The sequence below is a fragment of the Scyliorhinus torazame genome, chromosome 15, assembly GCF_047496885.1.
Source record: "Scyliorhinus torazame isolate Kashiwa2021f chromosome 15, sScyTor2.1, whole genome shotgun sequence".
NCBI classification, from domain to species: Eukaryota; Metazoa; Chordata; class Chondrichthyes; order Carcharhiniformes; family Scyliorhinidae; genus Scyliorhinus; species Scyliorhinus torazame.
Window position 1 is genome coordinate 56,647,811 of NC_092721.1, and position 144,179 is coordinate 56,791,989.

The window sequence follows — 144,179 nt, forward strand, 5'->3', positions numbered from 1 at the left end:
AGAGCCTGTTGCGCAGCGGCAGCAGCATGAGTGGAGGTGTCCAAGGCGTGGCTCAGTCAGTGATGGCCATAAAAGCAAATTACTGCGGATGCTGGAATCTGAAACGAAAGAGAAAATGCTGGAAAATCTCAGCAGGTCTGGCAGCATCTGTAGGGAGAGAAAAGAGCTAATGTTTCAAGTCTGATGACTCTTGGTCAAAGCTCAGTGATGGCAATGGCAGAGTGCCTCGACAGCATGCCCCAGTTGCTGGGGGACGTGTCCCAGTCCCACATGGACCTTGATGAGGTGTTATGGAGCATGTCCCAGTCTCAGATGGGCATTGCTGAGGTTAGGTGGGGTTACTGGGTTGCAGGGATAGGGTGAAGGCGTGGGCTTATGTAGGGTGCTCTTTCCAAGGGCTGGTTCAGACCCAAAAGGCCAAATGGCGTCTTTCTGCACTGTAAATTCTATGATTCTATGAACTCCAGAGCATGTCGTGGTCACTGGGGGAGGTGTCCCAGACATGGGTGGGCATTGCCGGGGTGCTGCAGAGCATGTTCCAGTCACTGAGGAGCATCGCCAAAGGCGTCAACACCATGCTGCAGACATTGGGGAGCCGCCAGGGCTGGCAGAGCCAGATGACAGAGGGGCAGCCAGGGGTTGATCCAGCTGCCCCTCCGTCCTGAGGAGAAACCCAGGGCATTATGCCATATACCAGGAGGATGGAGCGCTGGGTTCCAACCCACAGCCACCCAACTACCAGGTCCCCCAAATTCCAGCCCTCTGAGAACGGCACGTCTCGGGGTCAGACCCCGGAACAGGTTGGCATGGCAGGCATATGCTGCCGGCAAGTTGCGCGGGGCCCTCTGGCCCTAGGAGATCCAGCCGCCAAGGGCACCAAAGGCCATGGGACGTGAGAGACAACAGATTGCCTCCACCACTGATGTGCATCCTGGGGACACACCTAGACGCAGTTGTAAAGCACGGAAGAGGTCGAGGATCACTGAGAGGTGAATGGGGGGAAGAGGGGTAAGGGTGGGGGAGGGTTGAGGGGGGAAGGACCACCTTCCCCCGAGCACAGGGGCTGGAACCCTAGAACCCCCGGCTCATTGCCTGGGATCGAAGATAGCTACTCACCTCCTCGCATTCCGCAGCAGCCATTCCGACACATTCACGATTTTAAAAGGTGTACTAATCGGCGCATGCGTGACAATGTGCTGGGGAGTTGGTTAGATCACGGGAGGCCGTTATATAAGGGATTGTTCCCATTGTATGGCCTTAAGTCGTGATTATTGGTTTCTGGCCACTCCAGGTTTGAGATTTTGCCAACGGGAGCGGGCCGGTTCGACCACAAGCCGATCAGCGCCCAGCGCAGTTCTCAATTATGGCCTCTCCCGCGTTCTAACGGCCTCATCACCCTCTCACTGAAGAGCAACATGGCCATTAAATCACACCCAAAGTGTGGGCTTGGCCGGGGAGAAACTCCCCAGGGCCCAAAATGTGACTAAGTGTGTTTAGATCGCGGTGGGGAACTTGCCATCGAAGCCGGACTGAAACTCTCAGCAAAGTCCGCCACAAATGACACTTAGAAACTGTTCCGTTAGATCGCGGCCGAAAGAGCAGAATCCATTGTAGCCAAAGAGCATGAACTTTGGTCACTTGATGATATGAAATGACACATGCACTTACAGCTTTTATATAACAGCTTAACTTCTGTTGTGTTGCCAAGGCAATCAAATGTTAAAAAAAGACTCCTTGTTGTATTTTTGTCTTTATTTTTCAAGGATGGCGTGAGGAGCTGTATTTGATAATGACATGCCACACGGTCAGATTATTGCTGATCATCCATCATCCAATATTTTACAGGTACCAATATCAAACATACAATGAGATTCCATTTCATTGTTAGAATATTATGAATTAATTCAGAAAAGAGTCAGAACAGATGCATTCAGTGTAACAAATTCATGTCAACTCGCAGTCGAGCAATCCGGTCAGTTTCATTCCCCTGTTTTATCCCCAGGGTCTGAGAAGTTTATTTCCCTCAAATGTCCATCCAATTTCCTTTCAAAATCATTGATTATTTCCATATCCACAACCCTCAAAGGCAACAAGTTCTTCCTCGCCTTTATCGCTTACCCAAACACTTAAATGTGTCTCTTTGTCCTTCTGTCATTAGCTTGTGGAAACAGTTTTTACTTGTTTACCTGACCCAAACCTCTTATAATCTGGAATTTCGAGTGATGAGGGGACATTAACCGAGATCAAAACAGAGGTAAAGTGACACAGCCTACTCACCACCCGATTTTCCCTTACTAATGATTATGCCCAAGCTCTGAACAATGTGATGGTTATTTAATTAGTTGTGATGAATGAAGTATATTATTACTCATAGAATCATAGGATTTACAGTGCAGAAGGAGGCTATTCGCCCATGGAGTCTGCACCGGCCCTTGGCAAGAGCACCCTATGTATTCCGATGCCTCCATCCTATCCTTGTAACTCTGTAACCCACCTAATATTTGGACACTAAGGGGCAATTTAGCATAGCCAATCCACCTAGCCTGCACATCTTTGGACTGTGGGAGGAAACCAGAGAACCGGGAGGAAACCCACGCAGAAAAGGAGAGAAAGTGCAAACTCCACACAGACAGTGACTCAAGGCCGGAATTGAACCCGGGACCCTGGAGCTGTGATGCAGCCGTGCTAACCACTGTGCCACCGTGCCGCCCTATTACTGTTGAAGTTTGTATGATTCATGTGGCAGTCCAGGCTATTTCCTGCATCCAGTTTAGGGCTGATAAACTCTTTGCTTTGAAATTGAAATTAAGCTTCAGCATATTGCGATAAGTCTATAGAATATGATTAATAACCAGGTTATTAGTCAAACAAAAGGTTGTGATCAAAAAGTCCGATCATATCTTGAGCAATGTGCCATGGTTTGCTGCTGAGAAACAAAGTGGTCAATCAAATGCTGGAATCCTGAGTGACAAACATTTGAGTTGTGAAGAAAAGCTGTACCACTGGGCTTTTTAGCCTGGAAAGTTGGCACTTAAGAACCAATCCTATAAATGCATTTGAAATAATGAAGGGAGTGGAAACAAAAGTGCAGAAAGCACTTTACAATAAATTTGAAGAGTAGAACAAGGGGACCCAGGTTCACACAAATAAAAGATAAAAGTGCGGCATAGTAGCACAGTGGTTAGTATTGATGCCTCACAGCGCCAGGGACCCGGATTCAATTCCGGTCTTGGGTAACTGTGTGGAGTTTGCACGTTCTCCCCTTGCCTGCGTGGGTTTCCTCTGGGTGGTCCTGTTCCTCACACTGTCCAAACATGTGTGGGTTAGATGGATTGACCATGCTAAATTGCCTCTTAGTGTCCAAAGATGTGCAGGTTAGGTTATGAGGATAGGCTGGGGTGGATGGTGGAGTGGACATGGGTAGCATATCCTTTTGGAGGGTCAGTGTAGATTTGATGGGCCAAATGGCCTCCTACTGCACTGTAGGGATTCTATGAAATTGAGGACTGATGTCTGAAAGATTTTCTTTAAGTCTGATCAACACTTGGACTGGGTTTTTCAATGGAGTTCTGGAGGCAAAATAATTTCAGAAACTGTTTTACAGTATCTCAGCGATGCACTTCAAAACAGACCTGCTGATTTTCTCCTCAAATATAAAAATAAATTTTGAATTATGAGCAATATCAGCTATCAAATATATAATAGTGGTTTAATTGTTGAAATATATCTTCACTTTCATTTGATACTAAAACCGATCTAAGCTATAAGGTTAGGCAAGCTAGAGGAAAGTCTCCCAGAGGGCAATTGCAGATTGACAGAGTAATCTGCAGATAAGTCCAACCTTACTGTCTGACTTTGGGAGACTCCATGAAGGAAAAAAACTAAACTAAATAAGCAGTCAAAAGAGTATTCTTCTGGTCCCTTCAGTGTTTCAAGTCACAGGCCACTTCTGGCTGACTAGGGCCATGTGAGAATTTGCTTCATTTTCCATACAAACTTGGGGCTGGCTTACAAACAATCAAACTAGCCTTTCAAGGCTGCAACAATGGAATGTACTTCATTGTTGGTGTTACTTAAACTACAGACGCCTGATTATTTGTATCAAGCTTGAGAGATTTAACATTCTGTTTGGAATCTTCAGGTGCATTGTTATCTTGTTTAGCAGCACAGAATACATCAACATCACCCAGAATCTCCTGGCTTGTATTTGTAGAGCCAGTATTTATTTGGGAATCCTTTGGTTTATTAACCCTGCTTGCATCATCTTGTGTTTTGATGCAGTGAAGGCCATCCTTGGCAGTCTGGTATCCACTGTTTTGAACAGAATATTGCTGAAAAATATAAATTATAAATTAATTTCAACACTTCTAATAGGTAATAAACCTAGGGCAGCTGAAATCATCAATTGCAAAAGTAATCAATACGTCATCCAGCCAGGAACATTTTTGGTAGGTTTTGTGTGTGTGTGTGTGTGTACCCCAACGCCCCATGGACAGTAAGTAATCTGCCTTGGTGGATTGCCCAGTCTTTATATAATTCACTTGGTTTTCATTCAGTCCATTTTAATCAGGCTGTTTCTATAAAGAAATCAAGCAATGCACAATTAAAACATCCAGGTCACACACATGCTCTGGCATTGTCCAGATCGCCACAAATATAACTTTTACATAGGCTTTTGTAAAACCACTCACTCAAAAGCCTTTTTAATATGCAATTTAGATCTAATGTTGTCATTGCCAAATGCAATTTTAACTCAGTCCTGATCACGAAAGCAGCTTTGGTTTTCCTACCAGAAGAAGACTGGGATGTGAAGAGGCCCTGAAATGTAAGTCTTTCAGTTTTCTTTGTGGGACCAGCAGGCATTCCTCTCGGTCTCATGGGGACATTTAGAGGCCTTTCCTCCTCCAGACTCCCCCATTTTCTCCTCATAAGATCCTCTCAGAGCCAATACGCCACTCCTGCACGTAGCTATTGATACTAAGAATAAAGAGTAATATGTTCTCACCTGGGGAATAACAACCAGTTGTTTTCTTCTATGCCTGAAATACAAGGTTACAAATGTAATACAATCAGTAATATTATTTCAAACTTGCCATAACTCAAGACTGACAAGGTGCAAAATTGGGATCATTAGCACCATTGTTTGGACATGGTTACTGTTGGGGGACTAAAGTAGGGACAAATGGACTGACACATTCTTATGCAATCTCACCAAGCACCATCCCGGTAAAAGAATAAGAAGTGATGCCTGTTATCCATGTCTAATGCAGCTGTTCATCCCCCTGCATTGGGAACTACAGGGCTTGCTTCTGACTGCTGCTGCACCTTGGTTTTCCCTGAGACCGCTGGTACCAATATTGATTGCCTCTTGAAGAAGCAAAGCTAAACATTACATAAGTTAAAACAAGGGTGAATATTTATCATAAGCACTGCTGCTCCCTCTCCCAATATGTCTGACTTCTCTCCTGATTCCAACAAAAACACATGAACCTCAACTTTAGGAGGCCTATAGCCTGCTCAATCATGGACTGGGTGGAAGCATGTGCATCATTGTAGCTCTCCTCAACAGCCCTCGTCAGATGGCAAACTAGCATCATCAACTGAAAGTATCTCTTGACCTGGAGGAGACAGCCTTGCAATCACTGACATCCTTCAAAAATCTGTGGCACTTGGGAATGGATCAGAACGTCGTCATTGAGTGCTCTCTGGGCACCGAGCACAATCATGCAGGATTTGCCTTCTATGATCACGTAACAGCTACATGTTCAACGAGTGGAATCCATTTCAATTGATTAATGTGACTGGCTGCTGCCAGGGTGGTCTCAAGGCCACATGTGTACAGTCAAGTCCACTCTACACTTGTGGGAAACCTGAGATTGCTGCAAATTCCAACACTCTTGCAACCTGGCTTTTAGGATCCAGGTGTAATTTGACATACTGTTGCACTCTCCCATGTGCACTTGTGTGTTGCTGACTGGGAGATGCCTCATGGATCTGTAGTGGTGGTGTGGAAGGATTCACTGGCAGTGACCTTCAATGCCACCAGCATAGGATTCCCTCCAAGACCTTGCAGCTGCAGTTCCTTATAGAGAAGCTGGCAGATGTGAGCAACCACATCTTGAAACACCCAAAGAAGCCTTCAGCATTACCTTTCACTCATTTGTAGCTACAGGTTGCAATACATCTGTGGTCGGGCCAATCGTCACCTTTGCAGTGGACTCTTGACCTTCTTGAAGCCTGCTGGCCCTTGCTCTTCCTGGCCCTGTGCCAACCTGAAATGGGCCCTCTTTCTCCACATCTGGTTGAAGATCAGTACAAAAACCACTGATCACTTGCCTACAGCCTGAATCATTAATATCTCAGTTGATCTGTGACTGCATTGAAGTAATACATTTAGAGAGAATATCCTTTACAGTTTTCCAACCATCTGAAATCCAGCAAGCCAGTTCCGGCCTTTGTCTAGGTGTGGCATTTCCACCCTATCCCTTCGCGGTGAAGGGCTTCCTGAAGAACTAGAGATCGGTATTCCTCCTCTTCATACATAACTGTGAATGGAGACATTGCTCTTTCATCAAGTTAATGAGAGTCATATATGAAGATCTTCCCTCTGATATTATTCCAGTTGTTTCCACTAGGCTTTAAACTGCATACTTTGTATATAATCTTTATTGTCACAAGTAGGCTTACATTAACACTGCAATGATGTTACTGTGAAAAGCACCTAGTTGCCACACTCCGACGCCTGAGGGAGGTACATTGAGGGAGAATTCAGAATATCCAATTCGCCTAACAGCACGTCTTTCGGGACTTGTGGGAGGAACCCACAGAGACGATTCCTTGGTGTCACAGAAAGACTAAATGCATGAACCCTTGTCAGGCATGGTCATCCGCCTGGGAGGGTGGAGGGTTGGGGTCACGGGTTGGCTGCTCCTTGGAGGCATCCAGCTCTCTCCTTCCCTTCATCTCTGCCTCTGACAGCAGCAGTTAGAAAATCACACAGAAATGCATGGCAGCTCCACATCTTACTAGGACCTCAATGTTATCAGGCTCATGATCAGGGAACAACTTGTTGTCATGTGGGCTTTACCAGAGAGAATCATCGAGTTATAGAATTCTTAGCACTGCTGCCTCACAGTGCCAGGAACGTGGGTTTGATTCCGACCTTGGGTGTGTCGTATTGGGTGTTCCGATGCACAAATGATCCAACACGGCTGTAGATGGTACAACTCTGTTTTATTGTCTTAAACAATAACAACTACTAACTGCTGGCTGAGGTTCGTGCTTCACCAGCTAACCTGTGGACCCAGCCCTATCACTTTCTTGGTGAGGCACTCAGCACATGGTCCATGTCTGAGTGGCACGCTGTGAGCTCTGTGCTATCTCCTGGTAGAATGAGCGGGAACTGTGGTGCTCCCTGTTTTATAGTGCGTGTGCTCTCACTGGTGATTGGCTGCGATGTTGTGTGTGTGTTGGTTGGTCCAACTACCTGTCCATCAGTGTGTGTGTGATTGCACCATGATATGCCGATGTGGATATCATGACAGGGTGGCTGTCTGTGTGGAGTTTGCACGTTCTCCCCGTGTCTGTGTGGGTTTCTTCTGGGAACTCCAGTTTCCTCGCACAGTCCAAAGATGTGCAGGTTAGGTGGATTGGTCATGATAACTTGCCCCTTGGTGTTCAAAGATTGGAAAGGATTGCGTTTTTGTGGCGGGGCTGGTGCAGACTTGATGGGCTGAATGGCCTCCTTCTGCACTGTAGGAATTCCATATTTCTATGATTCTAATTGCACAGATATGTCCTGTCCATAAAAAACAGGACAAATCCAAGTCCGTGGAATTATTGAACCATCAGTTTACTCTCAGCTATCAGCAAGGTGCTGTCAAATAGCAATTACCCGCCCAACATAGCTCAATTTGGTATCTGCCAACATTATTCAGCTCCTAACCTCATTACAGACTTAGTCCAAATGTGACTAAAGAGCTGGATTCCAGAGGTGACGTGAGAGTGGCTGCCTTGACATAAAATTCAACATTTCAATAAGTGTAGCATCAAGAAGCCCAACCAAAATTGAAGTCAGTGGAGATCAGAGGGAAAACTCTCCAATGGGTGAAATCACCTAGCATAAAGGAAGATGTTTGTGGCGGTTGTTGATCCATCATATTAGCTCCAGGATATTGCTGAAGGAGTTCCTCAGGGTCATGTCCTAGGCCCAACCATCTTCAGATGATACATCTTTGATCTTCCTTCCATCATAAGGTCAGAAGTGGGTATGTTTGCTGATGATTGCTCAATGTTCAGCACCATTTGTGACTCCTCAGATAATGAAGCCCATTAGATTCAGATTCAACATTCAGATTTGGGCTGATAAGTGACAAGTCACATTTGTGCCAAATGACCATCTCCAACAAGGGAGATTCTCACCATCTCCCCTTGGCATTCAACGGAACTGTTATCACTAAATTAACCTCCTCACTCCCCAAATCATGTCCATCATCTACAAGGAACAAATCAGGTTTATTTTATTCATTCATGGGATGTAGGTGTTTCTGGCTGGGCCATTCACTGCCTATCACTGATTGCTCTTTCTTGAACTGAGTAGCTTGCTAGGCCATTTCAGAGTCAACCACATTACTATGGGTCTGGAGTCACATGCAGGCCAGAATAGGTTAAGATGTGCAGCATGGTAGCACAGTGGTTAGCACAGTTGCTTCACAGCTCCAGGGTCCCAGGTTCAATTCCCAGCTTGGGTCACTGTCTGTGCGGTGTTCTCTCTGTGTCTGCGTGGGTTTCCTCCAGGTGCTCCGGTTTCCTCCCGCAGTCCAAAGATATGCGTGTTAGGTGGATTGGCCGTACTAAATTGCCCTCAGCTTCCAAAAAGGTTAAAGTGGGGTTACTGGTTATGGGGATAGGATGGAGGTGTGGGATTGGGTAGGGTGCTTTTCCCAAGAGCCGGAGCAGACTCGATGGGCCGTATGACCTCCTTCTGCACTGTAAATTCTATGAGGGCAGATTTCCTTCCCTAAAGAACATCAGTGAACCAGATAGGTTTTTGTGACAATTGACAATGGTTTCATGGTCATCGTTAAACTGTTAATTCCTGATTTTCATTGAATTTAAATTTCACCAGAACCAGAGTCCACAGGGTCCACAGAATCCCTGGATCTCTGGATTACTAGCCTAGTGACAATACCACTATGGCATCACCTCCCCATGATTATGAAGGAATTCTCTCCAATTACCTGAATGAGTGTAGCTCCAAAAACACTCACAAACTTGAAACATGCAAGATAAAGCAGCCTGCTCGACTGAAATCCATATACACCACATCAACTGCTCTACCCTCGTCTACCTGTTCAGTCACCTTCTCAAAAAACTCAATAAGGTATGTGAGGAATGTCCTACCCTTCACAAAGCCATGCTGACTATCCCTAATCATATTATTCCTATCTAGATGATTATAAATCTTGTCTCTTATAATCCCCTCCAAGACTTTACCCACAACAGACGTGAGGCTCACTGGTCTATAGTTGCCGGGGTTGTCTCTACTCCCCTTCTTGAACAACAGGACCACATTTGCTATCCTCCAGTCCTCTGGCACTATTCCTGTAGCCAATGATGACATAAAAATCAAAGCCATAGGCCCAGCAATCTCTTCCCTGGCTTCCCAGAGAATCCTAGGATAAATCCCATCAGGCCCCGGGGACTTATCTATTTTCAGCCTGTCCACGAATTGCCAACACCTCTTCCCTACGTACCTCAATGCCATCTATTCTAATAGCCTGGGTCTCAGCATTCTCCTCCACAACATTATCTTTTTCCTGAGTGAATACTGACGAAAAATATTCATTTAGTATCTCGCCTATCTCTTCAGACTCCACACACAACTTCCCATCCCTGTCGTTGACTGGTCCTACTCTTTCCCAAGTCATTCGCTTATTCCTGACATACCTATAGAAAGCTTTTGGATTTTCCTTGATCCTACCTGCCAAATACTTTTCATGTCCCCTCCTTGCTCGTCTTAGCTCTCTCTTTAGATCCTTCCTCGCTACCTTGTAACTATCAAGCGCCCCCAACTGAAACTTCACTCCTCATCTTTACATAGGCCTCCTTCTTCCTCTTAACAAGAGATTCCACTTCTTTGGTAAACCACGGTTCCCTCGCTCGACGCCTTCCTCCCTGCCTGACCGGTACGTACTTATCAAGAACACGCAGTAGCTGTTCCATAAACCAGCTCCACATATCCAGTGTGCCCAACACTTGCAGCCTACTTCTCCAACCTATCCCCCCCAAGTCATGTCTAATGGCATCATAATTGCCCTTCCCCCAGCTATAACTCTTGCCCTGCGGGGTATACTTATCCCTTTCCATCACTAACGTAAACATCACCGAATTGTGGTCACTGTCCCCAAAGTGCTCACCTACCTCCAAATCTAACACCTGGCCTGGTTCATTACCCAAAACCAAATCCAATGTGGCCTCTCCTCTTGTTGGCCTGTCAACATATTGAGTCAGGAAACCCTCCTGCACACAATGTACAAAAAACGACCCATCTAATGTACTCGAACTATATATTTTCCAGTCAATGTTTGGAAAGTTAAAGTCTCCCATAATAACTACCCTGTTACTTTCACTCTTATCCAGAATCATCTTCACCATCCTTTCCTCTACATCCCTAGAACTATTTGGAGGCCCATAGAAAACTCCCAACAGGGTGACCTCTCCTTTCCTGTTTCTAACCTCAGCCCATACTACCTCGGAAGAAGAGTCCCCATCTAGCATCCTCTCCGCCACCGTAATACTGTTTTTGACTAGCAGCGCCACACCTCCCCCTCTTTTGCCTCCTTCTCTGAGCTTACTAAAACACCTAAACCCCGGAACCTGCAACAACCATTCCTGTCCCTGCTCTATCCATGTCTCCGAAATGGCCACAACATCGAAGCCCCAGGTACCAACCCATGCTGCCAGTTCCCCTGCCTTATTTCGTATACTCCTGGCATTGAAGTAGTCACACTTCAAACCACCTACCTGAACACTGGCCCCCTCCTGCGAAGTCAATTCTGTGCTCCTGATCTCTATACTCTCAATCTCTCGTACTCTAAAACTACAATCCAGGTTCCCATGCCCCTGCTGTATTAGTTTAAACCCCCCCAAAGAGCACTAACAAATCTCCCCCCCAGGATATTTATGCCCCTCAGGTTCAGATGTAGACCATCCTGTCTGTAGAGGTCCCACCTTCCCCAGAAAGAGCCCCAGTTATCCAGAAATCTGAATCCCTCCCGCCTGCACCATCCCTGTAGCCACGTGTTTAATTTCTCTCTCTCCCTATTCCTCATCTCATTATCACGTGGCACGGGCAACAACCCAGAGATAACAACTCTGTTTGTTCTCGTTCTGAGCTTCCATCCTAGCTCCCTGAAAGCCTGCCTGACATCCTTGTCCCCTTTCCTACCTATGTCGTTAGTGCCAATGTGGACCACGACTTGGGGCTGCTCCCCCTCCCCCTTAAGGACCCGGAAAACACGATCCGAGACATCACGTACCCTTGCACCTGGGAGGCAACATACCAAACGTGAGTCTCTCTCGCTCCCACAAAATCTCCTATCTGTGCCCCTGACTATCGAGTCCCCAATTACTAATGCTCTGCTCCTCTCCCCCCTTCCCTTCTGAGCAACAGGGACAGACTCCATGCCAGTGGCCCGTCCCCCATGGCTTACCTCTGGTAAGTCGTTTCCCCCACAAGTATCAAAAGCGGTATACTTGTTACTCAGGGGAACGACCGCAGGGGATCCCTGCACTGACTGCTTCTTCCCAGTCCCTCTTACAGTTACCCATCTATCTCCAATCTTTGGTGTAACTAATTCCCTGAAGCTGCTATCTATGACCCCCTCTGCCTCCCGAATGATCCGAAGTTCATCCAACTCCAGCTCCAGTTCCCTAACTCGGTCTTGGAGGAGCTGGAGATGGCTGCACTTCCTGCAGGTAAAATCAGCAGGGACACTAACGGCATCCCTCACCTCAAACATCCTGCAGGAGGAACATTGCACTACCTTCCCTGCCATCCCTCTAACCTCCAACCAAGAACTGGTTAATAAATAAATAAAAATTTAAAAAATATAATAATAATATGGCACTTACCTCACACCAATGGGTCTTAATATTAGGTTAGAGGAGGAGGGTGGGTGGGAGACACTACACGTGTAGTGTCTCGGGTTTCCTCTCCACCAGAATTTATTGGTTGGGGGGGGGCGGCCTTCTCAGAAGTCCGCGGTCGAACTTCCGGTTCCCGCCTTATATTAAAAAAAAAACAGAAAAGAAGAACAGAAACGGGACCAGGTAAGTGTTTTTAAAGTAAAAACTTACCTCCCAGAAGTCCCTTGCGCTCCGCTCCCGCAGAAATCCAAAGTGCTGCTCCTGCAAAGGTAAGGGTTTTTAAAGTAAAAACTTACCTCCCAGAAGTCCCTTGCGCACCGCTCCCGCCGAAATCCAAAGTGCTGCCCCTGCAAAGGTAAGGGTTTTTAAAGTAAAAATTTACCTCCCAGAAGTCCCTTGCGCACCGCTCCCGCCGAAATCCAAAGTGCTGCTCCTGCAAAGGTAAGGGTTTTTAAAGTAAAAACTTACCTCCCAGACGTCCCTTGCGCACCGCTCCCGCCGAAATCCAAAGTCATTGGCACCCTGCACACTGGCAAAGCATGCAGTCTTTGCAAACCCTTGTGCTTGCTCACTTGCTTGTCTTTATAACAGGGAAGCTGTGTCTCTGTTACGTGAGCCTTTGTGATATCCCTCAGCAGACTGGAAGGAGCCAAAACCATAAATGTTAAGACTCTGGTTACTCAATAACCACAGGCAATGTAGTCCTTGCTTTATTTTGGTTGCAGCTGTGCATGGAATAGTTGCTAGGTTTTATTCACAACCTCTTTTGTAAAACAAAGATACATCAAGTATTGTCCTTGCCAGAGTTGAGGTAAATGAATTTTTCTCTAACCTTCAACGGATATGACCAACTACTGAAAGCCCTTCTTAATGTCCACCTCCCACTTTGAGCAGCTTTTCTGCTCTGCAAACCTCTCCTCATTCTCCGAATGATGATTGATTCCCAGAGGAAGCCATGTCTCTTGCGTGCTCATCTTGTTGGCTGGGATGGGGTGTGTGTGTGGAGTGGACTGTATATATGTAGCTGCAACTTGTCAACCTCCTGGGTGTCAAACGCAAATCTGGCGCATCTGGGGCTGTTTCTCATTGGAACCGATTGTGTTCCACGTGGCGTCGGTGCTAGGTCCTTATCAGTCGCTGAATCGGTCCAGGTGCGGCACCAGTTTTGCTGTCATGGATCCAAAAATCCTGCCCCGGCATCGACACTAAGGGCACAATTCTCCAGCCGCGCTGTGCTCTCGCATGAGACTCTCTTGGGATTATCCGAAGTCCTGCGAGAGATCGGAGTCGGAGCCCCGCTCCAAATGGGCGGTACCAAATGACGCTCACGGAAGTAGGTTGTAATCCTACTTATGATCTACCTGCCCAGGATACACTGGCCTCCTGCAGTTCTCCCCGGGGAGGCTGCAGCTGGGCGCCGATCAATGCTGGTCCACACAAATGTGGACCAGGTGGAACAGCACCTGGACCACCGGAGACCCCAGGGTGGTCAGAGTAAGTGTAGGGTGGCTCCCTGGCCCTCATCCTGGCAGTGCCAAGGTGCCCGATGGCATTGCCAAGCCAGCAGGTGTCTTGCCAGGGTGGCAGTGCAAGGATGCCCGAGTGTCAGGGTGGCACTGCCAAGGGGCATGGGGAGCCATGCATGAAACGAGGGTGGCGGGGGGTTTGAAGGGTGGGGGATTGCAGAGCAGGTAAATATGGGCCTCCGGGAGGTTAGGTGAGTGATGGGTGGGGAGGGGGTACTGTAAGGGAGCTTGGGGGGCCTGAAGAGGGGGGTCCCCAGGGACCCCATAGACGGGTGTTCTCACTTGGGGGGTGTGGGGTAGTGTACATGTATGTGGGGTGTGACATTGCCCATGGGTGGGGGTGTGTGGGGGACCCACAAGCACTTGCAGATCTGGGCACCCTTTCAAAATTCTCAGTGTGGGCTAAACCGGTGAGAAATTCCCCAGGGCCCAAAAAAGTGGCTAACTGTCATTGAATAGCGGTGGGAAACTCTCTGGCATAGCCGGCGGGAAACTCGCTGAAAGACCCGTCACAAATTAACTATGAAACTTTTTGGCAGAGTCCTGCCCTGAGTCTTAGGAACAGAGGATCCAGCCGCATGGCCCCCACTTTCTAATGCAACAACCTAAAAGAAAATCAAACCTGGTATTATACGGTTGGAAATTGAAATATGTAACGAGGTACACAGGCTCTTTCCTCAATCTGTACTCCTCTCTCTAATACTTATAAAATTTATCTCCATTTAAATAATGACTGCACCTAAAAATAGTCAATGTTGGTGTACAGCACCTTGGGACATTTCTCAGAGATGTTCAAATGTGCGAGAGTGGAAATTCCTTCCTTCCTGCTCCTATCCTTCTTTCATTTGTTTCTTCTCCTTTTCCTTTCTTTTTCACCTTTACTTTCCTCTCCACCTTGTCCCATCTGCAAGATAGGCCTCTTCTCTCAACAAATTGAAGTGCATCGATTATTTTTTATCACAACAGGAAATAATTCCCAAGCTGGCCAGTTTGATTTAACCGGAACCTTTCTGCTCTGTAGTGAAACAATGAAGGAAAGAGATGGTTGAAGACCAGCGATACACAGACAGCTTTTTTTTGAACTTGTGCTTCGCAAGCCATGAATGCATATCCGGAATTGAGGCAGCTGGACATCCGCCCTTGAGCTTCTACGATATGCTTCGGACTCACGAAGCTCAGTTTCCGGACTTGAATTCTTATATTTGAAAAATGTGCACTATTACCAAACTCAGCAGTAGCTTGTTCTGTAATTGGTCTGCCAGGAACAAAGGATGTGCAATATAGGCAATTGAAATAATGATGTGATTCCAATTAGTTTGCTAAACTATATACAAATAGAAGTTAACTCAAATGACTTAATTAGTGCACTTCAACAATGGTTAATCTGATACATGTGAGTAACTGGAGCGAGTGAGCATGAGTATCAGAAAGGTTACAAAAAAAGTGTTGCTTTATATGTTTTTATAAATCGCTATTAAGTTTTTAGTTTGTCTAATAAATAGAAGCATGACAGGGAGCCTGAGTCCTATACAATCCTTTGATATGTGGACATTCAGGGTGCTTCTCATGCCCTGGACAATTACGTGTGTAGAAAGTGTTGTCAGGAGGGAGTTCGAGTTGCAGGTCTTGGAGCTTGAGAGACAGCTGCAACTGCAAGGTTAGAAGTTGCATAGATTGCATGCTTTTGGATGAGGTCACCCTGCAGCAGAAAGGTGTGCAGGCAGAGAGGGAATGGGTGACCATCAGGCAGTCAAGGAGGAGCAGGCAGGTAGTGAAGGAGTCCTCTGGGCAAGTCTTTCTTTCCAATCAGTATTCAGCTCTGAATCCTGGTGACAGCAAATATTCCACACAAGGCAGCCCACATTCTGTCAATTCATTTTAGTGAATAATCTTGAGCTACTTTATTGTGTGGGTTCTTGATTTCCTAATGTTCTCTCTGCAGATGAGAAACTGACCAATCAGAAAATTGACTGAAATGTCAGCTCTTTGAACTTCTGGTCGAATCTGTGTGTATTGAATGTCAACAATTTGCTTTTCCACATGTGCAACAGACAGATGTTAAAACAGTTACCACTAACAGCCGCACTTCAATGCAGATGTGACATACTGAGCTCAATGCTTGTGTAACAGCCCGACACACCTACTGTTAATGAGTATACACAGTCTGAGGTCATCTGTTCCTGTTTTTATTATTCTCTTTGATCTTAGATGGCCTGTTTTGGAATTTGGAACAGGTTACTGGTTATAGATCAAAGCATACAAAAGCTGTCAGCATTTTCAGTAGCTTTAAGGGCTAATTGCAGACTCCTGCGCTGCCAACAAGGGATGATACTCATAGGAAGAGCCTGGCGGGATTCCACAGCTTCACAGCCTGTGATTTTCAGCTCATTAAATTCAAGGAATGTAAAGTCAGGGGCTGCATGCCTCAATTTCTAGCCTTATGACCTCCCGAGTGCTGCTTCCTGTTGGCAGCTCAAGAACTCGATTCAATCCTCCAGTTCATCATTTAGCCTTGATGCCCTCACTGTAGCCATAGGGCTGAGATATACTCACCCTCAGTGATTTAAGGACCGATTTTAAACACAGCTCTGTGAATTTTCCCATCTCCCAATGGGAGATGATCTCTAAAAACTCAGGGAATTTCCCAATATGTCATGTCACTGGACCAGGCTTACTTCAGGAGCGTATTCAGCAAATAACCCCCCAGCAGAGGGAGATGGTATTTTGTGGGCATTGCACAGGCTGTGGGTCAGCCCAATAGCCTCAATTCTAATGAACTTTTTGAAGGGATATTTGAAGTTAATAGAATAAATGTGTGACAATTTAGACTGCTGCCAGTTCCATAAATCTGAATTTAAACCTACTTACCATCTCAAAACATAGCAAAAACAGGTACTTGCTGCGAAGATCACACATACTGCTATTAGCGCAGCTCTTGTAGGAAACCCTGTAATAATAAATCACAATCACTAAATCCTTCATCCACAGCACTTCATTTATTTGCCTTAATTGATTTCAAGTTTTTTTTAGTAACACAGGCATTAAAATCCTCTTTTCTATCATTTACCACTGTAGCAGCCTCCCCGAACAGGCGCCGGAATGTGGTGGCTAGGGGTTTTTCACAGTAACTTCATTTGAAGCCTACTTGTGACATAAACAATTTAATTCTTTCATTCAAAGGGTCATTACTTTCGCCCATTCAATCAATAAAGGCTAAGAGCCACAGATTTCTGCAATGTGATTTTGTCCCCTCCTGATACACATGAGTAAACTTTACCCACACAAGTAAATTCTTTAAAGACATCTGGCACCTTCTTATCAATCACCTCTTGATCAGGCTGTACAATCTTTTGCACCTCCTTCGCTTCACTTGGGCTTTCCTTTACCACTTTAACAAACCCCACTGTCTGATCCTGTTTTACCACATCAGCCTTCCTAGTGCTTTTCTTCATCCACCAACACTGTGACTTTACATGGCCTAGTTTATTACAGTGAAAACATTTGAAACTTTTCATTTCCGTACCGCCTTCCTGGATTTCTTTTTTAATCTGAGGTGTACTCTCCTTATTGTCTCCTATCAGATCACCTTTGCCTCTACCACTTGAGTATTTCTCATGTCTCCAGTTTCTATCCCTCACAGGCTGAAACTGATGTCAGAAACCAAGCTTTGATTTATGAACTAATTCATAATCATCTGCCATTTCTGCCGCTAACCTCACAGTTTTAACCCTCTGCTCTTCCACATGAATTCTCACTACATCAGGAATTAAATTTTTAAACTCCTCCAAAAGTATAATTTCTTTGAGAGCTTCATGCGTTTGGTCTATTTTCAAAGCCCTTATCAACCTATCAAAATTACTCTGTTTGATCCTTTCAAACGCTATGTATATTTGACCAAATTCTTTCCTTAAATTTCTAAACCTTTGTCTGTAAGCTTCAGGCACTAGTTCATATGCACCTAAGATGGATTTTTTCACCTCCTCATACGTCCCAGATACCTCCTCCGGTAGTGATGCAAACACTTCACTAGCCCTACCTACCAGCTTTGTTTGAATCAGTGATACCCACATGTCCTGTGGCCATTTCATTTGTTTAGCCACCTTCTCAGATGAAATGAAAAAGGCTTCTACCTCCTTCTCGTCAAACCTTTGCAATGCTTGGACAGATTTAAATAGATCCCCACCAAGCCTTCGACTTTGACGCTCTTCTCACTATCCTCATCTCTCTCCTCAAACTGTACATTTCCCTTTAAATCCACCAATTTTAACTGACTGTCATGTTTCATGGCCATTTTCTGAAGTTCAAACTCTGTCTCTCTTTCTTTTTCCTCTCTCTCTCTTTCTTTTTCCTCTCTATCTCTTTCGTATTCAACTGCTTTAATTCTTTCTCATGTTCAAGTTGCATGATCTGTAACTGAAGTTTTGCCATTTCCAATGAGTCAGACTGTATCTCAGGCAATTTTAAATGCTTAGCCTCCGCTATAATTACCTCATCTTTTCGCACTTTGTCAGGTAATGTCAACTGCAATGTTTTTTGCCAAATCTAACAGTTTGCTTTTAGCCTCTGTCCGTAAGGTACTGCTTGTGACCTTCTCCACCCCCAAAAATGTCAGAGCCTCTGAAAGAGCCATTGTCCACAACACACTCCCTACTTAAACTGGAATACCACACCTGAAAAGCAACCACAATATGCTCACCCCTCACTGTCTTTAAGTTCACTAAGCCAATCCAATAGATAGACTTTTATCCCGGACGAGCCCCCAATTTGTTATGGGCCAGGGTTTAGAGAACCCCAAGGTTTATCATGGAGTTCACCTGACCCACAACTTTTAATAGATTCTGGTATGGGGAGCACACGGCCTACTCTACAGGTGTGATGCAGCAGACATCTAACAGTATTTTTTAAGCAAAACAATGTTTATTCTATGAACTCAAGTTAACCTTTTTAAAACATACAGTCAACATCTTAGCAACCATCAATTCAAATACAACCCCCAAAGAATATAACAGTAAGTAATCCTTACTTTCTTTTCAACATCCATAAGATTTTTTAAGAAAACCTTTTCACAGAAGCACATCAGGTTTAAATTCACTACTGAGAACAGTTGTCTTTACATGGTAGAGAGACCAACATTACACCTTCTGTGGCTGACTGCAGCTCCAACACTGAAACAAAACCAAAAAAACACAGACACACCCAAACTTTTCTCAATGTGAAACTAAAAACTGACAGACAGCACAGCTCCACCCACACTCTGACATCACTGCAGTAATAAACACCCATTTCTTAAAGGTACACCCACTACAGTTACTCTATAAAAAAACACCATTTCTTAAAGGTACTCTCACATGACAATGGCCTCCTTAGGCCAGATATCCTGGCCCAGATTGATGGTGATGTAGTCCGATGCCCAGGCGCATAGGGCATCCATCACAGTGTGGATGCACCTGTGCAAGATTCCACACAGGTGCCCGCTGAAGCCCTGGAATAAGCCAGAGGCATAAAAGTTCAGGGCCTTGATGGTCACCGGAAGGGAATGTCCTCCTCCATACCTCTGTGGTGCCAGGTACACCACAGGTGTATGGTGGGGATGGTCAATGCATGCTGCTAGTCGCCTCCATGCTAAGAAGCTTGTGTATGGTCTGGTCCTCCAGCTGCAGGTGACTGAGAGAGGTGTTCATTTGCTAAAAGCTCAGCTGCAGTGTGATGTGGGGCCTTGGTGTGACACACAAACGGTGACAGAGAACTGGTCAGCTTTCCTAGTGGGGGCAGAATTAATGGGAGCTAGGGTGCAGTGGACAGCAGGGTTTGCAGTCAGCTCATCATCCTGAGGGGTGGGCTAGCTGATCATGTCACTGGTGAGGCCTCTACCCGGAGAGGGGTATTGGGCTAGGGAGGATGCCAAAGGCCATGGTGCAGGTGTCCTTTGGTTAGGATGACCTCTGCTAATCTCCTGCTTCCTCTGCATTAGGGCTGCGCTTCTGAGGTTGCATTGAGGAGTGTCAACACCTGGTGGGCCAGCAACTGAGCATGACCATGCCCATCCCTTTGATGATACTGCTGGGCTATGAGGATTTCCGGAAGGGCGGGCTGGGTGGGTTCCCACATGACCAGAAACTCTCTGAGCATTTACAGCATACAGTGAGCATTCAGCGGTTGGAACAGCCAGGGGCCTGTAAGTTGCACCAAAGGGGTGCATTTAAATCACTGCAACATTGCTGATCTGTGACACCCAGATCTCGAGGGGAACACCCATGCATGAAAAAAGGCCTTGAACAGTGGAATTTTTAATCTGGGCAATGAGGTATGGATGCATGCTTGGCTGAGGGCCCAGACTTCCATTAGTTCATTGAAAAACACAAGGGGAAATTAGACTGACAGTTTATCTGAGATTTATTTTCTCAATGGCTCAGTATTTATTTATACCAGATAAAGAGATGTCAAGTGCTTATCGTTTCTGCTGTTGATACTTAAAATGTCTGGCTGATTGACAAATTTATAGGTTTGTAGTTACAGAAGTTTTTTAAAAATACAGTTTGAATGGCTGTTCTTCAATGCTTGCCATCAATACTATAGAGTTCATTTGTTTTGTAAAATGTATACTGGGTGAATGAGCATGGAAATGCTATGAGTTGGCATGGAGTGCATGAGGGGCCATTGGGGGCGGGTTGAGGGCATCGGTTTGCATGGAGGTTATGAGAGGCCATTGGGAGAGAGGAATGGAGATATTGATTGTCATGGACGGAAATGGGAAAACATTTTGACGTTATCTTTCAACACGCTCCCACATTATCGGCTACAGTTCATGACACTTCTGAGGGGCCATGAAACACATCCTTTAGTACCTGCCCTACAACGCAATGAAAATTATGGGGAGCTAGGAGATTCCACTCGCAATGGAGCTAGCCTGGTCAGAAATGAAGGGTGCGGGCTCGCTGCCTACACTCCTCCCAAATTATCCAAAATTGGGGCTGCCGGGAATGGTGTCACGTGAGAGTACCTTTAAGAAATGATGTTTCAGCAATGTACCTTTAAGAAATGGAGCTGATCATATTACTGAAGTGATGTCAGAGGGTGGGGGAGCTGAGCTCACTTCTGCTTTTTTGAGTTTCCGTTTGAGAAGGCAGCTGGGAGTGTCTGTATGTTTTGCTCAGAGCTGCAGGAAGAAAGAGAGCTGGTCTGTTGATGTCTGCAAATCCAAAGACTATAAATATATTGAATGTAACCTCATGTCTGTTTTTGAAAACTTGAGGTCTTTTGGATGTTTAAAGATCAGTTTGAAGGATTATTTAGTGTTGTAACTTTTGGGGTTATCTTTGAAGTAATGGGTGTTAAGATATTCAATGTTTGTTTTTTAAAGGTTAAATTGAGTTCATTGGATAAACATTGTTTTGTTTTAAAAACCATTTGTCCATAATTGCTGTATCACACCTGGAGAGTACGCCGTGTGCTTCCCACACCATAATCTATTAAAAGTTGTGGGTCGGTTGAACTCTGTAAACCTGGACCCATAACAATTGGGGGCTCGAGGGGAATAGAAGTCTATCTATTGGATTGGCTTAGTGAACTTAAAGACAGTGAGGGGTGAGCATATTGTGGTTGCTTTTCCGGTGTGGTATTTTAGTTTAAGTGGGGTGTGTGTTGTGGACAATGGCTCTTTCAGAGGCTCAGAAGTTTTTGGCGGTGGAGATGGTCACATGCAGTACCTTACAGACAGAGACTAAAAGCAGACTGGTAGATTTGGCAAAAACATTGCAGTTAACATTACCTGACAAAATGCGAAAAGATGAGGTAATTATGGCGGTGGCTAAGCATTTAAAGTTGCCTGAGATACAGTCTGACTCATTAGAAATGGCAAAGATCCAGTTGCAGATTAAGCAACTTGAACATGAGGAAGAATTAAAGCAGCTTGAATGCGAAAGAGAGAGCGGAAAAAGAAAGAGCGAGAGAGGAAAAAGAAAGAGAGAGAGAGGAAGAAGAAAAGGAAAGAGAAGAAATGAGAAAAGAAAGAATAACCCTAGCAGAACAAAAAGAAAAAGAAAGGGAGATACAGATCAGGGAATAAGACCAAGAGAGAGAGTTTGAACTTCAAAAAATGGCCATGAAACATGACAGTCAGTTAAAATTGGCAGATGTAAAGGGTAATGTACAGTTGGATGATAGTGATGAGAATAGTGAGAAAGAGCATCATAGTGGAAGGCTTGGTGGGAATCTATTTAAATATGTCCAAGCATTCTCAAGGTTTGACGAGAAGGAGGTAGAAGCCTTTTTCATTACATTTGAGAAGGTAGGTAAACAAATGAAATAGCCACAGGACATGTGGGTATTACTGATTCAAACAAAGCTGGTAGATAGAGCTAGTGAAGTGTTTGCATCACTACCGGAGGAGGTATCTGGGACGTATGAGGAGGTAAAAAAATCCACCTTAGGTGCATATGAACTAGTGTCTGAGGCTTATAGACAAAGGTTTAGATATTTAAGGAAAGAATTTGGTCAAACATACATAGCGTTTGAAAGGATCAAACAGAGTAATTTTGATAGGTGGATAAGGGCTTTGAAAAAAGATCAAACGTATGAAGCTCTCAGACAAATTATACTTTTGGAGGAGTTTAAACATTCAATTCCTGATGCAGTGAGAACTCATATGGAAGAGCAGACGGTTAAAACTCCGTGGTTAGCAGCAGAAATGGCAGACGATTCTGAATTAGTTCATAAATCAAAGCTTGGTTTCCGACATCAGTTTCAGCCGGTGAGGGATAGAAACTGGGGACATGAGAAATACTCAAGTGGTAAAGGTAAAGGTGATCTGATGAGAGATAATAAAGAACGTGTACCTCAGATTAAAACAGAAATCCAGGAGGGTGGAAGAGAAATGAAAAGTTTCAAATGTTTTCACTGTAATAAACCATGGTGGTTGAAGAAAAGCACTGGGAAGGCTGATGTGGTAAAACATGATAAGACAGTGGGGTTTGTTAAAATGGTAAAGGAAAGCGCAAGTGAAGCGAAGGAGGTGCAAAAGATTGTACAGCCTGATCAAGAGGTGATTGATAAGAAGGTGCCAGATGTCTTGAAAGAATTTATTTGTGTGGGTAAAGTTTACTCATGTGTATCAGGAGGAGTAGGTAAAGAAGTCACAATTTTAAGAGATACAGGAGCTAGTCTATCTTTAATGGTAAGAGATGAGGAATTATGTAGTTTGGGAAGAATGTTGCCAGAAAAGGTGGTGATATGTGGAATTCAGGGTGAGAGGAGTAGCACTCCATTATATAAGGTAAGGTTGGAAAGTCCAGTGAAGAGTGGTGAAGTGGTAGTAGGAGTAATAGAGAAACTATCTTGTCCAGGAATACAGTTTATCTTGGGTAATGATATAGCTGGATCGCAGGTGGGAGTGATGCCTACTGTGGTTGATAAGCCAGTGGAAGATCAGACAACTGAAGTGTTGAAGGACGAATATCCTGGGGTTTTTCCGGATTGTGTAGTAACAAGGTTGCAAAGTCACAGGTTAAGACAAGAGGAGAAATCAAAGAGTGAAGATGAAGGTGAAGTGCAATTATCAGAAACGATTTTTGATCAGATGGTTGAAAAAGAACAAGAACAGGTGGAGGATGAGGCGGATATTTTTAGTTCAGGAAAATTGGCGGAGTTACAACAGAAAGATGGAGAAATAAAACGGATATATCAGAAAGCATGTAAGGAAGAGGAATCCGAGAGTATACCAGAGTGTTATTACCATAAAAGTGATGTCTTGATGAGAAAATGGAGACCTGTACATATGCAGGCGGGTGAAAAGTGGGCAGAAGTTCATCAAGTAGTATTGCCAGTAGGGTATAGAAAGGAGGTGTTGCGAGTGGCACATGAGGTACCAGTGGGAGGTCATTTGGGGATAAGGAAAACTCAAGTGAACATCCAGAAACATTTTTATTGGTCTGGACTACATAAAGATGTAGTTAAATTTTGTCAATCATGTCACACATGTCAAGTGATGGGGAAACCTCAAGCAGTGATAAAACCAGCACCCTTAATACCCATTCCAGCATTTGAGGAACCTTTTACAAGGGTCCTAATTGATTGTGTAGGACCGCGTCCTAAAGCAAAAAGTGGGAATTGATATCTTTTGACTATAATGGAGTGTCTACTAGGTTTCCAGAGGCCATTCCAGTACGTAATATTACAGCTAAAAAGATTGTGGAGGAGTTACTTAAATTCTTTACTGGATATGGACTACCCACAGAAATTCAATCGGATCAAGGATAAAATTTTACCTCAAAGTTATTCAAAGAAGTTATGGATAGCTTAGGAATAAAACAATTTAAATCAACTGCGTACCATCCAGAATTGCAGTGAGCGTTAGAAAGCTGGCATCAGACATTAAAGACAATGTTGAGGGCTTATTGTCACGATTATCCAGAGGATTGGGATAAAGGAATTCCATTCGTATTGTTTGCAATTAGGGATGCACCTAATGAGTCAACCAAATTTAATCCTTTTGAACTAATTTTTGGTCATGAGTTAAGAGGACCACTTAAATTGATTAAGAAAAATTGGTGGGTGAGAAATCGTAAGTTACACAATTGGATTACGTGTCAAATTTTAGCGAACGATTAAATAGAGCAGGTGAATTGGCTAGACAACATTTGAAAGTTGCACAAAATGTGATGAAACGGGTCGCGAACAAGAAATCCAAAGTTCGTAGTTTTGCCAGTGGAGATAAAGTTTTAGTGTTGTTACCAGTGGTAGGTGAACCTTTAAAAGCTAGGTTTTGTGGACCGTAGCAGATTGAAAGGAAATTAAGTGAGGTGAATTATGTGGTAACAACACCAGATAGAAGGAAGACTCACCGAGTGTGTCATGTGAATATGCTTAAAAGGTACTTTGAACGGGAAGGAGAGAAAAAGGAGGAGGTTTTAATGATTCTAACTCAAAGTGACAAAGCAAATCCAGATGACGTGTGAATTTGATATACCTCAAATTAAATTGGAAAATGAGGATGTTCTTAAAAATTGGGATAAATTGTTGAGTTATCTTCCAGAGAAAAAACGAACGGACCTGAAAGAGTTATTGATATCACATGGGCAGGTTTGTGGAGATAAACTGGGAAGTACTAAAATGGCTATACATGATGTAGATGTGGGAAATGCTGTTCCAATCAAACAACATCCATATAGACTTAATCCTTTAAAATTGGCACAGGTTAACAAAGAGATTGAGAGTATGCTTAAAAATGGCATAATTGAAGTGGGTTGCAGCCCATGGAGCTCACCCATAGTGATGGTACCTAAACCAGGTGGTACCCAAAGGTTGTGTGTGGACTATAGAAAGGTTAATGCAGTTACAAGAATGGACTCTTATCCAATACCACGTTTGGAGGATTGCATTGAGAAAGTGGGACAATCCGTTTTTATTTCCAAATTGGATTTACTTAAAGGTTACTGGCAGGTACCCTTATCCGAAAGGGCGAAGGAGATTTCAGCTTTTGTGACTCCAGATGGTATATACCAATTCAAAGTTATGCCATTTGGCAAGAAAAACGCCCCAGCCACATTTCAACAGGTAACTAACACCGTTGTTTCAGGATTACCCAATTGTGCGGTGTACATCGACGATCTGGTAGTTTTCTGCCAGACATGGAAAGAACATGTAAAACATGTGATGGAGTTATTCGATCGACTTCAGGTAGCCAGTTTGGTGATAAACCTAGCCAGAAATGAATTTGGAAAAGCCCAAATCACTTTCCCTGAGGAGTTTCCGATACCCTCAAGATGAAGGGAAATAATGCGATTTCTTGGCATGAGTGGATTTTATTGAACCTTTGTGCAAAAGATTTGTAGCGTGATTGCTCCACTGCTGGACTTGCTGATGAAATGTATTTAAAAATTTCAATGGACAGCGGAGTTTCAACATGCATTTGACTGCCTGAAAGCTGTGGTAACCGATACTCCTGTATTGGAGAATTGCAAGGGACTCTGTGATCAGGTTGAACTGAAGTACCTAACTTTAAAGAGAAATGCCGAGGCATAGAGGAATGGATGGATCGTGCAGAGACTTTCTTGTTCAAAGAGACTGTCAATCAGGAAGGATTTCGTTTGGAGGAAGAAGAACGGAAAAACAAAAAATGGACTATATTATTGTACCTGTTTGCGTGTGTTGCTTTTTTGAACCGGTAAAGTGTTTTTACTGTGTGCATTTCTTAATTGATGGAGCAAAGGTGAAAAATGAAACCATCTTGAAGTTGATGGTTTATTTCTTTTTCTTGGGGTGGGGGGGGGGGGAGGTGTCATGTGAGAGTATCTTTAAGAAATGGATGTTTAAGCAATGTACCTTTAAGAAATGGAGCTGATCATATTACTGAAGTGATGTCAGAGTGTGGGGGGAGCTGAGCTCACTTCTGCTTTTGGTTTCAGTTTGAGGAAGAAAGCTGGGAGTGTCTGTGTGTTTTGCCGAGAGCTGCAGGAAGAAAACACAGAGTTGCTGAGAGCTGCAGGGAGAAACAGAGCTGGTTTGTTGATGTCTGCAAATCCAAAGACTATAAATATATTGAATGTAACCTCATGTCTGTTTTTGAAGGCTTGAAGTCTTTTGGATGTTTAAAGGAACAGTTTGAAGGATTATTTAGTGTTGTAGTCTTTTGGGGTTATCTTTGAAGTAATGGGTGTTAAGATATTCAATGTTTGTTTTCTAAAGGTTAAATTGAGTTCATAGAATAAACATTGTTTCGTTTGAAAAAACATTTGTCCATAAATGCTGTATCACACCTGGAGAGTACGCCGTGTGCTTCCCACACCACAATCTATTAAAAGTTGTGGGTCAGTTGAACTCCATGAAACACTTTGGGGATCTGTAAACCCAGACTCATAAGAATGGAGACAGGAAACTCTGACGAATTGTGTGTCATCCACCATTTTTAAAGGTTTGCAGACCCAACTCTGCAAAAATCTGGCCCTTTATGTCAACAGTAATCCATACTATAACAATGTTAGTATGACTAATTTCAATATTCAATTGCATTATCTGATAGCATTTGTGTAAATTGACAACTGGCAAACAAATGCAAAATCGATCGAGAAACCTTGGGCGGGATTCTCCGACCCCCTGCCGGGTGGGAGATTCGCCGGGGGTCAGCGTGCATCCCGCCCCTGCTGTCCTCCCGATTCTTCCACTCCCCAAAAACTGGCCCAGCGTGAATCACACAGCCCATCTCTGAGAATTGCGGGGTCCCGCACGACTCAATGGGCGCCGGAATCAGAGTAGGTCCCTGACCGTCAGGATCTGGCGGCGCGGGCGGGCTCCGTGGTCCCTGGGGGGTCGTGCTCTGGGACGTGCCTCCACGTTGGCCTTACTGAGGCCCACCGATCCGTGGGCGGACCTGTGCTGTGGGGACACTCTATTACTCCTCATCGGCCATTGTGGTCCTCCGCGAAGGCTGATCCAGAGATGAACCCTCCCGCGCATGCGCGGGGATGACGTCAGTAATTGCTGGTGCTCCCCCGCATGCGCCGACTCGCGCCGGCTGGCGGAGGCCCTACGGCACCGGTTGGCGTGGCGCCAAACCCCTATCCCGCCGGCCGGCGGGGCGCCAACCACTCCGGGGAGGGCCTAGCCCCTGAAGGTGCGGAGGATTCCGCACCTTTGGGGCGGCCCGACACCCGAATGGTTCACGGCACTCCGTCCCGCTCCAACCCCCCCGCCCCGTCGGGTGCGGGAGAATCCCGCCCTTCTGTCAACATTGAAATCTGACTTCTCGGAGTGTTGCCTTTTTCACTCCTCCAGATATATAACTTAAGGTTTATGCATAATTATGCTGTAAGTACAATATCAAGCTGTCTTATAGAACTAGATCAATTCATCTGTGTGTCCCAAACCCCTATGATGTTTCTCAAAGCCAAACTAAGCCAAAGCACGATTGTTCTTAGTAAAATGTAAATACGTACATTTATTTTTATCTGAAGTAATCTCAATTTTCCAATGTGCTTCCTTCTTCCAGTGTAGATAGGATGCTACACACCTATATATGCCAGCATAATGTTCTTTCATAGGTCCCTTGAATTGGAGGCGATTTTTGACCAGTTCAATGCCTTCAGGAAGTGAGTCATTTTGTCTTGGAAAATAATAGATAATGATTCAAATTAGTTTAAATTAAAAGATACTTTGCAAATATATATTTCAGATTCCGTTGCAAACTATTTGAGATAATGTTGAATATATATATTTTGATTAATGCTACTGCTAGAAAAATGATTTGCTTTCAATCTTATCATAGATTATCATAGAATTTACAGTGCAGAAGGAGGCCATTCGGCCCATCTAACCCTGGTTAGACCACACTTGGAATATTGTGTCCAGTTCTGGCCGCCTCATTATAGGAAGGAAGTGGATGCTTTGGAGAAAGGTTGAGCGAGCTAGGGCTTTTGTCACTGGAGTGAAGAAGGAAGGTGTGCAAGGTGATGAGAGGCATGGATAGAGTGGATAGCCAGAGACTTTTCCCCAGGGCGGAAATGGCTGTCACGAGGGGACATAATTTTAAGGTGTTGGAGGAACGTATAGGGGAGATGTCAGAGGTAGGTTCTTTACACAGAGAGTGGTGGGTGTGTGGAATGCACTGCCAGCAGAAGTGGTGGAGTCAGAGTTATTTGGGACATTTAAGTGACTCTTCGACAGGCACATGGACAGCAGCAAACTGAAGGGTGTAACATAGAAACTTAGAAAATAGAAGCAGGAAGAGGCCATTTGGCCCTTCAAGCCAGCTCCACCATTCATTATGATCATGGCTGATCATCAAGTTCAAGAACATAGAACATACAGTGCAGAAGGAGGCCAGTCAGCCCATCAAGTCTGCACCGACCCACTTAAGCCCTCACTTCCACCCTATCCCCATAAACGAATAACCCTCCTAACCTTTTTGGACACTAAGGGCAAGTTAGCATGGCCAGTCCACCTAACCTGCACATCTTTGGACTGTGGGTGGAAACCAGAACACCCGGAGGAAACCCACGCAGACACGGGGAGAATGTGTAGACTCCGCACAGACAGTGACCCAGTGGGGAATCGAACCTGGGACCCTGGTGCTGTGAAGCCACAGTGCTAGCCACTTGTGCTACCGTGCTGCCCAATCCTACCTTCCCCCCCATATCCCTTGACCCCTTTAGCCTCAAGAGCTATATCTAATTCCTTCTTGAAATTACACAATGTTTTGGCCTCAACTACTTCCTGTGGCAGTGAATTCCACAAATTCTGCACTCTCTGGGTAAAGAAATTTCTCCTAACCTCAGTCCCAAAAGGTTTACCCCTTATCCTCAAACTATGACTCCTAGTTCTAGACTCCCCCACCATTGGGAACATTCTTTCTGAATCTACCCTGTCTAATCCTGTTAGAATTTTGTATGTTTCTATGAGATCCCCCAAGACCATAAGACATAGGAGCAGATTTAGGCCACTTGGCCCATCGAGTCTGCTCCGCCATTCAATCATGGCTGATATTTTTCTCATCCCCATTCTCCTGCCTTCTCCCCGTAACCCTTAATCCCTTTATTAATCAATAGTTTCTATGTTTCTATGTATCACGGAGGGGGTTGCAGGCTGGTGGGTGGCCAGGGGGGAGAGTGAGGGGGTGGGTTGCAGTGCCCGTTCCCCTGGCCTGTCCCCTCCCTCCACCACCCCACCCCGCCGCTTCCAGTTGGTGAACCTGGAGGCACCTTGGCTTCCTGTGCTTACCTGGGCCCCACATCCTGCCCATCCTCACCCTCCTCTGCATCCTCCTCATTGGCTGAGGCCTGGTGTTTTCCTCCTCCAGCACGTCACCCCTCTGCTGAGTGATGTTGTGGAGGATTCAGTAGGCCACCACGATGTGGACGGCCCTCACAGCATCATACTGGAGGGCCCCTCCAGAGCGGTCCAGGCACCTGAACCACATCTTCAGGATGCTGAAGCACTGCTCGATCCATTGTAGCGGGTCTTCACGTTGGTCTGTGCCCTTCTGATCACTCGGCCTGTTCGCCCATCACCCTCCACACCCAGCCCTGGCAGGGGTCCCCACTTCAGCCAGCCCGGCCATTGTCCGCCCCCACTTGCTCCTCTCTGGGTCCTACCTCCTCTCTCTCCCTCAGAAGCCACCACGCTGGTTTCATGATTTTTAAAAGCACAAGTGAACCGCACTGTCGGGAACTCGGCCCATTGAAGGAGTAGAATCATGGAAACCCCAGCGAATACCGGGTCAGGCTCGCTAACGATATGCAAATGGTGTTTACTGTACGTGCGTTCCGGTATGCATTGACGCCGCTGTCGAGGTGACGTAAAATCGCGATTTAGCGTCAAATCACCACCCGCCATGATTTGGCTTTGGAACCGATTCTCCACTCAATCACGTTTCGCGATTTTGGCGGAGAATCCTGCCCACAGACTTTTTGGAGGAAAACTGGGAGTGGAAAGTAGAGTGGGTCTTCTCCCTTTGCTGCCAAATGAAACTGAAAGCTCCTGAGGTCTCTGGACCATTTCAATGGAACAGATCCCATCATCACCTGGCATAGCACAGCCTTTTGGGCCTCTTCGTTGGCTATCAGCCAAATCAATCAAACTGAGACTTAGCCAAGCTCTTTCATCGGTGGCAGTCAGCTCACGGCTCCAGTCCAAACCTGGACAGGCTTCCGCTTGAATTAAAGGCACAGGCCATTACTTTCTTGTCCTTGAATTAAAGATACAGGCTGCCATCAAGACACATGTTCATAAATGTTCATAAATGATCCATGGATCAAAAATGTAATGGCAAAAATAAACAAAAGGGGAAATAAGGGAACAAACGAGAAGGACATAACACTTATTGTACACCTTATAGAAGACAGGAAAAAGGGACTAGTCATCAGCAAATTGGGCTTCAGTGGGAATGGAGGAGAACATGAACCCAGGTAGCGCAGTACTAACTGCTGTGGAGAGGAGACAGCAAGGAGAGTGAAGTGGTGCCTCTCTTCCCAGTGCATACAAGGCATCCTCCTCCATAGAACTCGTCCTCAGATCCTCCAGTGGTATATGTGAAAACAATTGCTCACTGTCCCTCAGTCTCTAAACCATCCTGCAACCTATTTATGTGTGCCAGACCTTCAGTGGAAGTTGGTGCAGGGAACCCACATAGACTGCTCCATGAAGATTGTTCTAATAAGCACTTGAATGAAAAGGTTGCATTAGCACCTTCAGTCAAGTTCAATTTATGATAATTAGCAATTAGGACTAAAATTGTATGCTAAATCCAGACTATCAAACAGGCACATCTGATTAGCATAGCACTCATTTGCATCTACTTTAATACTTTCACCAAACTTACTCCCATTTACTCATATTATGAAGTAAGTTTTATTCAAATATTAAAAACCATAGTCACACTCAATGCTTCGACAAACACAGCTGATTCCATGGAGCAGATTTTAACCTATTTGACAAAACAGATGGTCAGCAAGCTGAGAATGGGGGTTGCTGGGGAACAGTTAATATATTTCATCCATTTGTACCTCAACATTTCAATTAGCACTCTCCGGAGGTCATAGAAACACAATATGTGTATTAAAATGTGGCCTCATTGAAGCAGGCCGGTGTTCCATCTGCTCTAGAAGTATCATAGTAAACGGGATATTCGACCATAAGACATAGGAGCATAATTAGGCCACTCGGCCGGTCGAGTCTGCTCCGCCATTCAATCATTCCTGTTTTTTTTCTCATCCCCATTCTCCTACCTTCTCCCCATAACCCCTGATCCCCTTATTAATCAAGAACCTATATATCTCTGTCATAAAGACTCAGTCATTTGGCCTCCACAGCCTTCTGCAGCAAAAAGTTCCACAGATTCACCACCTTCTAGATGAAGAAATTCCTCCTTATCTCTGTTTTATAGGATCGTCCCTTTAGTTTGAGATTGTGTCCTCTGCTTCTAGTTTCTCCTACAAGTGGAAACATCCGCTCCACGTCCACTCTATCCAGGCCTCGCAGTATCCTGTAAGTTTCAATCAGATCATCCCTCATTCTTCCCAACTCCAACGAGTACAGACCCATAGTCCTCAACTGTTCCTCATACGACAGGCTCTTCATTCCAGGGACCATTCTACTTAATCCCATTTTCAGGCTTGTTTAATGTGTACTACAGTTAAATGGCCACACGTTTTTGAGAAAGATTAGCATTACTTGGAATGTTTGTACAAAGAAGCAAACTGATTTGAATTCAATAATTAACAGGTTAACTTCTGATGTAACTATTTTCACAATTCAAATGTGCAATAACTGTGTGATGATTAATTATTTGCCAATTATTGATATAATTGACCTGCATCAGTTTAAAAGAAACAGTACATCTGTACACCTCTTTATTGTCCCTCTTTTACACACACAAACACATATGTGTGCATACATACGTACAACAGGAAGGAAGGAATGGAAAAAGATAGTACCTAATTTTCACCTCCCGAGCTGAATTTTGTTTCTAGCTCCAGGATAATGCATGGATATGGCTCCTGCTTTCCCTTCACACTCTGCTAAAGGTCCAGACCAATTTTCCTGAATTGGGATTCACTGACCATGCAAGGTGTGCACCCAGCTGGACTTCTGTCATCAACTTGAATCCTGCTGGGGCAGTAGGAAAACTCAACTAGTGTAGCAGCAGTGACACATTCTCCCCGTGTCTGCATGGGTTTCCTCCGGGTGCTCCGGTTTCCTCCCATAGCCCAAAGATGTGAAGATTATGGAGTTACGGGGAATGGGTGAGGAGTGGGCATGGGTAGGGTGCTCTTGGTAGGGGCGGTGCAGACATGATGGGCCAAATGGCCTCATTCTGCACTGCAGGGATTCTGTGGATTCTATGCAAAGTCAGGAGATCATTGGGAAAATGAATTATCTCTTCGGGGTGCTCCCTCTCTTTCTCTCTCTCTCTTTCTCACTCTCCATCTCACTCTCTCTTGGCTTCTCTTTTGAATAGTTTATTTCGAACATACAAGGCAGGGGATGGATGGGGTGAAGACTGCGATTTGTATTGAGGTCTGCAGAACAACTTTTTCATTACTGAAAACTACTTAAGATAATACCACTCGGGGCTTTTCACAGTAACTTCATTGAAGTCTACTTGTGACAATAAGCGATTATTATTATATTATTATTATTACTGTGAAGTTTGATTTTAATTTAGCAATGTAAGAAATTACTTATAGGTAAATATATAGAAAATAAATCCGCATTTGCGTTGCAGAATATATAATCCATAGCTGCACGGAATACAATACCACTATTTTTCACCAGAGGCTGAATCTAAGTGCCATAAAGCAGAAACAACACTTAGATTGTCACCTGTATGTGTTATTAATGCTTAGTCAAAAGCAGCAGTACGCATTAACCCCCAGTAAGTATTGATTGCCACGGTAGTTTGGCAGTGATATGTAATAACAGTACATATTTGCTGTGCAGTGCTCATAGTTTTCAGCCCATTACTTTTAATGGGCAGCTGAAGTATTGTATTTTTCAAGTATTTAGCTTTCAGTCTGCAAACTATACCATGAATCCTCCGTATTGCAAATACGTTTGAATCTTTCTAAGTTCAGTTTTAGTGCGATAACATGAAGTAAAAGTTCATAAATGCATTACCTAAATGTATCAATTCACTACTTCCACTTACTTTGAACATTCTAAATTAACCTGCTTCACAAAACCAGTTATGTTAAACTGAATGATTTGCTCATGGTCCACAGTGCTGAAGATACATTTCTTCTTCTTCATCCCGAAAGAACACTGATCTCTCTTTCCAATTTTAATGTCAAAAGGACCTGTGAAAGAAAGGATTCATCAATCAATACAAACACTTCAACCAAACAACAAAGTATGCATGGGTGGATGATAAGCCTTCACATCAGAAATTAAGCACACATCTCTCATTTACTCTAGTCACACACAGTGTCAGCTGGCCCTGCATCATGGAATCTCATTCTGGCAAGAACAAGGACATAGAAATTGCCAGATGAGTACTTACCGATGTTCATCAAGGTCAATGTCTACCATACTTGCAGTCACACATTAGAACAATAAAGGTTGTTGACTACTCATGACATTAAATCCCTATTGATAAGTCTACAGCAGACTATTGTGAGATGAGGAAAGCCTCTGTGGTTGAGAGCTTGTGAAACCATAAATCCCACATAATCTGTTTCTTCCAAACATGTTAAACCACAAGCCACCTCATTTGCATTTGAATCCTTTGTTACGTGATGAGCATCACTGGCAAAGCCAGCATTTATTGCCCATCCCTTATTGCCCTTGAACTAAGTGGCTTTCTGGGCCATTTCAGAAGGCAGTTAAGAGTCAACAACATTGCTGTGGATCTGGGGGGTCACATATAGGCATGACCAGGTAAGGATGGCAAACTTCCTTCCCTAGAGGGCATTAGTGAACCAGATGGGTTTTTAGAATAATCAACGATATTCTCAGTAATGGTGACTGTCAAACTGAGATTTATATTCCAGATTTATTAACTGAATTCAAATTCCACCGGCTGCCATGGTGGGATTTGAACCCATGTCCTAGGAGCATTAGCCCTGACCTCTGGATTATTAGTCCAGTGTCATGACCACTTTGTTATCATCTTCCCCAGAATGAATTAATGATACCTGTTTCCACCATCTGGACACTATTCCATATATTTGCTCACTGAAATATTTGCACAAGACACAGTCATGTACCTCAGACATTTGGAACATCATTAGATGAGCAAGTGATGGAAAAGAAGCAGAAAGTCCTTCACTGACAGTGAAACCATCTTCCTTCCCAGCAGATGACACCATGAATCCTCATGTGCAAGGATCAAGTTTTCAAAGAAAAAATGTTTTCTAATATGAGTAGCAACATGGATACAAAAAAGGCTAAATATTAGGAAGCACAGAATAACGCCCAATGGGTATAGGTTTGTAGTGGAGTATCCCAGGGGTCAGTATTGGGACCCTTGCTTTTCTTGATATGTATTAATGATCTAGATAAGGTGTACCTGGGCCAATTTTCAAAGTTTGCAGACCAGAAAAACTCAGGACAGTGTAGAACTTCAAAAGAATATAAACAGGTTGGTGGAGTGGGCAGACATGTGGCAGATGAAATTCAATCAGGAGAAGTGTGAAGTGATGCATTTTGATAGGAAGAACATGGAGAAACAACAATAAATAAGGGGTTAAATTCTTTCTTTTCAGAAAACATTTTATTGAAACATTTAAACATTCTAAACAACAGAGCAGTCCGACACACGCAACAACATCACGATAATATACCCAACTTCCCCCCCGTATATTAGATTCCCGATCGTTATTCTGCAATGCCATGCCTCCCTTTCCCCCCCACCCTCCCCCGCCCCCTCTACCCCCCCCCCCCCCTTCTGCTGATGGTCAGTTTTCCTTAAAGAAGTCGATGAATGGCTACCACCTCCAAGCGAACTCCTGAATTGAACCTCTTAAGGCGAACTTAATCTTCTCCAGCCTGACCAACCCTGCCATGTTGCTGACTCACACCCCTGACTTTGGAGGCTCCAAGTCCCTCCATCCCAGCAAAATCCGTTTCCGGGCCACCAGGGAGGCAAAAGCCAAAACATTGGCCTCTCTCCCCTCCTGGGCCACCGGATCTTCCGACACCCCAAATATTGCCATCTCTGGACTCGGAGAAGCCCCCCTTCCAGGACCTCTGACATGACATCCGCAAATCCCTGCCAGAATCCCCTCAGCTAAGTGCACGCCCAAAACATGTGTATGTAATTTGCCGGGCTTCCCTCACACCGCCCACACCTTTCCTCCACCTCCTCGAAAAACCTACTCATCCGGACTATAGTTATATGAGCCCTTTGGACCACCTTGAACTGGATCAGGCTAAGTCTGGCACATGACGAGGATGAATTGACTCTTCTCAAGGCCTTTCCCACAGTCGGACTTCCAACTCCCCTCCGAACTCTTCCTCCCACTTCCTCTTCACCTCCCCGATTGGGACCCATTCCCACTCCATCAATTCTTTATATATTTCTGAGACCCGACCCTCCCCACCCCCTGTTTTTGAAATCCTGCAATTCCCTTAGAGGGAGGCGAGGGAAGCTTGGAAAACCTGCCCCCGGACCAAGTCCCGTACCTGTAGGTACCAAAATCCGTTCCCACCTGACAACTCAAACTCCTCCTCTAATCTCTCTTGGGAAACCCTCTTCAATGAAGAGATCACCAAATCTCTCAATCCCTGCCCGCTGCCACCTCTTAAAGCCCCCGTCCAGCCCTCCCGAAACAAAATGGTGGTATTCACAGATCGGTGGCCACACCAATGCCGTCTTCAGTCTCATGTGCTGCCTCCATTACCCCCACACCCTCAGGGCTGGTGGAGTACAGAGCCGGCGAGAACGGCAGAGGTGCCATCAACAAAGCATCCAAACCCGTATCCTTACAGGACGCCACCTCCGCTCGCTCCCGCACCGACCCCTTCCCCACTACCCACTTCCTAACCATCGATATATTCGCTGCACAATAATACGAAGAAGAACAAAGAACAAACAAATGTACAGCACAGGAACAGGCCCTTCGGCCATCCAAGCCCGTGCCGACCATGCTGCCCGGCTAAACTACAATCTTCTACACTTCCTGGGTCCGTATCCCTCTATTCCCATCCTATTCATGTATTTGTCAAGATGCCCCTTAAATGTCACTATCGTCCCTGCTTCCACCACCTCCCCCGGTAGCGAGTTCCAGGCACCCACTACCCTCTGCGTAAAAAACTTGCCTCGTACATCTACTCTAAACCTTGCCCCTCTCACCTTAAACCTATGCCCCCTAGTAATTGACCCCTCTACCCCGGGGAAAAGCCTCTGACTATCCACTCTGTCTATGCCCCTCATAATTTTGTAGACCTCTATCAGGTCGCCCCTCAACCTCCTTCGTTCCAGTGAGAACAAACCAAGTTTATTCAACCGCTCCTCATAGCTAATTCCCTCCATACCAGGCAATATTCTGGTGAATCTCTTCTGCACCCTCTCTAAAGCCTCCACATCCTTCTGGTTGTGTGGCGACCAGAATTGAACACTATACTCCAAGTGTGGCCTAACTAAAGTTCTATACAGCTGCAACATGACTGCCATTCTTATACTCAATGCCCCGGCCAATGAAAGCAAGCATGCCGTATGCCTTCTTGACTACCTTCTCCACCTGTGTTGCCCCTTTCAGTGACCTGTGGACCTGTACTCCTAGATCTCTTTGACTTTCAATACTCTTGAGGGTTCTACCATTCACTGTCTATTCCCTACCTGCATTAGACCTTCCAAAATGCATTACCTCACATTTGTCCGGATTAAACTCCATCTGCCATCACTCCGCCCAAGTCTCCAAACAATCTAAATCCTGCTGTATCCTCTGACAGTCCTCATCGCTATCCGCAATTCCACCAACCTTTGTGTCGTCTGCAAACTTACTAATCAGACCAGTTACATTTTCCTCCAAATCATTTATATATACTACAAACAGCAAAGGTCCCAGCACTGATCCCTGTGGAACACCACTGGTCACAGCCCTCCAATTAGAAAAGCATCCTTCCATTGCTACTCTCTGCCTTCTATGACCTAGCCAGTTCTGTATCCACCTTGCCAGCTCACCCCTGATCCCGTGTGACTTCACCTTTTGTACTAGTCTACCATGAGGGACCTTGTCAAAGGCCTTACTGAAGTCCATATAGACAACATCCACTGCCCTACCTGCATCAATCATCTTAGTGACCTCCTCGAAAAACTCTATCAAGTTAGTGAGACACAACCTCCCCTTCACAAAACCATGCTGCCTCTCACTAATACGTCCATTTGCTTCCAAATGGGAGTAGATCCTGTCTCGAAGAATTCGCTCCAGTAATTTCCCTACCACTGAAGTAAGGCTCACCGGCCTGTAGTTCCCTGGATTATCCTTGCTACCCTTCTTAAACAGAGGAACAACATTGGCTATTCTCCAGTCCTCTGGGACATCCCCTGAAGACAGTGAGGATCCAAAGATTTCTGTCAAGGCCTCAGCAATTTCCTCTCCAGCCTCTATTATTTTATTAATAATTAATAAAATTCAGAAGGGCCAAGCCCCCCACCCCGCGGCCCGCTCAAGAAGGACCATCTTCACCCTCGGGGCCTTACCAGCCCATGCAATACCCACGGTATTGCACGGTAGCATTGTGGATAGCACAATTGCTTCACAGCTCCAGGGTCCCAGGTTCAATTCCGGCTTGGGTCATTGTCTGTGCGGAGTCTGCACATCCTCCCCGTGTGTGCGTGGGTTTTCTCCGGGTGCTCCGGTTTCCTCCCACAGTCCAAAGATGTGCAGGTTAGGTGGATTGGCCATGCTAAATTGCCCTTAGTGTTGGGTGGGGTTACTGGGTTATGGGGATAGGGTGGAGATGTTGACCTTGGGTAAGGTGCTCTTTCCAAGAGCCGGTGCAGACTCGATGGGCCGAATGGCCTCCTTCTGCACTGTAAATTCTATAATAATCATCGCGTTCCTCTTCCTGAAAAATGCCTTAGTGATAAAAATTGGAAGACATTGAAACACAAATAGCAATCTCGGGAGGACTGTCATCTTTACAGTCTGTACCCTCCCTGCCAATGACAGCGGGAGCATGTCCCACCTGCGGAAGTCCCCTTTCATTTGCTCAACTGCCCTGTCCAAATTTAACTTATGGAGCTGACTCCAGTCCCTTGCCACCTGAATCCCCAGGTACCTAAAACTTCTTCCCACCACTTTAAACGGTAACTCCCTCAGTCTCCTCTCCTTCCCCCATGCCTGGATCGCGAACACCTAGCTCTTACCCAAGTTTAATTTGAGACCCGGAAACCGACCAAATTCCTCCAATATCTCCATAATACCAGCCACCCCTCCTCCACCAAAGGGTCTGTTATATAAATGAGCAAGTCGTCCGCATAGAACGAAACCCTATGCTCCAACCCCCCTCTCACTATCCCCTGCCAGGTGTTCGATGACCTAAGCGCCATTGCCAAGGGTTCTATGGCCAGGGCAAACAGTAGTGGGGAGAGCGGATACCACTGTCTTGTCCCCCTACACAAACTAAAATATTCTGACTGGAACTGGTTGGCCCTTACATTCGCCACCGGTGCCTGATATAATAGCCGGATCCAGTCGACGAATCCTTGCCCGAACCCAAACCTTCCCAGGACATCCCAAAGGTACTTCCACTCTACCCGATCAAAGGCCTTTTCTGCATCCATGGCTACCACCACCTCAACCTCGCGCCCCTCCGCAGGCATCAGTATCACATTTGAGAGCCATCTAATGTTGGACGTCAGATGACGTCCTTTCACAAACCCCGTCTGGTCCTCCCCTATCACCTCCGGGACACAGTCCTCGAGACGTGTAAGATCGTTGCCAACAATTTCGCATCCACATTTAAAAGAGAGATTGGCCTATACGATCTACAGTTCTCTGGATCCTTATCCTGCTTCAGAATAAGGGAAATCGATGCCTGCGATAACGTTGGGGGAGCATTCCCAGTTCCTTGGACTCATTACAAGCCTTTAGCAGGAGCGGCCCCAGCAGCCCAGAAAACCCTTTGTAGAACTCGACCAGGTATCCATCAGGTCCCGGAGCCTTACCCGATCGCATCGCCCCCAGTCCATCTATCACCTCGCCAAGCCCGATTGGGCCTCCCAAACCTTCCACCACCTCCTCATCTATCCTCGGGAACTCCAACCCCCCCAAGAATCGCTTCATACCCTCCTCCCCGGCTGGAGGTTCCGATTTGTATAATCTACTATAAAATTCCCGAAACGCATCATTCATCTCCGCCAGATCCACAACCATCTTCCCCCGATATCCTTTAATTTCCCAATTTCTCTAACCGTCTCCTGCTTCCTCAGCTGATGCGCCAACATCCTGCTGGCTTTTTCCCCATATTTTCACACTGCCCGCTTTGCCCTCCTCAGCTGCCCCTCCGCCATACCTGTGGACAGGACCCCAGATTCCATTTGCAGTCTCTGATGCTCCTTCAGAAGCCCTTCATCCGGAGACTCCGCATACCTCCTGTCCACCTGTAAAAGTTCGCCTACCAGCCTGTCCAACTCCGCACATTCAGCCTTCTCCTTATGGGCCCTAATCAAAATGAGTTCCCCCCGATAACCCCTTCAGTGCCTCCCACACCACCCCTGCCGAGGTCTCACCCATATCATTGATCCTTATGTATCCCCGAATGGTCTCCCTCACCCGCTCACACATCTCGGCCTCCGCTAGCAGCCCTACATCTAACCTCCATTGCGGTGCTGGGCCTTTCTTTTGCTCACTTGCAGATCTACCCAGTGTGGGCTGTGGCCTGACACCACAATAGCTGAATATTCAGTATCCACCGCCTCATAGAACATAGAACATTACAGCGCAGTGCAGGCCCTTCGGCCCTCGATGTTGCGCCGACCTGTGAAACCACTCTAAAGCCCATCTACACGATTCCCTTATCATCCATATGTCTATCCAATGACCATTTGAATGCCCTTAGTGTTGGCAGGTCCACTACTGTTGCAGGCAGGGCATTCCACGCCCCTACTACTCTCTGAGTAAAGAACCTACCTCTGACATCTGTCCTATATCTATCTCCCCTCAATTTAAAGCTATGTCCCCTCGTGTTAGACATCACTATCTGAGGAAAAAGGCTCTCACTGTCCACCCTATCTAATCCTCTGATCATCTTGTATGCCTTAATTAAGTCACCTCTTAACCTTCTTCTCGCGAACAAAAACAGCCTCAAGTCCCTCAGCCTTCCCTCAAAATATCTTCCCTCCATTCCAGGCAACATTCTGGTAAATCTCCTCTGCACCCTTTCCAATGCTTCCACATCCTTCCTATAATGCGGCGACCAGAATTGCACACAATACTCCAAATGCGGCCGCACCAGAGTTTTGTCCAGCTGCAACATGACCTCATGGCTCTGAAACTCAATCCCTCTACCAATAAAAGCTAACACACTGTACGCCTTCTTAACAACCCTCTCAACCTGGGTGGCAACTTTCAGGGATCTATGTACATGGACACCGAGATCTCTCTGCTCATCCACACTACCAAGAATCTTACCATTAGCACAGTACTCTGTCTTCCTGTTATTCCTTCCAAAATGAATCACCTCACACTTTTCTGCATTAAACTCCATTTGCCACCTCTCAGCCAGGCTCTGCAGCTTATCTATGTCCCTCTGTAACTTGTAACATCCTTCCGCACTGTCCACAACTCCACCGACTTTAGTGTCATCTGCAAATTTACTCACCCATCCTTCTACACCCTCCTGCAGGTCATTTATAAAAATGACAAACAGCAATGGCCCTAAAACAGATCCTTGTGGTACACCACTAGTAACTGGACTCCAAGGTGAACATTTCCCATCAACCACCACCCTTTGTCTTCTTCCAGCGAGCCAATTTCTGATCCAAACTGCTAAATCACCCTGAATCCCATGCCTCCATATTTTCTGCAATAGCATACCATGGGGAACCTTATCAAACATAGATAGATAGAATTTACAGTGTAGAAGGAGGCCATTCAGCCCATCGAGTCTGCACCGGCTCTTGGAATGAGCACCCTACCCAAGCCCACACCCCCACCCTATCCCCATAACCCAGTAACCCCACCCAACACTAAGAGCAATTTTGGACACTAAGGGCAATTGTAGCATGGCCAATCCACCTAACCTGCACATCTTTGGACTGAAATCCATATACACCACATCAACTGCTTTACCCTCATCCACCCTCATCCACCTGCTTGGTCACCTTCTCAAAGAACTCAATAAGGTTTGTGAGACATGACCTACCCTTCACAAAACCGTGTTGACTATCTGTAATCAAATTATTCCTTTCCAGATGATTATACATCCTATCTCCAATAAACCTTTCCAAGACTTTGCCCACAACAGAAGTAAGGCTCATTGGTCTATAGTTACTGGGATTGTCTCTACTCCCCTTCTTGAACAAGGGGACAACATTTGCTATCCTCCAGTCTTCTGGCACTATTCCTGTAGACAAAGATGACTTAAAGATCAAAGCCAAAGGCTCAGCAATCTCCTCCCTAGCTTCCCAGAGAATCCTAGGATAAATCCCATGCGGTCCAGGGGACTTATCTATTTTCACACTTTCCAGAATTGCTAACACCTCCTCCTTATGAACCTCAAGCCCTTCTAGTCTAGTAGCCTGTATCTCAGTAATCTCCTCGAAAACATTGACTTTTTCCTGTGTGAGTACTGACAAAAAATATTCATTTAACACCTCTCCTATCTCCTCGGACTCCACACACAACTTCCCACTACTGTCCTTGGCTGGCCGTACTCTTACCCTAGTCATTCTTTTATTCCTGACATATCTATAGAAAGCTTCAGGGTTATCCTTGATCCTACCTTCCAAAGACTTCTCATGTCCCCTCCTGGCTCTTCTTAGCTCTCTCTTTAGGTCCTTCCTAGCTAACTTGTAACTCTCGAGCCCCCTAACTGAACCTTCACGTCTCATCTTTACGTAGGCCTCCTTCTTCCTCTTGACAAGTGTTTCAACTGTTTTAGTAAACCACGGTTCCCTCGCTCGACCACTTCCTCCCTGCCTGACAGGTACATACTTCTCAAGGACACGCAGTGGCTGTTCCTTGAACAAGCTCCACATTTCCATTGTGCCCATCCCCTGCAGTTTTCCTCTCCATCCGATGCATCCTAAGTCTTGCTTCATCGCATCATAATTGCCTTTCCCCCCAGATATAACTCTTGCCCTGCGGTATATATTCTTCAATCACTGAAGTATACGTAATCGAATTGCGGTCACTATCACCAAAGTGCTCACCTACCTCCAAATCTAACAACTGTCCTGGTTCATTACCCAGTACCAAATCCAATATGGCTTCGCCTCTCGTTGGCCTATCTACATACTGTGTCAGGAAACCCTCCTGCACACATTGGACAAAAACAGACCCATCTAAAGTACTCGTTTCCAGTCAATATTTGGAAGTCCCCCATAACAACTACCCTGTTACTTTCGCTCCTATCCAGAATCATCTTTGCAATCCTTTCCTCTACATCTCTGGAACTTTTCGGAGGCCTATAGAAAACCGCTAACAGGGTGAGCTCTCCTTTCCTGTTTCTAACCTCAGCCCATACTACCTCAGTAGACGAGTCCTCATCAAACGTCCTTTCTGCCACCATAATACTGTCCTTGACTAACAATGCCACCCCTCCCCCTCTTTTACCACCTTCCCTGAGCTTACTGAAATATCTAAACCCCGGCACCTGCAACAACCATTCCTGTCCCTGCTCTATCCATGTCTCTGAAATGGCCACAACTTCGAAGTCCCAGGTACCAACCCATGCCCCAAGTTCACCCACCATATTCCGGGAGCGAGCCAGCAGCGTTTTGTCCGGCACAAAGAAACCCTTCCGGGAGTACACCTCATGCACATGGAAGTAGAATGAAAATGTCTTACTCCTTGGCCTCCCAATTCTCAATGGGTCCACCCCTCCCATGCGCTCCATAAACCCCCGTAGCTCTTTTGCCATAGCTGACACCTTTCCGGACCTAGGACTCGACAGGTCCAGTCTCGGATCCAGGACCATGTTAACGTCTCCCCCATAATCAGTCAATGTGAATCCAGGTCCGGGATCTTCCATAGCACCCTCCTAACAAACTCGACATCATCCCAGTTTGGGGCATATATATTCACCAATACCATGGCCATTCCCTCCAGCTTCCCACTAACCATGATGAATCTACCCCCCCGGGTCCGCCTCTATCTTCCCCACCTCAAATGCCACCCTTTTATTGCCCAGGATTGCCACCCCCCTCGTTTTAAAGTCCAATCCTGAATGGAACACCCGTCCGGCCCATCCCTTCCTCAACCTAACCTGATCCCCACCCTCAAGTATGTCTCCTGCAACATGGCTACGTCCGCCTTCAGTTGCCTCAAATGTGCGAACGCACAGGTCCTTTTGACCGGCCCATTTTGCCTGCGAACGTTCCAAGTGACCAGCCTAGTCAGGGGACACCCCACCGCCACCCAGCCATAACCTCTCCTAGGCCAGTCCTTGGCCCATGTCCCGCACCTCACCTGGTCAGCCCCCAGGTAGCTACCACCATCAACTCTCCTCCTCCACCAACTTAAAACTCCCGTCCCCGTCAGCAGTCTAACCTCCTCCCCCTTCCACCTCCCCCCGACATTGGTCTTCAGCTCACCCCCCACTTTGCTTCTGTGAACTAGCCCTCCCAGCTAGCCTAGCAGCTCCCTCCCCTGGTGCCTAGCATCTTCCCCTGGATAGTCCCCCCCCCCCCCAACTCGCAGTGCAATCAGTCAAAACAATGGCAAGAAGCAAAAACAAACAAACAGTCCCGAGCACAAAGGCCCATCCCTCCCTTAAGAAAGTATTATCTGTTAACTTCATCCCAAACTTCTTATTTGGGAAGCTCACCAACTGGTCCGTCGACCACTGACAGGGCCGGACCCTGCGCATCCGCCATTGCCACGCTCGGAATTTGGTCCTCACTCGCCACCAACCTCTGATTCCTCCTTCTCCGATTTGTCCTGAGGCGCAGCTCCATAAACTGGAGGTCCCCTCCTTCTGTTCCTGCTTCTACACCTTTACTTTACAAAATTCCTGCAACAATCCGGCGTAAAAGCCACAAAAAGACCACCATGAGCGGGAGCTGCCAAATGTGCAACCTTTCACTCCATAGCCGCCACTGGAATTCAGGGGTTAAATTCTTAAAGGAATGCAGGAGCAGAGGGACCAGGGTGCATAAGATCAGCTATCACAAGAATGATCCCTGAAATGAAGGACTTGTCATATGAAGAGCGGTTGAAGATTCTGGGTCTCTACTCGGTAGAGTTTAGAAGGATGAGGGGCGATCTCATTGAAACGTACAGATTACTCAGAGGCCTGGATAATGTGGACGTTAGAGGATATTTCCACGAGGAGGAGAAACTAGAACCCGAGGGCACAGCCTCAGACTAAGGGGGCGATCCTTCAAAACACATGAAGAGGAATTTCTTCAGCCAGAAGGTGGTGAATCTGTGGAACTGATTGCCGCAGAAGGCTGTAGAGGGCAAATCACTGAGTGTCTTTAAGACAGAGATAGACAGTGTCATGATATTCAGGTAAACATCATGGTGCAAACATACATACATACTGATGGACAGATCAATGGACCACACACAACACCACAGCCAATCACAGGCAAGAGCATACACACTATAAAACAGGGAACACGACACTTCCTGCTCATGCCAGCAGGAGACAGCTCAGGCCACAGAGCTCACAGCAAGCCACTCAGACATCCACCATGTGCTGAGTGCCACTCCAAGATAGTGTTAGGAATAGGTCCACAGATTCAAGGGTTATGATCGAACCCCAGTAACCAGTTTACCACTGCAAATATATGATAGTACTAAAACTGAGTTGTACCATTCGCAACCGTGTTGGTTTGTCTGTGCAGCAGAGTACCCAACACATCAGACAGGTTCTTGATTAATAAGGGGATCAGGGGTTATAGGGAGAAGGCAGGAGAGTGTGGATGAGAAACATATCAGCCATGATTGAATGGCAGAGCTTTCTCAATGGGCCGAGTGGCCTAATTCTGCTCTTATATCTTATGATCTTATGGTTTAAGGTGGCAGGACAGATGGAGAGAGCAGTTAATAACACAAAGTAATCTAGGCTTTATTAAGAGGGGGATATAATACAAGAGCAAGAAAGATATGCTGAACGTATACAAGGCCCGTGTGCAGCACGGTAGCATAGTGGATACCACTGTTGCTTCACAGCACCAGGGTCACAGGTTCGATTCCCAGCTTGGGTCACTGTCTGTGCGGAGTCTGCACGTTCTCCCTGTGTCTGCGTGGGTTTCCTCCGGGTGCTCCGGTTTCCTCCCACAAGTCCCGAAAGACATGCTGTTTGGTAATTTGGATATTCTGAATTCTCCCTCTGTGGACCCGAACAGGCGCCAGAATGTGGCGACTAGGTGCTTTCACTGTAACTTCACAGTAACTTCATAGCACTTTCGGAAGAATGTGAACGCATTGGAGATAATTCAGAAGAGGTTTACAAGAATAGTTCCAGGGATGAGAAACTTCAGTTATGAGGAAAGATTGGAGATATTGGGCCTGTTGTCCTTGGAGAGAGCAAAGCTAAGAGGAGATTTGATAGCGCGGTGGCACAGTGGTTAGCATTGCTGCCTCACAGCGTCAAGGACATCAGGTGACTGTGTGGAGTTCGCCCCATGTTTGCTTGGGTTTCTTCCGGGTGCTGCAGTTTCCTCCCACAGTCAAAAGATGTTTTGATTAGGTGGATTAGCCATAGAACATAGGAATATGGTAGGGGATTGGGTGGTCTTTCTGAGGGTCGGTACAGACGTGATGGGCAGAATCCTTCTTCACTCTAGGGACTCTATTGTCATAATATACACCAGTATATCTTGGTGCAGACACACACTGATGGACACACAGTGGGACCAATCAACGTACACAACACCGCAGCCAATCACCAGTGAGAGCACACACACTATAAAGACAGAGGACATCAGAGTTCCTGCTCATTCGAGTAGCAGCTAGCTGGGAGCACAGAGCTCACAGCCTGCAACACAGACATTCACCATGTGCTGAGTGCATCAACTGATTAGGACAAGGCAAAGATCTTTAGTTAAAGCTGGCATCGTATTTACCCACAGTTCAAGTATGTTTAAATAGTTAACCTTTTAATAAAATAGTGTTGCACTACTTCAAGTGTTGGTGATCCAGAATACACATCACATCATGATACCAGGAGTGCTTGCATACTAGCACTTCTTAGACCTACCTGCAAGTGATTTGCCTTCCGCCAGCATTCCGTCATTCTGCAACATGGACAACATCAGCCCGCCGCCGCCGCTCCGCATCGCCGGCAACCTCGGGGCCAACTGGAAGATTTTCAAACAGCACTTCCAGCTCTACCTCGAAGCCACGGACAGGGAGGGCGCTTCGGACACCAGAAAGATTGCTCTTCTCCTCTCCACGTCCGGGGACCATGCCATCCATATTTTCAACTCTCTCACCTTTGCAGATGACGAAGAGAAAACAAAGTTCAAGACGGTTCTCCTCAAATTTGACACTCACTGCAGCGTAGAGGTGAATGAAAGTTTCAAACGTGTTCCAGCAGCGTTTGCAGGGTAAGGACGAACCTTTCCAATCCTTTTTAACGCATCTCTGCATCCTTGCGCAATCTTGCAGCTACGGGCCCACCTCCGACTCCATGATACGCAACCAGATCGTTTTCGGTGTTCAGTCGGACCCCCTACGTCAGCAGCTCCTCAAAGTAAAGCAACTCACCCTAGCGACCGCCATCGAGACCTGTGTCCTACATGAAAATGCCACCAGTCGGTACTCCCATATACAAGCGGCTGAAATGGCACGGCAAGGTCCCCACGAGGTGGAACGGGCCCAAGTGATTGAACACCTCCAGGGCCTCAGCCTGGATGAGGGTGGCCATTTTGCGCGCTTTTCGCGGACTCCCGCGCTTGTACGCACCAAAAGAGGAGACGTCGACATGGAGGAACGTAATGCGCAGGCGTGCACCACGTAGGACCGCACCACGCATGCGCGGTGGGAGCAGCAAACGTGCTGACGTCACGACGTGCGCCAACTGTGGCTCCGCCCATTTAAAGCGGCAATGCCCCTCAAAATCTCGACAATGCCTACGATGTGGAAGACTTGGCCACTATGCTGCCTGCTGTTGAGCAGCTCAGCCTTCCAATTCATATCGCTTCAGCCAGCCTCGCAGGAATGTTTGGGCAATTCAACCCACGGTCACCGAGTCCGATTCCGACCTCCCACACAGCAGTGACACCGAGGACCCGAAGGCGCCTTTTCGAGTCGGTGTCGTAACGAAAAACAGGCTGTCCCCGAAGCAAACACACCAGCCGCTGTCGGTATACAGCATCGATCCAGACGATGAGTGGTGTGCCACCCTGATGGTCAACCGGTCCCAAATACGATTCCGCCTGGATACTGGTGCCTCCGCCAACCTCATGGCGTGGTCTGCTTTCCAAAGCTTTCGTGTCAAACCAGCCATCCTGCCATCGGCCTGCCAGCTTTTGGACTACAATGGCAACATCATTCCTGCTACTGGCTCATGCCAACTCAAAGTGACACACAAGTCACGAAAAGCCATCCTTCCTTTCGAGATCGTGGGCTCCTCGAAGGACTCTCTGCTTGGCGCACAGGCGTGCAAATTGCTGAACTTCGTTCAAAGAGTTCACTCTCTCTCTCCTGATGACACATCTGCCTTCCAGGATGCTGACTTCAGGGCACAAATCAACACCATCATCGACCAGCACCGCGACTTCTTCGAAGGCATGGGCACGCTCCCATATACTTACAAGATCATACTCAAACAGACCGCCACGCCTGTGGTGCATGCACCTCGCAGAGTCCCAGCCCCCCTTCAAGGACCGCCTCAAGAAGCAGCTGCAGGACCTCCAAGACCAAGGAGTGATCTCCAGAGTTATGGAACCAACCGACTGGGTCAGTTCCATGGTCTGCGTAAAGAAGCCTTCCGGCGAGCCCAGAATCTGCATTGATCCAAAGGATCTGAATCGCAACATATTGAGGGAGCATTACCCAATCCCCAAGCGTGAAGAGATCACATGCGAGATGGCTCGGGCCAAGCTTTTCACCAAACTTGACGCCTCAAAAGGATTCTGGCAAATTCAACTAGACAGGTCCAGCAGGAAACTCCTTTAACACCTCTTTTGGCAGATATCGTTACAGCAGGATGCCGTTTGGGTTCATATCGGTGCCAGATGTATTCCACAGGATCATGGAACAAATGATGGGAGGCATTGAAGGTGTTCGCGTCTATGTTGACGACATAATCATTTGGTCCATATGCAGGAGCATATCAGTCGCCTCCAGCGCGTGTTCAAACGCATACGGGAGCAGGGCCTACGCCTCAACAGAGCCAAATGCTCCTTCGGCCAGACGGAACTCAAGTTCCTAGGGGACCACATCTCCCAGTTGGGCGTGCGGCCGGATGCGGACAAGGTGGCTGCCATCACAGCCATGAAAAAGCCAGAGGGCAAGAAGGCGGTCCTCCGATTTCTGGGCATGGTCAACTTCCAAGGGAAGTTCATCCCTAACCTCGCCTCTCATACCACAGCTCTCAGGAACCTGGTCAGGAAGACGATAGACTTCCAATGGCTTCCTGCCCACGAGAGCGAATAGACAGAACTTAAAACCAAACTTACCACGGCCCCGGTATTGGCCTTTTTTGATCCAGCAAAAAATTTTGACCGGTGCCAGCCAATCTGGCATTGGGGTAGTGCTCCTGCAACGCGATGAGGCCTCATCATGGGCCCCCGTTGCATATGCGTCACGCGCCATGACCCCCACGGAACAGCGCTATGCGCAGATAGAAAAGGAGTACCTGGGCCTGTTGACCTGTTTCGTCCAATTTAATGATTATGTGTACGGCCTTCCCCAATTCACCGCCAAGACCGACCATCGCCCGCTGGTCAATATAATACAAAAAGACTTGAACGACATGACGCCTCGCCTCCAGCGCATTCTGCTCAAACTCCGGCGATACGACTTTCAGCTCGTATACACCCCGGGCAAAGACCTGATCATAGCCGACGCTCTGTCCAGGGCAGTCAACACCCCGTGTGACCCAGCGGGATTCGTCTGCTGGGTTGACGCCCATGTGGCCTTCGTTGCCTCCAATCTACCGGCCACGGATGAACGCCTCGTCCAAATTCGCCGCGAGACTGCGGCTGACCCCCTGCTACAGCGTGTCATGCACCACCTAACAGACAGGTGGCTCAAGGGCCAATGCCCGCAGTTCTACAACATCAGAGACGATCTGGCGGTAGTCGATGGTGTCCTCCAATGCTGGACCGCATTGTTATCCCGCACAGCATGCGCCAGCTCGTCTTGGAACAGCTACACGAGGGCCATCTTGGCGTGGAGAGGTGCCACCGATGGGCCCAAGAGGCAGTGTACTGGCCCGGCATCAATGACGACATCGCCAACACAGTGCTCAACTGCCTCACCTTTCAGCGGTTCCAGCCGGCCCAACCACGTGAAACCCTACAGCCCCATGAGTTGGTCACGTCCCCTTGGTCCAAGGTCGGCATCGACCTGTTCCACGCGCTGGGCAGGGACTATGTTCTGATTGTAGACTATTTTTCAAACTACCCGGAGGTGGTACGTTTGCACAACATCACATCGTCTGCAGTCATCCGTGCCTGTAAGGACACCTTTGCTCGTCACGGCATCCCACTCACTGTGATGTCGGACAATGGCCCCTGCTTCGCAAGCCAGGAATGGTCCAACTTTGCCAGGAGGTACAACTTTGTGCATGTGACATCCAGTCCCCTGTACCCCCAATCCAATGGCAAAGCTGAGAAGGGCGTCCACATAGTCAAACGGCTCCTCTGCAAGGCTGCCGATGCGGGATCCGACTTCTACCTCGCTTACCTCGATACTGGCCAATCGCTCGGCCCCACTGTCCACTGGCCTGTCGCCAGCCCAGTTGCTCATGGGTCGCACCCTGAGGACGACGGTGCCATCCATTCACGTCCCAGACCTCGACCACGCTCTGGTCCTTCAATGAATGCAACTGTCTCGTGCACAGCACAAGGCGGCTCATGACTCCCGTGCAGCTGATCTCCCTGCTCTGGCTCCAGATGACAACGTCCGCATCCATCTTCCGGATGGTGGCTGGTCTGCAACTGCTGTGGTTTTTCGGCAGGTGGCACCCTGCTCGTTCCTGGTTCGTCGACCGGATGGTTCCATTCTGCGCCGTAACCGGTGGTGCCCTTCGTTTCGCGCTCGCTACGTGATCCTCCGCCAGTGCCACGCCCTCCTGTTGTCCCTGACCTGGACTATGCAGAGATTCCGGTTACTCTGCATCCTCCTCACTCTGACGCAGTCCAGCCCGCTCCTCAGCAGGTGGCTCCTGACCCACCCTTGAGGCGGTCAACCAGAATTCGTCGCCCACCTCAGAGACTTAATTTGTGAACTTTGCACTAATGGACTCTCTGGTCTGTTCTGTTCTTCCGTTTAATCATTCAAGTGGTTTGTATATAGTGTTCATCTCGTTATTTGGGTGACACACTGTTTTTTTCCGCACCAGGCACCTTCCCATGTAAATAGCTTAGTTTTATGTACATAGTCCTGTAAATATTTCACACACACATTGTCAGGAACATTCACCATACACTATTTATTGTCACGCAGGCACATTTTTTAATATAAAAGGGGGATGTCATAATATACACCTGTATATCATGGTGCAGACACACACTGATGGACACACAGTGGGACCAATCAACATACACAACACCGCAGCCAATCACCAGTGAGAGCACATGCACTATAAAGACAGGGGACATCAGAGTTCCCGCTCATTCGAGTAGCAGCTGGCTAGGAGCACAGAGCTCACAGCCTGCAACACAGACATTCACCATGTGCTGAGTGCATCAACTGGTTAGGACAAGGCAAAGGTCTTTAGTTAAAGCTGGTATTGAATTTACCCACATTTCAAGTATGTTTAAATAGTTAACCTTTTAATAAAATAGTGTTGCACTACTTCAAGTGTTGGTGACCTGTATGTGATCCAGAATACTCAACACATCATCTATGATTCTAAATCCAGGGCTGGACAGAGCAGATAGGGAGATATTGTTCCTGCTCATAATAGGATCAAGAATGAGAGGGCACAGATTTAAGGTGATTTGCAAAAGAAGCAGATGTGAGGAAAGATTTTTTCACACAATGAGTGGTTTGAGTCTGAAATGCACAGCCTGTGGTTGTGGCATGTTCAATCAAAGGTAGTCATCTCAGGATCACTGCCAGTGCCACTGGCTAGTCAGAACAGACTGCAGGAATACGTGGCTGAAGACATAGAACATAGAACATAGAAAAATACAGCACAGAACAGGCCCTTCAGCCCACGATGTTGTGCCGAACCTTTGTCCTAGATTAATCATAGATTATCATTGAATTTACAGTGCAGAAGGAGGCCATTCGGCCCATTGAGTCTGCACCAGCTCTTGGAAAAAGCACCCTACCCAAAGTCAACACCTCCACCCAACACTAAGGGCAATTTTGGACACTAAGGGCAATTTATCATGGCCAATCCACTTAACCTGCACATCTTTGGACCGTGGGAGGAAACCGGAGCACCCGGAGGACCCACGCAGACACAGGGAGGATGTGCAGACTCCGCACAGACAGTGACCCAAGCCGGAATCGAACCGGGGACCCTGGAGCTGTGAAGCAATTGAGCTATCCACAATGCTACCGTGCTGCCCTTAAGAACAAATAAATCTACACTATATCATCTTACCGTAATCCATGTACCTATCCAATAGCTGCTTGAAGGTCCCTAATGTTTCCGACTCAACTACATCCACAGGCAGTGCATTCCATGCCCCCACTACTCTCTGGGTAAAGAACCTACCTCTGACATCCCCCCTATATCTTCCACCATTCACCTTAAATTTATGTCCCCTTGTAATGGTTTGTTCCACCCGAGGAAAAAGTCTCTGACTGTCTACTCTATCTATTCCCCTGATCATCTTATAAACCTCTATCAAGTCACCCCTCATCCTTCTCCGTTCTAATGAGAAAAGGCCGAGCACCCTCAACCTTTCCTCGTAAGACCTACTCTCCATTCCAGGCAACATCCTGGTAAATCTCCTTTGCATCTTTTCCAAAGCTTCCACATCCTTCCTAAAATGAGGCGACCAGAACTGTACAGAGTACTCCAAATGTTGCCTTACCAAAGTTTTGTACAGCTGCATCATCACCTCACGGCTCTTAAATTCAATCCCTCTGTTAATGAACGCTAGCACACCATAGACCTTCTTCACAGCTCTATCCACTTGAGTGGCAACTTTCAAAGATGTATGAACATAGGCCCCAAGATCTCTCTGCTCCTCCACATTGCCAAGAACTCTGCTGTTAACCCTGTATTCCACAATCATATTTGTCCTTCCAAAATGGACAACCTCACACTTTTCAGGGTTAACCTCCATCTGCCACTTCTCAGCCCAGTTCTGCATCCTATCTATGTCTCTTTGCAGCCGACAACAGCCCTCCTCACTATCCACAACTCCACCAATCTTCGTATGGTCTGCAAATATACTGACCCACCCTTCAACTCCCTCATCCAAGTCATTAATGAAAATCACAAACAGCAGAGGACCCAGAACTGATCCCTGCGGTATGCCACTGGTAACTGGGATCCAGGCTGAATATTTGCCATCCACCACCACTCTCTGACTTCTATCGGTTAGCCAGTTTGTTATCCAACTGGCCAAATTTCCCACTATCCCATGCCTCCTTACTTTCTGCAGACGCCTACCATGGGGAACCTTAACAAATGCCTTACTAAAATCCATGTACACTACATCCACTGCTTTACCTTCATCCACATGCTTGGTCACCTCCTCAAAGAATTCAATAAGACTTGTAAGGCAAGACCTACCCTTCACAAATCCGTGCTGACTATCCCTAATCAAGCAGTGTCTTTCCAGATGCTCAGAAATCCTATCCTTCAGTACCCTTTCCATGACTTTGCCACCACCGAAGTAAGACTTCGGTGGTAGGCAAAGTCAGGTCCAGAATTCTCATCATTCCTTAATGAGAATTGTTTTAGATGGCATTACCAAGTTGCCAATATCATGTTTAGAACATAGAACATAGAAAAATACAGCACAGAACCGGCCCTTCGGCCCACGATGTTGTGCCGAAGCTTTGTCCTAAATTAAGAACAAATTAATCTACACCCCATCATTCTACAGTAATCCATGTACCTATCCATTGGCTGCTTGAAGGTCCCTAATGTTTCCAACTCATCCACTTCCACAGGCAGTGCATTCCATGCCCCCACTACTCTCTGGGTAAAGAACCTACCTCTGACATCGCCCTGATATCTTCCACCATTCACCTTAAATTGATGTCCCCTTGTAATGGTTTGTTCCACCTGGGGAAAAAGTCTCTGACTGTCTACTCTATCTATTCCCCGATCATCTTATAAACCTCTATCAAGTCGCCCCTCATCCTTCTCCGTTCTAATGAGAAAAGGCCTAGCACCCTGAACCTTTCCTCGTAAGACCTACTCTCCATTCCAGGCAACATCCTGGTAAATCTCCTTTGCACCTTTTCCAAAGCTTCCACATCCTTCCTAAAATGAGGCGACCAGAACTGTACAGAGTACTCCAAATGTGGCCTTACCAAAGTTTAGTACAGCTGCATCATCACCTCACGGCTCTTAAATTCAATCCCTCTGTGAATGAACGCTAGCACACCTTGGCCTTCTTCACAGCTCTATCCACTTGAGTGGTAACTTTCAAAGATGTATGAACATAGACCCCAAGATCTCTCTGCTCCTCCACATTGCCAAGAACTCTACTGTTAACCCTGTATTCCGCAATCATATTTGTTCTTCCAAAATGGACAACCTCACACTTTTCAGGGTTAAACTCCATCTGCCACTTCTCAGCCCAGTTCTGCATCCTATCTATGTCTCTTTGCAGCGGATAACCGCCCTCCTCACTATCCACAAGTCCACCAATCTTCGTATCGTCTGCAAATTTACTGGCCCACACTTCAACTCCTTCATCCAAGTCATTAATGAAAATCACAAACAGCAGAGGACCCAGAACTGATCCCTGCGGTACGCCACTGGTGACTGGGATCCAGGCTGAATATTTGCCGTCCACCACCACTCTCTGACTTCTATCAGTTAGCCAGTTTGTTATCCAACTGGCCAAATTTCCCACTATCCCATGCCTCCTTACTTTCTGCAGAAGCCTACCATGGGGAACCTTATCAAATGCCTTACTAAAATCCATGTATACTACATCCACTGCTTTACCTTCATCCACATGCTTGGTCACCTCCTCAAAGAATTCAATAAGATTTGTAAGGCAAGACCTACCCCTCACAAATCCGTGCTGACTATCCCTAATCAAGCAGTGTCTTTCCAGATGCTCAGAAATCCTATCCTTCAGTACCCTTTCCATGACTTTGCCTACCACCAAAGTAAGACTAACTGGCCTGTAATTCCCAGGGTTATCCCTATTCCCTTTTTTGAACAGGGGCCCGACATTCGCCACTCTCCAATCCCCTGGTACCACCCCTGTTGGCAGTGAGGACGAAAAGATCATTGCCAACGGCTGTGCAATTTCATCTCTTGCTTCCCATAGAATCCTTGGATATATCACGTCAGGCCCGGGGGACTTGTCTTTCCTCAAGTTTTTCAAAACTCAGTGCAGGAAGGATGATCCTGATGGTGGGGGATTCTAGATCCAGGGTCACAATTGAGGATACGAAGTAAACCATTTGGGGCTGAAATGAGGAAAGATTTCTTCACCCAGAGAGTGATGAGCCTTCACAAACTGCTTCCATTGAAAGCAGTTGAGGCTAAAACATCATATTTTTTCAGGAAGGAGTTGGATGTAGATCTTGGGGCTAAAGGGATCAAAGGATATGGTGAGAAAGTGGAAACTGGTTACTCAGGTGGAAGATCAGTCATGGTCATAATGAATGATGGAATAAGATAAAAGGGCCAAATGGCCTACTCCTGCTCCTATTTTCGATGCTCCCGTGGCGGTAATTTTGAGCCCACGTTAGCTGTTGGTGAGGCCTGCTGTGTTCAACAACTTGGCACTGCAGAGGGGAGTCTAGGTGGAACAGGAGGAAGATGGTAGCATAGTGGTATTTCCACTGGACTTGTAAATCAGAGACCTAGTGTAATGCTCTGGCGATCCAAGTTGAAATCCCGCCACTGCAGATGGTAAAGTTTGAATTCAATAACAATCTGGAATTAAAAGTCCAATGAAGACCATGAAACCATTGTCGATTGTCGTAAAATCCCATCTGGTTCACTCATGGCCTTTAGGGAACAAAATCTGCCGTCTTTACCTGGTGTGGTCTACATGTGACTCCAGACGCACAATGTGGTTGACTGTTAACTGCCCCCTCAAGGGCAATTAGGGATGGGCAATAAATGCTGATGCAGCCTGCGACGCCCACCCATGAACTATTTAAAAAAAGATGGGAGAAGGCCACATCTCCTCAGATGAGGAGGAGGTATGGCGCAGTGGTCCATGTGAAGTTTGCACATTTTCCCCGTGTCTGCGTGGGTCTCACCCCCACAACCCAAAGATATGCAGGGTCGGTGGATTGGCCATGCTGAATTGCCCATTAATTGGAAAGATAAAAGAATTGGGTACTCTAAATGTTTTTAAAAATTGAAAAAAAAAGATGAGGAGGAGTTTGAGGCAGGCAACAAGGGACCACCTGCAGAGGAGGAGGAAGAACCTCAGGCTATGCCCAGGGCCCAGATGGACCGAAGAGCTCGGGATGTCCTCATAGCCTCTTGGTTTGAGGATGAACAGGACTGAGGAGCAAAGAGCTTTCCCATTGTGGGGTGTGACATCACATCAGTATTGTGGTGTCAGGGGTGGGAACTCGTGATGATGACCAAGTTCATGATAATGGCACTAAAACCATTGGCTGGACTCTGCAGGAGAACGATGATGACTTACATTGAGGACTGAGTGGTGCTCCTCTCAACCTCAGCGATATATCTGACTCCTGTCTGACAGAGAGCTGAAATTATCCTGCCAATGAACAGGCTTGTCATGGGGTTCATAAATGCTGGATAGCCTCATAATCTTTTGCAGCCACCTCCAAGGTCAGGTGTCCTGGTGTTTTTCGACAACTAAAATGTGGCTAGCCTGATTACACTTTGTCAGCTCATGGCCTCCTCATCACGAAGGAAGACTGGCAGAAATGAGAGACCTGAGTGTTGATGCTGTGGGGAGCAGGGAGGGCAATGCGTCTTTGTTCTTATTCAGCTCTCTTAAAAATCTGCGGTGAGAATCAACACCAGATCAAAACAGGAAGCACTTCAGAGTTAATGGGCCATGAAGAGCTATGAAAACAAACAAAGCTAATCTCGCCAATGAAGTAGCCTGGGCCTGTCAATCAAGAGGCTTGTAAAAGGTAATGGACAGTGAAACTGACTGATTTTCAAAGTTACAGAGGGAAGATCTGCTACACGACCCCTATCCCAGGAAAAACCCCTGACCTGAGCCCTTCCAGCCCAGCCCAAGTCCCCTCGACCTTCACCTCCCATGAAGGACCCCTCTCGACTCCCTGGAGGTAAGTATAGAGAGGGTACTCACCCCATTTCTCCCCCTTGGTGTTCATGGCACCTCTAGTCCCCGCTTTTAGGGACCAGTAATGATTTGCACCCAGGTGACTTCCAGCTGGGAGGGCGATGGCATTTCGGGAGGCTAGAGCATTCTGCTTCAATCCTGCCAATTACAATCCTGCCAATGAATGGTAAGTTGTTTAGATCAGGTTCTCGGTCTCTTTGGGAGGGTACCTCATCTCTCCCAGGGGAACGGGTCGGAAGACACGTTCCCCTGGGCGAGACTCCAATGGGTTTGAGGTCCGGCGAGAATCCCGATTTGGCCCTGATGCCTGATTTAACAGGCCATCGGGAATCCCACCTGGGTCTAACAGCCCCTGAGAATCGCCCCCATAATTCTGAGTATAACTCATGATAATGGTGCTATGTTCACACATTTCTCAGCCAAACTGCTGGCGAAATCATTCCCACTCCATGAAATAATATAAAATAACAGATTCTAAAACTGTACTCACATCTTACAAACAGTTCCACTGGTGCAGAAAAGGTTGGATGATTTGTCAGGCAGGAAACATTCATCAAGTTGTTGTTGTGTTGTGGTAGCTTATAGTTGCTGCTAACTGTCCTGATTAGATTTTGTTTTTTTGCCTGTTTTCTTTCTGTCTTTTTAATCTTCGAGGGCAACCATTTAATATTGGGTGCCAGGCCACCTCCAGCATCACTGCACACTCTCGCAAGTAGATCCTTTCTTCTAACATTCAGAGGAGCTAGAGAAACCAATTATTTATCATTTAGAACAATATGAAGATTATAACAGCATTCCAGGATTAAGCATTTTATTACATCCCTGTATTTAGTTTTCTGTCAAAGGTATTGCTTAATTTCTAATTAGCATTTTAAATCCATTTAAATGTATAGTTCCAGTGATCTGATTTATCTTGACATTATTGTTACTATTCAGAAATACTCATATATTATCCAGAAAATATTCACATCTTATTCACGAATATGCAATGTTCCAATGTCTTCTTTAAACTTCAAAATATTTCAAACATGTTTTATCATACAGCTAGTTCAAAGTTACATAGCAAGGGAGATAATCAGCAAGTAATCCCCTGCTACATGTATCATCCACTGGGTTATACAACTGAAGCCCAGCAGGTTCTCATTCCTTTCACAGTGTTACTTACTTATTGCATCAAACTTAAAAGTGAACCAAAGTTTCTGGAACTATTGATGGATTCTACAAGTGGAATGATAAGAGATCACGGTAAATCCATATCTCCAGGCCTTGCTAGTGAAGTTTTAAACTTTAAGATTAGGTTCTGCAGCCATGACACTTCATTTATCATACTTGGCAAACACATAGAAACTAAGTGTTTACTTTTTTTTGTGGGATCTGGCCCCACCTATTGTCCTTCTTTGGTTGAAAATGTGATGGTGAGCTGCTTTCTTGTACTGCTGTAATCCCTGAGGTATAGAATCATCCACAGTGATGTTAGGCAGGGAATTCCAGGACTTTGACCCAGCAACAGTCCAGGAACGATGATATATTTCCAAGTCAGGAAGGTAAGCAACTGTCGGCCTGGGTTTCTTCTGGGTGCTCTGGTTTCCCCCCACAGTTCAAATATGTGCAGGTTAGGTGGACCGGCCACACAAAGTTGCCCCTTAGTGTCCAAAGCTGTGCAGGTTAGGTGGGGTTACAGGGATAAGGTGGGGAGAGGGTTCAGGCAAGGTTCTCTTTCGGAGGGTTGGTACAAACTCGATGGGCCAAATGGCCTCCTTCTGCACTGAAGGGATTCTATAGAGGGTGACTTCCAGGTGGTGTTGTTCCGATGTGTCTGCTTCCCTAGTTCATGTGGAACAGGGCTTTTAAAAGTGTGGGTCGCGACCAGTGGGTGGATTGCGGGCGGGTGTCTGAAGGGTCACGGAGCAAAGAGCCGCAGTGTACTCAAAAATAAAATTTAAAAATTTCAGCTGCCTTCTCATCTAGGACCATGTGAGAAATGTCTAATGCTACAGGTAGATTGAATCTATCCTACAGTGTGGTGGATTTTCTATTTAGTGGCACAGTGGTTTGCACTGCTACCTCACAACGGCAAGAACCTGGGTTCAATTTCGTTCTCAGGTGGCTGTCTGTGTGAAGTTGGCACATTCTGCCCATGTCTCCATGGATTTCAAAGAACAAAGAATACAGCACAGGAACAAGCCCTTCGGCCCTCCAAGCCTGTACCAGTCATGATACCACACTTGGCCAAAACCCTCAGCACTTACTGTTGCTGTATCCCTCTATACCCATCCTATTCATGTATTAGTAGAGATGCCTTTTGAACGTTAATGTATCTGTTTCCACAACTTCCCATGGCAGTGCATTCCAGGCAGTCACCACCCTCTGCGTAAAAAACCTGCCTTGCACATTTCTATGACCTTAAACCTATGCCCTCAAGTGACTGACCCCTCCACACTGGGAAAGAGTGTCTGCCCATCCACTCTATCCATGCCTCTCATAATCTTGTAGACCTCTATCAGGTCGCTCCTCAACATCCGTTGTTCTAATGAAAAAGGTCCGAGTCTATTCAGTCTCTCCACATAGCTAACATCCTCCAGACCAGGCAACATGCTGGTAAACCGCCTTTGCACCCTCTCCAAAGCCTTCACATCCTTCTGGTAGTGTCATGACCAGAATTGTGCGCAATATTCCAAGTGTGGCCTTACCAAGGTTCCATACAACTGTAGCTTGATTTGCCAGTTTTTATACTTGATGCCCCGTCCAATGAAGGCAAGCATTCCATATGCTTTCTTGACTACCTTGTTCACTTGTGCTGCCAATTTCAAAGGTCTGTGGACCTGTATACCCTATACAAAGAACAAAGAAAAGTACAGCATAGTAACAGGCCCTTCGGCCCTCCAAGCCTGTGACGACCATGCTGCCCGTCTCAACTAAAATCTTCTACACTTCCTGGGTCCATATCCCTCTATTCCCATCCTATTCATGTATTTGTCAAGATGCCCCTTAAATGTCACTATCGCCCCTGCTTCCACCACCTCCTCCGGTAGCGAGTTCCAGGCACCCACTACCCTCTGTGTAAAAAACTTGCCTCGTACATCTCCTCTAAACCTTGCCCCTCGCACCTTAAACCTATGCCCCCTAGTAATTGACCCCTCTACCCCGGGAAAAGCCTCTGACTATCCACTCTGTCTCTGCCCTTCATAATTTTGTAGGCCTCTATCAGGTCGCCCCTCAACCTCCGTTGTTCCAGTGAGAAGAAACCGAGTTTATACAACCGCTCCTCATAGCTAATGCCCTCCATACCAGGCAACATCCTGGTAAATCTCTGCTGCACCCTCTCTAAAGCCTCCTCATCCTTCTGGTAGTATGGCGACAAGAATTGAACACAATACTCCAAGTGTGGCCTAACTAAGGTTCTATACAGCTGCAACATGACTTGCCAATTCTTATACTCAATGACCCGGCCAATAGAGGCAAGCATATTGTATGCCTTCTTGACTACCTTCTCCACCTTTCTGTGACCTGTGGACCTGTACACCTAGATCTCTCTGACTTTCAATACTCTTGAGGGTTCTACCATTCACTGTATAATCCCTACCTGCAATAGACCTTCCAAAATGCATTACCTCACATTTGTCCGGATTAAACTCCATCTGACATCTCCCCGCCCAAGTCTCCACACGATCTAAATCCTGCTGTATCCTCTGACAGTCCTCATCGCTATCCACAATTCCACCAACCTTTGTGTCATCTGCAAACTTACTAATCAGACCAAATTTAGAGTACCCAATTCATTTTTTCCAATCAAGGGGCAATTTTAGCATGTTCAATCCACCTACCTTGCACATCTTTGGGTTGTGGGGGCGAAACCCACACAAACACGGGGAGAATGTGCAAACTCCACACGGACAGTGACCCAGAGCCAGGATCGAACCTGGGACCTCGGCGCCGTGAGACTGCAGTGCTACCACTGCACCACCGTGCTGCCCTCTCAAAATCATTTACATATAGAGATTTATAGACAGAGTGAGAATTTGGTAATTTGGTGCAGTGAGGTAACCAGGAAAGGTAAGTGGTTAATCTAATTGTGCTGTTTTTCAGTTAAAAGTGCAGTGTAGATTAGTGTCTGATTGGCTGAAGCTGCCCCCACCCTAATTGCTGAGAGGCAGTTATCTGGCAGTCACCTGAGGCCTGTTAAGGGGCACAAAGGTACACATTGTATTCTTCTCTTTGAAGTTTTAGTGTGAGTCATCCCAAAGTCTGGATAAAAGACATACAGAAAGCGCACTTAGTAAGCGTTGCGCAGGTCAAAGGGACACAGCCTGAGTGAGTGAGACACAGACAGAGTGAGAATTTGGTAATTTGGTGCAGTGAGGTAATTCGGTGAAGAGTGGGAGAAGGTGCTTTTTCCCGACTATTTTGTTCTCTCTCTTTCTTCGGGCCTAATTTTGGGAGCCGTTCGGAGTAGGAGGAGCAGTCTCTGTGAGTATAAAAACCTAACGGTAACTTCCTGTTTTCCAGTTGTTGTTTTTTTCCAAAAGTGATGTCAGAGGGAAGCTGTGATCTGATTGGTTAATAGCAAATCTGCCCCAAATTTTTTTAAAAGCGCAGCTAAACTCGTAAACTTAAATTAAAATAATTAATTAATTAGTGATGGCTGGTCAGGTGATGTGCTTGAGCTGCATGATGTGGGAGCTGGCAGATCCCATTGCGAGCTGCAGCGACCACATCTACAGTAAGTGTTGGCTGCTCGAAGAGCTCCGGCTCAGAGTTGATGAGCGGGAGTCTGAACTTCAAACACTGAGGCACATCCGGGAGGGGGAGACTTACCTGGACACTGTGTTTCAGGAGGCAGTCACACCTGTCAGAGTAAGTATTTTAAATCCTGCCAGTGGCCAGGGACAGCAGGGTGTGACTGCAAGTCAGGCAGGTAAAGGGAACCAGCAGTCAGGAACACAGGAGCCTCAGCCCTTGACCCTGTCCAACAGGTATGAGGCACTTGCTCCCTGTGTGGATGGCGAACAGGGCTGCAGGAAGGATGAGTCAGCTGACCAAGGCACCATGGTTCAGCAGGCCATTCAAGGGGAGGGAGTAAAGAGGCAAGTTGTAGTTGTAGGGGATTCTATTATCAGGGGGATAGATAGTATCCTTCGTGAGCAGGATAAAGAGAGGCAGTTATGTTGCCTGCTCGGTGCTAGGGTGCGGGACATCTCTGACCGGCTTGAAAGGATACTGGAGAGAGAGGGGGAGGATCCAGTTGTTGTGGTCCATGTCGGTACCAACAACATAGGCAAGTCTAGAAAAGAGGACCTGTTTAGAGATTGTAAAGAGCTAGGATTCAAATTAAAAAAACAGGTCCTCAAGGGTCATAATCTCCGGATTACTGCCCGAGCCACGTGCAAATTGGCATAGGGGGGCAAGAATAAGGGAAGTTAACACGTGGCTAAAAGAGTGGTGTGGGAAAGAGGGGTTCCTTTTCATGGGACACTGGCATCAGTTTTGGGACAGGGGGGACCTATACCGTTGGGATGGTCTCCACCTGAACCGAGCTGGGACCAGTGTTCTGGCGAAAAGAGTAAATAGGGTGGTCAATAGGACTTTAAACTAAAGATTGGGGGGGAAGGGAAAGTCAGGGAACCAAGAGGTGAAGTAGTCCGTGGGAAGCGTAGCTGCTTAGGAATACAAAAAAGCACGAAAAGACAAAATTCAGGAGAGGTTACGATAGTCTCCATCCCACAAAATATGACACAGTGTATGGAAAGGCTCAGTAAACCAAGGTCCACCACACTAAGAAGACAAAAAGGGACGGTCAATAGAGAATTAAAGGTGCTATATTTAAATGCGTGCAGTGTACGGAACAAGGTAGATGAGCTTGTGGCCCAGATTGTGACTGGCAGGTATGATGTGGTAGGCATCACAGAGAGTTGCAGGGGGTTCAGGACTGGCATTTAAACATTCAGGGATTCACAACCTATCGAAAAGACAGAGAGGTGGGCAGAGGGGGCGGGGTTGCCTTGTTAATTAGGAATGAAATTAAATCAATAGCACTAAACGACATAGGGTCAGATGATGTGGAGTCTGTGTGGGTAGAGTTGAGGAACTACAAAGGCAAAAAAACCATAATGGGAGTGAGGTACCCTCAATAATGACGCTTAGAGATTAAACTGTAAAGAAGGCTTTATTAGACTAATAACTATACTACAGCTAGAGACGAGAGCTGACTGTTACACAGACCATGAGGCAGGCCTTTATGTATGGCTCCCAGATGGGCGGAGCCAGAGGCGGAGTCCCCAGGGTTCCAAGCCCGACCTTAAAGGGGACATCACCTTACATGATGATAAGGCAGTAACCGTTCATCACATTCACCCCCTGTTTAAAAAGGAGTCTGGCGGGGGTGAAGTGCCATCATAGGTCCATCCCTCTCGGTGGCCGGATCGTCCTCCTCGACCTCCTCAATTCGGGCGGTGGTGCGGCGGGCACGGACGTCCCGGTTGAAGGCACATCCGGGAGCACAGCGGTTGGAGCTTCGGTCCGGGTCGGGGCAGAGGAACTAGGCAGGGCCGGGGGTAGCGGAGCCGGCGCCGGCGGGGTGTGTAAAGGGGGGTAGGGCCGGAAGGGGGTGTGTTGTAGGGGGCGACAGGTCCTGCAGGGGCGCGGCGCGGGAAGGGGCGTCTGTGGTGGAGGATCCAGCGGGTGCCAGATCCCGGAGGATAACCGTATCTTGCCTGCCGTCGGAGTACTCCACGTAGGCGTAACTGGGGTTGGCGTGGAGCAGTCGGACCTTTTCAAATTGGGGGTCCGTTTTATGGCTCCTCGCGTGCCTCCAGAGAAGAACAGGTCCCGGAGCCATCAGCCAAGGTGGAAGCGAGACCCCGGAGGTAGACTTCCTGGGGAAGAGAAACAATCGGTCGTGAGGGGTCTCATTCATGGCCGTGCAGTGGAGTGACCTAATGGAGTGTAGGGCATCAGGTAGGACCTCCTGCCAGCGGGTGGTTGGGAGATTTCTCGACCGCAGGGCCAGAAGGACAGCCTTCCACACGGTCGCGTTCTCCCTCTCCACCTGCCCGTTTCCCCGTGGGTTATAACTGGTCGTTCAGCTCGAGGCGATGCCTTTGCTGAGCAGATACTGACGCAGTTCATCGCTAATGAACGATGTACCCCGGTCGCTGTGGATATAAGCAGGGAAACCGAACAGGGTGAAGATGCTGTGCAGTGCCTTAATCACAGTAGCTGAGGTCATGTCGGTGCAGGGAATGGCGAATGGGAAACGGGAGAACTCATCGATCACGGTGAGGAAATAGGCATAACGGTTGGTGGATGGGAGGGGCCCCTTGAAGTCCACGCTCAGTCGCTCAAAGGGGCCCGAGGCCTTCACGAGCCGAACCTTGTCTAGCCGATAGAAGTGCGGTTTGCACTCCGCACAGACTTGGCAGGTCCTGACCATGGCCTTGACCTCCTTGGTTGAGTAAGGTAGGTTGCGGGACTTGATGAAATGGACGAGCCGGGTAACCCCCGGGAGGCAGAGGTCATTGTGGATGGCTTGCAGGCGGTCCTCCTGCGCGTTGGCGCATGTGCTGCGGGACAGGGCATCTGGGGGCTCGTTGAGCTCCCCTGGACGATACTTGATATCGTACGAGTAGGTGGAGAGTTCGATCCTCCACCTCAAAATTTTATCGTTTTTTATTTTGCCCCGTTGCGTGTTATCGAACATATAGGCGACCGACCGTTGGTCGGTGACGAGGGTAAACCTCCTACCGGCGAGGTTGTGTCTCCAGCACCGCACAGCCTCCACAATGGCTTGTGCCTCCTTTTCGACTGCAGAGTGTCGAACCTCGGAGGCGGTGAGGGTTCGGGAGAAGAACGCTACTGGTCTGCCTCCTTGATTGAGGGTAGCAGCCAGGGCGATGTCTGATGCATCGCTCTCTACCTGAAAAGGGATGGTTTCGTCCACCGCGTGCATGGCGGCCTTGATGATGTCAGCCTTGATGCAGTTGAAGGCCAATTGAGCCTCAGCCGAGAGGGGAAAAGTGGTGGTCTTTATGAGTGGGCGGGCTTTGTCCGCATACTGGGGACCCACTGGGCGTAATAGGAGAAAAGCCCCAAGCACCGTTTGAGGGCCATGAGGCTGCGGGGGAGAGGGAGTTCCTTAAGGGGGCGCATGCGGTCGGGGTCGGGACCTAGGACCCCGTCTTCCACGACATAGCCGAGGATGGCCAGCCGGGTGGTGTGGAAAACGCATTTGCCCTCGTTATAGGTCAGGTTAAGGGCTCGAGCAGTCTGGAGGAACTTTTTGAGGTTAGCGTCATGGTCCTGCTGATCATGGCCGCAGATGGTGACATTGTCCAAGTACGGGTATGTAGCCCGCAAACCGTACTGGTCCACCATTTGGTCCATCGCCCTTTGAAAGACGGAGACCCCATTTGTGACACCAAAGGGGACCCTGAGGAAGTGGAAGAGCCGGCCGGCTGCTTCGAAGGCAGTATAGGGGCGGTCTTTTGGTCGGATGGGGAGCTGGTGGTAGGCAGATTTGAGGTCGACCGTGGAAAAGACTCGGTATTGGGCGATCCGATTTACCATTTCCGCGATGCGAGGAAGGGGGTACGCATCAAGCTGCGTGAATCGGTTTATGGTCTGGCTATAATCCACGACCATCCGTTACTTCTCCCCGGACTGGACTACCACCACTTGCGCTCTCCAAGGGCTGTTGCTAGCCTCGATGACCCCCTCTCCCAGTAAACGCTGGACCTCTGACTTGATAAAAGCCATATCTTGGGCAGTGTAGCGCCGGCTCCTGGTGGCGACAGGCTTACAGTCAGGAGTGAGGTTAGCGAATAGCGAGGGGGGTGCGACTTTCCGAGTCGCAAGGCAGCACACCGTGAGGGGGGCAAGGGTCCGCCGAACTTCAGTGTCAGGCTTCGGTGGCTGCACTGGAAATCCAGTCCGAGCAGCAGGAGGGCACAGAGGTGAGGGAGGATATAAAATTTGAAACGGGTGTATTTGGCACCCTGGATCGAGAGATCCGCAATACAGTACCCCGTGATTTGTACCGAGTTGGACCCAGATGCGAGGGCTATGGTTTGGGATGCGGGATGGGTGCGTAGGGAGCAGCGCCTTACCGTTTCAGGGTGGATAAAGCTCTCTGTGCTCCCGGAGTCGAAGAGGCATGCAGTGTCGTGCCCGTTGACCTGGACCTGCATCATGGAGTTCTGCAGGTGTTTTGGCCGAGTTTGATCGAGGGTGATCGCACCCAATCGCGGGTAGTCGGAGTCGTCAGCCGAGTCGGACTCGTAAAATGGGCGCTGCCGTCGGTCGCACGTGTCGGGTCGAGAAGATGGCCGTCGACCAGATGGCTGCTCCCATGATTCGCACGAGGCTGATGACGCATCAGAAGGGGGCGTGTCGGGTCGGTGTGCAGCAGCATTGCGAGGCCTGCGGGCCTGAGAGCCTGATTTTCGGGCCGGCTGTTCTTTGTTTTTCTGGCCCCTTGGTCTGGCCAGGCAGACCCTCGCAAAGTGCCCTTTCTTCCTTCAGTCGCTGCAGATCGCGGAGAGGGCTGGGCAGCGTGGGCATGGGTGCTGGCCCTGCCCGCAGAAGTAGCATGGTGTTCCCCCATGGTGAGCGGGTCGCCGCGTGGCGCAGGCCTGTAATACGGTTGAGTCTGAGGAAGTCCGGGGGGGGGGCTGTACCCAAGTTATGTCAGGCCAGCTCCAGCGAGGAGGCGAGCATTAGCGTCTACTGGAGGTCTTTTGCCCCGTTTTCGAGCAGCCACTGCCGGATGTAGGTCGAGCGGATGCCAGACACGAAAGCATCCCTGATGTGCAGGTTCATATGGACTTCCCCTGTCACATCCTGATGGTCACAGTCCCTGGCAAGCGCAGTGAGTTTTTCAACAAACTCGTCGAGCGATTCCCCCGAGCGCTGCCGGCAGGTAGAGAGCAGATGCCGGGCGTGCACCTCATTGACGGGTTTGACAAACCGCTTGCGGAGCAACTCAATCGCTTCCTCATAAGTCGTCGCCTTTTCGAGCGTGGCGGAGATTCTGTGACTCACCCGGGCATAGAGTAGACGCAGCTTGCGTGGCCCTAGGATGGGAGTCTCTGCGGAGTCCAGGTATCCTCGAAGCACCGCAGCCAGTATTTAAAAATTTCCTTTGCCTCCGGCGTTCGTGCTTCCAGGTTGAGCTTCTCTGGTTTTAGGCCTGCGTCCATCCTGAATCTAGTTTCGTCTAATAAATTGAGGTACCCTCAATAATGACGCTTGGAGATTAAACTGTAAAGAAGGCTTTATTAGACTAATAACTATACTACAGCTAGAGACGAGAGCTGACTGTTACACAGACCATGAGGCAGGCCTTTATGTATGGCTCCCAGATGGGCGGAGCCAGAGGCGGAGACCCCAGGGTTCCAAGCCCGGTCTTAAAGGGGACATCACCTTACATAATGATAAGGCAGTAACCGTTCATCACAGGGAGTTATGTACAAGTCTCCTAACAGTGTTCAGGACCGGGGGCACAAAATGCACCACGAAATAGAAAGTGCATGTCAGAAAGGCAAGGTCACAGTGATCATGGGGGACTTCAATATGCAGGTGGACTGGGTAAATAATGCTGCCAGTGGACCCAAGGAAAGGGAATTCATTGAATGTTTACAGGAGGGCTTTTTGGAACAGCTTGTGATGGAGCCCACGAGGGAACAGGCCATTCTGGACTTAGTGTTATGTAATGAGCCAGACTTGATTAAAGATCTTAAAGTAAGGGAGCACTTAGGAGGCAGTGATCATAATATGGTAGAATTCAATCTCCAATTTGAAAGAAAGAAGGTAGAATCAGATGTAAAGGTGTTACAGTTAAATAAAGGTAACTACAGGGGCATGAGGGAGGAACTGACGAAAATAGACTGGGAGCAGAGCCCAGTGGGAAAGACAGTAGAACAGCAATGGGTAGGAGTTTCTGGGAGTAATTGAGGACACAGTACAGAGGTTCATCCCAAAGAAAAGAAAGGTTATCAGAGGGGGGATTAGGCAGCCATGGCTGACAAAGGAAGTTAGGGAATGCATCAAAGCAAAAGAGAAAGCCTATAATGTGGCAAAGAGTAGTGGGAAGTCAGAAGATTGGGAAGGCTACAAAAACAAACAGAGGATAACAAAGAGAGAAATAAGGAAAGAGAGGATCAAATATGAAGGTAGGCTAGCCAGTAACATTAGGAATGATAGTAAAAGTTTCTTTAAATACATTAAAAACAAATGGGAGGCAAAAGTTGACATTGGGCCGCTCCAAAATGACACTGGTAATCTGGTGATGGGAGACAAGGAAATAGCTGAGGAACTGTACTTTGCGTCAGTCTTCACAGGAGAAGACATGAGTAATATCCCAACAATTCAGGAGAGTCAGGGGGCAGAGTTGAATATGGTAGCCATCACAAAGAAACTAAGAGGTCTAAAAATTGATAAATCTCCGGGCCTAGATGGGCTACATCCTAGAGTTATAAAGGAGATAGCTGAAGAAATAGTGGAGGCGTTAGTTATGATCTTTCAAAAGTCACTGGAGTCAGGGAAAGTCCCAGAGGATTGGAAAATCACTGTTGTAACCCCCCTGTTCAAGAAGGGAACAAGGAAAAAAGATGGAAAATTATAGGCCATAGGCCACCTCGGTTGTTGGCAAGATTCTAGAATCCATTGTGAACGATGAGATTTCTAAATTCTTGGAAGTGCAGGGTCGGATTAGGACAAGTCAGCATGGATTTAGTAAGGGGAGGTCGTGCCTGACAAACCTGTTAGAGTTCTTTGAAGAGATAACAAATAGGTTAGACCAAGGAGAGCCAATGGATGTTATCTATCTTGACTTCCAAAAGGCCTTTGATAAGGTGCCTCACGGGAGACTGCTGAGTAAAATAAGGGCCCATGATATTCGAGGCAGGGTACTAACATGGATTGACGATTGGCTGTCAGGCAGAAGGCAGAGAGTTGGGATAAAAGGTTCTTTTTCGGAATGGCAACCGGTGACGAGTGGTGTCCCGCAGGGTTCAGTGTTGGGGCCACAGCTGTTCTCTTTATATATTAACGATCTAGATGACGGGACTGGGGGCATTCTGGCTAAGTTTGCCGATGATACAAAGATAGGTGGAGGGGCAGGTAGTATGGAGGAGGTGGGGAGGCTGCAGAAAGATTTAGACAGTTTAGGAGAGTGGTCCAAGAAATGGCTGATGAAATTCAACGTGGGTAAGTGCGAGGTCTTGCACTTTGGAAAAAAGAATAGAGGCATGGACTATTTTCTAAACGGTGACAAAATTCATAATGCTGAAGTGCAAAGGGACTTGGGAGTCCTAGTCCAGGATTCTCTAAAGGTAAACTTGCAGGTTGAGTCCGTAATTAAGAAAGCAAATGCAATGTTGTCATTCATTTCAAGAGGCTTGGAATATAAAAGCAGGGATGTACTTCTGAAGCTTGAAAAAGCATTAGTTAGGCCCCATTGAGAATACTGTGAGCAATTTTGGGCCCCACACCTCAGGAAGGACATACTGGCACTGGAGCGGGTCCAGCGGAGATTCACACGGATGATCCCAGGAATGGTAGGCCTAACATACGATGAATGTCTGAGGATCCTGGGATTATATTCATTGGAGTTTAGGAGGTTGAGGGGTGATCTAATAGAAACTTACAAGATAATGTATGGCTTAGATAGGGTGGATGTAGGGAAGTTGTTTCCATTAGCATGGGAGACTAGGACCCGGGGGCACAGCCTTAGAATAAAAGGGAGTCACTTCAGAACAGAGATGAGGAGAAATTTCTTCGGGCAGAGAGTGGTGGGTCTGTGGAATTCATTGCCACAGAGGGCGGTGGAGGCCGGGACGTTGAGTGTCTTTAAGACAGAAGTTGATAAATTCTTGATTTCTCGAGGAATTAAGGGCTATGGAGAGAGAGCGGGTAAATGGAGTTGAAATCAGCCATGATTGAATGGTGGAGTGGATTCGATGGGCCGAATGGCCTATGTCTTATGGTCTTATGGTCTTATATACTACGAACATCAAAGGTCCCAGCACTGATCCCTGCGGAACACCATTAGTCACAGCCCTCCAATTAGAAAAGCATCCTTTCATCGCTACTCTCTGCCTTCTATGACCTAACCAGTTCTGTATCCATCTTGCCAGCTCACCCCTGATCCCATGGAACTTCACCTTTTGTACCAGTCTACCATGAGGGACCTTGTCAAAGGCCTTACTGAAGTCCATAGAGACAATATCCACTGCCCTACCTGCATCAATCATCTTTGTGACCTCTTTGAAAAACTCTATCAAGTTAGTGAGACACGACCTCCCTTCACTAAACCATGCTGCCCCTCGCTAATACGTCCATTTGCTTCCAAATGGGAGTTGATCCTGTCTCGAAGAATTCTCTCCAATAATTTCCCTACCACTGACGTAAGGCTCACTGGCCTGTAGTTCCCTGGATTATCTTTGCTACCCTTCTTAAACAAAGGAACAACATTGGCTATTCTCCAGTCCTCCGGGACATCACCTGAAGACAGTGAGGATCCAAAGATTTCTGCCAAGGCCTCGGCAATTTCCTCTCTTGTCTCCTTCAGTATTCTGGGGTAGATCCCATCAGGCCCTGGGGACTTATCTACCTTAATATTTTTCAAGACGCCCAACACCTCGTCTTTTTGGATCTCAATGTGACCCAGGCTATCTACACACCCTTCTCCAGACTCAACATCCACCAATTCCTTCTCTTTGGTGAATACTGATGCAAAGTATTCATTTAGTACCTCGCCCATTTCCTCTGGCTCCACACATAGATTCCCTTGCCTATCCTTCAGTGGGCCAACTCTTTCCCTGGCTACCCTCTTGCTTTTTAAGGATGATACATATCTCTCTGACTTTCTATATTCCTAAGAGTTTTGCCAGTTACTGTATATTTCCCCTCTATGTTAGATGTACCAAAATGCATTACCACATGCGGAAGAATGTTACAAGTTACAGGGGGACATAGATAAGCTGCAGAGTTGGGCTGAAAGGTGGCAAATTGAGTTTAATGCAGAATAGTGTGAGGTGATTCATTTTGGAAGGAATAACAGGAAGACAGAGTACCAGGCTAATGGTAAGAATCTTGGTAGTGTGGATGAGCAGAGAGATCTCGGTGTCCATGTACATAGATCCCTGAAAGTTGCCACCCAGGTTGAGAGGGTTGTTAAGAAGGCGTATGGTGTGTTAGCTTTTATTGGTAGAGGGATAGAGTTTCGGAGCCATGAGGTCATGTTGCAGCTGTACAAAACTCTGGTGCGGCCGCATTTGGAGTATTGCGTGCAATTCTGGTCGCCGCATTATAGGAAGGATGTGGAAGCATTGAACAAAGAAATGTACAGCACAGGAAAGGGTCCAGTGGAGATTTACCAGGATGTTGCCTGGTATGGAGTGAAGATCTTATGAGGGAAGGCTGAGGAACTTGAGGCTGTTTTCGTTAGAGAGAAGAAGGTTAAGCGGTGACTTAATTGAGGCATACAAGATGATCAGAGGATTAGATAGGGTGGACAGTGAGAGCCTATTTCCTCAGATGGTGATGTCTAGCATGAGGGGACATAGCTTTAAATTGAGGGGAGATAGATATAGGACAGATGCCAGAGGTAGGTTCTTTACGAGTAGTAAGGGCGTGGAATGCCCTGCCTGTAACAGTAGTGGACTCGCCAACATTAAGGGCATTTTCATGGTCATTGAATAAACATATGGATGATAAGGGAATAGTGTAGATGGGCTTTAGAGTGGTTTCACAGGTCGGCGCAACATCGAGGGCCGAAGGGCCTGTACTGCGCTGTAATGTTCTATTCTATGTTCTATTTGCCCAGATTAATCTCCATTTGCCATGTCCTCTGGGTGTTTCCTCCCACAATCCAAAGATGTGCAGGTTAGGTGAAATACCCATGCCAAGTTGGCCGTTAGTGTCCAAAGATTAAGTGGGGTTCCAAGGATATGGCGGAGGATTTGGCCGAGGTAGGGCGCTCTTTCGGAGGGCTCGTACAAACTTGATGGGTCAAATGGCCTCCTCTGCACTGTAGGGATTCTATGATTCTCACTGTGCCCATCAGCCACTAGCAGCATTTAAAATGAGACCCATTGAATATTCAGCCATGCATTCTTCCAACCATGCGGCAACAGTAAGCAGATTAACAGGCCTTGCACATACACTTGGTGCCAAGAACCCTAGACATGCCTGCTTTTGGCACAAAATCACGTCGACGAGTTTCTTCCATTTTCGAGCAAGACAAGAGGACTGTGAAGATGGATCGTTTTATTACAAGAAAGAGATGGTCAGAGACACAAGAGGTATTGTAAATACTGGCCAGGATCTCACGTCGGAATCTGTTGGAGAAAGCTGCTCCAGAGAATCCATGACAAGGCAGAGCAGTATTAGTGTTAGCGCTGTTAGAGCACAGAGCTCTAGGGTCTCCAGCCCACAAAGAAGAAACTGAAATTGGGAACAAAGCAGTATAAAGATGATTTTGTGAGGCATGGCTTTGTTAATTTTGTCAATGCAAATAAAGATGCAAAGTTCATGTTTGTTATATGCAGGGAAGTACTGGTAAATGGGAGTTTAAAAACCTCAAAACTGCAAAGACATCTGAAGACGAAACATAGGGAGCTTGAGAACAAATCTCTGCATTTTGTTTTTCCAAAGATGCAATGAGAAATGAAATCATCAGATGAAGTCCTTAGCAGAAGTGCAACATTGAATGACAAGCACAATTAGCCTCTTACGTGGCAGCTTACCTTATAGCTGAAGAGAAAATGCCCCACATGGTAGGAGGGATTAATTCTCCCTGCAGTATTGTACATGGCTCACATGGTCGTAGATGAAAGGTCAGCTGGGAAACTAAAATGCATGCCACTTAGTGATAACATAGTGGCTCACCAAATTTGTGATACTACTGAGACTTTAGAAGTACAACTTATTTCTCATTTAAAGTCAGCATAGGAGTTCTCAATACAATTGAATGAAATGGTAGATGTTTCAGATTGTGCAACCTTGCTAGTTTACATTAGGTATGTTTGGCACAATTAATTTGTTAGGATTTGCTGTGCTGCCTGACATTACCAAACAGCATGACTGACGCACTATCTTTGAAGTGTTTCATAGTTACACAGTTGGGTTAATTGCAGAGGAATCACAAGCGATGGAACAGCCAACATGACCTGAAAAACTGGAGTTATGATAAGGATTAAGGAGGTAGCTGGTCAGGACATTGTTTGGAATCATTGCTTTATTCATCGTTAGGCATTCTCATCGGAAGGAATTGCATTTGATCTCGAAATGGTGTTGCAAGGAATTGTGAAAGTCGTGAATTTCATTAAACGCAGCGCAATCAATATAAGGCTTTCCGAGGCTCTGTGTTCCGATATGGGAGCCCAGCACACAAAGAACAAAGAAATGTACAGCACAGGAACAGGTCCTTCGGCTCTCCAAGCCCGTGCTGCCCAACTAAACTACAATCTTCTACACTTCCTGGGTCCGTATCCCTCTATTCCCATCCTATTCATGTATTTGTCAAGATGCCCCTTAAATATCACTATCGTCCCTGCTTCCACCACCTCCTCCGGTAGCGAGTTCCAGGTACCCACTACCCTCTGCGTAAAAATCTTGCCTCGTACATCTACTCTAAACCTTGCCCCTCTCACCTTAAACCTATGCCCCCTAGTAATTGACCCCTCTACCCCGGGGAAAAGCCTCTGACTATCCACTCTGTCTATGCCCCTCATAATTTTGTAGACCACTATCAGGTCGCCCCTCAACCTCCTTCGTTCCAGTGAGAACAAACCGAGTTTATTCAACACACATACATCGTTCCACACACAGGTATGTTGGCTGTCAACGGGTCGAGTGCTTTGCAGAGTTTATGAACTGAGGTGTAAAATCTCCGCTTTCCTCCTTGGGAAATCATCCTCTCTGGCTGATGTGTTTGGTGGTGCAAGTTGGATGCGAACTATGCCTTACCTTGCAGACAGCTTTTTAATTCTAAATGAACTGAACCTCAATTTGTAAGGCAAGGATGAGAGAACAAAGAACAAAGAAAAATTACAGCACAGGAACAGGCCCTTTGGCCTTCCAAGCCTGCGCCGATCCAGATCCTCTATCTAAAACTGTTGCCTATTTTCTAAGGATCTGTATCCCTCTGTTCCCTGCCCATTCATGTATCTGTCTAGATACATCTTAAATGACCCTATCGTGCCCGCCTCTATCACCGCCGCCGGCAATGCGTTCCAGGCACCCACCACCCTCTGCGTAAAGAACTTTCCACACACATCTCCCTTAAACTTTTCCCCTCTCACCCTGAACTCGTAACCCCGAGTAATTGAATCCCCCACTCTGGGAAAAAGCTTCTTGCTATCCACCCTGTCTATACCACTCATGATTTTGTAGACCTCAATGAGGTCCCCCCTTAACCTCCGCCTTTATAATGAAAAAATCCTAATCTACTCAACCTCTCTTCATAGCTAGCGCCCTCCATACCAGGCAACATCCTGGTGAATCTCCTCTGCACCTTCTCCAAAGCATCCACATCCTTTTGGTAATGTGGCGACCAGAACTGTATGCAGTATTCCAAATGTGGCCAAACCAGTCTTATACAACTGTAACATGACCTGCCAACTCTTGTACTCAATACCCCTTCCGATGAAGGAAAGTATTCCATATGCCTTCTTGACCACTCTATTGTACCTTCAGGGTACAATTGACCTGAACACCTAGATCTCTCTGTACATCAATTTTCCCCAGGGCTTTTTCATTTACCGTATCGTTCGCTCTTGAACTGGATCTTCCAAACTGCATCACCTCGCATTTGCCCGGATTGAACTCCATCTGCCATTTCTCCGCCCAACTCTCCAATCTATCTATATTCTGCTGTATTCTCTGACAGTCCCCTTCACTATCTGCTACTCCACCAATCTTAGTGTCATCTGCAAACTTGCTAATCAGACCACCTATACCTTCCTCCTGATCATTCATGTATATCACAAACAACAGTGGTCCCAGCACGGATCCATGTGGAACACCACTGGTCACTGTTCTCCATTTTGAGAAACTCCCTTCCACTACTACTCTCTGTCTCCTGTTGCCAAGCCAGTTCTTTATCCATCTAGCTAGTACACCCTGGACCCCATGAGACTTCACTTTCTCCATCAGCCTACCATGGGGAACCTTATTAAATGCCTTACTGAAGTCCATGTCCTCATCAATCAACTTTGTCACTTCCTCAAAGAATTCTATTAAGTTGGTAAGACATGACCTTCCCTGCACAAAACCATGTTGCCTATCACTGATAAGCCCATTTTCTTCCAAATGGGAATAGATTCTATCCCTCAGTATCTTCTCCAGCAGATTCCCTACCACTGACGTCAGGCTCACCGGTCTATAACTACCTGGATTATCCCTGCTACCCTTCTTAAACAAGGGGACAACATTAGCAATTCTCCAGTCCTCCGGTACCTCACCCGTGTTCAAGGATGCTGCAAAGATATCTGTTAAGGCCCCAGCTATTTCCTCTTTCACTTCCCTCAGTAACCTGGGATAGATCCCATCCAGACCTGGGGACTTGTCCACCTTAATGCCTTTTAGAATACCCAACACATCCTCCCTCCTTATGCCGAATGGCCTAGAGTAATCAAACATCTATCCCTAACCTCAACATCCTTCATGTCCCTCTCCTCGGTGAATACCGATGCAAAGTACTCGTTAAGAATCTCACCCATTTTCTCTGACTCCACGCATAACTTTCCTCCTTTGTCCTTGAGTGGGCCAACCCTTTCTCTAGTTACCCTCTTGCTCTTTATATATGAATAAAAGGCTTTGGGATTTTCCTTAACCCTGTTTGCTAAAGATATTTCATGACCCCTTTTAGACCTCTTGATTCCTCGTTTCAGATTGGTCCTACATTCCCGATATTCTTCCAAAGCTTCGTCTGTCTTCAATCGCCTAGACCTTATGTATGCTTCCTTTTTCCTCTTAGCTAGTCTCACAATTTCACCTGTCATCCATGGTTCCCTAATCTTGCCATTTCTATCCCTCGTTTTCACAAGGACATGTCTGTCCTGCACGCTAATCAACCTCTCTTTAACAGCCTCCCACATATCAAATGTGGATTTACCTTCAAACAGCTGCCCCCAATCCACATTCCCCAGCTCCTGCCGAATTTTGGTATAGTTGGCCTTCCCCCAATTTAGCACTCTTCCTTTAGGACCACTCTCGTCTTTGTGCATGAGTATTCTAAAACTTGCGGAATTGTGATCACTATTCCCAAAGTAATCCCCGAATTAGGGTGGCACTGTAGCACAGTGGTTAGCATTGTCGCTTCACAGCTCCAGGGTCCCAGGTTCGATTCCCGGCTTGGGTCACTGTCTGTGCGGAGTCTGCACATCCTCCCCGTGTCTGCGTGGGTTTCCTCCGGGTGCTCCCGTTTCCTCCCACAGTCCAAAGATGTGTAGGTTAGGTGAATTGACCATGCTAAATTGCCCTTAGTGTCCAAAGGGGTTGGGTGGGGCTGCCGGGTTACGGGTATGGGGCGGAGTTCTGGGCTTCAAATGGGGGTGCTCTTTCCAAGGGCCGGTGCAGGCTCGATGGGCTGAATAGCCTCCTTCTGCACTGTAAATTCTATGAAACTTCAACCACCTGGCCGGGCTCATTTCGCAACACCAGGTCCAGTATTTCCCCTTCCCGAGTTGGACTATTTACATACTGCTCGAGAAAATCCTCCTGGATGCTCCTTACAAATTCTGCTCCATCTAGACCGCTGACACTAAATGTATCCCAGTCAATGTTGGGAAAATTAAAATCTCCTATCACCCTGTTGCTCCTACATCTTTCCATAATCTGTTTACATATTTGTATCTCTATTTCACGCTCGCTGTTGGGAGGTCTGTAGTACATTGATGATTGTTTTCAGCACGGTGCAAATATTTCAGCCAGGACTCCCGCAATTTCTTCTCTAGCCTCATGCAATGTTCTTGGATATACCTGGTCAAGGCCAGCAGATTTATCCACCTTCATACATTTTAATATGTCCATCACCTCCTCTACTGTAATGTGAGCTGTTCCCAATACATTGCCACCAACATTCCCAGGTTTCCAAGTCTTCATGTCTTTCTCCACGGTAAACACAGAGGAGAAAGATTCATTGAGAACCTCACCCATCTCCTTCGCTTTCACACATATGTGTCCACTTTGCTCCTTGAGGGGTTCTATTCTCTGTCTAGTTATTAATTTTCCTTTAATACTTTCAAAGATTCCCTTTGGAATCAAAGAACAAAGAACAAAGAAAAGTACAGCACAGGATATGTGCTGTACTTCGGCCCTCCTAGCCTGCCCCGACCATGCTGCCCGTCTAAACTAAAATCTTCTACACTTCCGGGGTCCGATTCCCTCTATTCCCACCCTATTCATGTATTTGTCAAGATGTCCCTTAAATGTCCTTAATCCTCTCCTTAATCCTCTCAGCCAAAGCTACCTTATGCCCCCTTTCGGTCCTCCTAATTTCCTTCTTGAGTCTACTCCTGTATCCTCTGTCCACCTCCAGGGAATCCCTTGATTCCAGCTGCTTGTACCTGAGCCATGCCTCTTTTTTCCTGGCCAAAACCTCAATATGTTTTGTCATCCAGGGTTCCCTACCCCAGCCAGCCTGGCCCTTCACCCTGACAGGAACATATAGACCCTGAACTCTAGTTATTACACTTTTAAAGGTCTTCCACTTGCCGGAGTTGTCTTTTCCCTCAAACAAGCTACTCCAATCAACCCTTGCAAGCTCCTGTCTAATTCCATCAAAATTTGCCTTGTCCCAATTTAGAACGTGCACCTGTGGACCAGTTTTGTCCCTTTTCATAACTATTTTAAAATTAATAGAACTATGATCACTGGTCCAAAAGTGATCCCCCACCGTCACCGCAGTCACTGCCCTGCCCTATTTCCCAAGAGTAGGTCATGTTTTGCCCTTTCCCAAGTAGGACCCTCCACATACTGCCTGAGGAAGCTTACATGAATACACTTAACAAATTCCACCCCGTCTAATCCCTTAACACCATGGCTTCCTAGTCTGTGTTAGGAATATTAAGATCCTCTACTATGACAACCCTGTCACTCCTGCAAGTCTCCCCAATCTCCCTGCATATTTGTTCTTCTAATTCCTGTTGATTATTTGAGGGTCTGTAGTACAACCCCAATAAGGTCACCATCCCCTTCTTATTTCTTAGCTCCACCCACAAAGCCTCACTGGATGATCCCTTGGTTATTTCATCTCTGACTAGTGCTGTGATGCTCCCCTTAATCAAAAATGCAACTTCCCCTCCACTCTTTCCTCCAACTCTGTCTCACCTAAAGCCTGGAACATCAAGCTGCCAGTCCTGTCCCTTCCTTAGCCATGTTTCAGTTATGGCTATAATAGCCCAGTCCTACATACTGAGTTCATCAGTCTTACCTGTCAGCCCTCTTGCATTGAAATAGATGCAATTTAATCCAACAGGTTTTCCTGCTCCGTGCCATGTTCCTGCCTTTCATGTCTATTCAGTTTGCCGTTGCTGGATACTGCATCTCCTTTCAACCCCTCATTTGCTTCCCTACTGTTGAGGATCCCACTCCCCTGCAAATCTAGTTTAAAACCTCCCTTGTAGCACGAGCTAAACTGCCCCCCAGGATATTGATCCCCCTCCAGAGCAGATGCAACCCGTCCCCTCTTAAACAGGTCACATCTGCCCCAGAAAAGATCCCAGTGATCGAAGAATCTGAATCCCTGCCCCCTGCACCAATTCTAAAGCCACATATTCATCTGCCATATTCTCCTGTTCTCACCCTCAGTCGCACCCTCAGGGTTCCGGGGAAAAAAGTTTGAAAAGCACTGTTCTGGAAGGCAGCGGCATGTGTTTTGAAGCTGCTACCTAAGGAACCTGGGTGAGTTCCTACAGTATAGATGGTACACACTGCTGCCATTGGACGTCGGTGGTGGAGGGAGTGAATGTTTGTAGAAGGTATACCAATAAAGGAGGCTGCTGTGTCCTGGATGGTGCTGAGTTTCTTCAGTGTTGTTGGAGCTGCACTCATCCAGGGAAGTAGAGAGTATTCCATTACACTCCTGACATGTTCTGGTAGCCACAGTATTTCTATGTATAGTCTAGTTCAGTTCCTGCTCAATGGTAACCCCCAGGATGTTTATATTGGAAGATTCAGCGATGGTAATGTCACTGAATGTCATGGGGTGATGGTTAGATCTTCGCTTGTTGGCGATAATCCATCTTGACAAATATATGAATAGGATGGGAATATCATAGAATAGAATTTACAGTGCAGAAGGAGGCCATTCGGCCCATCGAGTCTGCACCGGCTCTTCGAAAGAGCACCCCACCCAAGGTCAACACCTCCACCCTATCCCCATAACCCAGTAACCCCACCCAACACTAAGGGCAATTTTGGACACTAAGGGCAATTTATCATGGCCAATCCACCTAACCTGCACATCTTTGGACTGTGGGAGGAAACCGGAGCACCCGGAGGAAACCCACACACACACGGGGAGGATGTGCAGTCTCCGCACAGACAGTGACCCAAGCCGGAATCGAACCTGGGACCCTGGAGCTGTGAAGGAATTGTGCTATCCACAATGCTACCGTGCTGCCCAATAGAGGGATACGGACCCCGGAAGTGTACAAGATTTTTATTTAGACGAGCAGCATGGTCGGTGCAGGCTTGGAGAGCCGAAGGGCCTGTTCCTGTGCTGTACTTTTCTTTGTTCTGTGTTCGATAATCATTAACTGCCACTTGTGTGGTGCAAACGTTAGTCGCCATTTGTCAGCCCAAAGTTGGATGTTGTCCAGGTCTTGTTGAATTTCGACATGAACTGCTTCAGCATCTGAGTTGCAACAGGTGCTGAACATTGCAGTCATCAGCAAACACCTTTAATTCTGATGGAACGAAGGTCATTGATGAAATGGCTGAAGATGTGGAACGCCTGCAGTGATGGCCTGGAGCTGAGGTTTTTGACCTCCAACCACCATCTTCCTTTGTGCTAGGTGTGACATCAACCAATGGAGGATTTTTTCTCCTGATTCCCATTGACCCCAGTTTTGCTAGGGCTCCTTCATGCTATATTCAATCAAATACTGCCTTGATGTCAAGGTTAATCACTCTCACCTCATCGCTGACGTTCATCGCTTTTGTCCATGTTTGAAGTAAGGCTGTAATGAGGTCAGGAGCTGAGTAACTCTGGCGGAACCAAAACTGAGTATCAGTGAGCAGGTTATTGTTGAGTAAGTGATGCATGATAGCACTGTTAATGACCCCTTCCATCACCTTACTGATGATTGAGAGTAGACTGATAGGGTGCCAATTGACCAGGTTGGGTTTTTCCTATTTCTTGTGTACAGGACATATCTGGGCAATTTTCCACATTATCAGGTATCTGTCAGTGTTATAGCTGTACTGGAACAGATTGGTGCGTCAAGGTCTGGAGAATAACTCTTCAATACTTTTGCTGGAATTCTGTCAAGGCCCATAGCGTTTGCTATATCCAGTGACTTCAGTCATTTCTTGATATCATGTGGAGTCAATTGCATTGGATGATGGAGACCACTGGAGTAGGCCGAAATGGATCATCCACTTGGCACTTCTGGCTGAAGATTATTGCGAATACTTCAGCCTTACCTTTTGTGCTGGGTTCCTCCATCACTAAGGATGGGGACATTTGTGGAGTCTCCTCCCACAATGAGTTGTTTAATTGTTCACCACCATACATGGCTGGATATGACAGGACTGCAGAGCTTAGATCTAGGCCAATGAACATAGAACATGGAACATACAGTGCAGGAGGCGGCCATTCGGCCCATTGAGTCTGGACCGATCCACTTAAGCCCTCACTTCCACCCTATCCCCGTAACCCAATAACTCGTCCTCACCGTTTTGGTCACTAAGGACAATTTATCATGGCCAATCCACCTAAACTGCACGTCTTTGGACTGTGGGAGGAAACCCTGCGCAGACTCCGCACAGACAGTGTCCCAGCGGGGAATCAAACCTTGGAACCTGGTGCTGTGAAGCCATAGTGCTATACAAGTGTGCTACCATGCTGCCCAAATGGTTGTGGAATTGCTTAGCTCTGTCTATCTGTGGAAGGGAAATTAATGAGTTGCCAACTTAGAAGCATTCTGGGAAATGCTTGACTATAGTTCAACACTGCTTTTGAATGAAAATAAATAGGTCAGGTAACATAAACAAAATACTGCTTAATATTTTGGTCTCGGCCTTATTATGAAAACACATTGTCCTCCGAAAGATAACAAAGTGTGTACTCGAGTTGTTTTTAGCCAAGGGCAAGAACATATGTACTACGTATTTCATCTTACGGACTTTCCACGGTCTATTTAATATAAACATGGCTGTTTACTTCAAGCTGTTATTTCAGACTATAAAAATATGCTTTCTTCAATCGAATCTCAGAGTGCGGTGCCCTGGCATTGCAGCTGGAACACTCTCTCTCCGCAAATATATTTGTGTAAATATATTTCCTTAAATCGAACCTCGAGGTATTTGTCTTTATTATAATTTCGACAACAAATTGGCGTAGTCGTTGTAGTTTCCCTAATTTAACGGGACGTGAACCCCGAAAGGACTCTCTAAATAGGACTCTCTCAGCTGAAAGCGCGACCATAGCGCGACCCTAGCTGAAAGGGGGGGGCGGCGCTTGGCAGCCTTAATTACTGGCCAGTGACTCATGCTAGGATGAGTTATCTTAATTAATAAATTAACGATAGCTGCATGAGAAGAAAAAAGGTGCCTCAGAGACTAAATTTTTTTTTTTATGACTTTGAGGTTCGTGAAAGGATAAACTCTGGTGTGCGCTCTCTGTAGTATTTGTAAATGATTTCCACGGTCGTTGTTATTGTTATATATATGTGCTAAAGTATTTTGCAGGAGGAACGATGAACAATAAACTCGACGCCCCCTCACAGGTCGTCCCGAAGCCTCGGTAAAGACATCCGGAGCGAGAAAGAAAGTGAACTCCTTGAAGAAGACAGATAAGGGAGTCAAAATGAGTAAGAAAATGAAAAGAAACAATCGTAAAGCAACGGAATGAGGTAGGAAAACCGATATGTCCCCCATAGGAATCTAATGAAGCTGACACCCTCGCAAAAAAAAAACTGGGGAGTAAATGGAAAAAGAAAATTAAGGTAAAAGCGTAACAGATGGGTTCCTGTAGAAAAAGGGAATTCAGATTTGTCTGTAGCTGTGAGATAAGGCTAACGGTTAACTATGATATTTGTGAGCTGTGAGAATCTGTGTGTTTTGTTTAACCAATTAATTTTAGTGAAAGTATGAAGTTGGGTTGTATTTTTGTCATCTGTCATTGTGAGTCTGAGATTATAACTTAAGTGATTTGTGTTGAAATTTCTCTAATGCACTGAAACATTGGAAATTAAAATCAGTTTAAAAGAAAGAAAATGCTTTTACGAATAAAAGTAATTGAATATGAATAAGTTTTTAGATTACGTGAAAAGACGTAAATGGCATCATTCCAAGTTCTCCGACCCCTTAGGTTCTGCAGGAAACATTAATCATTTCAGCAGAAAGTTGACCTTTTCTGAATTGACAAAGAAAAATATACGTCTCTAAGAATAGCTAATGCCTATAAAATCAATCATTGGAAATTGACTTAAATGTGTGGTATTTGTGGGCAGCACAATGGCGCAGTGGTTAGCAGTGCTGCCTCACGGCGCCGAGGTGCCAGGTTCAATCCCGTCTCTGAGTCACTGTCCGTGTGGAGTTTGCACATTCTCCCCGTGTTTGCGTGGGTTTCGCTCCCACAACCTAAATATGTGCAGGGTAGGTGGATTGGCCACGCTAAATTGCCCCTTAATTGGATAAAATGAATTGGGTACACTAAATATATTTTTTTAAAATGTGTGGTATTTATAGCCACCTCCCAGGGGATGTTTTGCTGCTTCTAAAATACTCTTATGGTGCATCTTGGCCAGCTTTGAACAATGGGATTGCAGTCCCACTTGTCATAAATGGGGGCTGGGTTCCCAATAATGATAATCGTTTGAATGAAGGAAATGAGTCCCACGAACACTGGTTAGCAAATAGAGGGAAATAGGCTATCATGCAAGGGGCCAAGAAGCATTTAACCTCCAGGAAGGATGTACTGCACCTCGCGACACCTGACCTTATTATGCAGACAGACACTCTGCAAATTTGGAGTGGTAATACATTGCATTGATAGTGGAATGTTTATAGAACTGTCTCAAATACGAGCTCACCAGCTGCAAAGTTTAATAACTTCTGAGCCTGCGCCCGATCGCTCTGTGTCTGGGTTGTATGCTGGCAGCTAAACGTTAACCCTTACAGTACCACTATTTTTAAAAAAAAGTTTTAAAACTGCAGGAAGTCTTACAAAAGGTTAAAGACCCTTGGGCACAACTATTAAAACACCTGATAGAGTCCTGCCGAGAGAATACCCATTGCACGGCTTGGTATGCTCATGAGGATGAGCACACATACAATTTACAAGCGCAATGTCACTTAGGAAAGCAGTCATCATTGCATATCACTCCTTTTTCTTTTTCGGTGTTGTGGGATTAGGAATGTTGGTACAGTTGACCCATAGTCAGAGGACCTGTTTAGTATGGGTTTAACTTCAGAACCCCATTTAACATTGGCCGTAAGACATCCCGCTAAGGCAAAGCAAATAGGAGAAGTGATCAAAGAGGCCAAAGGAAAAAGGTAATTCATGGGATTTATATTGAAATGGACGGACATAATTGCCTAATAGAATTTTACGGCAAACAGGAGGGCAAAGTGACCTGGAAAGAGGAGCAATGGCCCACTACATTTGAAAGACAACAACCTCCCCGAGAGAGCCATCATTTACTCCCTTCAATACTGGCCCAGGTACTGGCACATCTATGGGCCCAACATAAAAATCATGTTGGAAAAGTACATTCTGCCCCAGCGCAGAGGGTGCAGTTACAGAAGAACGTTGCCTGCCCTGCTTAAAACTATACTGGTTGGCACCAGAAGCAGAAAAAGGGATAGAGGGGGGTGATCATTGCACTATTACAGCAAGGGGTGCTGAAACGAACACACAGCCCCTGTAACACCCCTGTACTCCCCATTCCAAAGGTAGGAAGACCCAACGAGTGGTGGTTTGGACAAGATCTTAGAGCCATCAATAAAATTGTTATCACTATTGCTCCATTGGTGGATTGCTCCATTTCACGAACCTCAAAGTCATTTTGTCTTCTATACCACCAACGGATACTTTCTCAGCCTTTTTCTCCATACCATTGCACCCGGAAAGTCAATATCTATACTTTACATATCGGAATCAACAGTATTAAAAAAGACTTGGACGAGTGCAAGCTGTCTGCAGGTTCAACATTCCCTCAATGGACCCCCCCGCAAGTGCTGCTAACAACCCGAACATAGAACATGGAACATAGAACATTACAGCGCAGTACAGGCCCTTCGGCCCTCGATGTTGTGCCGACCTATGAACCCAATCTAAAGCCCATCTACATCCATATGTATGTCCAATGACCATTTAAATGCCCTTAATGTTGGCGAGTCCACTACTGTTGCAGGCAGGGCATTCCACACCCTTACTACTCTCTGAGTGAAGAACCTACCTCTGACATCTGCCCTATATCTCCCCTCAATTTACAGCTATGTCCCTTCGTGCTAGCCATCACTATCTGAGGAAAAAGGCTCTCACTGTCCACCCTATCTCATCCTCTGATCATCTTTAACAGCCGTTAAAGTAAAATAAAAGCCAGGTGGGATCCACGCAACTCGTGTAAACTACATCATACGGAACTTTGAGAGTACTCACGAAACGCTGACCTGAAGAGAATGACGGTGCTACTGTTCTTATGTATTATCATATTAATCCAACATCATGTAGAGGGTAAACTGCATACTAACAACTTAATGTACATGTCTCACTCATACGCAGAGAGGGTAAATAAATTCAGTTGTTGGGTTTGTACACAAATTCCCGGATGCTTGGGGGAGGGCTTCCCTCTGCGACCTATCCCATTCACCAGTAAAGAGATAGCAGAATGGGCTCGAAGACAAAATAGTACAGGACATGGCGAAGATACACAGAATATGTTAGATTGGAGATTAGCTGGATACAATATGAATAGGATTGAGGAATGGTGGGGGCCAAGGTTTATTGGAACACGTTAAACGCTCTGGTTGATCCTTCCCAATTATACTGGAGTCCCCAAAGGAAGTACATGCTTTAAGAATCATCAAACATATGGGACCCAGTCAGTAGGCACGAGTCAGTGTGATCAGACCTTGAATTGGCAACCTCCTATGTTCCACCTTACAGCCAAAGGATTATTCATCTTTGATTAGTCAGGAGTTGAAAATCAAATGAGTGGAGGCTCTTGGGAAGGGGATTGATTAGACTAATGATGACTGACAGTAGAAGAAACCTGATGGCATATAACGGCACATATGTTATCTGTGGCTATAAAGCATATCCTTGGTTACCAGAAAATTGGGATGGCTCCTGCTATTTGGGATAAGTAGTCCCTTATGTGCATCACTTTCAGCAATTACAGGACCATCCACCATCACAGGACAACACAAAGTACTATGACATGGGCACAAATGCTGGGAATAATGATACCACCATTAAGAATAGCCACTAATGCATACATACTATGCGAACTATGAGACATCCTTGAGCAGGCAGCTAATGACGCTGCAGAAGCTGTTAACTAGATAGCAACTGAGATGGTTGCTATGAGAGCGGTTGCCCTGCAGTACAGAATGGCTCTTGATTTCTTGTTCACTGAAAAGGGAGGTACATGTGCTCTGATTGGAAGTGACTGTTGCACATACATCCCTGATAACTCAGAGAAAATTGATAATCTGGTGGATCACATTCATAGAGAGGTGACAAGATTACATGAAAATGAGGGATGGGACTTTGGCTTTGGGTGGTAGGATCGTTAGGACAGAGGATTGTGTTCTGAATTATAATCGCCATTGTAATCTTGATTGTCGTATGGTTACTGTTTTAATGTTGCACAAGATATTTTTATTGTACTAACACGGGAGAACAGTCCTAGCCGCCTTGCCTCCTTGCTACCAGGCTCATAACACGCAGGGAACTGTCATATGTCCGTTCCCCTTACATTATAACCCACCCTTCTCTACGGAGGACACGATAATTTACTAAAAGGTTTTGATCAAAAGATCAACAAGGAGGCAATTGTGGAAGGGAAATTAATGAGTTGCCAATTTAGAAGCATGCTGGGAAATGCTTGACTATAGTTCAACACTGCTTTTGAACGAAAATAAGTAGGTCAGGTAATATGAACAAAATACTGCTTAATATTTTGGTTTCGGCCTTATTATGAAAACACATTGTCCTCTGAAAGATAACAAAATGTGTACTCGAGTTGTTTTTAGCCAAGGGCAAGAACATCTTACATACTTTCCAAGATCTATTTAATATAAACATGGCTGTTTACTTCAAGCTGTTATTTCAGACTATAAAGATATGCTTCCTTCAATCGAATCTCAGAGTGCAGTGCACTGGCTATGCAGCTGGAACACTCTCTCTCCGCAAATATATTTGTGTAAATAAATTTCCTTAAATCGAACCTCGAGGAATTTGTCTTTATTATAATTTTCACGACACTATCACTTGCTTCTTATGCTGTATGGCACACATATAGTCCTGTATTGTAGCTTCACCAGGTTGACACCTCATTTTTAGGCATGCTTGGTGTTGCTCCAGGCGTGCCCTCCTGCACTGTTCATTAGACATGGGTTGATCCCCTGACTTGATGGTAATGATTAAGTAGGGGTAATGATAAAGTAGGGGACAGGCCGGGCCATGAGGTTTGGTGTTGAGTACAGATCTGCTGCTGCTGATGACCCACAGCACTTCATGGATGCCAAGTCTTGAGTCATTAGATCTGTTTGAAAGTCTAATCAATTTAGCATCATTGTGGTGCCACACAACGATGAAGGGTACAGAATTCTTAGACTGCAGAAGGAGGCCATTTGACCCATTGGGCCTGCACTGTCCCACTGAAAGAGCACCCCAAGCAGGCCCACTCTCCCACCCTCTCCTTGTAACTCCATAACCCTGTCTATCCTGCACCTTTTTGGGCACTAAGGAGCAATTTAGCATGGCCAATCAACCTAACCTGGATTTTGGGAGGAAACCAGAGTACCTGGAGGAAACTCACACAGACAAAGGGAGAAAGTGCAAACTCCACACAGACAGTCACCCAAGGCTGGAATTGAACCTTGGTTCCTGACTAACAACTGTGCCACCGTGCCATCCATATTTTCAATGTGAAGACGGGACTTTGTTTCCACAAGGACTGTGAGGTGGTCATTCCAACTGATACTGTCTGGACAGATGCATCTGCAGCATGCAAGTTGGGAAGGATGCGGTCAAGTATGTTTTTCCTTCCTGTTGGTTCCGTCACCACCTGCCGCAGTCCCAGTCGAACAGCTTTGTCCTTCCAGTCTCGGCCAGCTCTCTCTGTGGTGGCACTATCGAGTCTCTCTTGGCGATAGGCATTGAAGTTCCCTACCCAGAGTGCATTCTGCACCCTTACCTCCCTTAGTGCTTCCTTCACGTGGTGTTCAATATTGAGGAATGCTGATTCATTAGTTGAAGGGGGATGGTACCTGGTAACCAGCAGGAGGTTTCCTTGCCCATGTTTGACCTGAAGGACATAAGTGAATCAGATGGGCTTTTATGACAATCGACATTGGTTTCATGGTCATCATTAGACTTTTAACTCCAGATGTTTTATTGAGTTTAAATTCCACTATCTGCCATGGTGGGATTCCATCCCAGGCCCCGAGAGCATTACCTGGATGGTAATGCTCTGGATTACTAGCCCAGCAACAATGATGTTAGACTCAGTGGGCCTGTCTTGTTTCAGGAAATTGTGTAAAAAACATTTGAGAGTCTTATCTTCACAATGGCAAGGAGTAGTGAAATGTATTATTGCAGTTAACTTACTCAGAATCGTCAACTTTACTCGAGTTCCTTGAGCTGCGCAGGAGTTTGTAAACACACAAATGATTTGCTTCTCAGCACTCAATTGCATCGTCCAGGCTCTGTTGGTTAATGATGCATTGATGTGTTTCGAACAGTTGATGTTTTCTGAAGAGCTGTTCTTTGAGATTACAGCAAGGAAATGTGTTGTTTCATTGTGTTCCACCTGCCATGCATGCCATGAGATTGCTGCTTTTTCAGTTAATTCACAATGTGAGCCTGTACCCTTTCTGTGTCCAGGTGGATACTCCTTATGTGTCTGTTTTCCTGCAGAAATAACTTAATATTAATACCAAATATCTCAAAGTAGTATAAGTATAATAAATAGATTGTATGAATTTCTGGCTTATAATATTGCATCTTCAACAATGACACAAGTTCTTTATCAAAATAATAATTATTTTGATCTTAATTCTGTTGTCCTGTCCTGTATTAACATCACTGTTTTGATCTTGCTGACCTACATTGATTTCAAGTCCAAAGCCTGGGCCTCATCTTTAAATCTTTCTATGGATTCAGTCCACCCTTTCTGTCATTTTCTCAGGCTTATATCCCCTCCTGGACAGACTATTCTGAACCTAGATCCTTGAACATTCCTCTCTAGTGTTGGGATGTTTAGCAACTTCAAGTCTCCTCTTTGCAACTTTCTGCCTGCACCTACTTGTATAACTCACTATGCACCATTAAGAATCTTTATAAAATTATTCCTTCAACCAAATTTTAACTCACACATCCTAATCTCACCTTTCCTGTCCAAGTGTCTATTTTTCTCCTTACGCCATTTGTGTCATGACATTTCTTTGTTTTGAAGATCTGATAGAAATTGCATTCCTCCTCCTCCTTTAGGTGCCAAGCCCTAAAGGGACATTGGTGGCCATGGGTTTTCATTGAATTGGTCCATGATTAAGCTTGGCAAAGGGCTGCAGTCATTTGTCATTGCCTTCTGCAGTATGGCTGACCAGAAAACTGTCCCACTCTCATCACCTGCCATCAGGTATATTGGAAGGATTTACAGATTGATAATCAACCTGTCTAACCACATTATGAATGCATCTTCCATGGCCATCAATCTGTGAAGTTGGACTTGAACCGAGAACTTCTGGCCCGGATTAAGGATGCTAGCGCTGCACACAAGACTGCAATATGTTGCAATATGTTGTTGTCAAGATTTCACCAGACTATTTTGGGTATGTTTGGAATGGACAGTGGGGATTGTAACATGGGAGCAGACATTTGATCAGCAGTCTGGCATTTTGACTTTCCTTCCAGATTTTACCAGTGCAACTAACCATAGAGGGCATTCTTCACAAATCAATTGGGGTACTTGAAAAGTCAGTTAACTCCAACTTTACATCGCATTTGGATCGCAATGGCGCCTACGTGGTGTAACACGTTGCTAAGAAATGCAGATGACAAGGAAGTGGCCACTAAACACTGGCTTTCTCACAAAGTCATTGGGAGAGTCAGCATGGGGTGGCAGAAAGATGTTACAGTTTTCTCCGTTTAACGAGGGCACTGCCAGATGTTGACTAAGGGAGGGGGAAGAAGATGCCAGGATTGTGGTGGCATATGGCCAGGACCACATGCGGTAGTGGTACCTCCTCCGCAGAGAGGCCTCTACTGCAGGTTTGGGAGAAGGGTAATGGGAGTGGAAGGCCGAGGAATCAGAGAAAGGATACCTGCCATGGGCCCATACACCAAGGTTGATGAGCAGGAGGAGCAACTCAAAGGGAGGGAGGTCCAGACACCAACAGGAACTCATCGCTAACCTCATGACCATCAAAAGTGTCCACCAGCAAAGGGTACAGACGTGCATGCTAATCGCTAACCCGCTAGCCGCAGGAGAGATTGTAAGGTAAAGTCATTATAATCCCAGGTGACCATCGGGAATTGAACCCACTCTGCTGGCTGGCCTCGCTCTGCATCACAAACCAGCTATCTAGCCAAGTGAGCTAAACCAGTCCTGGAGAGATTGTTCCAACCGAGGCTAAAGTTTCTCCAAAGCCCCAGATGCCAATGTCAACAAAGATTGCGGGTCTCCAGGCTGGCCGTGTCACGATTCAGGAGGAGTTGAGACTAAGGGAGTTGGTGAGCACCCAATGAAGATCTCCATGGTTCTCAACATCAATCCCAGCATCACTTTCTAAGGATCCACTGTATGCACATGTGGAATCTCCCAGTGTGCAGGTTATTGATACATCAAGGTACCTCATAAAAGATTAACTCATAGGATACAAACCCATGGTGTTGGAGGTAGGATATTGGCATGGATAAAGAACTGGCTAATCGTCAGGAAACAGCGAGTGGATAAACAGATTATTTTTTCAGGTTGACAACCTGTAACCAGTGGGGTTCCACAGGGATCAGCGCTGGGGATGTAACTGTTTACAATATATATTAATGACTTGGAGGAAGGAAGCAAATGTACTGTAGCCAAATTTGCAGATCACACAAAAATAGGTGGAAAGGCAAGTTGGGAGGAATACAAACAGTTTTGGAAAGAGATGTTGAGAGGTGAAGTAAGTGGACAAAAGTTGGCAGGTAGAGTATATTGAGGGAAAAAGTGAGGTTGTTCATTTTGGAAGGGAGAACAAAAGAATAATATTTTTTAAACGGAGAAAACTGTAACACAAAGGGACTTGGTGGGGTACTTGTGCATGAAGCACAGAAATCCAGGGAGAGGAGAGCCAGGAGTTTGAAAGTGGGAGAGGAGAGCCGGGAGTTTGAAACAGGGAGAGAGAGCCAGGACTTTCAGTTTCAAACAGGGAGAGGAGAGCCGGAAGTATGAAACATAGAGGGGAGAGCCAGCAGTTTCATTTTTAAACTGGGAGAGGAGAGCCGGGAAATTCAGTTTGAAACAGGGAGGGGAGAGTCGGAAGTTTGACGCAGGAAGAGGAGAGCCGGGAATTTCTGTTTGAAACAGGGAGAGGAGAGCCGGGTGTTTGAATCAGGGAGAGTAGAGCCGGGAGTATGAAACAAGGAGAGTAGAGCCAGGAGTTTCAAAGAGGGAGAGGAGAGCCGGGAGGTTGAAACAGGGAGAGGAGAGCTTGGAGTCTGAAACAGGGAGAGGAGAGCCAGGTGTTTCAGTTTGAAAGAGGGAGAGGAGAGCCGGGAGGTTGAAACAGGGAGATGAGAGCCAGGAGTTTGAAACAGGGAGAGGAGAGCCGGGAGTTTCAGTTTGAAACTGGGAGAGGAGAGCCGGGTGTTTGAAAGAGGGAGATGAGAGCCGCGAGTTTGACACAGGGAGAGAAGAGCCGGGAGTTTGAAACAGGGAGACGAGAGCCGGGAGTTTCAGTTTAACACAGGGAGAGGAGAGCCGGGAGTTTGAAAGAGGGAGAGGAGAGCCGGGAGTTTGAAAGAGGGAGAGGAGAGCCGGGAGTTTGAAACAGGGAGACGAGAGCCGGGAGTTTCAGTTTGACACTGGAAGAGCAGAGCCGGGAGTTTGAAACAGTGAGAAGAGAACTGGGAGATTGAAAGAGGGAGAGGAGAGCCATGAGTTTGAAACAGGGAGAGGAGCGCTGGGAGTTTGAAACAGGGAGAGGAGAGCCGGGAATATGAAACAAGAAGGGGAGAGCCTGGTGTTTGAAATAAGGAGAGGAGGGCCGGGAGTTTGAAAAAAGGAGAGGAGTGCCGGGAGTTTGAAAGAGGGAGAGGAGAGCCGCAAGCTTGACACAGGGAGAGAAGAGCCGGGAGTTTGAAACAGGGAGACGAGAGCCGGGAGTTTCAGTTTAACACAGGGAGAGGAGAGCCGGGAGTTTGAAAGAGGGAGAGGAGAGCCGGGAGTTTCAGTTTGACACAGGAAGAGGAGAGCCGGGAGTTTGAAACAGTGAGAGGAGAACTGGGAGATTGAAAGAGGGAGAGGAGAGCCATGAGTTTGAAACAGGGAGAGGAGCGCTGGGAGTTTGAAACAGGGAGAGGAGAGCCGGGAATTTGAAACAAGAAGGGGAGAGCTGGGAGATTGAAACAGAGAGTGGAGAGCCGGGAGTTTGAAACAGGGAGAGGAGAGCCGGGAGTTTGAAAGAGGGAGAGGAGAGCCGGGATTTGAAAGAGGGAGAGGAGAGCCAGGAGTTTGAAACAGGGAGAGGAGAGCCGGGTGTTTGAAACAGGGATTGGAGAGCCGGGATTTGAAACAAGGAGAAGAGAGCCGGGAGTTTCAGTTTGAAACAAGGAGAAGAGAGCCGGGAGTTTTAGTTTTAAACGTGGAGAGGAGAACCGAGAGTTTGAAACAAGGAAAGGAGAGCCGGGACTTTCAGTTTTATACAGGGAGAGGAGAGATGGCAGTTTCAGTTTTAAACAGGGAGAGGCGAGACAGGAGTTTCTGTTTTAAACAGGAAGATAAGAGACAGGAGTTTCTGTTTTGAAACAGGCAGAGGAGAGCTGGGAGTTTGAAACAGGGAGACTAGAGCCGGGGTTTGAATGTGGGAGAGGAGTGCCGGGTGTTTGAAAGAGGGAGAGTAGGGCCGGGAGTTTGAAACACGGAGAGGAGAGCCGGCAGTTTGATAGAGGGAGAGGAGAGCCGGGTTTTGAAAGAGGGAGTGGAGAGCCGCGCGTTTGAAACAGGGACAGGAGAGAAGGGAGTTTGAAACAAGGAGAGGAGAGCCGGGAGTTTCAGTTTTGAAAGGGGGAGAGGACAGCCGGTGAGATTCAGTTTTAAACAGGGAGAGAAGAGACAGGTGTTTAAGTTTGAAACAGGGAGAGGAGAGCCGGGAGTTTCAGTTTTAAACAGGGAGAGGAGAGACAGGTGTTTCAGTTTTGAAAGGGGGAAAGTAGAGCCGGGAGTTTCAGTTTGAAACGGGGAGAGGAGAGCTGGGAGTTTCAGTCTGAAACAGTGAGAGGAGAGACGGAAGTTTGACACAAGGAGAGGAGAGCCGGGAGTTGGAAACAAGCAGAGGAGAGCCAGGCGTTTGAAACAGGGTGAGGAGAGACGGTAGTTTGAAACAGAGAGAGGAGAGCTGGGAGTTTGAAAGAAGGAGAGGAGAGCCGGGAGATTGAAAGAGGGAGAGGAGAGCCAGGAGATAGAAACAGGGAGGGGAGAGCCGGGAGTTTGAAACCAGGAGAGGAGAGCCAGGAGTTTGGAAGAGGGAGAGGAGAGCCGGGATTTGAAAGAGGGAGAGGAGAGCCGCGAATTTGAAAGAGGGAGAGGAGAGCCTGGAGTTTGAAACAGGGAGAGGAGAGCCGGCAGTTTGAAACAGGAAGAGGAGAGACAGTAGTTTGAAACAGGGCGAGGAGAGCCGGGATTTGAAACAAGGAGAAGGGAGATGGGTGTTTCAGTTTGAAACGGTGAGAGGAGAGCCGGGTGTTTGAAACAAGTAGAGGAGAGCCGGGAGTATGAAACAAGGAGAGTAGAGCCAGGAGTTTGAAACAGGGAGAGGAGAGCCGGAAGTTCCAGTTTGAAAGAGGGAGAGGAGAGCCGGGAGGTTGAAACAGGGAGAGGAGAACTTGGAGTCTGAAAGAGGGAGAGGAGAGCCGGGTGTTTCAGTTTGAAAGAGGGAGAGGAGAGCCGGGAGGTTGAAACAGGGAGAGGAGAGCCAGGTGTTTCAGTTTGAAAGAGGGAGAGGAGAGCCGGGAGGTTGAAACAGGGAGATGAGAGCCAGAAGTTTGAAACAGGGAGAGGAGAGCCGGGAGTTTCAGTTTGAAACTGGGAGAGGAGAGCCGGGTGTTTGAAAGAGGGAGATGAGAGCCACGTGTTTGACACAGGGAGAGAAGAGCCGGGAGTTTGAAACAGGGAGACGAGAGCCGGGAGTTTCAGTTTAACACAGGGAGAGGTGAGCCGGGAGTTTGAAAGAGGGAGAGGAGAGCCGAGAGTTTGAAAGAGGGAGAGGAGAGCCGGGAGTTTGAAACAGGGAGACGAGAGCCGGGAGTTTCAGCTTGACACAGGAAGAGGAGAGCCGGGAGTTTGAAACAGGGTGACGAGAGACGGTAGTTTGAAACAGAGAGAGGAGAGCTGGGAGATTGAAAGAGGGAGAGGAGAGCCATGAGTTTGAAACAGGGAGAGGAGCGCTGGGAGTTTGAAACAGGGAGAGGAGAGCCGGGAATTTGAAACAAGAAGGGTAGAGCCTGGGGTTTGAAATAAGGAGAGGAGGGCCGGGAGTTTGAAAAAAGGAGAGGAGAGCCGGGAGTTTGAAAGAACATAGAACATAGAACAATACAGCGCAGTACAGGCCCTTCGGCACACGATGTTGCACCGAAACAAAAGCCATCTAAACTACACTATGCCATTATCATCCATATGTTTATCCAATAAACTTTTAAATGCCCTCAATGTTGGCGAGTTCACTACTGTAGCAGGTAGGGCATTCCACGGCCTCACTACTCTTTGCATAAAGAACCTACCTCTGACCTCTGTCCTATATCTATTACCCCTCAGTTTAAAGTTATGTCCCCTCGTGCCAGCCACATCCATCCGCGGGAGAAGGCTCTCACTGTCCACCCTATCCAACCCCCTGATCATTTTGTATGCCTCTATTACGTCTCCTCTTAACCTTCTTCTCTCCAACGAAAACAACCTCGAGTCCATCAGCCTTTCCTCATAAGATTTTCCCTCCATACCAGGCAACATCCTGGTAAATCTCCTCTGCACCCGCTCCAAAGCCTCCACGTCCTTCCTATAATGCGGTGACCAGAACTGTACGTAATACTCCAAATGCGGCCGTACCAGAGTTCTGTACAGCTGCAACATGACCTCCCGACTCCGGAACTCAATCCCTCTACCAATAAAGGCCAACACTCCATAGGCCTTCTTCACAACCCTATCAACCTGGGTGGCAACTTTCAGGGATCTATGTACATGGACACCTAGATCCCTCTGCTCATCCACACTTTCAAGAACTTTACCATTAGCCAAATATTCCGCATTCCTGTTATTCCTTCCAAAGTGAATCACCTCACACTTCTCTACATTAAACTCCATTTGCCACCTCTCAGCCCAGCTCTGCAGCTTATCTATATCCCTCTGTAACCTGCTACATCCTTCCACACTATCGACAACACCACCGACTTCAGTATCGTCTGCAAATTTACTCACCCACCCTTCTGCGCCTTCCTCTAGGTCATTGATAAAAATGACAAACAGCAACGGCCCCAGAACAGATCCTTGTGGTACTCCACTTGTGACTGTACTCCATTCTGAACATTTCCCATCAACCACCACCCTCTGTCTTCTTTCAGCTAGCCAATTTCTGATCCACATCTCTAAATCACCCTCAATCCCCAGCCTCCATATTTTTTGCAATAGCCTACCGTGGGGAACCTTATCAAACGCTTTGCTGAAATCCATATACACCACATCAACTGCTCTACCCTCGTCTACCTGTTCAGTCACCTTCTCAAAGAACTCAATAAGGTTTGTGAGGCATGACCTACCCTTCACAAAGCCATGCTGACTATCCCTGATCATATTATTCCTATCTAGATGATTATAAATCTTGTCTCTCATAATCCCCTCCAAGACTTTACCCACTACAGACGTGAGGCTCACCGGTCTATAGTTGCCGTGGTTGTCTCTGCTCCCCTTTTTGAACAAAGGGACCACATTTGCTGTCCTCCAGTCCTCTGGCACTATTCCTGTAGCCAATGATGACATAAAAATCAAAGCCAAAGGTCCAGCAATCTCTTCCCTGGCCTCCCAGAGAATCCTAGGATAAATCCCATCAGGTCCCGGGGACTTATCTATTTTCAGCCTGTCCAGAATTGCCAACACCTCTTCCCTATGTACCTCAATGCCATCTATTCTATTAGCCTGGGGCTCAGCATTCTCCTCCACAACATTATCTTTTTCCTGAGTGAATACTGACGAAAAATATTCATTTAGTATCTCGCCTATCTCTTCAGAATCCACACACAATTTCCCATCCCTGTCCTTGACTGGTCCTACTCTTTCCCTCGTCATTCGCTTATTCCTGACATACCTATAGAAAGCTTTTGGGTTTTCCTTGATCCTTCCTGCCAAATACTTCTCATGTCCCCTCCTTGCTCGTCTTCGCTCTCTCTTTAGATCCTTCCTCGCTACCTTGTAACTATCCATCGCCCCAACCGAAACTTCACACTTCATCTTCACATAGGCCTCCTTCTTCCTCCTAACAAGAGATTCCACTTCCTTGGTAAACCACGGTTCCCTCGCTCGACGCCTTCCTCCCTGTCTGACCGGTACATACTTATCAAGAACACGCAGTAGCTGATCCTTGAACAAGCCCCACTTATCCAGTGTGCACAACACTTGCAGCCTACTTCTCCACCTTATCCCCCCCAAGTCACGTCTAATGGCATCATAATTGCCCTTCCCCCAGCTATAACTCTTGCCCTGCGGTGTATACTTATCCCTTTCCATCATTAACGTAAACGTCACCGAATTGTGGTCACTGTCCCCAAAGTGCTCTCCTACCTCCAAATCCAACACCTGGCCTGGTTCATTACCCAAAACCAAATCCAACGTGGCCTCGCCTCTTGTTGGCCTGTCAACATATTGTTTCAGGAAACCCTCCTGCACACACTGTCCAAAAAACGACCCATCTATTGTACTCGAACTATATCTTTTCCAGTCAATATTTGGAAAGTTAAAGTCTCCCATAATAACTACCCTGTTACTTTCGCTCATATCCAGAATCATCTTCACCATCCTTTCCTCTACATCCCTAGAACTATTAGGAGGCCTATAGAAAACTCCCAACAGGGTGACCTCTCCTTTCCTGTTTCTAACTTCAGCCCATACTACCTCGGAAGAAGAGTCCCCATTTAGCATCCTCTCCGCCACCGTAATACTGCTCTTGACTAGCAGCGCCACACCTCCCCCTCTTTTGCCTCCTTCTCTGAGCTTACTAAAACACCTAAACCCCGGAACCTGCAACATCCATTCCTGTCCCTGCTCTATCCATGTCTCCAAAATGGCCACAACATCGAAGTCCCAGGTACCAACCCATGCTGCCAGTTCCCCTACCTTGTTTCGTATACTCCTGGCATTGAAGTAGACACACTTCAAACCACCTACCTGAACACTGGCCCCCTCCTGTGACGTCAAATCTGTGCTCCTGACCTCTATACTCTCATTCTCCCTTACCCTAAAACTACAATCCAGGTTCCCATGCCCCTGCTGCATTAGTTTAAACCCCCCCAAAGAGCACTAACAAATCTCCCCCCCAGGATATTTGTGCCCCTCAGGTTCAGATGTAGACCATCCTGTCTGTAGAGGTCCCACCTTCCCCAGAAAGAGCCCCAGTTATCCAAAAATCTGAATCCCTCCCGCCTGCACCATCCCTGTAGCCACGTGTTTAAATGCTCTCTCTCCCTATTCCTCATCTCACTATCACGTGGCACGGGCAACAACCCAGAGATAACAACTCTGTTTGTTCTAGTTCTGAGCTTCCATCCTAGCTCCCTGAAAGCCTGCCTGACATCCTTGTCCCCTTTCCTACCTATGTCGTTAGTGCCAATATGGACCACGACTTGGGGCTGCTCCCCCTCCCCCCTAAGGACCCGGAAAACACGATCCGAGACATCACGTACCCTTGCACCTGGGAGGCAACATACCAAACGTGAGTCTCTCACGCTCCCACAAAATCTCCTATCTGTGCCCCTGACTATAGAGTCCCCAATTACTAATGCTCTGCTCCTCTCCCCCCTTCCCTTCTGAGCAACAGGGACAGACTCCGTGCCAGAGGCCCGTACCCCATGGCTTTCCCCGGTAAGTCGTCCCCTCCACAAGTATCCAAAGCGGTATACTTGTTTCTCAGGGGAACGACCGCAGGGGATCCCTGCACTGACTGCTTTTTCCCAGTCCCTCTTACAGTTACCCACCTATCTCCAATCTTTGGTGTAACTAATTCCCTGAAGCTGCTATCTATGACCCCTTCTGCCTCCCGAATGATCCGAAGTTCTTCCAACTCCAGCTCCAGTTCCCTAACTCGGTCTTGGAGGAGCTGGAGATGGCAGCACTTCCTGCAGGTAAAATCAGCAGGGACACTAACTGCATCCCTCACCTCAAACATCCTGCAGGAGGAACATTGCACTCCCTTCCCTGCCATTCCTCTAACTTTCTACCAAGATCTGGCTTTTAATAAAATTAAATTTTTATAAAAAATAATAATAATATAATAAAATATGGTACTTACCTCAGACCAATGGGTTTTATTATTAGGTTAGAGGAGGAGGGTGGGTGGGAGACACTACACGTGTAGTGTCTCGGGTTTCCTCTCCACCAGAATTTATTGGTGAGGGTCTTCCCAGACGTCCGCGGGTCGACTTCCTGTTCCCGCCTAAAAAACTAATTTAAAAAAAAAAGAAAAATTCTCAGCTCCTGCTGAAATTGACTAACCAGCCAGCTCCACTCCCGTCGAAATCGAATGGCCTGCCCCTGCAAAGACAAGTGCTTTTAAAGGTTGACTTACCTCCCAGCAACCTCCTTCCGCAATGCTCCCGCTGAAACTGACTCACCAGCTGTTCTCACGCCGAAATCGACTGGCCTGCTCCTGCAAAGACAAGTGCTTTTAAAGGTTGACTTACCTCCCAGCAACCTCCTTCCGCAATGCTCCCGCTGAAACTGACTCACCAGCTGTTTTCACGCCGAAATCGACTGGCCTGCCCCTGCAAAGACAAGTGCTTTTAAAGGTTGACTTACCTCCCAGCAACCTCCTTCTGCAATGCTCCCGCTGAAACTGACTCACCAGCTGTTCTCACGCCGAAATCGACTGGCCTGCCCCTGCAAAGACAAGTGCTTTTAAAGGTTGACTTACCTCCCAGCAACCTCCTTCCGCAATGCTCCCACTGAAACTGACTCACCAGCTGTTCTCACGCCGAAATCGACTGGGAGAGGAGAGCCGGGATTTGAAAGAGGGAGAGGAGAGCCGCGAGTGTGAAAGAGGGAGAGGAGAGCTGGGAGATTGAAACAGAGAGTGGAGAGCTGGGAGTTTGAAACAGGGAGAGGAGAGCCGGGAGTTTGAAAGAGGGAGAGGAGAGCCGGGATTTGAAAGAAGGAGAGGAGAGCCTCAAGTTTGAAAGAGGGAGAGGAGAGCCTGGAGTTTGAAACAGGGAGAGGAGAGCCAGGAGTTTGAAACAGGGAGAGGAGAGCCGGGTGTTTGAAACAGGGATTGGAGAGCCGGGATTTGAAACAAGGAGAAGAGAGCCGGGAGTTTCAGTTTGAAACAAGGAGAAGAGAGCCGGGAGTTTTAGTTTGAAACGTGGAGAGGAGAACCGAGAGTTTGAAACAAGGAAAGGAGAGCCGGGACTTTCAGTTTTATACAGGGAGAGGAGAGATGGCAGTTTCAGTTTTAAACAGGGAGAGGCGAGACAGGAGTTTCTGTTTTAAACAGGAAGATAAGAGACAGGAGTTTCTGTTTTGAAACAGGCAGAGGAGAGCTGGGAGTTTGAAACAGGGAGACTAGAGCCGGGGTTTGAAGGTGGGAGAGGAGTGCCGGGTGTTTGAAAGAGGGAGAGTAGGGCCGGGAGTTTGAAACACGGAGAGGAGAGCCGGCAGTTTGATAGAGGGAGAGGAGAGCCGGGTTTTGAAAGAGGGAGTGGAGAGCCGCGAGTTTGAAACAGGGACAGGAGAGAAGGGAGTTTGAAACAAGGAGAGGAGAGCCGGGAGTTTCAGTTTTGAAAGGGGGAGAGGACAGCCGGTGAGATTCAGTTTTAAACAGGGAGAGGAGAGACAGGTGTTTAAGTTTGAAACAGGGAGAGGAGAGCCGGGAGTTTCAGTTTTAAACAGGGAGAGGAGAGACAGGTGTTTCAGTTTTGAAAGGGGGAAAGTAGAGCCGGGAGTTTCAGTTTGAAACGGGGAGAGGAGAGCTGGGAGTTTCAGTCTGAAACAGTGAGAGGAGAGACGGAAGTTTGACACAAGGAGAGGAGAGCCGGGAGTTGGAAACAAGCAGAGGAGAGCCAGGCGTTTGAAACAGGGTGAGGAGAGACGGTAGTTTGAAACAGAGAGAGGAGAGCTGGGAGTTTGAAAGAAGGAGAGGAGAGCCGGGAGTTTGAAAGAGGGAGAGGAGAGTCGGGAGATAGAAACAGGGAGGGGAGAGCCGGGAGTTTGAAACAGGAAGTGGAGAGACAGTAGTTTGAAACAGGGCGAGGAGAGCCGGGATTTGAAACAAGGAGAAGGGTGTTTCAGTTTGAAACGGGGAGAGGAGAGCCGGGTGTTTGAAACAAGTAGAGTAGAGCCGGGAGTTTTAAGAAGGGAGAGTAGAGCCGGGAGTTTTAAGAAGGGAGAGGAGAGCCGGGAGTTTGAAAGAGGGAGTGGAGAGGCGGGTGTTTGAAAGAGGGAGTGTAGAGCAAGGAGTTTCTAAGAGGGAGAGGAGAGCCGGGAGTTTGAAACAGGTAGTGGAGAGCCGTGTGTTTGAAACAGGGAGAGGAGAGGCGTGCGTTTGAAACAAGGAGACGCAAGCCGGGAGTTTGAAACAGGGAGAGTAAAGCCAGGAGTTTTAAAGAGGGAGAGCAGAGAAGGGAGTTTAAAAGAGGGACAGGAGAGCCGGGAGTTTGAAAGAGGGAGAGGAGAGCCGGAAATTTGAAGCAGGGAGTGGAGAGCCGGGAGTTTGAAATAGGGAGAGGAGAGCCGGAAGTTTCAGTTTGAAACAGAGAGAGGAGAGCCGGAAGTTTGACACAGGGAGAGCAGAGCCGGGAGTTTGAACAGGGAGACGAGAGCCGGGAGTTTCATGTTTGACACAGGGAGAGGAGCGCTGGGACTTTGAAACAGGGAGAGGAAAGCTGGGAGTTTGAAAGATGGAGAGGAGAGCCGGGAGTTTGAAAGAGGGGAGGAGAGCAGGGAGTTTGAAACAGGGAGAGGAGAGCCGTGAGTTTGAAAAAGGGAGAGGAGAACCGGGAGTTTGAAAGAGGGAGAGGAGAGCCTGGATTTGAAATGGTGAGAGGAGAGCCGGGAGTTTGAAAGAGGGGAGGAGAGCAGGGAGTTTGAAACAGGGAGAGGAGAGCCGTGAGTTTGAAAAAGGGAGAGGAGAACCGGGAGTTTGAAAGAGGGAGAGGAGAGCCTGGATTTGAAATGGTGAGAGGAGAGCCTTGAGTTTGAAACAGGGAGAGGAGAGCCGGGAGATTGAAACAAGCAGAGGAGAGCCGGGAGTTTGAAACAGGGAGAGCAGAGACTGGAGATTGAAACAGGGAGAGGAGAGCCGTGACTTTGAAAGAGGAATAGGAGAGCCTGAATTTGAAACGGGGAGAGTAGAGCCGTGAGTTTCAGTTTTGAAACAGGGAGAGGAGAGCCGGGACTTTGAAATAATCAGCGGAGAGCCGGGAGTTTGAAACAGGGAGAGTAGAGCCGGGAGTTTTAAAGAGGGAGAGGAGAGCCGGGAGTTTGAAAGAGGGAGTGGAGAGGCGGATGTTTGAAACAGGAAAAGGAGAGCCGGGCGTTTGTAAGAGGGAGATGAAAGCCGGGAGTTTGAAAGATGGAGAGGAGAGCCGGGTGTTTGAAAGAGGGAGAGGAGAGCCGGGTGTTTAAAAGAGGCAGAGGAGAGCTGGGAGTTTGAAACAGGGAGAGTAGAGCCGTGAGTTTCAGTTTTGAAACAGGGAGAGGAGAGCCGGGTGATTCAAAGAGGGAGAGAAGAGCCGGGAGTTTGAAACAAGCAGAGGAGAGCCAGGAGTTTGAAACAGGGAGAGTAGAGCCGGGTGTTTGAAAGAGGGAGTGTAGAGCCAGGATTGTTTAAGAGGGAGAGGAGAGCCGGGAGTTTGAAAGAGGGAGTGGAGAGCCGGGTGTTTGAAACAGGGAGGGGAGAGCCGTGCGTTTGAAACAAGGAGACGCAAGCCGGGTGTTTGAAACAGGGAGAGTAGAGCCGGGAGTTTGAAGGAGGGAGAGGAGAGCCGGGAGTTTGAAAGAGGGAGAGGAGGGCCGGGAATTTGAAGCAGGGAGTGGAGAGCCAGGAGTTTGAAGCAGGGAGAGGAGTGCTGTGAGTTTGAAAGGGGGAGAGGAGAGCCGGGAGTTTGAAAGAGGGAGAGGTGAGCCGTAAATTTGAAACAGGGAGAGGAGAGCCGGAGGTTTGACACAGGGAGAGCAGAGCCGTGAGTTTGAACAGGGGGACGAGAGCCGGGAGTTTCATGTTTGACACAGGGAGAGGAGAGCTAAGACTTTGAAACAGGGAGAGGAAAGCTGGGAGTTTGAAAGATGGAGAGGAGAGCTGGGAGTTTGAAAAAGGGAGAGGAGACTCGGGAGTTTGAAACAGGGAGAGGAGAGCCGGGAGTTTGAAGCAAGGAGGGGAGAGCCTGGAGTTTGAAACAGGGAGTGGAGAGCCAGGTATTTCAGTCTGAAACAGGGGTAGGAGTGCCGGGAGATTGAAACAAGGAAAGGAGAGCCGGGATTTTGAAACACGGAGAGGGAGAGCCGGGAGTTTGAAAGTGGGAGAGGAGAGCCGGGAATGTTAAGGGGGGAAAGGAGAGCCGGGAGTTTCAGTTTGAACGAAGGAGAGTAGAGCCGGCAGTTTGAAAGAGGGAGAGGAGAGCCTGGTGTTTTTGAAAGAGGGAGAGGAGAGCCAGGAGTTTGAAATAGGGAGAGGAGAGTCAGGTCTTTCAGTTTGAAACAGGGAGAGGAGAGCCGGGTGTTTGAAAGAGGGAGAGAAAAGCCGTGAGTTTGGAACAAGCAGAGGAGAGCTGGGAGTTTGAAACAGGGAGAGTAGAGCTGGGTGTTTGAAACAGGGAGAGGAGAGCCGGGAGTTTGAAAGAGGAAGAGGCGAGCCGTGAGTTTGAAAGAGGAAGAGGAGAGGCGGGAGTTTCAGTTTGAAACAGGGAGAAGAGTTCAGGAACTTTGACACAGGGACAGGAGAGCCGGTAGTTTGAAACAGGGAGAGGAGAGCTGTATGTTGTGACACAGGGTGAGGAGAGCTGGGAGTGTGGAAGAGGGCGAGGAGAGCTGGAAGTTTGAAATGGGGAGAGGAGAGCCGGGAGTTTGAAACAGGGAGAGCAGAGACTGGTGATTGAAACAGGGAGCGGAGAGCCGGGAGATTGAAACAAGCAGAGGAGTGCCGGGAGTTTGAAAGAGGGGAGGAGAGCAGGGAGTTTTAAACAGGGAGAGGAGAGCCGGGTGTTTCTGTTTGAAACAGGGGGAGGAGAGTCGGGAGGTTGAAACAGGGAGAGGAGAGCCGTTAGTTTGAAACAGGGAGACGAGCGCCATGAGTTTCTGTTTGACACATGGAGAGGAGAGCTGGAAGTTTGAAAGAGGGAGAGGAAAGCCGGGAGTTTAAAAGAGGAAGAGGAGAGCCGGGAGTTTCAGTTTGATACAAGGAGAGGAGAGCCGGGAGTTTGAAACACGGAGAGGAGAGCCAGGAGTTTGCAACATTGAAAGGAGAGCCGGGAGTTTCAGTTTAAAACAGGGAGAGGAGAGCCGGGAGTTTGAAAGAGGGAGAGGAGAGCCGGGAGTTTGAAAGAGGGAGAGGAGAGCCGGGAGTTTAAAAGAGGAAGAGGAGAGCCGGGTGTTTCAGTTTGATACAAGGAGAGGAGAGCCGGGAGTTTGAAAAAAGGAGAGGAGAGCCAGGAGTTTGAAACATTGAAAGGAGAGCCGGGAATTTCAGTTTAAAACAGGGAGAGGAGAGCCGGGAGTTTGAAAGAGGGAGAGGAGTGCCGGGAGTTTCAGTTTGATACACGGAGAGGAGGGCCGGGAGTTTGACACAAGGAGAGGAGAGCCAGGAGTTTGAAACAGGGAAAGCAGAGCCGGGAGTTTCAGTTTAAAACAGGGAGAGTAGAGCAGGGAGTTTGAAAGAGCCAGAGGAGAGCCGGAAGGTTTAAAGAGGTAGAGGAGGGCCGGGAGTTTGAAAGAGGAAGAGGAGAGCTGGGTGTTTGAACAGTGAGAGGAGAGCCGGGTGTTTGACACAGGAAGAGGAGATCCGGGAGTTTGACACAGGGAGAGGAGAGCCGGGAGGTGATTTCAAACAGGGAGAGGAGAGCCTGAAGTTTGGCAAAGGGAGAGGAGAGCTGGGAGTTTGAAACAAGCAGAAGAGAGCCTGGAGTTTGAAACAGGGAGAGGAGAGGCGGAAGTTTGACACAGGGAGAGGAGAGCCGGGAGTTTGAAACAGGGAGACGAGAGCCATGAGTATCAGTTGGACACAGGGAGAGGAGAGCTGGGAGTTTGAAAGAGGGAGAGGAGAGCCGGGAGTTTGAAAGAGGGAGAGGGGAGCCGGGAGTTTCAGTTTGATACAAGGAGAGGAGAGCTGTGAATTTGAAACAATGAGAGGAGAGCCAGGTGTTTGAAACAGGGAAAGGAGAGCCGCGAGTTTCAGTTTGATACAAGGAGAGGAGTGCCGGGAGTTTGAAACAAGGAAAGGAGAGACAGGAGTTTGAAACAGGGAGAGGAGAGGCGGAAGCTTGACACAGGGAGAGTAGAGCCGGCAGTTTCAGTTTGAAACAGTGAGAGGAGAGCCAGATGTTTGACACAGGGAGTGGAGATCCGGGAGTTTGACAGAGGGAGAGGAGAGCCAGGAGGTGCCGTTTTGTGGTAATACCAGGTATTGCGGTACCTGAGAGAGGAATGACCATTGGCTAGACCGCAGGGTCAACCATTGGGCAATGTACATAGCCCCGCCCTGAGAGGCGGAGTATAAGAACCAATGCCGTTCCAGCAGCATTCACTTCTGTAACATCGCTGCTGGGTACAGTTCTATCTGATTAAAGCTGAATCGATATGACTCCACGTGGTCTCAAGAGTATTGATTGTGCATCAAATTAATCAGATAAGTACTTTGAAGGATGGATATCCGCATCAAGCCAGCGTGCCTTCAGCTCAGCCCTCACGCAGAAAACTCTGCCACGATTTTTAAGCATTGTCTGGCATGCTTCCAGAGCTACCTTGATACGGCTGCCGACACCCCCACGGAAAGGCAGAAAACACACCTCCTATGCTGGCGGGTCAGCCCGGTGACCTACCCCCTGATCGAAGGGGCGGCGAACTATGATAAAGCCATGGAACTGCTGGAAGGACACTACATTCGTCCACTTAATCAGATCTACGGCCGTCACCTGCTGGCAACGAGACGGCAGAGCCCAGATGAGACGCTAGAAGATTTCTACCGGGCACTGATGGTGCTGGGCCAAAACTACGGCTGCCCAGCGGTGACGGCGAACGAGCACTCCGAACTTTTAATTCGAGACGCTTTTGTGGCAGGTATGATCTCCCCCCCCGACATTCGCCGAAGACTACTTGAAATGGACACGCTGGGCCTCACCGAGGCCCGGCCCCTGGCTGGGTCCATGGATGTGGCGTACAAGAACGCCCTTGCGTACGCCCCCGCGCCCCCCTGGGCTGCGTGGCACCCCGCCGCGGCAGCCCCCCAGACTTACCCGCTTAACCCCCAGACTTACCCGCTAACTCCGCAGGCCTGCTACCGCCATCGGCCAACGCTGTTTCTTCTGCGGCCAGGCAAATCACCCGCGCACGCGCTGCCCGGCCCGCACCGTCACCTGCAAAGGGTGCGGCAAGAAAGGCCACTAAAAAGGAAACAAGGAGAGAGGAGCCGGGAGTTTGAAACAAGGAGAGGAGAGCCAGGAGTTTGAAACAGGGAGAGGAGAGCCAGGAGTTTGAAACAGGGAGAGGAGAGCCGGGAATTTGAAACAACGAGAGGAGAGCCGGGAGTTTGAAACAGGGAGAGCAGAGCCGGGCGTTTGAAACAGGGAGAGGAGAGACAGGAGTTACAGTTTGAAAGAGGGAGAGGAGAGCCGCGAGTTTGAAACAGGGAGAGGTGAGCCGGGAGTTTTTAACAGGGAGAGGAGAACCGAGCGTTTGAAACAGGGAGAGGAGAGCCGGGAATTTCTGTTTGTAACAGGGAGAGGAGAGCCGGGTGATTCAAAGAGGGCGAGGAGAGCCGGGAGTTTGAAACAGGTAGAGGAGAGTTGGGAGTTTGAAACAGGGAGAGGAGAGCCGGGTGATTCAACGAGGTAGTGGAGAGCCGGGAGTTTGAAACAGGGAGAGGAGAGCCGGGGGTTTGAAAGAGGGAGAGGAAAGCCGGGAGTTTCAGTTTCATTCAAGGAGAGGAGAGCCGGGAGTTTGAAACAAGGAGAGGAGAGCCAGGAGTTTGAAACAGGGAAATGAGAGCTGGGAGTTTCAGTTTAAAACTGGGAGTGGAGAGCCGGGAGTTTGAAAGAGGGGCAAGAGAGCCGGGAGTTTGAAAGAGGAAGAGGAGAGCCGGGAGTTTGACACAGGGAGAGGAGCACCGGGAGGTGAAGTTTCAAACAGAGAGTGGAGAACCGGAAGTTTGACACAGGGAGAGGAGACCCGGGAGTTTCAGTATGAAACAGGGAGAGGAGAGCCGGATGTTTGACACAGGGAGTGGAGATCCGGGAGTTTGACACAGGGAGAGGAGAGCCGGGAGGTGACGTTTCAAACAGGGAGAGGAGAACCGGAAGTTTGACACAGGGAGAGGAGAGCCGGGAGTTTGAAACAAGCAGAGGAGAGCCGGGAGTTTGAAACAGGGAGAGGAGAGGCGGAAGTTTCACACAGGGAGAGGAGAGCCGGGAGTTTGAAAGAGGGAGAGGAGAGCCGGGAGTTTGAAAGAGGGTGAAGAGAGCCGGGAATTTTTGTTTGACACTGGGAGAGGAAAGCGGGGAGCTTGAAACAAGGAGAGGAGAGCCGGAAGTTTGAATCAGCGAGAGGAGAGTCGGGAGTTTGAAACAGGGAGAGGTGAGCCGGCAGTTTGAAACAGGGAGAGGAGAGCTGGGAATTTAGAACAGGGAGAGGAGAGATGGGAGTTTGAAAGAGGGAGAGGAGAGCCCGGTGATTCAAAGAGGGAGAGGAGAGCCGGGAGTTTGAAACAGGGAGAGGAGAGCCGGGAGTTTGAAACAGGGAGAGGAGAGCCGGGAGTTTCAGTTTGAAACAGGGAGTGGAGAGCCGGGAGTTTGAAAGAGGCAGAGGAGAGACGGGAGTTTGAAAGAGGGGGAAGAGAGCCGGGAGTTTGAAAGAGGAAGAGGAGAGCCGGGAGTTTGACACAGGGAGAGGAGCGCCGGGAGGTGAAGTTTCAGACAGGGAGAGGAGAACCTGAAGTTTGACACAGGGAGAGGAGACCCGGGAGTTTCAGTTTGAAACAGGGAGAGGAGAGCCGGATGTTTGACACAGGGAGTGGAGATCCGGGTGTTTCACACAGGGAGAGGAGAGCCGAGTGGTGACGTTTCAAACAGGGAGAGGAGAACCGGAAGTTTGACACAGGGAGAGGAGAGCCAGGATTTTGAAACAAGCAGAGGAGAGCCGGGGGTTAGAAACAGGGAGAGGAGAGACAGGAGTTTCAGTTTGAAAGAGGGAGAGGAGAGCCGGGAGTTTGAATCAGGGAGAGGAGAGCCGGGAATTTCTGTTTGAAACAGGGAGAGGAGAGCCGGGTGATTCAAAGAGGGCGAGGAGAGCCGGGAGTTTGAAACAGGTAGAGGAGAGTCGGGAGTTTGAAACAGGGAGAGGAGTGCCGAGTGATTCAACGAGGTAGCGGAGAGCCGGGAGTTTGAAACAGGCAGAGGAGAGCCGGGAGGTTGAAAGAGGGAGAGGGAAGCCGGGAGTTTCAATTTGATTCAAGGAGAGGAGAGCCGGGAGTTTGAAACAAGGAGAGGAGAGCCAGGAGTTTGAAACAGGGAAATGAGAGCTGGGAGTTTCAGTTTAAAACTGGGAGTCGAGAGGCGGGAGTTTGAAAGAGGCAGAGGAGAGACGGGAGTTTGAAAGAGGGGCAAGAGAGCTGGGAGTTTGAAAGAGGAAGAGGAGAGCCGGGAGGTTGAAAGAGGGAGAGGGAAGCCGGGAGTTTCAATTTGATTCAAGGAGAGGAGAGCCGGGAGTTTGAAACAAGGAGAGGAGAGCCAGGAGTTTGAAACAGGGAAATGAGAGCTGGGAGTTTCAGTTTAAAACTGGGAGTCGAGAGGCGGGAGTTTGAAAGAGGCAGAGGAGAGACGGGAGTTTGAAAGAGGGGCAAGAGAGCTGGGAGTTTGAAAGAGGAAGAGGAGAGCCATGAGTTTGACACAGGGAGAGGAGCGCCGGGAGGTGAAGTTTCAAACAGAGAGAGGAGAACCGGATGTTTGACACAGGGAGTGGAGATCCGGGAGTTTGACACAGGGAGAGGAGAGCCGGGAGGTGACGTTTCAAACAGGGAGAGGAGAACCGGAAGTTTGACACAGGGAGAGGAGAGCCGGGGGTTTGAAACAAGCAGAGGAGAGCCGGGAGTTTGAAACAGGGAGAGGAGAGGCGGAAGTTTCACACAGGGAGAGGAGAGCCGGGAGTTTGAAAGAGGGAGAGGAGAGCCGGGAGTTTGGAAGAGGGTGAAGAGAGCCGGGAATTATTGTTTGACACAGGGAGAGGAAAGCGGGGAGCTTGAAACAAGGAGAGGAGAGCCGGGAGTTTGAATCAGCGAGAGGAGAGTCGGGAGTTTGAAACAGGGAGAGGTGAGCCGGCAGTTTGAAACAGGGAGAGGAGAGCTGGGAGTTTGGAACAGGGAGAGGAGAGACGGGAGTTTGAAACAGGGAGAGGAGAGCCCGGTGATTCAAAGAGGGAGAGGAGAGCCGTGAGTTTGAAACAGGGAGAGGAGAACCGGAGGATTGACACAGGGAGATGAGAGCCGGGAGTTTGAAACAGGGAAATGAGAGCTGGGAGACTCAGTTTAAAACAGGGAGTGGAGAGCCGGGAGTTTGAAAAAGGCAGAGGAGAGCCAGGAGTTTGACACAGGGAGAGGAGCGCCGGGAGGTGAAGTTTCAAACAGGGAGAGGAGAACCGGAAGTTTGACACAGGGAGAGGAGACCCGGGTGTTTCAGTTTGAAACAGGGAGAGGAGAGCCAGATGTTTGACACAGGGAGTGGAGATCCGGGAGTTTGACACAGGGAGAGGAGAGCCGGGAGGTGACGTTTCAAACAGGGAGAGGAGAACCGAAAGTTTGACACAGGGAGAGGAGAGCCAGGATTTTGAACCAAGCAGAGGAGAGCCGGGAGTTTGAAACAGGGAGAGGAGCACCACGACAACTTCCTGCTCCCCCTCCCCCTTCAGTATGTCCTGCAGCCGATCTGAGACATCCCTGACCCGTGCACCCAGGAGGCAACATACCATTCGTGAGTCTTGTTTTCGACCACAGAAACGCCTGACTACTCCCCTTACGATTGAATCCCCTATGACTATAGCCCTGCCAGTCATTTTCCCGCCCTTCTGTGTAACAGAGCCAGCCACGGTGCCATGAGCCTGGCTACTACTGCCTTCCTCTGGTGAGTCATCTCCCCCAACAGTATCCAAAACGATATACCTGTTTTGGAGGGAGATGACCGCATGGGACACCTGCACTGCCTTCCTGCCCTTTCTCTTTCTTTTGGTCACCCATTCCCTGTCTCCCTCACCAATCCTAATCTGCAGTGAGACCATCTCACTGAACGTGCTATCCACGACCTCCTCAGCATCGCGGATGCTCCAAAGTGAGTCCATCTGCAGCTCCAGAGCCGTCATGCGGTCTAACAGGAGCTGCAGCTGGACACACTTCCCGCACATGAAGGAGTCAGGGGCATCGGCCGCGTCCCTGAACTCCCACATTGAGCACGAGGAGCATAACACGGGTCTCCTGCCATTTTTACACTTTACCTTAACTGATTATAAATATAATATCAAATAATGATTAAGTGAAAGGAATAAAGATTTCACTTACCGATCACAATACTTACGAACACACGAATAGTTGAATTTCTCCCAGCTACTGCTAATTGGAGCACTTTCCTTACCAGCCAATCAGGTCACTGCTTTGCTGTGATGTCACTCTTCAAGGTAAGTTTTTAAAGAGGAAAACTTACTTTCCCGACAGACCCCTGGCGACTGCTCCCGCCTAAAATCTGAAGGCTGCTTCTCCAGCAGCTGTGTCCCCGCCGCTCTCCTCGTGCTCTTTTATCCTGTGTCCCAGCCGCTCTTCTCGCGCTCTTTTATCCTGTGACCCCGCCGCTCTCCTGTGTCCCCGCAGCTCTCCTCGTGCTAATTTATCCTGTGTCCCCGCCACCCTCCTCGCGCTCTTTCACTGTGTCCCCGCCGCTCTCCTCATGCTCTTTCACTGAGTCTCCGCCGCTCTCCTGGCGCTTTTTCACTGTGTCCCCACCGCTCTCCTCGCACTCTTTCACTGAGTCCCCGCCGCTCTCGTCGCGCTCTTTCACGGTAAATAAAGGTAAAAATAAAACACTTAACCAGCAACCACTGCGCCCCACATGAGAACAGCAATCAGCTGTTTTGGGCCTGTGCAAACAATTTAAATCTTTACTACTTACCCAGCAGTTACTCTGTCCTCACTCTGACCGGATTCAGCTGGAAACTCCCAACAGTAAGTTTTTTTTAAAAATCTACTCCCCTTCTCAGCAAGCACTCACTCAGCAACCACTGCCTGAAACCTTCCCTCCTACACCATCCCTGCAGCCATGTGTTTATCTGCACTCTCTCCCTGTTCCTCACCTCACTAGCACATGGCACCGGCAACAAACCAGGGATGACAACATGGTTTGTCCTGGCTCTCATCTTCCACCCTAGCTCCCTAATTTCCTGTTTTGAATCCCCATCCCTTTTCTTACCTATGTCGTTGGTACCGATGTGTACCATGACTTGTGACTACTCTCCTCCTTTAAGGATTCTGAAAACACGGTCCGAGACGTCACGGACCCTGGCACCCGGGAGGCAACATACCATCCGTGAGTCTCTTTCGCTGCCTCAGAACTGTCTATCTGTCCCTCTAACTATCGAATCCCCAATAACTATTGCTCTCCTGCTCTCCCTCCTTCCCTTCTGAGCCACAGGGACGGACTCAGTGCTGGAGATCCATTCACCGTGGCTTACCCCTGATAGGTCGTCCCCCTCCAAAACGGTATACTTGTTACTGAGGGGAACGACCACAGAGGATCCCTGCACTGACTGCTTCCTCCCAGCCCCTCTCACTGTCACCCATCTACCTTGATTCTTCGGAGTAACTACATCCCTGAAGCTACTATCTGTGACCACCTCTGCCTCCCAAATGATCCAACTGCTGCTCCAGTTCCATAACGCGGTTTCTGAGGAGCTGGAGATGGGTGCACTTCCCACATGTAAAATCAGCAGGGACACTGACGGCGTCCCTCACCTCAAACATTCTGCAGGAGGAACATTGCACTGCCTTCCCTGCCATCCCCTCAGGATAAAAAAAAGAAAGAGCTTACCTGTTATTCACTCTACCCCTTAGGTTAAAGGAGGTGGAAGGGTGGGGGACACTACAAGTGTAGTGTCTAGGGTTTAGAAACTGCCCAACTTAAATACAAGTAAAAATAAAACACTTAACCAGCAACCACTGCACCCCACACGAGAACAGCAATCAGCTGTTATGGGCCTGCGCAAACAATTTAGATCTTTACGACTTACCCAGCAGTCACTCTGTCCTCCCTCCGACCGGATTCAGCTGGAAACTCCCAACAGTAAGTTTATTTAAAAATTACTCCCCTTCTCAGCAAGCACTCACTCAGCAACCACTGCGCCCCGCACGAATACACCTCAGGGAAAATAAAAAACTACTTACCAGTCACCAGCCAATCACTTACCTGCAGGCTGTGATGTCACGGTTCAACTTCTTTCTATTTCTACCTGCCCTCGAGTCTCCCTCTTGAACTTTACTCGGCTGGGATCCTTACAGTGGTTGTCTTTTTTGGGGGGGTTAGAGGAGGAGGTAGGGAGGGAAACACTGAAGAAGTGTTTTGGATTTAACTGTCACTTGACAACAGCTCCTCCACAAACCACCTTCAAGATACGGTGACACCAATGCACTGATGCAAATTTTCCCTGCAACAGCCAATCAGCAGCTCCACTCTACTGCCCTCTGCTGGATGCTTGCCTTCACTTGAACACCTCGGGTGTCTTGCTCAGGTACACTTTCTGGATGCAGTGACCGCAATGCACTGATGCAAATTTTCCCCGCAACAAGCACAAGAAGAAGACGATAAGATTCAGGGTGGGAGATATAGGAGGGATGTCCGAGGTAGGTTATTTACTCAGAGAGTGGTTAGGGTGTGGAATGGACTGCCTGCTGTGATAGTGGAGTCGGACACTTTAGGAACTTTCAAGCGGTTATTGGATAGGCACATGGAGCACACCAGAATGACAGGGTGTGGGATAGCTTGATCTTGGTTTCGGACAATGCTCGGCACAACATCGAGGGCTGAAGGGCCTGGTCTGTGCTGTACTGTTCTATGTTCTAGATGTGAAATACACAACTGGATTGAGAAGATCATTCAGAATCAGAAAGATACCTGAAAGACTTAATTTGTAAAACGTTAACAAATCTTGAATCATTTGTTAACTTTTTGGTATACGTACTATGTAATATTACTATGTAATATCATTGCTTATATTTTACTGTTTTTTACTGTACAAACATCTTCAAAGAAAGGGGATGTAATGATGTGTATAGTGTAGGAGTGTAAAGAATTAACAAGATGATATTCATGTATCTCAACACTAAATGGCACCACAGAGTAGTCATATATATATCCTGTACCTCCCAGAGTTCTATAAGAGGAAGTAAGAGAGACGGTGAGAGAAGTTTGAGATAGAGTAATAGTTGTATTAGAGAGTTATTATAGATTTCTGCAGCACACATTTAATACTGATCTTTTCATAGCTATTACTTAGTTTCTGAATCATTTAAAGTAGTGTAAATAAACTAGCTTTGTTTCAAATACATAGCTTGATGTTCTTTGTCAACACTACGACTTTAAGCCATCTTGAAGGACTTCACAAGGGACATCACAATGGTGTCAGTATTTAGTTAAAAGGTTAATGTGAGGACAAACACTACTGTGTATTAATCTCATGGTAATCCTTTGGTTAAAAATGGAAGAAAAAAAGTAAAGAGGAATTTTACATCCAATACCACAAATATTGGGCACGATCTAACCAAATGAGTCGCATAAGCAAGCGCCTTAAGCGATGTGTTTCCAGGCACTCACAGCGTGAGAAACATCCTGCTATCTAACATCCCTCCATTTAGATATGAGGCGGCAATGGGGAGCACGTGCCCGAGGCCACACTCAGCTCTGTTTTTTGCACTGTGGAGCTCCGTTCGCCGGAACTTCTCAGTCAGCGAGAGATGGGGACGCCTTTTAAAATGGCGTCCCGATCTCTCAAGCTCCTGAGGTGACCCCCCCCAACTCAAGATAAGGGAACCCCTGGGCAGCCCCCCACCCCCCAGCCCCCCCCCCCCCCCACACATGCACACAGTGCAGCCTCCTTTACCGATCACCGCTGCGCAAAAAATGCCACCTTGGCACTGCCAGGCTGGCAAGCTGTCAGTGCCCCTGACAGCTGGCAGTGCCATCTCGTCAAATTGGCAGTGCCAGGCTGACACCCAGGCTGGCAGTGCCAGGATGTCTGTGCTAGGGTGCCTGGGTGGCACCAGCAGTGCCAGGTTCCAGCCCTGTCCAGACGGCATGTACCTGGGGGCCTCCAATCCCGTGGGAGACCCCACATGTGCCATTCCATCTGGTCCCAGTACTGAACGCCGCTCATCCGAGGTTCCAATCGAAGGGGACAGGTCCTAATTCGTGGTTACCTCACGGAACTGCATATTACAGTGAGACTTGCTGTCTCGCTCTCATATGCAGATTTGTTAAAATGTGATCCCGCCCACAATGGGCAGGCTTCACATTGTGATGTCTCACAAGATCATATTAGATCTTGCAAGACGTAGCAATCCAGGTATATCCTGGGAGCGGGGTCTAAAAGAACAAAGAACAATACAGCACAGGAACAGGCCCTTTGACACTCCAAGTCTATCCTGGTCATGATACCACACTTGGCCAAAACCCTCAGCACATCCTAGTACCATATCCCTCAATACCCATCCTATCCATGTATTGGGCGAGATGCCTTTTGAACGCCGTTAATGTATCTGCTGCCACAACCTCCCCTGGCAGCACGTTCCAGGCACTCACCACCCTCTGTGTAAAAAAGCTGCCTCGTACATCTCCTGTAAACTTTGCCCCATGGACCTTAAACCTATAGTGACTGACCCCTCCACCCTGGGAAAGAATACCTGCCCATCCACTCTGTCCATGCCTCTCATAATCTTGTAGCCCTCTATCAGGTCACTCCTCAACCTCCGTCTTTCCAATGAAAACAGTCTGGGTTTATTCACTCTCCGCATAGCTAACACCCTCCAGACCAGGCAACATCCTGGTAAACCTCCTCTGCACCCTCTCCAAAGCCTCCACATCCTTCTGGTAGTGTGGCAACCAGAATTGTGCACAATATTCCAAGTGCGGCTTTATCAAGGGTCTATACAACTATACAACAAACATTAGCATGACTTACCATTGTTTATACTCGATGCACCATCCAATGAAGTCAAGCATTCCGTATGTTTTCTTGACTACCTTGTCCACTTGTGTTGCCACTTTCAAAGATCTGTGGACCTGCACGCCTTTCTATATTCCTAAGAGTTTTGCCATTTTCTGTATATTTCCCCTCTATGTTAGATCTATGTTAGAAAATGCATTACTTCACAATTGTCCAGATTAAACTCCATTTGCCATTTCTCTGCCCAAGTCTCCAAACTATCCGTATCCTGCTGTATCCTCTGACAATCCTCAACACTATCTGCCACTCCACCAACCTTGGTATCATCTGCAAACTTACTTATCAGACCAGTTACATTTCCCTCCAAATCATTTATGTATACTATAAACAACAGAGCCGCCAGCACCCATCCCTGTGGAACACCACTCGTCACAACCTTCCATTCAGAAAAACACCCTTCTGCTGGTACCCTCTGCCTTCTGTGGTCGGGCCAGTTCTGTATTCATCTTGCCACCTCACCTCTGATCCCGGCAGTATTGGCCATTTTTTAGGCGCAGTGTGATCGGTAGATCGCGCCCGTTATTTTGCAATGAAATTGCATCTCCAACCTCCTACTGTCAGTTTGCTGGATAGTCTGATTGTAAAAAATTGAGGGTGTGATTCAGCAGACTTAAAACTGAGTACGATTTTGGGTGTGTTTGGCAGGGTGGTCATTGTCGGCTGCAGCGCCAACATTCACTCATCAGTGTTCATGGGCACTTTGCCAGTTTTCTGGGCCTCGGGGATTTTTTCCCTGCCAAGGCCACACTTTTGTCAATTTCCTGCTACGGCTTCTCGCAGATCACCGGCAGCCCCGATCTCTGCAACCCCCCACACCAACTTTATGGACTCCGCTTCTCCCTCCCAAACTTCTCGTGGCCGGGAGCCCTCCCCACCTCACCCAGCCCCCTAATCTGCAAGGAACACTGGCAGTGCCAACTTGACACTGCCTTCCTGGCACCATGTACTACCCCACCCTATCCTTGACCACCCGGGGGGCTCTAAAGACCTGCAAGACCCCCAAGGATTCTATCGCGCCTGGTCCACATTTGTGGAAACCAGTGCTAATGACACCTTGTCGCGGTCTCGCCGGATGCCAGTAGGGTCATTTAAATATGCAGGTCTGGGTCATGCTCTGGGTGGGTGAGACTCAGATCGTGCAGGGTAGAGTGAGTCGAGTGACTGCCCAATGCAATGCCCGATTTGGGGCTCTTGTGGGATTCAACCGCAGAGGCTGAATCGTACCATGAATCTCTCTAAATAAAAACAGAAAATGCTGGAAATACCCTGCAGGCCTGGCAGCATCTGTGAGGGGAGAAACAGAGTTAAGACTCTCTCCAAAGACACTGTCAGATCTGTTGCGTATTTCCAACATTTCCTGTTTCCATTTCTGATTTCCAGCTTCAGCAGTATTTCATCTGAAACTCCCTGTTGCTCAAGACCTGCTGATAAGAATTTTACCTCAAAGTAGAGATAATTGAATTATTGCAAACATTCACCCAGTCAGTTGCAGAGAGCACTTCAAATGGGAAATGAAGGTTCCCCAAGTAACCGGTACACCGTGCAGAGTTTGCTCTGCAATCTACAACGCACAGCGTTTGTTGAACCTCAATCAAAGCTTGTTCAGATCAAAGTGTTAAATTAACCATCGATGCAGCCAGTGAATGTCTCTTACTTTACCATCTGAACACTTGAAGTCTTTGAAACAAAGCATGTTTGGAAACTTACCATTTGCGCAGAGGAACAAACATATAATAAGACAGACGATATCGTCCATTTTCAGAAAAAGCCAGAGGCACGTCTGATAGCAATCTCTGCTCTGATCAGAAAGGAAGTGACTATGTCATGCGATAGAAAACCAAATACTTACCCAAATTTGCATTACTCCTCCACAGTCTACTTTAAAACTGCTGTAAAAACCAGCAGGGTTTCACAGATTGCTAGACAATACAGATAGTGGGTGACAATCTTGAAATAGAGGTCGCTGTTTAAAAATAAGGAATTACCCATTTAAATCAGAGATGAGGTGAAATACTTTTGTTATGGATCTTTGTAACTCTCCTCCTGAAAAGGTTGTGGAAGCAGAGGGCAGAATCTTTGAAGAAGAGTGTCAGTTCAAGTGAGAAAAACAGTGCACAACCCTGTGGTAAACAACTGATCATACACATGACATGTATTACGGTACATGTTTGCAGATGACACAAAGGTTGGTGGAATTGCGGATAGCGATGAGGACTGTCAGAGGATACAGCAGGATTTAGATTGTTTGGAGACTTGGGCGGAGAGATGGCAGATGGAGTTTAATCCGGACAAATGTGAGGTAATGCATTTTGGAAGGTCTAATGCAGGTAGGGAATATACAGTGAATGGTAGAACCCTCAAGAGTATTGAAAGTCAAAGAGATCTAGGAGTACAGGTCCACAGGTCACTGAAAGGGGCAACACAGGTGGAGAAGGTAGTCAAGAAGGCATACGGCATGCTTGCCTTCATTGGCCGGGGCATTGAGTATAAGAATTGGCAAGTCATGTTGCAGCTGTATAGAACCTTAGTTAGGCCACACTTGGAGTATAGTGTTCAATTCTGGTCGCCACACTACCAGAAGGGTGTGGAGGCTTTAGAGAGGGTGCAGAAGAGATTTACCAGAATGTTGCCTGGTATGGAGGGCATTAGCTATGAGGCGCAGTTGAATAAACTTGGTTTGTTCTCACTGGAACGAAGGAGGTTGAGGGGCGACCTGATAGAGGTCTACAAAATTATGAGGGGCATAGACAGAGTGGATAGTCAGAGGCTTTTCCCCAGGGTAGAGGGGTCAATTACTAGGGGGCATAGGTTTAAGGTGAGAGGGGCAAGGTTTAGAGTCGATGCACGAGGCAAGTTTTTTACGCAGAGGGTAGTGGGTGCCTGGAACTCGCTACCGGAGGAGGTGATGGAAGCAGGGACGATAGTGACATTTAAGGGGCATCTTGACAAATACATGAATAGGATGGGAATAGAGGGATCCGGATCCAGGAAGTGTAGAAGATTGTAGTTTAGTCGGGCAGCATGGTCGGCACGGGCTTGGAGGGCCGAAGGGCCTGTTCCTGTGCTGTACATTTCTTTGTTCTTTGTTCTTTGTTCTACTCCATTGTACTCCAGTTATTATGGTGCATCCCACCCAGCAGGCTCTGTATAAACATGTACGCTCTGCTGCGTACTGTCCCCCCACCGGCTGTCCCCCCATCGGCTCACCTACTGGGTGAAGAAGGAGAGGACAACACGCACCCGGAGTCACAGGTACTCACATCGGCGCCCACACCACAGCTGGGGCTGAGCCAGTCGCGGCGGAAGGTCAAAGCCTCCAACAGACTCGACCTGTAACTTCGCTTCACCACCCCTCGACTCTTCTTTTAAACAGGGGGTGAATGTGGTAAACCACTGAACATACATTACATGTATTATGGTACACTGCCATTGTACTCCAGTTATTACGGTGCATCCCGGCCTGCTGGCTCCACCCAGCAGGCTCTGTATAAACGTGTACGCTCTCCTGCACTGCCCCCATTCTTGGGTCCAGCTACAGGAGGCTTTACATCGAGCACAATAAACCCACAATAGTTCACCATTCATAGAACATAGAACATAGACCATAGAGCATTACAGCGCAGTACAGGCCCTTCAGCCCTCGATGTTGCGCCGACCTGTGAAACCACTCTAAAGCCCATCTACACTATTCCCTTATCGTCCATATGTCTATCCAATGACCATTTGAATACGCTTAGTGTTGGCGAGTCCATGACTGTTGCAGGCAGGGCATTCCACGCCCTTACTACTCTCTGAGTAAAGAACCTACCTCTGATATCTGTCTTATATCTATCTCTCCTCAATTTAATGTTATGTCCCCTCATGCTAGACATCACCATCTGAGGAAAAAGGCTCTCACTGTCCACCCTATCCAATCCTCTGATCATCTTGTATGTCTCAATTAAGTCACCTCTTAACCTTCTTCTCTCTAACGAAAACAGCCTCAAGTCCCTCAGCCTTTCCTCATAAGATCTTCACTCCATACCAGGCAACATTCTGGTAAATCTCCTCTGCACCCCTTCCAATGCTTCCACATCCTTCCTATCATGCGGCAACCAGAATTGCACGCAATACTCCAAATGCGGCCGCACCAGAGTTTTGTACAGCTGCAACATGACCTCATGGCTCCGAAACTCAATCCCTCTACCAACAAAAGCTAACACACCGTACGCCTTCTTAACAACCCTCTCAACCTGGGTGGCAACTTTCAGGGATCTATGTACATGGACACCGAGATCTCTCTGCTCATCCACACTGCCAAGAATCTTACCATTAGCCCAGTACTCTGTCTTCCTGTTATTCCTTCCAAAATGAATCACCTCACACTTTTCTGCATTAAATTCCATTTGCCACCTCTCAGACCAGCACTGCAGCTTATCTATGGCCCTCTGTAACTTGTAACATCCTTCCGCACAGTCCACAACTCCACTGACTTTAGTGACATCTGCAAATTTATTCACCCATCCTTCTATGCCCTCCTCAAGGTCATTTATAAAAATGACAAACAGCAGTGGCCCCAAAACAGATCCTTGTGGTACACTACTAGTACTGGACTCCAGTCTGAACATTTCCCATCAACCACCACCCTTTGTCTTCTTCCAGCTAGCCAATTTCTGATCCAAACTGCTAAATCACCCTGAATCCCATGCCTGCATATTTTCTGCAGTAGTCTACCGTGGGGAACGTTATCAAACGCTTTACTGAAATCCATATACACCACATCAACTGCTTTACTCTCATCCACCTGTTTGGTCACCTTCTCAAAAACTCAATAAGGTTTGTGAGGCACGACCTACCCTTCACAAAACCGTGTTGACTATCTCCAATCAAATTATTCCTTTCCAGATGATTATACATTATACATCTCTTATAAACCTTTCCAAGATCGTCGCGTGGTCATTGATGGTACATCAATTTATTGTGCTAGAATTTTGAAGATTAACGTCTTACTCGAGCCGGATCGCCTGGAGCTGAACCGACACGCAGCCGACGCCACAGTGACTTTCGAGCACTGGCTCGCCTGCTTTGAAGGATATCTCGGAGCATCCACCGAAGTCATTGCAGACACACAGAAGCTCCAATTACTCTACGCATGGGTGAGCCCACAATTCTTCTTCCTCATTCGGGACGCTCCCACCTCCACGGAGGTGATAGAACTATTGAAAGGACAGTATATTAGGACTGTAAATCAGGTGTTCGCCAGGCACCTCCTGGCCATGAAATGGCAACTCCCGGGAGAGTCTCAGGACGATTTCCTGCGTGCCTTGCGGCTACTTGGCAGAAACTGTAGTTGCCAGGCGATGTCGGCAGTCCAACACACGGAGCTGCTAATCAGGGATGCCTATGTCACGAGCATTCAGTCCAACTACATCCGCTAGCGCTTATTACAAGGGGGTACACTCAGCCTCACAGAGACAGTACAGCTCGCGGACTCCTTAGAAGTGGCCTCCCGTAATCCGGAGTCCTACACCTCTGACCACAGGCCTGTGCCGCGCGGCAGCCAGTTAACTCCGGAGGCCCCAAATGCTACTTTTGTGGCCAGAACAAGCACCCCAGACAACGCTGCCCAGCACGGAACGCAACCTGCAACAGGTGTGGCAAGAAGGGCCACTTCGTCACCGTTTGCCAGGCCCGATCGGTCGCTGTCATTTCTAGGCCCAGCATCGCTACCGCAACATCCCCCATGTGTGATTCAGGGGTGCCGCCATCTTCTCCACCGCCCGCCACGTGCGGCCCGTGGGTGCCGCCATCTTGGATGTCACCCACCATGTGCGCCCCATGGGCGCCTCCATCTTCGGTGCCATCTTGGAACGCACACCAGGGCCCCTGCTTGCCTGGCTGATACCTCCGCCACCGCCGATCGGCCCTCCCACCACCTTCTGCAGCTCGCCTCCATCACCCGCGACAAGTCTCGGCCTCGCAACCTTGCGACCGCTACAACGACCGTACGGATCAACGGGCACGAAACGACCTGCCTCTTCGATTCCAGGAGTACGGAGAGTTTCATACACCCAGCTATGGTAAGGCGCTGCTCCCTCACGGTTCTCCCCATGATCCAGAAAATCTCCCTGGCCTCCGGATCCCATTCTGTACAAATCCGGGGGTACTGCGCGTGACCCTCTCGGTACAGGGCGTAGAATACAGTAACTTCAGACTTTACGTCCTCCCCCATCTCTGCGCTGCCTGTTACTGGGTCTCGACTTCCAGTGCCACCTCCAGAGCCTCACCCTAAAGTTCAGCATACCCCTGCCCCCCCCTCACCGTCAGTGGCCTCACGACCCTGAAGATGGATCCACCCTCGCTCTTCGTGATTCTCACCCCGGACTGTAAGCCTGTCGCCACGAGGAGCAGACGGTACAGTGCCCAGGACAGGACCTTTATCAGGTCAGAGGTCCAACAACCTCTGCGGGAGGTGGTCATTGAGGCCAGTAATAGCCGCTGGAGAGCTCAACTGGTGGTCGTTAAAACTGGGGAGAAGCACCGGATGGTCGTCGACTACAGTCAGATGATCAACCGGTACACGCAGCTCAATGCGTACCCCCTTCCCCACATATCTGACATGGTCAACCAGATTGCGCAGTATCGAGTCTTCTCCATCGTTGACTTGAAATCCGCGTACCACCAGCTTCCCATCCGCTCGATGGACCACCAATACACTGCATTCGAAGCAGATGGCCACCTCTACCATTTCCTTAGGATTCCCTTTGGCGTCACCAATGGGGTCTCGGTCTTCCAGCGAGCGATGGGCCGAATGGTTAACCAATACGGGCTGCGGGCCACGTTCCCGTATCTGGATAACGTCACCATCTGCGGCCACAACCAGCAGGACCATGACGCGAATTGCCAGAAATTCCTCCACACCGCTAAACTCATTAACCTTACCTAGGAGAAATGCGTTTTCCGCACAACCGGCCGAGCCATTCTTGGCTACGTTGTGGAAAATGGAGTCCGAGGGCCCGACCCCGACCGCATGCGCCCCCTCCTGGAACTCCCCCTCCCTCACTGTCCCAAGGCTCTGAAGCGATGCCTGGGATTCTTCTCATATTATGCCCAGTGGGTCCCTAATTATGCGGACAAGGCCCGCCCACTCATCAAGTCCATTATTTTCCCCCTGACGACTGAGGCCCGCCGTGCCGTCAACCACATCAAGGCGGACATTGCCAAAGCCACAATGCACGCAGTCGATGAGTCCCTCCCATTTCAGATGGAGAGCGACGCATCGGACGTGGCTCTGGCCGCCACCCTCAACCAGTCGGGCAGACCCGTGGCTTGCTTCTCCAGTACCCTCCATGCGTCTGAAATTCGGCACTCCTCTGTCGAAAAGGAAGCTGTGGTAAACCCCTGTTGCACCTGTATTAGGTGATGTAAGGTAGGACCTGTACTACAGGTTCGCCGGTAGTCCCTGCCTGCTGGCTCCGCCCAGTTGGCGGAGTATAAATATGCGTGTCCTCCATTCAGCAGCCATTTTGCCAGCTTGGAGAAATAAAGCCTCAGTTGTATCCAACTCTAGTCTTTGTTCAATTGACCGTGCCTCAATTTATTGCTGTAAGAGTTTCTAAAAGATGGACCTCCGAATCAAACCAGATCGCCTGCAGCTGGATCCGCAATCAAGCGATGCCAAAAAGGACTTTAATCACTGATTATCATAGCATAGATTATCATAGAATTTACAGTGCAGAAGGAGGGCATTCGGCCCTTCGAGTCTGCACCGGCTCTTGGAAAGAGCACCCTATCCAAGGTCAACACCTCCACCCTGTCCCCATAAACCAGTAACCCCACCCAATACTAAGGGCAATTTTGGCCACTAAGGACAATTTATCATGTCCAATCCATCTAACCTGCACATCTTTGGACTGTGGGAGGAAACCGGAGCACCCGGAGGAAACCCACGCACACACGGGGAGGACGTGCAGACTCCGCACAGACAGTGACCCAAGCTGGAATCGAACCTGGGACCCTGGAGCTGTGAAGCAATTGTGCTATCCACAATGCTACCGTGCTGCCCCTGGCTAGCTTACTTCGAGGCGTACATCAACTCAGTGACCACCCCTGTTCCGGAGGCTCAGAATATACAGATCCAGATCCTGTACTCAAGGTTTCTGCTGATTCAGGACGCCCCGAACTACGCCGACGCCATGGCGCTTCTCAAAGAAAACTACGCACAGAAGACGAACACGCTGTTCGCCAGGCATGTACCCGCCACTCGCTCTCAACTCCCTCGTGAATCCATAGAAGACTTCTGGCGGGTCCTAATCCCACTCGTCCAGGACTGTGACAGTCAGGCCGTTACGGCCACCGAACATTCCAACCTTCTTATGCGGGACACATTCGTAATGGGGATTGGGTCGGACCACATACGCCAAAGAAGCAAACGAGTCAGGGTGATCTACAATGTACGCTATGGCTGCCAGTTCTGCTACCTGCGAGCCTAAGTGTCCTGGCAATTTCAACGAAATCTCTTCTAGGGCGCCTCCCTGTGCATCCTCTACATAAATACCACAACCGGTAATTCTTTTTGCATTTAAAACTGTGGAGGAGCCATCCATATAGATTCTAAGGGGTGCGCACGTGTCTGTGGGCTGGGGTCTCTGGGGTGTAGTACCTGCTTTCCTGGGAGCTGACTTAGGTATAAAGGGTCCTGTATTATGATTTGTGTTGATGATCTCACACTCATGTGGGGAACCTGCATATTATAAGTTATCGGCAAGGAAAGTGCGGGTCTTGGTTCTTTAACTGTGATGTCCCGTCCCTGTAAACGAAGGGTCCAACGGGCTGCGCAGATTTGGCTGACTGAGCCATCTTTAAGTCGACCATCTAGTAATAGCTGTGTTGGGGTGTGTTCAGTGAAAATGGTGATGGGGTTGAGTCCTGTGATGTAGGCGAAGTACTGTACTGCCCAAAAAACTGCGAGCAGGTACCTTTCGCAGGCAGAAAATCCTTGCTCGGCAGGATCTAACACGCGTGAGGCGTATGTCATGGGGCCTAATCGGTCATGGCGTTCGTGGAGGAGCACGGCCGAAAGAGTTCGGTCGGTGCTTGCAACTTCAATTGCGTATGGGGAAAGTGGATCTGGGACCTGTAACGCGGGGGGGGTGGTGCTGTGCTGAGGGTTCTTTTTAATGCATCCACGGCATCCGTGTGCTGTGGAAGCCATTCCCAAGGTGCTTGTTTCTTGAGAAGGTCGGATAGGGGCGCTACTTTGTGGAAAAACCATCAATGTGGTTTCGGCAGTAGCCAACCAGTCCTAGAAATGACCGGAGGGCTGTTACGTTATGGGGAAGGGGCAATTTGACGATCGAGTCAATTCTCTTTTGCTCGATCTCGCGTTTACCATGTGTGATTACTGTACCCAAGTAAATCACTTTTTCCTGCAAAATCTGTGCCTTCTTGGGGTTCACTTTACATCCAAACTGTTGTAGGAGTCCTAAAGGTTCATCGAGAAGCAAAATGTGCTCTCCCTTTGTGTCCGTCTGTAGTAGCAGATCATCTACATATTGGACCAGACAATCGGGTCGGGAAAACTTTGCTAATCCATTTGCCAGCTGTCGGTGGAAAATGGAGGGGGAGTTGTGGAAGCCTTGCGGAAGGCATGTCCATGTAAATTGCTGTCCCTGGAATGTGAATGCAAATTTATATTGGCACGCTTTATCCAATGGAATGGACCAAAAGCCGTTGCTAATGTCCAAAACCGGAAATTGTTTTGACTGTAGTCCCTGTTTGAGCATGGTCTCGGGACTCGTGGCTACGGTGTTACTTGTTCAGTTCCCGGTAATCAATGGTCAGTCGCCATGATCCATCAGATTTCCTGACAGGCCAAATTGGTGCGTTATTCGTGGAGGCTACTGATCGGAGTGCGCCTTGATCAAGCAGACTCTGTATTACTTTGGAGATCTCTTCCTCTGCTTCTTGGGGAAAAACGTACTGCTTTTGGGGTCTGGGGTCGGGACCTGTAATGTTCACTAAGCCAGCTATCTTGCCACTGTAGTGCTTGTGCTGTGCAAATGCTGCTTTGTGTTGCTGCAGGACTGCCCTAACTTCTTTATTCTGACTAATGGCTCGGGGGTCGAACTAGAATTCTCCTACTGTGCTAATTCTGTTTTCATAGTCTCCACTGTGAGCGTGGCAGGGGCTCATGCTGCTTTTGCCATTCTCCATACACATTTATTTACCGGATCAAATGAGAGGTTGTGGGAGCTCATGAAGTCAATCCCTAAGATGTGTTTGGCTGTCTGGGGTAGATCGACCAGAACTACGGGGTGTTTTGTTTTAATGTTCCCTATCTCGATTGCTACAGGGGCTGTGATGTGTCCCTGCTGTAAATGCCCTGTAAAACCGTTGAGTGTAATGGTGTCGGTGGTGGGCCACGTGGCTCGCTGAAACATTGTGGAGGAATTAAGCATGGTGCGGACCCTCCTGTGTCCCAGAGGAATTCTATGGGGTGTCCCCGGACTGTGCCTGCCACTACCGGTCCACCGGACATGTCCCAAAGGGTGTCGCAGACCCAAGTTGGGGAGCACGAATACCGTCAGTCAGTGCTGTTCATATCTACATTCTCAGAACGGGCGCTAACACTGTGGATTGGCTTTGCCCTATTCTTATTTAGGGTGCCTGGCTGTTGGTTTCTCTGCTGCTTCTGGAGCGCATTGCACTCACGTGCGTAGTGTCCTAATTGTCCACAATTGTAACACTCCTGGGATTTGGGTTGCTGTGGGCTGTTTCTGCCCTCATTTACCCATGCGGGGTTCTGGTGCGTCCTAACCGTTCGGGGGAGGAGGAGCAGTCTCTGTCAGGGAGAGAACCTGAGAACATCGAAGACCCTCAGAAGGTAAGAAGGTAAGTAAGTGATTTTTACTCATTTTTACTTTTATACCTTTTTCAAATTGTCTCTGTCGGGGGAAACTGAAGCGACATCACAGAAAAGCTGTGACCTGAGTGGCTGGTTGGGAATCTACACTAAATTTAAAAAATTAAGCATTGGTAACTAATTAAACATAATTACTAAATTATAATTTAGAGGGGTATCTAAGCCAGAGATCGGAGAGTACTATATTTAGCTTTCGCATTTATATTAGAAATCTAGTGCTCGGAAACAGATAGTTAACAGTAACTTAAAAAAATGTAAAAAAATATTTAACATTTTTTTAAACTTTTAATTTTAATTAATTGACGCAATGTCAGTTAGAGGGGTGCCGTGCTCTGACTGTGAGATGTGGCAGGTCCGGGAGGCTTCCAGCGTCCCGGATGGCTTCATCTGCAGAAAGTGCACCCAACTGGAGCTCCTCACAGACCGCATGGTTCGGTTGGAGCAGCAATTGGATGCACTTAGGAGCATGCAGGTGGCAGAAAGCGTCATAGATCGCAGTTATATAAATGTGGTCACACCCAAGGTGCAGACAGAGAAATGGGTGACCACCAGAAAGGGCAGGCAGTCAGTGCAGGAATCCCCTGTGGTTGTCCCCCTCTCGAACAGGTATACCCCTTTGGATACTGTCGGGGGGGATAGCCTATCAGGGGAAAACAGCAGCAGCCAGAGCAGTGGCACCACGGCTGGCTCTGATGTTCAGAAGGGAGGGTCAAAGCGCAGAAGAGCAATAGTAATAGGGGACTCTATAGTCAGGGGCACAGATAGGCGCTTCTGTGGATGTGAAAGAGACTCCAGGATGGTATGTTGCCTCCCTGGTGCCAGGGTCCAGGATGTCTCCGAACGGGTAGAGGGCATCCTGAAGGGGGAGGGCAAACAGGCTGAGGTCGTTGTACATATTGGTACTAACGGCATAGGCAGGAAGGGGCATGAGGTCCTGCAGCAGGAGTTCAGGGAGCTAGGCAGAAAGTTAAAAGACAGGACCTCTAGGGTTGTAATCTCGGGATTACACCCAATGCCACGTGTCAGTGAGGCTAGAAATAGGAAGATAGAGCAGCTAAACACGTGGCTAAACAGCTGGTGTAGGAGGGAGGGTTTCCATTATCTGGACCACTGGGAGCTCTTCCGGGGCAGGTGTGACCTATATAAGAAGGACGGGTTGCATCTAAACCGGAGAGGCACAAATATCCTGGCTGCGAGGTTTGCTAGTGTCACACGGGAGGGTTTAAACTAGTATGGCAGGGGGGTGGGCACGGGAGCAATAGGTCAGAAGGTGAGAGCATTGAGGGAGAACTAGGGAATAGGGACAGTGTGGCTCTGAGGCAGAGCAGACAGGGAGAAGTTGCTGAACACAGCGGACAGCGGGTCTGGTGGCCTGAAGTGCATATGTTTTAATGCAAGAAGTATTACGGGTAAGGCAGATGAACTTAGAGCTTGGATTAGTACTTGGAACTATGATGTTGTTGCCATTACAGAGAGTTGCGCTACTGGTTAGGGAGGATATCACAGCTGTACTACGGGAGGACACCTCAGAGGGCAGTGAGACTATATGGGTAGAGATCAGGAATAAGAAGGGTGCAGTCACAATGTTGGGGGTTTACTACAGGCCTCCCAACAGCCAGCGGGAGATACAGGAGCAGATAGGTCGACTGATCTTGGAAAAAGAGTAAAAACAACAGGGTTGTGGTGATGGGAGACTTCTACTTCCACAGGGATCAGTGCTGGGACCTTTGCTGTTTGTAGTATATATAAATGATTTGGAGGAAAATGTAACTGGTCTGATTAGTAAGTTTGCAGACGACACAAAGGTTGGTGGAATTGCGGATAGCGATGAGGACTGTCAGAGGATACAGCAGGATTTAGATTGTTTGGAGACTTGGGCGGCGAGATGGCAGATGGAGTTTAATCCGGACAAATGTGAGGTAATGCATTTTGGAAGGTCTAATGCAGGTAGGGAATATACAGTGAATGGTAGGACCCTCAAGAGTATTGAAAGTCAAAGAGATCTAGGGAGTACAGGTCCACAGGTCACTGAAAGGGGCAACACAGTTGGAGAAGGTAGTCAAGAAAGCATACGGCATGCTTGCTTTCATTGGCCGGGGCATTGAGTATAAGAATTGGCAAGTCATGTTGCAGCTGTATAGAACCTTAGTTCGGCCACACTTGGAATATAGTGTTCAATCCTGGTCGCCACACTACCAGAAGGATGTGGAGGCTTTAGAGAGGGTGTAGAAGAGATTTACCAGAATGTTGCCTGGTATGGAGGGCATTAGCTATGAGGAGCAGTTGAATAAACTCGGTTTGTTCTCACTGGAACGACGGAGGTTGAGGGGCGACCTGATAGAGGTCTACAAAATTATGAGGGGCATAGACAGAGTGGATAGTCAGAGGCTTTTCCCCGGGGTAGAGGGGTCAATTACTAGGGGGCATAGGTTTAAGGTGAGAGGGGCAAGGTTTAGAGTAGATGTACGAGGCAAGTTTTTTACGCAGAGGGTAGTGGGTGCCTGGAACTCGCTATCGGAGGAGGTGGTGGAAGCAGGGACGATAGTGACATTTAAGGGGCATCTTGACAAATACATGAATAGGATGGGAATAGAGGGATACGGACCCAGGAAGTGTAGAATATTGTAGTTTAGTCGGGCAGCATGGTCGGCACAGGCTTGGAGGGCCGAAGGGCCTGTTCCTGTGCTGTACATTTCTTTGTTCTTTGTTACTGGATGCATGTCTGCCTGTTCTTCCTCGTTTTTAACAAATGCGGTTTTGCCTTGACGGACTGTTCCCAAGTGCGGGACAATCTCTTCAAAACCCATTTCTCGTTGTGGGCCTCGTCTGAGGGGTTGGAATTTGCGCAAGCTCTCTGTCCTTCCTCTGTCACATGAGAGACGAGGATGCGGGTCCATTTGGCCATATTATCTGGGGACAAATGGGCGCGGGCTAACTCTCCAACTACCTCTGTAAAATGAATCCACAAGCATCCAGCAAATGCTGTGGGGTGCTCGGTCTTCTATTGCCTACACTTGTTTAGGCCTTCTACGGGGTCGCCTTTGTTATAGCCGATTGCATCTAGGATCGCTGTATGCATTTCTTGGAGTGTGCCTCCTCCTACATTCTGTGGGTCGGGAAGGGCTGCCACGACTGAAGGGTCGAGGCTTAAAACTGTGAGCTTCACTTGCTCCTTCTCATCCAGGCCGTACATGGTCGCTTGTTGTTTTACTCTTGCAAAGTAATGGTGGGGGTTTGATGCGGGTAGGAACGGTGTAATCTTATCGCATGCATCTCGTAATTGAGTGACTGTTAATGGGGTGGTGTATAGAAAATCTGGGTCTCCTTCTGTTGTGTCCCTGCGCTGTGTGGTTACGGGGTTCATAAGGGTGTGTTCTGCCTGTGCAGTCGGGGTTGGGGGTGCTTTTCTCTTTTGTGGCTTGTCCTGTCTACATGTGCCATGTACATACCTGTGGGCAGTCTCATTTAACTCCTGCCAATCAGGGCCATTTTCCTGGTCTAACTGGGGTCCAAATGTGCTCTGAAACCCATTCTGAACGGAAAGCAGAGATTACAATTCTGCAATTTGCTTCAGGCACTTTGCGTGATCTACCGAGCTCTGCCTTTGTTCTGTCGTGGAAGTGTGGATTGCTCATAGGGCATCTTTTAAGTCATAGCACTGTTTCAGCAACTGTTCAACTTGTTGTTCGGTTTCCTGTCTTACGAAGACTGCGCGTTGCATGTCTTGGTAGGCCTTAACATATTGGGTCTGAAAACTACTCAAATGGGCGAGACAAGACTGGTGTGCCAGCTTGGCATCAGCCAACTCCTTGTCCCTCGCCGCAAACTGCTCTCTCAATTCCCTGTTCTCCCTCTCAAATTTGCTCACATCTCCTTCACTATTTCTGTCTCTCTCCTCAATCTCTCTACGGAGCGTCCTAACAACCTCCTCTGTGCCTCGCAATTGTGCCAAGCAGGACTCGATTGCCATCGGCTTGTGAGCTTTCCCAAAGCTCTTCTTATGGATCTCTGTCAGGTTCTCCACCAAGTATACCCTATACTCCCGGGACCTGTTTCGTCATTGGCGCAGAATTCACTCCAAATTCACATCCTTTCCCTTTGAGATATTTTCTGACCTCTTCTTCCCAAACGGAACACTGTCCTACTCTACTGGTTGCTGCGACCTCGAATTACTGGGGGTTCATAAGGCGTTCCATTGCCTTCATTGCCATTCTCTCTATCTAGGATTTCTACCAAATTTGGAACAGGGGGTGATAAAGTGGTGATGTAAACACGGGTACGGCTTACGCTAATTTCCAGCCTACAAAAGTCCCGACAGTTTTACGCAACAAAATCTCTCAGGTTTACCTTATATACCTGTTATTACGCATGCAGTTCTGAATCTTGAAACTTTTGGTTTTTCTGTTTCCAATTGGATTCCAATTGAAATTTGGGTTCTCTCGGAGTGACTAGGCCACTTCTAGGTCGAGTCCTGTCAGATGTCGCCAGTAAATGTTGCTCTCTTTGGTTGGCTCTGAATATGGCGGTCAATATGGTCGCCTTCCTTAATCCTAATTATGTTTGCTCAAGAGTCGCCAGGTACCTTTCGATACCGCCGCAAAGTTCAAACCCGAATACCGATCAAAGAGCCGATACACCAGTTAGTTCAAAGTCAATACTGTTTATTTACACACACAGTAATATCTACTCATGCACGAAACGCTACAGACTAAACTATCACGACTGCTAAAGCCTATACTTAGCTTCCGGCGCCCACTCAGTCAGAGGATCAAAGGCCGTTCTTCGGTTCTGAGGCTGCTGGGGTCGAAGTGGTGAAGGTGAAACAGCTAAGGTCGTCCGTCTGGTAGTGAGCATTGACCTTGGACTTACTTGCTTCTGGTGTAGCTGGTGGACGGGTCTCTCCGCTTTGAGAGCCGAGTCCAAGAGAGTGATTCTCTCTCGGGGCCTTCTTCTTATACCCGAAGGGGCTTCGCGCGCTTTTGGGCGGGCCTTGAACTTGGCCCCAATTAATTGGGCCGTATCTTGATCACTCGTATTGATCTTGACCAATAAAGTGCCCTGATGGCTGGGTGTATCCTAGGTGGCCGTTGGCCTGCTTTGTTTTCTGCTTTCAGTTTGGGGAACTGGCGCCGCGAGGTCTGGGGCCAGATCGGTTACTTAAGTATCTCCCTTTGTTCCCGGAGATGGGCCATCCATAAGCTAATGGGCCTACAGTTTCGGTCTAGTCTGGGAGCTGCGGCTCAAATATGCAGACAGGCTATTGCTTTCTTAACTTTGCTTTCTTAACATTGTCCATTTTTCCTTGCAACCTTTGCAAATGTCCATTTTGTATTCCGAAAATGACCATCCCAGATGGCTACAGCACCACTAGCACTGGGAGAGATCATGGACAGCATTAGGTCCATGCATGCGGGGAAGGCGCCAGGACCAGACGGGTTCCCAGCAGACTTCTACAAAACATTTGCGACAGCACTGGCCCTGCACCTGCGGGAGATGTTCACAGACTCGCATGCTAGTATAGCTGGTTTAGCACAGTGGGCTAAGTAGCCGGCTTGCAATGCCGAACAATGCCAGCAGCGCAGGTTCAATTACCGTACCGGCCTCCCCGAACAGGCGCCGGAATGTGGCGACTAGGGGCTTTTCACAGTAACTTCATTGAAGCCTACTTGTGACAATAGCAATTATTATTAGGGGCACACTGCCATCTACGCTAGCACAGGCCTCAATCTCACTGATACCTAAGAAAGATAAAGACCCAACATTCTGTGGGTCATACAGACCCATCTCACTGCTGAACGCAGATGCCAAAATACTGGCCAAAATCCTATCCAAAAGGCTAGAAGACTGTGTACCAGAGGTGGCAGCAGAGGACCAGACGGGATTTGTCAAATGTAGGCAGCTAACCTCGAACATATGGCGTCTGTTGAATGTGATAATGACCCCATCTGGGGAGAGAATACCAGAGGTGATCGTCTCCCGAGACGCAGAAAAGGCCTTCAACAGGGTTGAATGGAAATGCCTCATAGAGGTACTGGAGCGGTTTTGGCTTGGAACAGGGTTCACCTCCTGGGTAAAACTCCCATACAACGTTCCCATGGCGAGCATACGGACCAACAACACCAACTCCCGATATTTCCAGCTGCTCATGGGGCACCAGACAAGGATGCCCACTGTCCCAGCTGCTGTTCGCTCTAGCGATCAAGCCATTAGCAATTGCTCCCTGAGCAGCAAAAAGCTGGAGGGGGATCCGAAGGGGCGGCAGGGAGCACAGAGTCTCACTCTATGCAGATGACCTGCTCCTCTACATTTTGGACCCACGAAGCAGCATGGACAGAATCATCGCCCTCCTGAAAGAGTTTGGCTCCTTCTCGGGCTACAAACTCAACATGAGCAAAAGCGAGATCTCCCCGGTACACCTACAAGGAGGGGAGGCAGCACTAATGGGACTGCCATTCAAACAAGCCCGACCAAATTCAGCTACCTGGGGATCCAAATAGCCCATGACTAGAAAGGGATCCACAAATGGAACCTCACCAGTCTGACAGAGGAAGTGAAAAAGGACCTGCAAAGATGGGACACATTCCCACTCTCCCTCACGGGGAGAGTTCAGACGATCAAAATTAACGTACTGCCCAGCACTGCTCTTCCTACTTAGACCTATCCTGATCTACATCCCCAAGGCCTTTTTCAAAGCACGAGACAAACTAATCATGGCGTTCGTATGGTGGGGGGAGGGGAAACATGCTAGGATCCCAAAGAAGGTCCTACAAAAAACAAAATCCCTCCCAAACCTACAATTATACCACTCGACGGCGACGGCCAAGCGAATAAGGGAATGGATCAAGGAGCCAGAAGCCGAGTGGGTGCGTGTGGAGGAGCCTCCCCTACAAGGGGACCTCCCTCCAGGCCCTCACCATGGCGGTACTCCCATCCCCACCCAAAAAATACTCCAGCAGCCCGGTGGTGATAGCCACCCTCCAGTCCTGGAACCGATTATGGCAGAAATTTGGCCTGACCAAAATGTCGGACAAAGCCCCCATCTGCAACATCCATAGGTTCACACCAGCGTTGACTGACGCCACCTTTAAAAAATGGGGACAGGACGGAGGGACACTGACAGTCAGGGACCTATATACGGGCGGCAGGATCGCAACAATGGACGAAATTCCAGCTAGCCAGGGGGAACGAGCTAAGGTACCTGCAACTCAAAAACTTCCTCCGAAAGGAGACAAGGACGTATTTCCAAGATGGCACCGGAGCGAGGCGACTCTCTGCGAGCTCTCCCCAACAGATCCACTTTTTACTTAACTTATAGTCGTTCTAATCTTTTAAAAATTAGTTCTAAAACTAACATTATTACTAACCTCTCTTTTATCTTCTCTTGCAGGCTTGAACATCCTCCGAGGCCCTTGGAGACCTTTTGACCCGACCCGACCTGACCTCCGCGACCTGGATGAAGATCAGGCCAAACCGGAAGTGAAGCCTCGACCTCGATTTGGAGCCGACCCGGACCTCGGAGCTCCCAACCCGTCCTAACTACCGACGCCAGCCCCCGGATCGCCTTGCCCAGTCCCCGGAGCTCCCGACCCGATCCCCAACGGCAAGATCCGGCCCAACACGACCCCGAGAGACCCGGCCAGCGACCCAACCCGGAGAGGCCTGGCCCAACAACCCAACCTACCTGGTGATGGAAGAAAGAAAAATCCACGTGGAGGCCCGACCAGGCCTACTTCAAGATCCGACCCCAGGGGCACCCAGGGAGGGAACAGACCATGGGACCCAGCCCATGGGACAGCAGGAAGCCTCTGCTCATGACCCAGTACCCCCAAAACGGCGGAGACCCCGCGCGAGGACCCAAACGCGCTGCAAGGTATTCCCGCGCCCGCAGAACGCCGGGACCCATCCAGATCGCAAACATGCCCCCCTAGCAACCCCTCTACCTCAACCAGTGCCCAGGACCCTGCCAGATGCGACCCCAGATACGTAAACAGTGCCCTGGTCCCCGCCAGGGCCCTGGACCCCGCCAGACGCAACCACCTACCTTCCACAAGAGCTGACATCTCCTATCGGATCCCAGGATCATCCAGCAACAGCCGCCGACTGAGGAAGCGAGGGAAACGCGGCGGTCTGCAGGTTAGACTGAAGCAACGCGGTTTCAAGACCCCTCTCCCCAGCATACTCCTGGCAAACGTCCAAGCGATCGAAAACAAGCTGGATGAACTTAACGCCAGACTTACCTCTCAGAGGGAAGTAAGAGACTGCTGTGTGCTCTGTTTCACAGAGACATGGTTCCCCCCTGCCTCACTGGACTGTGCCATTCAACCTGAAGGCTTCGCAATTCACCGGGCGGACCGCATGGCATCAACAGGCAAAGCGAAGGGTGGAGGTGTGTGCCTCCTCATCAACTCCTCCTGGTGCTTGGATGTGGCGACCCTGGTGACCTACTGCTCCCCAGAACTGGAATACCTGACCGTGAAGTGCCGCCCATATTATCTTCCACGTGAGTTCACTTCAGTCATTATTACAGCGGTATACATCCCACCCCAGGCAGAAGTGAGGAAGGCGCTGGACGAACTGTACACAGTTATAAACACCTACGAAACAGAACACCCGGAGGCCTTGTTTATCGTGGCCGGAGACTTCAACAAGGCCAATCTCAAGAGTGTACTGCCAAAATTCCACCAGCACATCTCCTGTCCCACCAGGGGCGACAACACTCTTGACCACTGCTACTCAAAAATCAAGGGCACCTACCGTTCCATCCCCCGACCGCACTTTGGGAAATCAGACCATAAGACGGTGCTCCTTCTCCCGGCATACAAGCAGAAACTCAAGCGGGAGAATCCAGCTAAGAAGGTTGTGCAGTGCTGGTCCGAGGAGACCGAAGAGCCCTTACGTGACTGCTTAGAGACAGTGGACTGGTCCATATTTAAGAACACAGCGACCAACTTAAATGAGTATGCCACCACCGTCACAGACTTCATCAGCAAATGTTTGGCGACTGCATGCCAAAGAAAGCAGTACGTGCATTCCCCAACCGGAAACCATGGCTCTATCGCGAGATTGACTCCCTACTGAAGGACAGATCTGAGGCTTTCAAGACAGACGACCCTGACCTATACAAGAAATCCAGGTACGACCTCCGCAAAGCCATCCGAGATGCCAAGAGAGAATATCAAACCAAGTTAGAGTCACAGACAGACTCTCGGCGGTTGTGGCAAGGACTAAACAACGTAACGGGCTACAAAGCGAAGCCGAACAGTATCTCTGGCAGCAGCGCACCCCTCCCCGATGAACACAATGCATTCTATGCTTGGTTCGAGCAGGTAACCAACAATCCGCTGTCGAGTGCCCCAGCAGCCCATAATTCACCCATGCCCACCATCACAGCTTCTGAAGTCAGATTGGCCTTCCTGAAAGTGAACCCTCGGAAGGCGACAGGCCCGGATGGGATCCCTGGTCGTGCACTCGGAGCCTACGCGGACCAGCTGGCAGAGGTATTTTCGGACATCTTTAACCTGTCCCTACTCCACTCCGAGGTCCCCACCTGCTTCAAGAAGACCACCATCATACCGGTACCAAAGAAGAACCAAGCAACGTGCCTCAATGACTACCATCCAGTGGCCCTGAATTCAGCCGTAATGAAGTGCTTCGAGAGGTTGTTCATGAAGCGCATCACCTCAATACTCCCAGAACGCCTTGATCCACTGCAATTCGCATACCGCTGCAACCGGTCCACATAAGACGCCATTTCCCAGCCCTACACTCATCCCTAAAGCATCTTGAAAACAAGGACTCCTACATCAGACTCCTATTTATTGACTACAGCTCCGCCTTCAACACCATAATCCCAGCCAAGCTCATACCAAAGCTCCAAAACCTAGTACTTGGCTCCCCACTCTGCAACTGGATCCTCGATTTTCTGACCAACAGACCACTATCAGTAAGAATGAACAACAACACCTCCTCCACAATAGTCCTCAACACTGGGGCCCCGCAAGGCTGCGTACTTAGCCCCCTACTCTACACCCTATACACACGACTGTGTGGCAAAACTTGGTTCCAACTCCATCTACAAGTTTGCTGATGATACGACCATAGTGGGCTGGATGTCGAATAACGACGAGTCAGAATACAGGCGGGAGATAGAGAACCTAGTGGAGTGGTGTAGCGACAACAATCTCTCCCTCAATGCCAGCAAAACTAAAGAGCTGGTCATTGACTTCAGGAAGCAAAGTACTGTACACACCCCTGTCAGCATCAACGGGGCCGAGGTGGAGATGGTTAACAGCTTCAAATTCCATGGGGTGCACATCTCCAAAAATCTGTCCTGGTCCACCCACATCGACGCTACCACCTAGAAAGCACAACAGTGCCTATACTTCCTCAGGAAACTAAGGAAATTTGGCATGTCCACATTAACCCTTACCAACTTTTACAGATGCACCATAGAAAGCATCCTATCGGGCTGCAACACAGCCTGGTATGGCAACTGCTCGGCCCAGGACCGCAAGAAACTTCAGAGAGTCGTGAACACCGCCCAGTCCATCACACGAACCTGCCTCCCATTCATTGACTCCATCTACACCTCCCGCTGCCTGGGGAAAGCGGGCAACATAATCAAAGATGCCTCCCACACGGCTTACTCACTCTTCCAACTTCTTCCATCGGGCAGGAGATACAGAAGTCTGAGAACACGCATGAACAGACTCAAAAACAGCTTCTTCCCCATTGTCACCAGACTCCTAAATGACCCTCTTATGGACTGACCTCATGAACACTACACCCTGTATGCTTCATCCGATGCCAGTGCTTATGTAGCTACATTGTATATGTTGTGTTGCCCTATTATGTATTTTCTTTTCTTCCCTTTTTCCCCATGTACTTAATGATCTGTTGAGATGCTCGCAGAAAAATACTTTTCACTGTACCTTGGTACACGTGACAATAAACAAATCCAATCCAATCCAATCCAATCCCACAACAGCCACGACAGACATTACTGGAAGAGTTACTGGACGCAAGCATCCTAGATAAAGGGAACTGTAGCGACATGTATGACCGACTGGTAGAAAGGGCCAACACCGTACTGGACGCAACAAGAAAGAAATGGGAGGAAGACCTGGGGATTGAATTAGGGTGGGGAGTCTGGAGCGAAGCACTGCAGAGGGTCAACACCACCTCCACGTGTGCAAAGCTCAGCCTGACGCAACTAAAAGTGGTACATAGAGCCCACTTAACAAGAACTCGTATGAATAGGTTCTTCCCGGAGGTGGAGGATAGATGTGAACGGGGCCAAGGAGGCCCGGCCAACCGCGCCCACATGTTCTGGTCTTGCCCCAGACTTGCGGGGTACTGGACAGCCTTCTTCGAGGCAATGTCCTAAGTGGTGGGGATGAGGGTGGAGCCATGCCTGAAAGTATCAGACTAGCTAGATCTATTCCTGGGGAGGAGGGCAGACGCCCTTGCCTTTGCCTCCCTGATCGCCCGCCGTAGAATCCTGTTCAGCTGGCGGTCAGCAGCACTACCCAAAGCTGCAGACTGGCTGTCCGACCTATCAGAATCTCTCCAAATGTAGAATATCAAATTCGCCATCCGGGGGTCAGACGATGGCTTCCACAGAACATGGGAGCCCTTCACCCAATTGTTCCGGGACCGGTTTGTGGCCAACGAACAATCAGAGGAATAGGCAGGTAGCCAAGAATCAGGGGAAAGTAGCCAAGGCGTGAGAGGGAGTGAGTGACCTGAGGTGGGGGGGGGGGGGGAAACAACTAAACCTAAGAGAAAAGAAAGGCGAACCACAGGAGAAGGGGAGGGGGAGAAGAGGGAAGAGGGAGGAGACAGGGAACAATAAAGGGGAATCAGAGAGGGGGGGGGGAGGCAAGGGAATGATAACCAGAAGAAGGGCACGGGAAACGATAACAAACTTGGCAAATACAGGAATAGAGAGCAAGGAAAATACGGGCGAAAGACGGAACGAACGGCCGAAGCGGAGCTGGACGCGGGATGACAACGGCAGCGAAAGCCGTCTGGGGGAAGCAAGTGACAACACCAGATCCGTTCTCGCACTGCCCTTTCTGTATTGGACATAAACAATGTAATTGTTTCTCTGGCACCCAAATGTATATGTACCTCCCCAGTACCCCCCCCCCCCCCCCCCCCCCCCACCACAAACAGATATGTTAAAAATAATGTTGCCAATTGTACAGAGTTGCTGCTGTTGAGGTAGTGCATAAAACCTTACCAGTTTTAATTTTGTGTGTTCTCTTCTCTCTCTCTATATATATATATATTTTATTCTGTGTACATAACGGTAAATATACTCTGTTCAAAATCCCAATAAAAAAACATTTATAAAACTATTGGTAGGGGCAGCACGGTAACATTGTGGATAGCACAGTTGCTTCACAGCTTCAGGGTTCCAGGTTCAATCCCCGGCTTGGGTCACTGTCTGTGTGGAGTCTGCACATTCTCCCCGTGTGTGCGTGGGTTTCCTCCGGGTGCTCCGGTTTCTTCCCACAGTCGAAAGATGTGCAGGTTAGGTGGATTGGCCATGCTAAATTGCCCGTAGTAACCAAAAAGAATAGGTGGGGTTACTGGGTTATGGGGATAGGGTGGAGATGTGAGCTTGGGTAGGGTGCTCTTTCAAAGAGCCGGTGCAGACTCGATGGGCCGAATGGCCTCCTTCTGCACTGTAAATTCTATGATTCTATGAACTGTCCTGGCTTGAAACAATTCACATCTCTTTAACCAGTGACTATCCCTCTCTCCAGTCGCACCATCTGGACCTGTAAAGATATAATAACCTGCAAAGACTCGCATTCATCTTGCACCATTGAATTTGTCTGTATATGTGGTTGTGGAACCCACCTCTTCATTCACCTGAGGAAAGAGCTGTGCTCCTAAAGCTAATAATTCAAAACCAACCGTTTGGACTTTAACCTGGTGTTGTAAGACTTCTTACTGTACCCACCCAGTCCAACACCGGTATCTCCACATCACGATCTATAACGAGTGATGATGGACTTCACCATGAAGCCTTGGATTGGGGTTCACATTAGTGCATCATGTGTGATGTAAACTCTTGTATGAACATTGAGGTTCACCTCTTTTGTATCAACCGATTAAAAACATTAAATGAACTGAGAGCCAAAGTAAAAGGGTCAGTTCCTTCAAGGGATACGGTCTTGAGTGAAAATAAATTAAAACATCAAACTAAAGTGTAATTAAAGGGGTCGATGAGGCACCCCAGTCCCATGAGCACAGAGGCCACGACAGTGCCAGTGGACATGACATGCTCTCTCTCCAGGGGCACCCAGCCACAAATGTAGCCGCGGTAGAAGTGCAGACAGCCAGGTCGCACGACCCCCTCTATTACCCGCTGCCTAGACCTGGTGATGGAGAGTTTGGCAAGGCCTAGGGAGAGGTTCCTTAGGCCGTCCACCTCCTTCTCCCCCCCCCCCCACTCTCCACACTGGGTTCCCATAGATCAGGATTGTGGGGCTGAAGGGCAAATAAAACGGCAACAAAAGGTTTTTAAATAACTGAAAAGGCCGCAAACAGGCCAGGCATCTTGGGAATCCATGAACCAATGGATTCTACGGTTGTATGGGATTACTGCATGCAACACCCCCCACTCTAGGTCACCAATGTTAAGGAGGAAGACTCCTCCTTAGAGGAACCTCCATTGGGTACCTCTGCCACCTGACAGCAACAAGGCATGTCTGGGCGAGGGCAAGGAAGTGTGTTGCAGCAGACAATACAAAAAAAACTCTGAACAATGTGAAAGGGTATGGGTGGCCTTTCCTCAAGACGGCTGAGGCTGTGGCGCTCCGGATCCTAGAAAGGGGGGGGGTGCATTGGGACTTGGGGTCAATGTGAAATTCAGTCTGCGCAGAGCTGCGCTCAGGCGGGAATCCACTGCACACCGACACCGCCTTGAGAACACGAGTGCCATCGGGTCCGAGCATGACCGTGTTAAGGTCATGGATGTTGAGCTGGATACTCACCACTGCATGCTAACCAACTCATGGGCTTTCATCCAGCCCACTCCTCTGCCACCCAGCACGTCTCCGTACCTGATCACCCCGGCAGTCACAGCCTGCATCTCCGCCAACCACCTGGAATACAAAGAACAAAGAACAAAAACAAAGAAATGTACAGCACAGGAACAGGCCCTTCGGCCCTCCAAGCCCGTGCCGACCATGCTGCCCGACTAAACTACAATCTTCTACACTTCCTGGGTCCGTATCCCTCTATTCCCATCCTATTCATGTATTTGTCAAGATGCCCCTTAAATGTCACTGTCGTCCCTGCTTCCACCACCTCCTCCGGTAGCGAGTTCCAGGCACCCACTACCCTCTGCGTAAAAAACTTGCCTCGTACATCTACTCTAAACCTTGCCCCTCTCACCTTAAACCTATGCCCCCTAGTAATTGACCCCTCTACCCTGGGGAAAAGCCTCTGACTATCCACTCTGTCTATGCCCCTCATAATTTTGTAGACCTCTATCAGGTCTCCCCTCAACCTCCTTCGTTCCAGTGAGAACAAACCGAGTTCATTCAACCGCTCCTCATAGCTAATGCCCTCCATACCAGGCAACATTCTGGTAAATCTCGTCTGCACCCTCTCTAAAGCCTCCACATCCTTCTGGTAGTGTGGCGACCAGAATTGAACACTATACTCCAAGTGTGGCCTAACTAAGGTTACAGCTGCAACATGACTTGCCAATTCTTATACTCAATGCCCCGGCCAATGAAGGCAATGAAGGTAGTCAAGTATGCCTTCTTGACTACCTTCTCCACCTGTGTTGCCCCTTTCAATGACCTGTGGACCTGTACTCCTAGATCTCTTTGACTTTCAATACTCTTGAGGGTTCTACCATTCACTGTATATTCCCTACCTGCATTAGACCTTCCAAAATGCATTACCTCACATTTGTCCGGATTAAACTCCATCTGCCATCTCTCCGCCCAAGTCTCCAAACAATCTAAATCCTGCTGTATCCTCCGACAGTCCTCATCGCTATCCTCAATTCCACCAACCTTTGTGTCGTCTGCAAACTTACTAATCAGACCAGTTACATTTTCCTCCAAATCATTTATATATACTACAAACAGCAAAGGTCCCAGCACTGATCCCTGTGGAACACCACTGGTCACAGCCCTCCAATTAGAAAAGCATCCTTCCATTGCTACTCTCTGCCTTCTATGGCCGAGCCAGTTCTGTATCCACCTTGCCAGCTCACCCCTGATCCCGTGTGACTTCACCTTTTGTACTAGTCTACCATGAGGGACCTTGTCAAAGGCCTTACTGAAGTCCATATAGACAACATCCACTGCCCTACATGCATCAATCATCTTAGTGACCTCCTCGAAAAACTCTATCAAGTTAGTGAGACACGACCTTCCCTTCACAAAACCGTGCTGCCTCTCACTAATACGTCTATTTGCTTCCAAATGGGAGTAGATCCTGTCTCGAAGAATTCTCTCCAGTAATTTCCCTACCACTGAAGTAAGGCTCACCGGCCTGTAGTTCCCGGGATTATCCTTGCTACCCTTCTTAAACAGAGGAACAACATTGGCTATTCTCCAGTCCTCCGGGACATCCCCTGAAGACAGCGAGGATCCAAAGATTTCTGTTAAGGCCTCAGCAATTTCCTCTCCAGCCTCCTTCAGTCTTCTGGGGTAGATCCCATCAGGCCCTGGGGACTTATCTACCTTAATATTTTTTAAGACACCCAACACCTCGTTTTTTGGGATCTCAATTTGACCCACCCTATCTACACACCCTTCTCCAGACTCAACATCTACCAATTTCTTCTCTTTGGTGAAGACTGATGCAAAGTATTCATTTAGTACCTCGCCCATTTTCTCTGGCTCCACACATAGATTCCCTTGCCTATCCTTCAGTTGGCCAATCCTTTCCCTGGCTACCCTCTTGCTTTTTATGTACGTGTAAAAAGCCTTGGGATTTTCCTTAACCCTATTTGCCAATGACTTTTCGTGACCCCTTCTAGCCCTCCTGACTCCTTGCTTAAGTTCCTTCCTACTTTCCTTATATTCCACGCAGGCTTCGTCTGTTCCCAGCCTTTTAGCCCTGACAAATGCCTCCTTTTTCTTTTTGACGAGGCCTACAATATCTCTCGTCATCCAAGGTTCCCGAAAATTGCCGTATTTATCCTTCTTCTTCACAGGAACATGCCGGTCCTGAATTCCTTTCAACTGACACTTGAAAGCCTCCCACATGTCAGATGTTGATTTGCCCTCAAACATCCGCCCCCAATCTATGTTCTTCCGTTCCCGCCTAATATTGTTATAATTAGCCTTCCCCCAGTTTAGCACATTCATCCTAGGACCACTCTTATCCTTGTCCACCAGTACTTTAAAACTTACTGAATTGTGGTCACTGTTACCGAAATGCTCCCCTACTGAAACATCTACCACCTGGCCGGGCTCATTCCCCAATACCAGGTCCAGTACCGCCCCTTCCCTAGTTGGACTGTCTACATATTGTTTTAAGAAGCCTTCCTGGATGCTCCTTACAAACTCCGCCCCGTCTAAGCCCCTGGCACTAAGTGAGCCCCAGTCAATATTGGGGAAGTTGAAGTCTCCCATCACCACAACCCTGTTGTTTTTACTCTTTTCCAAAATCTGTCTACCTATCTGCTCCTCTATCTCCCGCTGGCTGTTGGGAGGCCTGTAGTAAACCCCCAACATTGTGACTGCACCCTTCTTATTCCTGATCTCTACCCATATAGCCTCACTGCCCTCTGAGGTGTCCTCCCGCAGTACAGCTGTGATATTCACCCGAACCAGTAGCGCAACACCGCCTCCCCTTTTACATCCCCCTCTATCCCGCCTGAAACACTGCCAATCCTGCCCTTCCCTCAACCAGGTCTCTGTAATGGCAACAACATCATAGTTCCAAGTACTAATCCAAGCTCTAAGTTCATCTGCCTTACCCGTAATACTTCTTGCATTAAAACATATGCACTTCAGGCCACCAGACCCGCTGTGTTCAGCAACTATCTGTCTGCTCTGCCTCAGAGCCACACTGTCCCTATTCCCTAGTTCTCCCTCAATGCTCTCACCTTCTGACCTATTGCTCCCGCGCCCACCCCCCTGCCATACTAGTTTAAACCCTCCCGTGTGACACTAGCAAACCTCGCGGCCAGGATATTTATGCCTCTCCGGTTTAGATGCAACCCGTCCTTCTTATACAGGTCACACCTGCCCCGGAAGAGCTCCCAGTGGTCCAGATAACGGAAACCCTCCCTCCTACACCAGCTGTTTAGCCACGTGTTTAGCTGCTCTATCTTCCTATTTCTAGCCTCACTGGCACGTGGCACAGGGAGTAATCCCGAGATTACAACCCTCGAGGTCCTGTATTTTAACTTTCTGCCTAGCTCCCTGAACTCCTGCTGCAGGTCCTCATGCCCCTTCCTGCCTATGTCGTTAGTACCAATATGTACAACGACCTCTGCCTGTTTGCCCTCCCCCTTCAGGATGCCCTCTACCCGTTCGGAGACATCCTGGACCCTGGCACCAGGGAGGCAACATACCATCCTGGAGTCTCTTTCACGTCCACAGAAGCGCCTATCTGTGCCCCTGACTATAGAGTGCCCTATTACTATTACTCTTCTGCGCTTTGACCCTCCCTTCTGAACATCAGAGCCAGCCGTGGTGCCACTGCTCTGGCTGCTGCTGTTTTCCCCTGATAGGCTATCCCCCCCGACAGTATCCAAAGGGGTATACCTGTTCGAGAGGGGGACAACCACAGGGGATTCCTGCACTGACTGCCTGCCCTTTCTGGTCACCCATTTCTCTGCCTGCACCTTGGGTGTGACCACATTTACATAACTGCGATCTATGACGCTTTCCGCCACCTGCATGCTCCTAAGTGCATCCAATTGCTGCTCCAACCGAACCATGCGGTCTGTGAGGAGCTCCAGTTGGGTGCACTTTCTGCAGATGACGTCATCCGGGACGCTGGAAGCCTCCCGGACCTGCCACATCTCACTGTCAGAGCACTGCACCCCTCTAACTGACATTGCGTCAATTAATTAAAATTAAAATTTAAATTTTTTTATTAATTTCAAAGTTACTGTTAACTATCTGTTTCCTAGCACTAGATTTCTAATAGAAATGCGAATGCTAAATATAGTACTCTCCGGTCTCTGGCTTAGATATCCCTCTAAATTATAATTAAGTAATTATGTTTAATTAGTTACCAATGCTTATTTTTTTAATTTAGTGTAGATTCCCAACCAGCCACTCAGGCCACAGCTTTTCTGTGATGTCACTTCAGTTTCCCCCCGACACACACAATTGGAAAAAGGTATAAAAGTAAAAATGAGTAAAAATCACTTACTTACCTTCTTATCCTCTGAGTGTCTTAGATGTTCTCAGGTTCTCTCCCTGACAGAGACTGCTCCTCCTCCTCCGAACGGCTCCCGAAACTAGGCCGCGATCTTTTAAAATCTCCGCTCCGACTCGCAGCTCCCGCGCTTTTTAAATCTCCCGCGCTGTTTTCACCGTCCCGGCTCACTCACCTCCCGCGCTGTTTTCACTGTCCCGGCTCACTCACCTCTCGCGCTGTTTTCACTGTCCCGGCTCACTCACCTCTCGCGCTGTTTTCACTGTCCCGGCTCACTCACCTCCCGCGCTGTTTTCACTGTCCCAGCTCACTCACCTCTCGCGCTGTTTTCACTGTCCCGGCTCACTCAGCTCTCGCGCTGTTTTCACTCTCCCGGCTCTCTCTCCTCTCGCGCTGTTTTCACCGTCCCGGCTCACTCACCTCCCGCGCTGTTTTCACTGTCCCGGCTCACTCACCTCTCGCGCTGTTTTCACTGTCCCGGCTCACTCACCTCCCGCGCTGTTTTCACTGTCCCGGCTCACTCACCTCTCGCGCTGTTTTCACTGTCCCGGCTCACTCACCTCTCGCGCTGCTTTCACTGTCCCGGCTCACTCACCTCTCGCGCTGTTTTCAGTGTCCCGGCTCACTCACCTCCCGCGCTGTTTTCAATGTCCCGGCTCACTCACCTCCCGCGCTGTTTTCAATGTCCCGGCTCACTCACCTCCCGCGCTGTTTTCACTGCCCCGGCTCACTCACCT

At 48.0% G+C, this 144,179-nt stretch overlaps 1 protein-coding gene across 1 annotated transcript; it reads right to left on the reverse strand.

Moving 5' to 3' along the window:
• Nucleotides 1–1,747: 1,747 nt before the first annotated feature.
• On the reverse strand, nucleotides 1,748–115,957 carry LOC140391603 (uncharacterized). The gene is made up of 8 exons (XM_072476259.1): nucleotides 115,869–115,957; nucleotides 87,866–88,168; nucleotides 57,347–57,598; nucleotides 33,313–33,460; nucleotides 27,605–27,771; nucleotides 16,545–16,623; nucleotides 5,006–5,039; nucleotides 1,748–4,331 (listed from the first exon to the last, which is right to left on the reverse strand). The coding sequence occupies exons 1-8, from the start codon at nucleotides 115,915–115,917 to the stop codon at nucleotides 4,074–4,076; spliced, it is 1,290 nt and encodes a 429-aa protein (XP_072332360.1). The 5' UTR covers nucleotides 115,918–115,957; the 3' UTR covers nucleotides 1,748–4,073.
• Between the last annotated feature and the right edge of the window lie 28,222 nt (nucleotides 115,958–144,179).

Excerpts from the sequence above, each read along its gene's own strand:
- LOC140391603 (XM_072476259.1), bottom strand. The coding sequence starts at position 115,917 with ATGGACGATATCGTCTGTCTTATTATATGTTTGTTCCTCTGCGCAAAT. Across the intron at positions 33,461-57,346 it reads AGTGGAACTGTTTGTAAGAT|GTCCTTTTGACATTAAAATT; the intron begins GTGAGTACAGTT and ends TTTCTTTCACAG. Across the intron at positions 16,624-27,604 it reads TACTTCAGATAAAAATAAAT|GGTTTCCTACAAGAGCTGCG; the intron begins GTACGTATTTAC and ends TTATTATTACAG.